General features: G+C 39.9%; 2 protein-coding genes and 1 non-coding gene across 11 annotated transcripts; 2 read left to right on the top strand and 1 right to left on the bottom strand.

Moving 5' to 3' along the window:
* The first annotated feature begins 30205 nt into the window (after nt 1-30205).
* On the top strand, nt 30206-110788 carry KLHL2 (kelch like family member 2). Of its 9 annotated transcripts, none has more exons than XM_036312378.1 (16): nt 30206-30484; nt 42266-42391; nt 46075-46122; nt 51159-51265; nt 62245-62366; nt 76854-77016; nt 83833-83942; nt 86103-86219; nt 87628-87777; nt 92700-92817; nt 100173-100370; nt 101056-101157; nt 102392-102520; nt 104382-104522; nt 108383-108526; nt 109667-110782. In XM_036312378.1, the coding sequence occupies exons 1-16, from the start codon at nt 30459-30461 to the stop codon at nt 109693-109695; spliced, it is 1830 nt and encodes a 609-aa protein (XP_036168271.1). In that variant the 5' UTR covers nt 30206-30458; the 3' UTR covers nt 109696-110782. The 9 variants fall into 9 exon arrangements, with proteins under 9 accessions (XP_036168271.1, XP_036168272.1, XP_036168275.1 ...); XM_036312382.1 differs by lacking the exon at nt 30206-30484 and adding an exon at nt 40526-40550; XM_036312381.1 differs by lacking the exon at nt 30206-30484 and adding an exon at nt 41747-42065.
* Nucleotides 71051-71183, bottom strand: LOC118659454. Its single transcript, XR_004968572.1, has one exon. It is a non-coding gene; the product is annotated as a small nucleolar RNA SNORA16B/SNORA16A family (small nucleolar RNA).
* Nucleotides 110789-112721: 1933 nt separating the features above from the next.
* MSMO1 (methylsterol monooxygenase 1) lies at nt 112722-130082 on the top strand. Its single transcript, XM_036313401.1, has 6 exons — nt 112722-112879; nt 121126-121411; nt 124546-124694; nt 125449-125575; nt 126700-126854; nt 128984-130082. The coding sequence occupies exons 2-6, from the start codon at nt 121157-121159 to the stop codon at nt 129174-129176; spliced, it is 879 nt and encodes a 292-aa protein (XP_036169294.1). The 5' UTR covers nt 112722-112879; nt 121126-121156; the 3' UTR covers nt 129177-130082.
* Nucleotides 130083-144179: the final 14097 nt, after the last annotated feature.

Here is a 144179-nt window from a genome sequence, read left to right as displayed (position 1 = left end):
AGTGTGGTTTTTTTTCATGTAATGATGCCAACAGGCATACACTGAAGAAAATTTTGTCTTAAACAAAATTTTGTCTTAAACACTATCCTATATAATAAAGAGCTAATACGCTAATTAGACCAAACAGCTGAACAACCTTCCGGATAACCTTCCAGGTGACCTTTCACACAAAGCCAGGCTGCGAGGGCCGCTGGGACTTCGAGGACCGAGTTCCTTGCACAAATTTTGTGCATCGGGCCTCTAGTATACTATATTGAGTCAAATTTTATATTCTACTACAACTTGATTGAGAAATTTTAGACCCTGCTATCTTGAATTCTGTTTGCAGTTGCAGCACTGTTACACTGTTTACTTTGGACAAACTTCTTTATTTCTAGAAGATTCGGTTAGTCCATTTGAGAGGGAGAAAGGAAGGAAGAGAGAAAGAGAGAAAGAGAGAAAGAGAGAAAGAGAGAGAGAGAGAGAGAGAGCATTGCCTTACTCCACAGGGGGGCAGTAGGGTCAATGAGATATTAATAAACCATTTTTAAGAAAAAGGGAAATAAATACTATGGAGATGCTTACTACATATCGATAACTAAAAGCAAAAATATAGTTCCACAGATGAAAAGCATGTGTAAACTAGTATTTTCTTTTTAAATAAATTATAGTTTTTATTGGCAAAATGACATACTCCTTTCTAAATTTGGATCAGCTTCCGAAATTTTATCTTTTGGGCTTTCAATAGCGGAAAAATCTGATAGTTCCTTTGACATGAAGTTTTTCATCTGCATCACCTCCTCTGAGATGCAGTCATCTTTTCATGACACAACCACTTTCCTCATTTATAACTATATGTTTGGCTTCACAAAGTTCCTCTGGTTGCATTTCCAGAACTACTTCTTGAATGGAGGTAGTGACAACTTCTCATGATCATCCACATCTTCTCTAACTCCATTTACTCCAAATCCTGCAGTGCTGTTTTTTGTTTGTTGGTTTTTTTGGCACAATAGTAAGCCAGGACTGCCTGTCATTCTTGGAATCTGGGTACAAGTTTTACAGTAGCATCCATACCTGAGCTTGCAGTCTCACCAGATAGTTTAAGGTTAATGAATTCATGCAGACTCTGAAACGATGAAACCAGCCTTTACTGGCAGGAAACTATTCTTTTTGTCTCCTTGTAATTACCATTTCCTTCAATGCAGCACTTCGATACTTTGGCCTGAATGCTAGTGAAACTGAATGGTGTTTGTTAATTACAGTCCGCAACCTAAAGTAGAAGTAAATACTCCATTTCAACCATACGCAGCTTTTTGTAACAAACAAAAGATATTGAAGCCACTTTACCTTATTTTTTATATTTATCAGGCTTTTAAAATATGCTTCGTTCTGTAGCTTCATGGAGGCCTACGTCTCATCTCGCCTTTGCTTTGCTATCACAATTTTCAAATCCAACCACATCCAATTTCACTTCCAGTATTGCCACTTTTTGTTTCTTTATTGCTGTCATCTTTGTTGATCAATTCTGTCTTTTGATTATCCATTTTTATAAAATGTCACATAGATTTATCACATCACATAAAGCTTTGGCTTCTTGATCTGATAAATCAGACAAATGTTTTCTAAGAAAAACACCCTCAGTTTTATTCTACATTTAAGACAGAAAGACTACCTCCCCTGCATATTTCGAGTCCTCTTCCAACACCCGGGAATCTTTTCCCAACATCTCCAAGAATGTAATTCCTGAAGCTGAATCTTTTTGGCTGGAATCTGGACAAAGTAAACAGAAGGGGGAAAAGAAAGCAATCTTGCTTGGAAATGCTGTAATCGTTCTCGTGAGCTTATTTCCTTCTTAATTCCCGTATTGTTTCAAAGGGTCTTGCAAAAAAGTGTTTGTTGAATTAAAAGTCTATGTAGTGCCTTTCACCCTAGAGCTCTCACCCAGAGTCCCATCAATGTTCCCCTGGATTCCCCTCAACGTGGGGCCTGTCTCTCCACTTCGCATTCTCAGCCTTGGCCTCACAAGAAGTGCGATGGCACTGGATTTAACCACCGTGGGTGAAAACGGCAGAAAAAGAAGCCCAGTACAGCAAAATTTCCTAACCACTCTTGAACTGCTAATATTTTCAATGATTCACATTCATAGATGAATTCTACCTCAGTGTCTTGCCAAGAAAAATTTAAAAAAACACACAAAAACCCTTAACTTTAGAAACACCAAAGTTCCCAAGGTCAGGAACATTTGATATCTTGTTCCCTGGCATCTGTCACCAGATTGGCTTAAATAAACATTTATAAAAAATTTTTAAAAAGTTCCCAAGGTCAGAAAAGTGCTAACAGAAGATAAGCTTACCATATAGTTCCAATGTTATCCAACCTTACCCATTCGTCAATCCCTAATTTCTGGACCTATTTTTTTTTTTTTTTTTTTAAGGAACGTGCAGAAGCAAATATAGTATAAAAACTGAAATGCAGGTCCACATATTTTGGAAAGGAATTGAAAACAGAAAACTAGTGAAACAGCTTTCGGAATTCTGTTTAGCACAATTCGAAGTACAAGGATCATTGTGGGCTGCTTGTTTTGATTACTTGCAGAACCTAAAGTGATACTGCAGCATTCTAGTACCAACTGTAGACCCTCATAGGAACCTGGACATTTTCTCCAGGCACCAATAAATTCACGATTTGTAGCCCTAACTCTTAGTGTAATGCAATTTGGAATATTTACAACAATAATGACTTTCTCTTTAGAATTTTTTTTTATTTTAGCAGATTTACTAACAAACTCCAAGGAGCAGTACAGTTGGACCAGTGATTCTCAAAGAGGGCCATGTGGGAGAGTAAAGAATCAACCTGTCTTCATCACCCCTCACTCAGGGATGGATGACAATCTCTAGGTGTATGTGAGTGGAAAAGAATACAGGCCAAGCTGGCATGGCTCAGTGGTTGAGTGTCGACCTATGAACCAGGAAGTCATGGAATGTCAGGGCACATGCCTGGGGTGGGAGCTCGATCCCCAGTGTGGGGCATGCAGGGGTCAGCCAATCAATGGTTCTCTCTCATCATTGATGTTTCTGTCTCTCTCTCCCTCTCCCTTCCTCTCTGAAATCAATAGAAAAATATCCTATATAATAAAGATGTAATAATATGCAAATGGTTGTTATGCCATGAACCGTAACAACCAACCGCATCACGATTGGATCAGCAGGAGGGTGGGGCAGAGAGCTACAGGAGGGGGCAGGGCAGCAAGCTAGCGGAGGGGCGGGGGGAGCTACAAGAGGGCGGGACAGCGGGCGGAGAGCTACAGGAGGGCAGCAGTGAGCTACTGGCGCACTGATTCGTGCGCAGGGCTACTAGTCCTATCTAATAAAAGAGAAACATGGTAATTGGCGTACGACCGCTACCCTTCCCATTGGATAATCAGCGAGATATGCAAATTAACTGCCAGCCAAGATGGCGGCCGGCAGCCAGGCAGCTTGAAACTAACATGAGGCTTGCTTGCTTCAGTGACGGAGGACTGCAACGTTCCCCGCCTGCCTTGCTGGCCTCTGAGCTTGCAGTTTAAGAAACATTGTAACAAATATAGAAGCTAAACAAAATCCCAGAAATCAGCTTTCAGCCGGCTGGGATCTCAGAGCTGGAGTTGATACAGAGTTTCGATTATAGAACCGAAACAAACCAGATACCTACTTTCAGCAGCTGAGGCCTCAGAGCTGGAGCCAAGCCTCAGAGCTAAAGCTGGCCCAGAATAAAAAAAAAGAAAAAAAGAAAAAAAGGAGCAGTTGGGAGCTTCAGTCCCAGCCTGAAAACAGCCCTCAGCCCCTCACCCAGGCTGGCCAGGCACCCCAGTGGGGACCCCCACCCTGAAGGGTGTGCGACCAGCTGCAAACAGCCATCATCCCCTCACCCAGGCTGGCCAGGCACCCCAGTGGGGACTCCCACCCTGATCCAGGACACCCTTTAGGGCAAACCAGCCAGCCCCCACCCATGCACCAGGCCTCTATTCTATATAGTAAAAGGGTAATATGCCTCCCGGCACCGGGATCAGCGTGACAGGGGGCAGCGCCCAAACCCCCTGATCGCCCTGCTCTGTGCCTGATAGGGGGGAGCTCCCCCTGATCTCCCTGCGGCTCTATGCGTGACAGGGTGCGGTGCCCCAACCCCCCCCACCCCATGGGCCCTGCTCTGTGTGTGATGGGGTAGAGCCATAACCTCCCCATCGGCCCTATCCTGAGTGTGACAGTGGCGGCGCCCCAACCCCCTGATCAGCCCTGCTCTGTGAGTGACAGGGGGGAGCTCCCCAACCCCCTGGTCGGCCCTGCTCTGTGCGTGACAGGGGGTGGCGCCGCAACCTCCCCATTGACCCTGCCTTGAGTGTGACAGGGGGCGGTGCCCCAACTTCCCAATTGGCCCTACCCTGAGCGTGACTGAGGGTGGCATCGCAACCTCCCAATCCGCCCTGCTCTGTGCATGACAGAGAGCAGCGCCCCAACTCCCCAATCGGCCCTGCTCTGAGCCCGACCAGGGGCTGCACCTAGGGATTAGGCCTGCCCTCTGCCACCCAGGAGCAGGCCTAAGCCAGCAGGTCGTTATCTCCTGAGCGGTCCCAGACTGCGAGAGGGCACAGGCTGGGCTGAGGGACCACCCCCCCCCAAGTGCACAAATTTTTGTGCACTGGGCCTCTAGTATATATATAAAAGAAAATAATTCAGTATTATGATTTTTATATCTTGGGGAAAATACTTTGATTTTTATAATAAAATCATAGAAGATAAAAAAATTATGTGACTTCTCTAAAAAAGATTGAGAAACACTAATAAATAGTGAAAATTGCTGTAAAGGAAGGAAGTTTTTAAAAAGCTGATCATTTAGCTGGGAGCTTAAGAAAATTTTCTTGGTAAGAGGTGACAGAGGGACAGGGAGGAGCATGCAGTACCCATAGTGTTCCAGTTTCCGCCCCCATCCCATACTTGTCTAGTTCATGAGCAAGCTGTGAATCTGGAAGGCTTAATCTGTGACTTGACTCTTTTGATTAAAGGCCAAGTTAAGTTGAAATATTTGGCATTGTGTTTCAGCACCGAAACAGATAAATATAACTCTTGCCAAGTGGCAATTCCAAAAGTTTAAGGTTTTTGATTGGGTCTAAAGGTGGTTGGGAAAGTAAAGAGGGGAAGATTTGGTAATAAGAAAGAATCCAAACCAAACCAAACCAAACCAATCAAGAGTTTCAGAGCTCTGAAAAAGAAAATTAAGAAAAATTTACTTAATTTTTAAGTTTGTGAGGAAACTCAGAATCACTAATAATAAATCATCATTAAATCGAAGGTATAGAAATAAATAAAAATGCTGTTTACTACAATGCACGAAGATTTGACCTTTTAAGTAACAAGCCTATTGCTGGAAATACAAATAATAATCAAAAACATATATTATTTGGAGGCAGGTAGCATGGCAGGCACAAACGTTTTCATACTCTGACCATTCACAATAATTACATTGAACTGTTAGAGAAATACACTCTCTGAAGAGCAAAAGGGCCCATTCCGCCTATACCCTTGGAGGAAAACATTTCAACATACAAGCAGACCCACTCCTGGAAGGATACAGGATAAAGGCCATATCTCCTCACAACCTTTCTTTTCAGGCATTGTTGTACAATGTGGTGAGGTTTGTCTGGGCTGACTTATCTGGGCTAAATATCATTTGTTATCCCTCCTAAAGCGTTTTGTTTAAAATTGTCAGTAGGTGAGTAAAGGTGCTTAACATTGAAAACTATAGTTATCTGGAAAACTCAAGTGGATTAAAGTCTGATTTATAAAATTCTTTCTCTTTTTTAAATATGTATCTTAATTGTTGAAAGTATTACCAGTGTCCTCCTTTTTTCCCCATTGACCCCCTCCACTCCATACCTGCCCCTCCCAGTCTTAGTTCATTTAGTTCAGGTCTACAAGTTTGTATTTTAAAGATCTCTTGGAATACGGGCTAATTCCCACCAAACTTCCAAGGACAGCTTCTTTTGGATCTGTTTTTAACAAATAAATAAACATTTTAAATTTGTTCATTATCCACATGCAAATAAATGCTGTCACAGAATTTCAAGAGTGCTTGAAAGGACTTCCTGAGAAAGGGTAATAGTTCCCTCTGGATTTTTTTCTTTTTTTTTTTTTAATATATTTTTATTGATTAAGATATTACATATGTGTCCTTGTCCCCACGTTACCCTCTACCCCCCCCCCCCCCCCGCTCATGCCCTCACCCCCCCCCCCCCCCGTTGTCCGTGTCCATTGGTTAGGCCTATATGCCTGCATGTAAGTCCTTTGGTTGATCTTTCCCCCTTACCCCCACCCTCCCCTACCCTCCCTCCAATGCCCGACAGTCCAATCAATGCCTCTCCGTCTCTGGATCAGTCCTTGTTCATCAGTTTATGTTGTTCATTATATTCCACAAATGAGTGAGATCATGTGGTATTTATCCGCTCTCCAGTTCCATCCATGCTGTGGCAAATGGTAAGAGTTCCTTTTTCTTCTTCTTCCTCTTCTTAAAGAATACCTTTCAGCATTTCATATAATGCTGGTTTGGTGGTGATGAACTCCTTTAGCTTTTTCTTATCTGTGAAGCTCTTTCTCTGACCTTCTATTCTGAATGATAGCTTTGCTGGATAAAGTAATCTTCGTTGCAGGTTCATGCTATTCATCACTTTGAATATTTCTTGCCATTCCCTTCTGGCCTGCATGGTTTCTGTTGAGAAATCAGCTGACAGTCGTATGGGTACTCCCTTGTAGGTAACTGACTGTCTTTCTCTTGCTGCTTTTAAGATTCTCTCTTTGTCTTTTGCTCTTGGCATTTTAATTATGATGTGTCTTGGTGTGGTCCTCTTTGGATTCCTTTTGTTTGGGGTTCTCTGCGCTTCCTGGACTTGGAAGTCTATTTCTTTCACCAGGTGGGGGAAGTTTTCTGTCATTATTTCCTCAAATAGGTTTTCAATATCTTGCCCTCTCTCTTCTTCAGGTACCCCTATAATTCTGATGTTGGTACGGTTGAAGTTGTCCCAGAGGCTCCTTACACTATCTTCATATTTTTGGAATCTCTTTTCTTTTTTCTTTTTCAGTTGGGTATTTTTTGTTTCTTTGTATTTCAAATCTTTGACTTGATTTTTGGGATCCTCTTGTCTGCTGTTGGATCTCCGTAGATTATTCTTTATTTCAGTCAGTGTATGCTTAATTTCTAGTTGGTCCTTTTTCATGTCCTCCATGGTCTCACTATACTTATTGAGGGACTCATTAAATTTATCGGCGGTTTCCATAAAATTCTTGAAAAACCTTATAAACGTGGCCTTGAACTCTATATCCAGTCGTTTGCTTTCCTCCATTTCTGCCATTTGTGACCTGTTTCTTTGTCTCCGCATTTTGGCTGCTTCCCTGTGTTGATAGAGTGGCTTTGTGTGCTAGGTGTCCTGTAGGGCCCAGTGGCTCAGCCTCCCCAGTTACCTGAGGTGGACACTCTTGGTGCACCCCCTCGTGGGCTTTGTGCACAGTCTTGTTGTAGCTATGCCTTGGTTGTTGTAGGATCACTGGGAGGAATTGACCTCCAGGGCAATTGGCAGCGAGAATCAGCTGTGTCTGCAGTGGGAGAACTTCTGTGCTGGAGACACCCTTCTGGGGCAAGACTTGCTTCAGTGGGGCTTTGGTGCTCACTGAGACTGCACCCTGAGTGTGTCCCTTATGGATCTGAGGAGTTGTGATCTGGGTGGTTCCCCTCTGACCACTGGGTACAGTGGCTCTTGGATCTAAGGAGGTGCTAATTTAGCCTCTGCCTGAGGTTACACAGCAGGAACTACGAAAAGAACTGCAGATTCCCCTTCCTTTTTTTTGGAGTTTGGAAGTGCCCTGATGATGCTCAGCTGTGTAGCAATGCAAGCCGCTGTGGGGCCTTGGGCCTTCTCTTGGAAGCTCTGGGTCTATCTGGCCCGGCTGCGGTTAGGTAATTACAGGTTGCAAATGGCCGGGGCATTCATATGCAAAAGCCTCTGCCGCAGCCTGGGCGGGGCGGGGTCTCAAGAAATCAAAGGGAGGAGAAAGCAGCTATGGAGGAGCCTCAGCCCCGCCCTAAGGAGTCTCGAGTCCCAGTGTCCCGGCAATGGCTGCAAGCACCTCTGAGGGAAAGCCGCCCTCAAGCTCGCCCGCTTCCAGACAGTCCAGTATCTCCCCGTATGAGTCCTGGGTCCCTAGAGACTTCCCGGAACCGGATTTCAGAGCCGTCGGGAGCTTGTGTCTCCCTCCGGATTCAAAAAGACAGCCGCATCCTCAGGTGCCAGCCCCTTTCCGCGCGCACGAGCCTCCGTACCTCTGCACGCCACCTCCGCAGCTCCTCCCGCTCGCAGTGTGCTTTTCTTTCCTTCTAGTTGTAGAATTTACACTCAGCCAGCCCTCCTGTAGTTCTGGATGGTGTCCACCTTGTGTTTTTTATGCATTTATCGATTGTTGTAGGAAGCAGCAATTTCCCGGTGTTTATCTATGCCGCCATCTTCTGGATTTTTTTCAATAACAATTTATTTAGTAAATACTTTGTTTTTTAAAAATTTTAATTTATTTTTTAACACCAATTTTCCCCTTTTATGCCCTCTTCCAGTAAACACTTTCTTTAGAGAAAGGACAAAGGTCATGATCTTGCCATGCTAGAATTTACCCATCTTCTTAGATATCAGGCTTATGTAGTGAGGTATTACTGGAATTCTCATCATTAACTTTATCACACAAGAATGGTAATTGTGCCATGTGAACCTTGTGGAAGGCAGTCCAGACCACAGTTCCTTATGGTTTGATTTTAGCTATTTCTGAACATTCAATTCAACCAGAAAAAGGGTTCTGGAAATTTTAGTGGGTGTTAGGTTGATTTGGCTAAAAGAGGATATTTACCTTTACCCTTTTCCACATAGGCAAGGTGTTGGGAGATGGCGTAGACCAGTGGTTCACAACCTGTGGGTCGGGACCCCTTTGGGGGTCGAACGACCCTTTCACAAGGGTTGCCTAAGACCATCGGAAAACACATAAATAATTACATATTGTTTTTGTGATTAATCACTATGCTTTAATTATGTTCAATTTGTAGCAATGAAAATACATCTTGCGTATCAGATATTTACATTACGATTCATAACAGTAGCAAAATTACATTTATAAAGTAGCAGCAAAAATAATTTTATGGTTGGGGGTCACCACAACATGAGGAACTGTATTAAAAGGTTGAGAGGAAGGTTGAGGACCACTGGCATAGACAAAGGTAAGGATCCAAAGCATTCTGTGAAAGTGATAATGAGAACAAACTAGAGCTTACTAAGGTTGGAGGGTGAAGTAGAATTGCTTAGCAAAGTCCAAGGTGGGGCAGCTACCCCAGAAACCTGTGAGCCTGAGAATTCATGTCATAAGCCAGTGGGGTGGTTTATTTGCAGCATAATCATGGCAATGGCTGACCAATATACTTAAGTAAGCTGTGATCATTATTAACTCAAAGAGGATGAATGGGAGGAAATGGAGAAACACAAAAAGGGGCATAAAAGAGGTGAGTAGGAAAGATCTTGGTCAAGATCCATGCAAATATTGTATTATGCAAAGTTCAACTGAAATCTGTGTTGTATACCAGTACAAGAGATGAGGTGGGGGGGAACCTTCCAGATCCTCGAACCCTCATTTCATAGAGGAAGATACTGGATCTCAGGGAGATGGAGTTTACAAGCTGACACCAGGGCAGAAGCAGGTTGTTTTCTTTCCCCATCCATCATCTCTGTCATGGAAATTCTACCCATCCTTCCAGGTTCAGTTAAAAAAACCACCTCCCTGGTTACCCCTTCCTTGGTTTTTCTTCCTTGGTCTCTCTCACCTCTGAATTTTTACAGACTCATGAACTCTGTCTGAATTGAGAAGAACAGTTTTGTGTTATTTCATTTCCTTTGTCCTGGCTTTTGTAGGAAAGGAAAACTTTCCCTTCTTCCCTTCTAGGTTCTTTGGCTGAGCTAATAAATAAATTAACATAAGTTAGATTAACAGGAGGAAAACAAATTTAATTTTGAACATACAAGAGCCCATAAAACTATGAGACTTAAAGAAGAGACCAAAGCAGGAAGCTTTTATACTTTTTAGACAAATAAGCAATCAATTTATGAAGACCTGACAAGACAAAGAATTTTGAGCTTGGGATAGTAAATTATTGAGGAGTAATAAGTTTGTTTATACTGCCTTCTCCACCCTAAATTCCCTCTCTCTGGTGATGAGGATGCCGCTACCCTCCTGCTTTCAGAGGGATGAAGAAGGGTCAGAGTGTTCTTCCTGCACTAGCTGTTTCTCAAGTGACTTTAATGAAAATTAATCAATATACCAAAGTGGCATATTTGGGGATGACATATTCTGCTCCCCTTCACTTGCTATCCTTTCCCTGTCCTGGGCTTGAGCTTGAAGAGAGAGAGAGGCTCACCCTGACGTGCGTGCAGGCTGGGAAGAATTTTCTACAATAGAGTTCTCTCACTGGGAAAAAAAGAACAAGAAAAAAATGCAATGTGTCTTGGCGTCATCTCTTCTTCCTTCTTTTCAACAAATGACCTTCATAAATTCTACTTGTTTTATTTCTCCCGGTTCCTATGAATACACAGGCGCTAGATTAGTTAAGGTTCCCATCTCAGAGCATTCTATTAGCTTCACGCTATGATTCAAAAAAAGAAAGAAATTCTGGGGACCTGTGGTAGACCAGAAGCCAGGTGACTTCAGCTTTTCTCTTTCCTCTTTGAGTGACAGTCAAATAGTAACAGATGCAACTGAAACCTGTTAGTGTAATGCTGCTCAGTGTCACAGAGCCAAAGTAGTCAGAAGTAGCTGATAAATTAAAGGCAAGAAAGAGTGGATTTATTCTTTCATTATCTTGAAAGAGAGCTCATTATGAAATTATGTTAAAAAAAAAAGATGGTTTATACCTAAAGGAGGAATTAACAGCTCAGAGAAAGAGATGTTTTCTCCTGTCAGTGAGCTCTTGTGAATTCAGAACCCCTGAGTTGTGAGTCACTGAAAAGACCCCAACAGATAACATTGTTAATCTGTCTTTTCTTCTCCTGGGAAATCAGATGTGGGAGACATGAAGCAAAATATAAAGCCCACCACTCATCCAATATCCAGAGAAACTTGTGGTAGAAACAGCAAGAGACCAAAACAAAATAAAGCAAATAAGTGGACCCAATTGCAAGACATAGGGAGAGTGGGTTTTAGTTGCTACGAAGCCCTGGAAAGCAAGGGCGATGGTCAAGTTATGAACTCCTTGAGGGCAAAAGCTGTGTTTTCTTTACTGAGCACTAGGTGTAGCGCTCAGTAGCACAGAGCAGGTGCTCAGTGTTTGCAGCGTTAAAAACCTGGACACTTACTTGGTCTAGAAAAGGCAAGCATGTGCCTATGTTCTCTCTGCCAATTTTTTTTTTTCCTGTTCTTTGCACTTCACCAAATTGGTGACAGAAAAGCAGGTGCCCTCAGTCTTTTGTACTATCTGTTTTAAGCCTGGTTCTCACCACAATTTCTCCCCATTCTTTCTTTTTTCTTTTTCTTTACTGGTGAGTGAAAAAGTAATGACTTTTCTGGCAACCGATGTATGTCTCCATTGCCTCTAAAGATGACAAATCAAAAGGCCACTTAGGGCCCCTGTTTTTCATGCCAAGAGACTATTACAGGCATACCTCAGAGATACTGTAGGGTCAGTTCCAAATCTGCTGGTGGAGGGTCTTGCAATTTGAAAAACACCCAATGTCTATGATGTGCAATCAAGGTATGCCTGTATGGTTGGAATTTGGTCCTAGAGTTGAACAATTTCACTTCCAAATCTTCAGGGCACAGGGCACTGGGGGAATGCTCCTCTGACTGAAACACCTGGCCCTCTGTTCCCTCTGTAGTCCTTCCTGTGTTTCACAGGAATAGAGCCAGACAGCTCTGTCTAGAGAGCTGGGTTATTTTTTTTTTTTTTTCATTTAAAAGAAAGTTTCCACAATCATAAAAGCAATGTAGTTTATTGTTAAAAATAATGGTAGAGAACTGTATGGAATGAAAAGGAAGAATTCCAACCCTTTGCCATCCTGTTACTGATCCATTCACCTGAGGTCACAACGCATATCTCTTGACTTCGAGAGATTCAGGCAGATTATGTCGGTGCCAGTGTTGGAAAAAAGAAAGCTCTTACATTCAAAACAATTCTGTCTACGAGCCTTCCAATCATTCATGTGACAGCTTTGATAAAGTGTTGGTCAGGTACTATAAAGGATTTTTAAGCTATTATGCCTAGCGTACCCCATGTGTGTGGTACAGACTGCCAAATGTACACCCTGTATTCTCCTTCATACATCCTGGATTCCTGGGGAGAGGGTGTATGACGTGGGCGTGTTTCGTGTGCTTGATATCTATAAATATACTCCAAGGCTGCTCAAAGCTGCTCACTGTTATTTCGGCACATTCACTATTCCCGGTTTTGACACACACCCGCACCCTCACAAAAAAGGAGTAAAACGAAATTTTTCTTCTGCTAAAATGACAATGATTCTAGAGAAATTGCTATAAAACTAGATATCCTTTTTTTAGGTGTACCTCACCTCAACGATGCAAAATTCACTTCTAGTTTGTCCGCAGCAATGTGTGTCACACTCTGTTTTCACTCCATTTTTCTGACCTTCAATGTTGAATTCCAGAGGCTGGCATCTGCCTGTCTAGGCCTGCCCCTGCTTTCTGCAGTTTGGTTCAGGGCTTGTATTCTCCCAGCCTGTGGCTCTGACTCCATTTCTCCTTGTTGTTGTTGTTCCAAGTGTTATTTATAACATCAATTTATTATAATACTAAAAACTGGTTTTTAAAAACATTGTTGGATAAAAATTTTAAAAGATTTCCAAAAAAGGGAAGTTTGATAGCACAAATTTATTTGGTTGCAGTGGTTGGCAAACTGCGGCTCGCGAGCCACATGCGGCTCTTTGGCCCCTTGAGTGTGGCTCTTCCACAAAATACCGACTCCTGCGCATGGGCCACGGAGTTTCAATCGCACCGTACGTGCGCGCCCGCACGTGTTAATTTGTGGAAGAGCCACACTCAAGGGGCCAAAGAGCCGCATGTGGCTCGCGAGCCGCCGTTTGCCGACCACAGGGTTAGAGAATCTTTACAGGGAATCTAGAAGCTTTCTGTTAATAAAATGAATCCAGTATTATCTGTACTTTTTCCTTTGGGATAATGATGAGGGAAATACGACATTTTTTATTTGGGGGGAGGGGGCTAGCAGCCTGACTCTGTACCTAGTTAATCAGAATCCCTAATGCACATTCTTGTTAGCCTATAATCAAGTCACTGCCCCTTCCTTAATTATCTGGTCTTGCAAGACCTATTTACCTAAATACTCACATTTTACAGAGGCCATAAACCATGAAAAATACACTACCCCCGGAGGGGGTTTTCAGCACTGGCGCCAGGCCAGGCCAGGCCTTTAGGTGTGGTCTTACACCCCCCATGCCAACACATCCGCAAAAGGTCTGGCAGTCTAATCCATATTTGGGGACAAAGAAACCAAAGGGTATAAAGAGAAAGCTTCCTCCATATTGGCTCACTCAGGATTTGGAAACAGGCTCCCCTGAGTCATGGTCCTAGGACATCTGGAAATAAATGGGCCTTTCCTGTATCTCCGAGTACTCCTGTGTATTTTTTGGTCGCCTGGTAAATTCTGTAACAATATAAACAAACAAAAAGTGGTAGAAAGGATTCAGTACATAAACTATCAGGTTATCACATTTAATCTATCAATCTCAGTGAGAAGCTCCAAAGATGCTTATGAGTTCAGTGACTTAGAAACACCACAATCCAATATAAGGATTTAGGAAACACATCGAGCTGATGTGACATCCTTGACCACATTTTCCATTGTCACCTGGGGTCAAAGAGGCCACACTGGGCATTAAGCTACTCCCGAAGCTCTCTTTGAAGTCTAGACTCCAGGCAAAGCAGGTTTTGTTCACATTTTCTGACTCCATTTCTTGGTTAAAGCTTTTCTGTCTTCTTTTTCCAGAAATCTGAACCCACAAGTCCTCCATCCATAGCTGCCTGTACCTACTGCTGCAGTTTGTACTAACCTGGAGGACAGGACTTTGACAGCATTCAAGGCCCATCTCTCAGCCCTCTGGTCTCACTCACATGGCTTTTCCTCACGTAGAGCTTAATGGTTAAAAACACAGTCTCTGGAGCCAGGTTGGGTCCAAATCTTGGCCTTGCCTTGTGTAGATACAGATAGATATAGATATAGATATAGATATAGATATAGATATAGATATAGATATAGATATAGATATAGATGATATAGATATAGATAGGTATAGTTATAAGTAGGGATAGAGATAGGGATAGGGATAGGGATAGAGCTAGAGCTAGAGCTAGAGCTAGAGATACAGTCAAACCTCATTTCTGGAACATCACCCCTCTCGAACAGTTCTGTTCTTGATCAAGATGTTCACAGAAAAAAATGTATCCATGGTCGACCAAAACCTCAATTTTCGATCTGACAACCTTGTCATGCTGATACCTCAGCCTGACAAAAAGCGTCTCTCAGGCAACAAACAAAGGGGAGAATGCTTTTGTTGCTGGTGAAATCAATGAGTAGCACAATTTTAAAACATAAAGAGTGCTAATGTTGCTACGGGTGTGAAAAACTCTTGTTGATTGGATAAAGGAAGAGCAGTTAGCCAGTGGTAGCATTTTGGAGCAATGAAAAATTCATTCAAGGCCAGTAGGAGGTGGTTTGATAAATTTAAGAAAAGATGTGTTTATTTATAGATTAAACAGTACATCAGACATGTACTGTATATAAGAAAGGTTAAAACAGGGAATAATTTGGGGGCCTGGAACAGATTAATTCAACTTACATTATTTCTAATGGGAAAAAATGATTTGGTTTTTCAACAACTCGTTTCTTGAACAGCCTCCCGTAATGAATTAAGTTTGAGAACTGAGGTTACCCTGTAGATATATAGACATAGGTATAAGTATAGATATACATATAGCAAGGGACTGTAACCACACAGAAAATTCTTTTCTTTTTTTCTTTCTTTTTTTTTTTAAATACATATTTTATTGATTTTTTCACAGAAAGGAAGGGAGAGGGATAGAGAGTTAGAAACATCGATGAGAGAGAAGCATCCATCAGCCGCCTCCTGCACATCTCCCACTGGGGATGTGCCTGCAACCAAGGTACATGCCCTTGACTGGAATCGAACCTGGGACTCTTCAGTCCCCAGGCCGACGCTCCATCCAGTGAGCCAAACCGGCTAGGGCGAAAATTCTTTTCTTTAATCCGACCTTTTCTCCTTCTTTCCTTTCGATTCAAACTGGCCTTCTCCAGAGTAGGAATATCCTGACTCACCTACTTTCCTCTCCTTTACAGGTCCACTCCCTTAATCATTAAGCCCTCAGCACAATGAGTTTCTGGTCAGCATCAAATAATCTTAGGAACACAGCCTTGGGTCTGCTGACCTAGTCAAACTAGAGATAACATCTAGGCCTCAGTCCTGTTTTGCTCCAGACCCAGAAAAGTTGCACGACTCCACCGACCACACCCTTGTGAAACCAGACCGAGTGTCGCCATGACTGATGTCATGAGCAGATGCAGTGATCACTACTCCCTACCCTTAAAGTAACAGCTCATCTGTGCTTCTGGGTTTGGTGCATTTCCTTAAAAATAAACCTTTACTTTACTGTAAACTATTCGTGTTTGATTGGCCTTGATGCTTGAGGGCAAACAAACCCCTTTATTTTGGTAACAGAACTGGCTTATGCAGCTGTGGGGGCTAGCTAGGCAAGTCCAAATCTACAGAGCAGGCGGGAGAGGCTCGTGCCACTGCAGCTGTGCTCACCAGCCATGAGCCCATAAGCCCGGTGTCTGGCGCCCATCAGTTAGCTGAGCAGCGCTCCCGCTGTGGGAGTGCACTGACCACCAAGGGGCAGCTCCTGCGTTGAGCACCCGCTCCCTGGTGGTCAGTGCATGTTATAGTGACTGGTCAAATGGTTGTTTCATCGGTCGGGTGCTTAGGCTTTTATATATATAGACTAGAGGCCCAGTGCACAAAAATTTGTGCACTGGCAGGGGGGGGGGGGCGTTCCTCAACCCAGCCTGTGCCCTCTCGCAGTCTTGGACCCCTCGGGGGATGACCACTTGCTGGCTTAGGCCTGCTCCCTGGGGGATTGGGCCTAAGATGGCAATCAGACATCCCTCTGGCAGCCCGGCAGCCCTCAGGGGATGTCCACTTGCCAGCGGGGAGCAGATCTAAGTTGCAGTCAGACATCCTTAGCGCTGCTGAGGAGGCAGGAGAGGCTCCCACCACCACCGCTGTATTGGCAGCCTGGCTTGTGGCTGAGCAGAGCTCCCCCATGTGAGAGCTCACTGACCACCAGAGGGCAGCTCCTGCATTGAGCATCTTCCCCCTGGTGGTTAGTGTGTGTCATAGTGACCAGTCATTCCCAGTCTTTCTGCTGTTAGGGTCAGTTTGCATATTACCCTTTTACTATATAGGATAGAGGCCTGGTGCATGGGTGGGGGCCGGCTGGTTTGCCTTGAAGGGTGTCCCGGATCAGGGTGGGGGTCCCGCTTGGGTGCCTGGCCAGCCTGAGTGAGGGGCTGATGGCTGTTTGTAGCTGGCCACACCCCCTTCAGGGTGGGGGTCCCCACTGGGGCGCCTGGCCAGCCTGGGTGAGGGGCTGAGGGCTGTTTTCAGGCTGGCCAGTGACTGAAGCTCCCAGCCTCTCCTTTTTTTCTTTCTTTTTTTCTGGGATTTATTTACCTTCTATAATTGAAACTTTGTTGCCGTCACTGGCACTCCCAGCTCTGAGGCCACGGCTGGCTGAAAGCAGGTATCTGGGGTTTGTTTAGCTTCTATAATTGAAACATTGTTGCTTTTGGGCTCAGAGCTGTGCCGCGGCAGGCGGGAAACCTTGGCTTCCTCCATCACTGGAGCAAGCAAGCCTCATGTTCGCTTCAGCTGCGTGGCTGCCGGACGCCATATTTGTTGGCAGTTAATTTGCATATCGCCCTGATTAGCCAATGGGAAGCGTAGCGGAGGTATGGTCAATTACCCTTTTTGTCTTTTATTAGATAAGATTAGCTTAACTCACACATTGTTGGTCTATGTGGTGTATGGTATTTAGATCAATTATCAACAGTGGAAAATCAGAAGATTTCACACAAAAATCAGAATTTTTGGCTTCCCTTGAAGTATCAGAGAATCTAGCAACATGGCCTGAATTTCTAAATGGCACAAGCAGCTCAGATCTGAGGAGTAGCTGTTCCCTCTTTCTGGTCATAAGCTCTTCCTCTCTGTTCACCATCTTTCCCACCCCAACATTCAGGTCAGATGCCAGTTGCTATTTATCATCTTACAGCTGGCTTGATTAGTCAATTAAGTTACTTTCCTTGCTTCCTGTAGGCATTTGGTTTGGGGGTTCCTGGTCTTGTGGGTTATATTTGATAATACACTAATAAAACTCTTTTTAACTCTGCAAAAATAATTCTGCTTCTATGATATACTTTGATGTTCATAATAAATTAAAGATGCATGTAGGCCAAGTATTATTAGTTCTATTTTTCACATGAGGTACTGAAAAACTGGAATGACTAATTTACTAGTCTGGGTATAGAGGTGGTTCTAGAATTCAAATTTCCTGATGAGCCATCCTAAGTCTAAGGAGTATTGCAGAGGGATCTCACCCCACTCCAACTTTCCCCACTACAAGATTTCAGACTGAAATAGTCAAAGATTAGGGAGGGAAGAAAAATTAACACAAAGTTAAGTTTGAAATTTTACTATTACTTAAGACTGAATTGTGGCTTTTTAGGACTATAACTGGCCGAAGGACTTTCTATTATCTAAGAGTGATGGGCCTGTTCCACACTTCATCTTAGGATAGGAGCAGATAACACCTATGAATACATGTTTATTTAAAAGGACAAAAGTTGCATTATCTAGGCAATAAAATGTGTCATATTTGTTCAACTTAGCAGTTACACATAGACAGATGCACATACACACTTTTTTTCCCTTTTACATGCATAGGATCATACTATACACAGTATTTTGTAACTTCCCTTTTGCTTTCAATAGTGTGTCTCCTTTTTATGACATTAAATAGTCTTATAATGTATCAATTTTAATGTTCCATAATAGTCCATTACATGGTAGTATTATAATAATATTTGGCCAGTCATTTGTTGGTCAACTTAAATTTCCAATTTATTGTTATATAAATATATTGTACTAAATGTTCTGGTAGCTGACCAATTGTGTGCATCTATGAGTATTTCTCTTTTTTTTAATGAGTATTTCTTTAAATTATTTTTTTAAATTGATTTTTAGAGAGAGGAAGGGAGAGAAAGAAACATTGATTAGTTGCCTTCCACCCCAACTGGGGGTAGAACCTGCAACCTGGCTGTGTGCTCTGACCAGGAATAAAACCAACTAACCGAGCCATCAAGCCACCTAACCAGGACTATTTCATAACACTTTTGATGCATATGTAATGTCTCCTTAATCAATGCTCTCCATTCTAACTTCTTCCAACTGTCATCTTGGTCTGTCCACTTCAGTCAGATAAATGTCACCAAAGTAACACTTGCATATTTTATTTCCTTGTTAAAAAGCCTCAGTGTCTTCTAGCTGATTAATTAATATTAAACCAATCTCATCTAGGCACAGGGAATCCCATGGGAAAACATCTTGACTTACCTGTCCAGCCTCACCTACTACTTTTCAACTCCAATTAAGGCAGACCTATAATTTCTGCCAGGCCCAACATTTACTTTTTTCCTTCCTGATACGAGGAACCTTCTCCCTTTTCTTCTCTACTAATCTAAATCTTATATGTCTCCTAAAACCCAGATCAAATTATACCTTTTCCAGAAAGTGTTCCTGGGATAACCCATCCTAAAATGATCTTTTCATGCATGTATCATATTCCCCTATAAATGTAGGAATGCACATGTATCTCATTTCCTCAGGGTAGGCAAGCTGCTCCCAGGCAGGTTCTTTTTTTTAATCTTTCTCCAAAGCCAACACCGTGCCAGGTGCTGAATCTTGAAAAGAACTGTAAAAGTGTGGGATGAGTTACTGGAGAAAGTTCTGAAATATTCCCCGAGTGCCTTTAGAATCAGTTATACTCCCACATGAAATCGAGTGAGTGGACCTGATAAATTTTCAAAGTGGTTTCAGCTACATTTTGCTAATAACATAATTATAACTACTCATTGATGAAACATAAATAATTTTTCTGCTGGTTCTTTGAAAGACATCTCCACTTCCTTGTAAAAATTGTATGGGATGAAATTCAGGATAAAAGAAATATCTCTCAAAGATGATTTAATCACCACAGCTACCAAAGTAGTTAGTGATGGCCACATGGCATGGATTTTGAAAACCACTTTAGTGAGATTCCATTATATGAGGATATTTTTGTTCACAGATTATGTTATAAAATAGAACCAATGAATTTAAAAATTATTCTAGACACTGAACATTAAGAAAACCAACTTTAGTTCATTTAAAAATACATTGTTTTTCTTCCACCCCCCTAAAGTATGGTACTTCACTGATCCAAAAATACTGCACATTCAAATCAACTGTAATTATGAACATCATCTTCCCACAGTTAGAACTTTAAAAATGGATTGTGCTAAATAAAAAGCATGTTGCTGTAATATTTAAATATGCTTTAAAGTAAATAATTATAAGCAGGCATGTAATTACTATGGTTTCAGGAAAGTTTAACCAGGAATTAAAACACAAATAAATAATTTCAGCAGCTTTTGACCTATATACAATGAACAGATATTCACCACAACCCAGCTCTTCAAGATCTCCCTCATCCCCTGAATTCTCAAAGAAAAGCCTTCTTCTTGGACAAGGTAACTGAAATGAAATATGATGGAGAGGAAAAAGTACAGATTGAAACAAAAGATATGAGAAAACAGAGAAAGAGAATTTAGAAATACTAAGGATTTCTGGTCATATAAATCCATTTCTAAAGAACCAGTTTTTACTAGAGAAGTAGTGACTTTGAATCTTGCTCCCTAAGGATGAGAGTAAAAATAAGATTCCCAAAAGTGTGTGTGTAGTTTAGTGAGAGGAGAGAGAAAAATGGTCTGGGGTACTAAGGTGCATAGGAGTATCTACCTTGCAGGGTCATATTTAATGGAATGCAGCAGCCAGACTTCTGGTGTTCAAAACCTTCCCTGAAATTAGTTTCGGTTAGAATCCTGGAAGTATTGGCAACTGGCAGCTGAGCTCTCCCTGCCTGGGTTCCCTGCAGCTACAGCAAATTGGCAGCAAGACTTCCTTAGCAGCTGCTAATGGGCTGATGGTACCATACAGCATGATTTCACTTATGTAAAACAAACGAATACACAGCCATGCATTTCTATATGTACCACACATGCATGTAACTGCATGGACAAATGTTTGAAAAGACACACATAAAACATGTGTTATCTCTCAGGACGGGGTTAGAGGGAGGTCAATGGGTCCTTTCACTTTATGGTTTGACATTTTACTCTAACAATATAATCATGCATTATTGGCCTAATTTTAAAACTTAAAATGAAGAAAGCAACACAGGGATGCCATCCTATGCAGAGAGAAATGTGGAGACCCCACAGGAGCGTTTGTGTCTTGTAACAAAGCAGCTCGCCACGGAAAGCTGCAGCACCAGTTTCTTCAGGGGTCAATGACTTTATGAGTGATTCTGTCTTTGTGCCAAGTGTCCTTGTCCTGGCTTATTTACAACTTTCTGCTGGACATTTTACTCATGTATCTTGCTATTGCTGAAAACTCGGCAGGCCTAAAAACAGACACATCATCATCTATCCCATGTGATTTTCTTCTTTTTGTCAATTCTATCACTATACTTTCAGGTTCAAAACCTTGGGATATATATTTTTTTATATATATTTTTATTGATTTTTTTACAGAGAGGAAGGGAGAGCGATAGAGAGTTAGAAACATCGATGAGAGAGAAATATCGGTCAGCTGCCTCCTGCACACCTCCCACTGGGGATGTGCCCACAACCCAGGTACATGCCCTTGACCGGAATCAAACCTGGGACCCTTCAGTCTGCAGGCCGACGCTCTATCCACTGAGCCAAATCGGTTTCGGCTCTTGGGATATTTGACTACCTCATCTTTCTTGTCCCTACATCCAACTAGTCATCAAGTTGTGCTTATTCTGTCTTCACATTCGGCCTTTCCTTTTTCATTTATAGCACACGATAGCTGGCCCTTAAACAGCAAGGGTTTTAATGGAGCGGGTCCACCTATATGTGGATATTTTTCAATAAATTCATACAATACTGCAAATGTGTTTTTTTTTTTCTGTATGATTTTCTTTTCTTTCTTTTTTTTTAAAGTTTTTTTTAAGAGAGGAGAACCAAGATGGCGGCATAGGTTAACACCGGAGTTTGCTGCTTTGAACAACTACTTCAAAAGTGAAACCAAAAAACGGAAGGGACATCACCCAGAACCACAGGAACGCTGGCTGAGTGGAAGTCCTACAACTAGGAGGAAAGAGAAACGCATACGGACACTCAGAGGAGGCGCAGTGCTGAAGTCAAATTCTGAGGTGCGGAGTGCGAGAGCGGGCTGGCGGCGGAGGGCGCGGTTGGCGTTTTCAATCGGGAGGGAGTCACAGACTCTGAGCTCCAGATCCGGGCGAGTCTTTAGCGACCCAGACTCAAACGGGAGAAGCGGGACTGTCTGGCTTCGGTCAGAGCGAGTGCAGCTTTCTCTCTGAGCTTTGCAGCGGGTGCTGGGACTCAGAGAGGCAGAGCCCCCTGGGGACAGGACTGAGAGCCGCCATAACTGCTCTCTCCGGCCCACCCTGTTGATCCTGTGCGACCCGCCCCGCCCAAGCCCTGCACAGAGGCTTTTGCCGGATAGCCTCAGGCAAAGGCTAGATTAGCACCTCCCTAGAGGACAGAAGTTCTCTCACTGCTGACACAGCTGATTCTCATAGCCACTTGGCCTGGAGGTCAAACCCTCCCTGGAATTAGCTACAACAATCAAGATTTAACTATAAGACTGCGAACAAAGACCACTAGGGGGTGCACCAAGGAAGCATAACAAAATGCGGAGACAAAGAAACAGGACAAAATTGTCAATGGAAGATATAGAGTTCAGAACCACACTTTTAAGATCTCTTAAGAACTGTTTAGAAGCCGCCGATAAACTTAATGAGATCTACAAGAAAACTAATAAGACCCTCGATCTTATATTGGGGAACCAACTAGAAATTAAGCATACACGGACTGAAATAACGAATATTATACAGACTCCCGACAGCAGACCAGAGGAGCGCAAGAATCAAGTCAATGATTTGAAATGCGAGGAAGCAAAAAACACCCAACCAGAAAAGCAAAATGAAAAAAGAATCCAAAAATGCGAGGATAGTGTAAGGAGCCTCTGGGACAGCTTCAAGCGTACCAACATCAGAATTATAGGGGTGCCAGAAGATGAGAGAGAGCAAGATATTGAAAACCTATTTGAAGAAATAATGACAGAAAACTTCCCCCACCTGGTGAAAGAAATGGACTTACAGGTCCAAGAAGCGTGGAGAACCCCAAACAAAAGGAATCCAAAGAGGACCACACCAAGACACATCATCATTAAAATGCCAAGAGCAAAAGATAAAGAGAGAATCTTAAAAACAGCAAGAGAAAGAAACTCAGTTACCTACAAGGGAATACCCATACGACTGTCAGCTGATTTCTCAACAGAAACTTTGCAGGCCAGAAGGGAGTGGCAAGAAATATTCAAAGTGATGAATACCAAGAACCTACAACCAAGATTACTTTATCCAGCAAAGCTATCATTCAGAATTGAAGGTCAGATAAAGAGCTTCACAGATAAGGAAAAGCTAAAGGAGTTCATCACCACCAAACCAGGATTATATGAAATGCTGAAAGGTATCCTTTAAGAAGAGGAAGAGGAAGAAAAAGGTAAAGATACAAATTATGAACAACAAATATGCATCTATCAACAAGTGAATCTAAGAATCAAGTGAATAAATAATCTGATGAACAGAATGAACTGTTGATTATAATAGAATCAGGGACATAGAAAGGGAATGGACTGACTATTCCTGGGGGGGAAAGGGGTGTGGGAGATGCGGGAAGAGACTGGACAAAAATCGTGCACCTATGGATGAGGACAGTGGGTGGGGAATGAGGGCGGAGGGTGGGGCGGGAACTGGGAGGAGGGGAGTTATGGGGGGAAAAAAAAGAGGAACAAATGTAATAATCTGAACAATAAAGATTTAATTAAAAAAATAAATAAAGTTTTTTTTTAAAAATATATTTTATTGATTTTTTACAGAGAGGAAGGGAGAGAGATAGAGAGTTAGAAACACCGATGAGAGAGAAACATCGATCAGCTGCCTCCTGCACATCTCCCACTGGGGATATGCCCGCAACCCAGGTACATGCCCTTGACCGGAATCGAACCTGGGACCTTTCAGTCCGCAGGCGGACACTGTATCCACTGAGCCAAACCGGTTTCAGCATTCTGTATGATTTTCTAAATAACATTACCTTTTCTCTAGCTTACTTTATTGTAAGAATACAGTATATAATAATATGACATACGAAATATGTGTTAATCAACTGTTTATGTTATCAGTGAGGTTAACAATAGGCTACTAGTAAAGTTTTGGAGGAGTCAAAAGTTATATACGGATTTTGACTGCGTTGGAAGTTGGTGTCCTTAACCCATGCATTGTCCAAGGGTCAAGTGTACTCTACTCCAAGTTTTATCATCTCACACATGAACTTTTGTAATAGTTTCCCTACTAATCTTCCTGTTTCTAGTCTCTCCCATCTGTCATTAATTTTGCACATCAATGCTAGATTAAAAATCTTAAGAGCAGAGTTTGTTTATTGCACTACCTGGCCAAATACATGTGTGCACATGGACACACACACACACACACACACACTCCCATACTTGTCTACTTATTTCATATAAAGCCTAAAATCCATTCAAGGATCCCTAGAATCTGACCTTAACATTTACAGATAGGCTTTATTTCTTATTACCCCATTCTTGTAATCATTTATTTAAATCTTCTTTTACTGTCCACTGAACATACCCTCTTTTTCCACTATGAGCCTTTCTCTTTCACAAGTGCTCAAGTATTTGAATTATTTGTGAAGACTTTGTTGACTGGTGTTTTTATTTAATTAATTTGATTTAATTTCTTGGATTTATTTCTTGTGTCTGAAGTTAAAGGCAGAATCTTTGCCTTAAGCTTTTCATTATTTCTACTCCTATGCCACTCCTCATCTATTATAATGTATTCATCAAAGATGTCATTCTTCTAAGTGTAGGCTGATGGACTAAAATCAAAGAAACCTTCTCTGTACCTTCCTTAATTCTGGGGAGCAATGATTTTATGCTTCTAAAAATAAAATAAGAATAAAAATTAATATATAGATGTAATATAGCTGTTAAAATGCATGAATTTGAGTTACAATGTATGCTCCTGGAGATAAATGTTTTGGCTAGTGTATATGAGTTGTGCCAGCTGGTTCATTCAATAGTATTTGTTGCATGCATATTATGTGCCAGTACTTTTCTAAGGCCTGGGGCTATGGCAGTAATCAAACACACTAAAATTGATGCCTTCATGAAGCTTACATTCCAAGGGATAAGATAGACAATAAATAAAATACAGAAGTAAAACATATAGTTTGTCAAACTGTGATAAGTGCTCTGGGAAAAACAAACCAGAAAAGGAATTTAGGGAATGTAGAGGGTGCTAGGGGTCGTTGCAACTTAAAATAGGGTGATTAGTATTTCCCATATCTGGCACAGAAAAAAAGTTGATATAATACCTAAGTACACAATTAAGATTGGTTGAATCAGTTTGCCTCAGAAAATGTGACTAGGGATATTTTCCTCATGATTTAATTTTAGTTGGCTTTTAACAAAGACTTCAAAATGGCAGTTTGGGTTCAATTTTAGTTCAATGAAGAATACTTCTCATACATATGCAGCCTGAATTCAATTCTATTTTTGGGGGTTGGATTATTACCAAGATCTTAACAAGGAAAATGAGGAAATATGGATGCCTGAGGAATTGACTATCTACTTATACCTACTTTAAACATGCTTCTTTGCTTCCAGAAGCTGACTAGTACCAGATTAAGAACCAGAAAGGATTTCTTGGCAAAGGATCCTTACTTGCAAAAATAATTCCAAGACTTGGGCTGAGCTCAAATTTTAGGATTTATGTGGACATTCAAGACTCATCTTTTCATATTGCTGTGGAAACAATTTGAACAAATAATACAAACTCCCAGAGGTTTGGTCTCAAAAGGTCTAGAGTTTAAGAAGAATATTTTTTATCTCCTCTCTCAGCATTGTCCTTTATTATAGTAAATCATTCTTCTTCATTAATAGTACAGTCATACTTCTATTAATGAAAAAGACATTTCAACATCACACTTCATCATCAAAAATGTTGTAATTAAAATAATATACAAAGCATTGGAATACATTCTAGGAGGAGGGATAATAGGGGATAGGGTATAAATAACCCCAAAGGAAGTTACCCCATATATAATAATATGTAAACCACTAATCATTTTGTTAACTGATAGAAGATAATTTCTAAGTTTGATCGAAAAGATGAATGGAGAATACTGAAGACCTGCAGATGGCGAAGGTTAGAGGTGATAGATAAATTGATGCCAAAAAGAAACAAGGGGCGAGATGGGGGAACGTGACAATGCCAAAAAGCAAACATTTCACCATTTTGTTTAGAGCCCATGTTATTAACAGCTGTGATGGACAAACTAAAGCTGTGTGTAAAAGTTTGTGTGTATGTGCATGGCAACAACCTAATAATGCTCCCATTACTTGTCAAGACTTTTTACTTGCTTTTTCTTGCCCCCTCCCCCAGCATTGCTGACTGTGTAGAAAGATGTTTAGTCCTAGATAATTCTGTAATGAAGTATTACATCACCAGACTACATAAATAGATATCCTATAACTATATATAAGTAAAAATAGATTAAGTAAATTTCCTTTCCTTAAAAAAGCACAGAGAAACTGCTTACCTGATATACATTAGTGTGAAGTCTATTTTTGGATGCTTCCTGAACCAATACTTCCAACAGATTTCCAATTAAACTTTGCAGCAAACAACTTGCTTTGATTTCTCCAGGAACCTCCGGTACAGGATAATGGGCAGGTGTGCTGCCCTGGAAGTGAGGAAGGTATCTTAAATATAATAAATACAAGGAAGCAAACATTTAAAAAATAATAGTAAAAGGAAGCAAGAATTTGTAAACTGAATTCATATAAATGCAGGACTCCTTCAATTAAGGATTTTCTATTTATTGAGAGCAAAAGATTCACATCACCCATATAACACCACAAAGCTTGTATTAAATACCTTGGTGTATTGTCAAATCTACTTGCTTAATAGCACAGTCTTGCCCTAACCAGTTTGGCTCAGTGGATAGAGTGGGGTCCCAGGTTTGATTCCGGTCAAGGGCATGTACCTTGGTTGCAGACACATCCCCAGTAGGGGGTTTGCAGGAGGCAGCTGATCTGATATGTTTCTCTCTCATCGATGTTTCTAACTCTCTACCCCTCTCCCTTCCTCTCTGTAAAAAATCAATAAAAATATTTTTTTTTTATAAATAAATAAATAGCACAGTCTCACAAGACTATTTTGAAATACTTCATACTATTTTATGCACACTAAACTGCTTCCAAATAAAAAGAAAGCAAAAACCTCAATTTAAAGTTAGAAAAACAACCCAAGTAATCCATTTCAGATTAACTCTTTAGGATAGAAGACTTTTTGAAGGCCTCTATCTTCTTTTTATGAAAATACATTTTTATTGACTTCAGAGAGGAAGGGAGAGGGAGAGAGAGAGAGAGAGATCAATGATGAGAGAGAATCATTGATCGGCTACCTTCTGCACAACCCACCAGTGGAATCAAGCCTGCAACCTGGGCATGTGCGCTGATCGGGAATCAAACCGTGACTACCTGGTTCATAGGTAGACACGCTCAACCACTGCACCATGCCAGCCAGGCTCCATCTTCTTTAATACCCTATTTTTGAATGAGTGATACTTTTTATTTTTTTATTTATTATTATTATTATTATTTTGAGTGATACTTTTTATACTTGCTATCTTTATACTAGAAGGAATTACAAAAAAAATATGGGATCTTTTATATTCTTTGATGAAATTTAAGTATTTTCTTTACAGAAGCAATTCTCAGTTCCGGGATTCTTGCCATGTGATATGTTCGTGCCTGCCATGTCATATCATGCATTTCTGTTGCAACATCTGATCTCAACTTAATCTAAGTAATTTTTGCCATCAGCTACTGTCATGGACTTGTCCCTCTGTGTGGTTCCATCTTCTTCTTGTTGTTGTTCAATTTATTGGGGTGACTATGGTTAGTAAAATTGTATAGGCTTCAGGCGTACAATTTTATAATACATCATCTGTATATTGAATTGTGTGCTCACCACCCCAAGTCAAGTCTCCTTCCATCACCATTTATTCTCCCATTTTTCACAAGTGATATCCTGGCTACTTACATTAGCTTTAGGTTATGGTTACTAATTTGCTTAAGGAATTATTCTATTTCACTTTATAGAAATAGATGGACTTTTCTAAGATCTCATTCCTCAATGGGGAGGGAAGAGCTCATTTACAGAATAATTAGTAGGTAGGTGGAGTTAATAACCTGAGCAGGGAGAGAGGTCAAACACCTGTACCTGTCCAATCAGTTCTTATGCCAAAGGAAATAAAAGTAAGAAGTTTTTGGTGGCCTTGGGTATCTATTCCTAATCATCTGTGTGCTTTACTTGAGAAAATGGTGAAACACACAAAAGAAGACGTATGAAAAGTCTCTCTCCCCCACCCCCCCAGATGATTTCTGTTCATCCTGACAAGCATTTTTGTTGTGGATGGTGAGACAGGATTAAGTGCTGAGGCTGCATCTGGCCGAGCGCCAGTTTTGTGGACTGACTTGGCCCACACAAAGATGAAAATGGAAACTTTGGCCTCATAAATTGCTAGGAATCTGAGGCAGGCCTGCTTATGTCTCAAAGCCAGAGGTTTCGTCACTGTCTTTTCAGAAAACAACAAAAGCTCAGTGTAGATTAATTAACATTTTCAAATTGCTCAGATGAGATGCCTGATTAAATCTAAGCCTGGGCTACCAAGACACTTCTCCTGATCCTCTGGCTGCTCCTTCTCTGTCTGCTTTGCTGAATCCTCATGTTTCTGTCTTAATGTTGGAGTGCCCTGGGGCTCAGTCCTTGGTTCTCTTCTTTTCTCCAGATACATTATCTGGTTGATCTCAACCAGTCCCCTGACTTTAAATACCGTCTATATGTTGACAACCTACACATTTCAGTCCACCCCAGATACGTATCTGTCTATACCTATCTTCACATGGATGTGTAATAGGCATCTCAAATTTTCCATGTCTAAATCAGTGTACAAATACTCCCTTCCCATCCCCCACCCCCCCAATCTGTTTCTTCTCTGTCTTCCCAATCTCAGTAAATGTCAACTCCACTCTCCCAAGAGCCCAGACCAAACCCTTGGGATCATCTTTGACTCTGCTCTTTCTTTTATACTCATAGCCAATCCATCAGCAATTCTTGTGTGCTTTATCTTTTAAGTAGAATCAGAATCTGACCACTACTCTCCATCACTCTGACTTCCAGGTCATGCTTATTTTTCATCCCACCAAGCTAATCTCCTTGCTTGCTCTTTTGCTTCCCTACATATGTTGCTCATATAGCAAGCAGTCATTTAAAAAATACATAAAACTTATGCACCTTTTGAAACATACACACAAATGATGATCACCTCCACGCACCCATCACTCAGCATCCAAAATAGACATTTTGCCTATCTTCTTTTTTCTATTCCCTCCCTCACTTTTTTTGGAGAATAGTTTAAAACAAATTGCAGCAAAGGCATCCTTTAACTAATCATCAGATCAAGCTGCTCACAGCGTTCTAGTTGCTTCTTTTCTCCGGTGTCCTATAAAGCCTATGCAATCTATCCCTGCTCCTTCCACACCATCTCCGCCCACCTTCTTCGGTCCTCATTGTGCTTCAGTTACTCCAGACTCTCCAACCTTAGCTGCCGTCAGCATCACCTGGAAGGCTGGTTGCAGCACAGACTGCGCCCCCCCGCCCACCGCCCCCCCCCCCCCCGAGTTTCCCATTCAGCAGATCTGAAGCGGGCTTGGGGATCTCGCATTTCTAACAACTTCCCAGATATTACTGCTGTCCAGCGGGCACACGTGAAGAACCACCTGCTACATTGTTCTCCTTTTTTTCTCAACAGGCCAGGCAAGATCTTGCATAGGAGTCTCTCTGCATTGCTCTTCCCTATGCCCCCACTCTCTCTGCATTACTCGATTCATTTTCTGTCATCTCTGTTTAAATGTTATCCTTTGAGAGGCCTCCCCTGAGCACTCCTAAAATAGCACCCCATCTCTTCACATCTCTTCACTCTTCAGCATAGGCATCGTTTTGTCTCTCTTATCGGTCTAGATGGCCAGCTCTCCACACCCGCAGACCTGGCTCTGCTCTCCGTGGTACCCCTGGTACGGAGACCTTGCTGAGCAGGTGCTCACTTCACGCGAGTGGATCACGTACGGAGGAAGGAGGCCCAGCTTCCTTAGGCAAATTCACTTCTTCTTGCCTCAGTGCCACCATCTGCAGAGGGATTTTGGTTGGTTATGCTTAGCCTTCCCACCTCCCTGGGCACAGGCTCACATCAAAAGAGAATAATGTGAACCAGCGTGTGAAGCAGAGCAGTCAGCGGACAGCGAGCGCTTATGCTGTGCTTTCGGGCGCCCTTTTCCTGCACAGACAACACCCCACCTCCAGTTTCCTAGCTTCCCAGCCGGGTGACCCACAGATCCCACCGCAGGCGCCCCGCCCCGCCCCTCCCCGCCCCGCCCCGCCGGCAGCGCCCGCCACGCCCGCGTGGCCCCAGCAGCAGCAGCAGGAGGAGGAGGAGGAAGGGGAGGCGCCGAGGGAGGGGTCCTCGGCCGCCGCGGGAGGCCGCACCGCCGTCCCGTCACGGCGTCGGCGCCGGCGGGGCCGAACCCGGAAGTGGCCGAGCCCGCGCACCCGCCCGCCCGTCCCCCCGTCGCCGCCGCCGCCGCCCCGCACTCGGGCGAGCGCGGGAGCCGCGCAGTCAGACGGAGCGCGCCCGGCCGAGCGGGCCATGGCCGCGGGGGCCGCCGCCGCAGGTGGTGGCGCCCGGTGAGGCGAGCGGCTCCCCCTCCGGGGCGGATGGAACGCGGCTCGGCGGGCGGGCAGTGCCGGCGTCCGCGGCTGGAATGGTGCTGGCGGCGGCGGTCGGTGCCTGCGTTCTGAAGCCCGAGAGGAGCCACAATGGAGACGCCGCCGCTGCCTCCCGCGTGAGTGAGCGGCCGGGCGGGCTGTGCCGCTGCGGATGAGGCGCCGCTGCGGCACGTGTCGCCGATCGCGGGCGCTGCTCGGGGACTGCCGCCCGGTGCTCGCCGGCGTTGGACGCCGGGAGCCGCGGGGGAGCCGACGCCGGGGGCGGCGGGCGGTGGGAGCTGCGGGGCGTGACGAGGCGCGGTGCCCGCAGTCCCCAGGCGGGCGCGGACGGAAACTCAGCCCGGCCCGGCGGTGACTTACCGCGCTGCCCGGGATTTCCTGGGAGGGTCTTCCCGGCCCCCGGCGAAAAGGGGGTTCGGGCTGGGACTGTGCCTGGGGGCGCTGCCCCCCGCGTGTGCCTCCCTGAGATGCACGGGCTGCAGGTGCCCGACCCCTTTCTAGGGGCTGGGGAGGTGATGCTCGGGAGTCCGCCGGCAGAAGGCTGCTGGCAAGTGCCGGCGCCCGGCGTCTCCATGAATGGGTCTCAGGTTGCTGGCTTCTCCGAATTTCTAGTAGAATGAGCCGAGGAGCCTTGGCATCACTGAAGGAGCCGTTCGGCGGCCCGGGGCATGTGACCTCTTTTCCCGGGCGCTGCAGAAGATCGTATCCCGAAATCAGAGCATCTTCTGTTGCCTTGGCGCCCTGGACACATCAGTAGTGGAGCGCCCTGCCGGGCACAGGTGTCTTTTTTTTCTTGGTACCCAGATACATTCAAGATCGCCTACAACAGAATTACTTCTTAGACATGATAACAGCTGAACAGTTATAGGGGAGATGTTACATGATTGAGTACACGATTTTATTTTATTTTATTTTTTAACATTTTGGTAAAAGTGAACTAGAAATCCCGAGTTTTGAAATTTTCAGATTTGATTCGCTTTCCTTCTGTTGAACCTTTATGAAGGAACAAGAGCCCTTTGAATCTGACTTCTCAAAACCGCAGACACACCTCATTCTGAAGAACGGCTTACCTTTTCATGAGAGTTTATTCATGGAGTCTTACGGTTTGTTTTTTTGTTTTTACCTCGATTTGGCCAGCTTCATTCCATGGCAGTTGTGCCTCATCTGCCTCTTGTGATTATTATTTGGTAGCATTCCAGCCAAAATATGGATATGAGGCTTGTGCTGAATAATTTTTTTTTTTTTTTTGATGCTGAATCCTTTTAGGAGAGCTAATAGGATTCTGGAATTACAATTTTTTAAAACTGCCTCATGGCATTGTTAGCTTGAGTGGAACAGGTCATGGGGATCTGAGGCGCAGATGATAAAGCCTCTTGAATCGACCCTCGTGGGCTGGTAGAAATGAGGGCTCAGTTGCTTCATGATCACTGTGGCTTTGAGGGCTCTGTGGTCTGGTTTTGTTCCTTAGCAGGTTCAGGAAAGTTCCTGGCTCCTAGGAAGCATGATGGTGGATTGTGAACAGCAGCAGTGTGAGCACAGCACCAGCACAAGTTATGTCCAGGCTTAGAGGCACATAAGGCAGGAAATGCTACCTGTATGTAGACAACACATGGTATGTGCAATAAACCGTGTAGATGTTTTCTGTGGCAAAGCTGCCCCCTTTACGTCAGTTCTCTACAATCCCTTTTTGCTTTTCAAGCAGAGGGGCCTCAAGAAAGAGAAAGCCCTACCGGTGTGGCTCAGTGGTTGAGTATTGACCCACGAACCAGGTGGTCACGATTTGATTTCGGTATGGGCACATACCCAGTGGGGGGCATGCAGGAGTCAGCCTATGGATGAATCTCATCATTGATGTTTCTCTCCCTCTCTCCCTCTCCCATCCTTAATTTGAAATTAATAAAAATATTTAAAAACTTTTTTCTTTTTTAAGGGGAAGAACAAGACGATTTCAGAATGCAGGTGAAAAGAATGGGTGTGGAAAAGCAGACTCTGGAGGGAGGGAGTAGAGACATAAACAGTGATTTAAATAGAAATAATAAAAAATGACCGGGGGTGAGGGGGATACTTTGTAAAGTGTATGACGGTCTAACCCAGTGGTTCTCAACCTTACTAATGCCGCGACCCTTTAATACAGTTCCTCATGTTGTGGTGACCCCCAATTTCATTGTTACAAATTGAACATAATTAAAGCATAGTGATTAATCACAAAAACAATATGTAATTATATATGTGTTTTCCGATGGTCTTAGGTGACCCCTGTGAAAGGGTCATTCGATCCCCAAAGGGGTCACGACCCACAGGTTGAGAACCGCTGGCCTAACCACTATGCTGTACATTTGTAACTAATACAAAACAATACTAAATGTAAACTGTAATTTAAAAAAAGAGATATTTGCGTGCAAATGTTGATAAATGGAATCTAGGAAGGATCAGCTAGTAATAGTTTTGGTGTCTTGCACAGTTCTTTGGTATTGAGACTCCATTAATAGTGCTGGAACAATGATAGGCTGAGAGGTCATGGAAAACCTGGAATGCCCACAGTGATGAAAGCATTGTTAAAACTTCTTTAAATCACGGGTGGCCAGAGTTGGTGAGACTTTTGCATTGTTTCTGTTCATTTAATAATAAATACAAATAGGTTGTATTTTCACCTGGACTATCGAGGATTAACTCTCATTGCAGAGTCCCTGAGAGTGCTGTTTACCTCTCTGTAAATCAGAAATAGTCTCCCTCCGCCCCCTTGGCCTGTTTGCTTCCACTCCCACTAACTTGTTTTTTCCTTCTACTCTGTACCACGGGTGCTGGGTTTGAGAAATGCAGGCAGTGTCTTCGGGAAGCAGTTTCTTCGGGCCTCACTGGGCTAGAGCTAGACCAGGACAGAGGCCGGTGAACGTTATTGGGAGGGCTCAGCTTCTCATAAGGTTAGATTTGTAGCCTGGGCTTTAAGGCAAAGAAAGATGTTTGACGTGGGCTTAAAGTGCTTTGGATGATGGGAACCAGGGACTCAGATCCTCTCTGTGCGAGTGTTTGTTTGTTATTTCATTCATTCTGCAAATACTAGAATGCCCGTCTCTCTGTCTGGCACTGTGTGTGGCACTTTTGCTCATACTTCTCTCTTAACAGTCAGTTTTACATTGCTTTCAAATCCCACCTTGTTCTCTTTTTGCCTGTTGGCATATTGTCTCGGAGGAGTGGAGGCGACTCTGCCCAGGCTCCCTTGTTCCTTCACTATGGGCTTGTTGAAATTAGGTTTTGATTTCTTCTCCTTTTTCCACTCCTCATCTTTTTCGATTTTCATATTGATTGTTATTGGGCTTTAATATCTCTGCTTATTGTGTTTTTGCATCCTTGAGTACACATAGTATTTAGATGCTGTTGCCTTTTGAATTCTGGGTGGTAGTATGACCATGGGACATGTGCCTCAGAATCGGAAAGGTGTGCAACTAAAAATTAGGTGTAAATTCGTAAAGGAGTTTCAGGCCATAAACTGAGATGTGCAAAAGGAAATGTAAACTGATAAGCCCCGATCTCAGGAATGTTTTCTATATTTTAACTTTCAGAGTTCACAGTTCATCCTTTGACTTCCCCTCACTGAACAGTTTTCTTGGCCTTTGTTTTCCTATTGGCTCTTCTTTCACAAGTTGACTTTCTCTCTACAGACCTGTTTTTTTTTTTTGCTTTTCCTTCTCAAATCTAAGCAAACATGCTTCAGGTGCAACCATATCTTTTTTCAGTCGATTCCGCATCACTGGACACACTTGAACTTTGGAGGTGTTCAAGCATAGGTTGGCAAACATCTTGTTGACTGTGTTCTAAGGGATTTAAGCAGGAGAAGATTGTCAAATTGAAGTCCAACATAGAATTGCTGAGTTTTTTGTTTTTGTTTTGCCAAGTAAAGAAATTATTGATAAACTACTGATCAGCTATCATCTTTTTGTAAAAGAAAGGACACTTTAGTACCCCTTCCCAATTCAAAGATGGATATAATCTCAGAATAAAGGATAGTTCTTAGGTGGAATAAATTTAGTTTTATGAAAACTTACTACATTGGCCTCATTTTGTCATAGACCTGTTGAAAGTTCATAGAAGTCTGACATTTGCAATCCACTGGACCAAATGACCTTTAATGCTGTTTCTAATTCTAAGATTCAATTTCTGTGAATTTGGAACTTCACCATTGGTTATCCCAATATCCATTTGTTTGTCTTGTGTAGCCCTCTGGCTATAAAAGTTTAACTAGTTTTTTTTTTAACTAGTCCTAAGTAAATTGGGCATCTCTCAGATTTTGGTGAACCTCCTCAAAGACAAAAATCTTTAAAATACTTAGGTAATGTTGAAAGAAGACAAATGAATCCTTGCGTATTGAAGGAAGTGTAATATATAAAGAAAATTTCTATCTGCATTTGGGAACTTGAGAAGTGGGTTCTGGAATAGTAGCATTTATGTAGTATTAAAATTTTCTGATGCTGGAAAATCACTGCTACACCTCCCACCAAAAACCCCCAAAAACCTCTTGTTTCTGATTAATATTTTCTAGTGCACTTAGTAGGCATTTAATAAACATTAATAAGTATGCTTTTGTGAAGGTGACTCTAAATTTACTCATCTGTGATTGTCATGGAACTGCACCAGGAGTGTTTATGAAAACAACTCAACTTCTTTCTTAAGATCAGGGTGATATGAAGAATTGAAAATTGCCTTTCAGAATGCTTTTCGATAGAATTCTTCCAAATTCTAAATGTATCTACTGTTCAAAATGAGAGAGTTCAGGTTTTGTTCAGATTTATTGGGTACCTACTATGACCTGGCTTTGGGAATAACTCAGAAAACAAAACAAAGTCCTTTTCCTCGTGGTTGAAACTGATAGGGAACAAATATATAATACAATTACTGTAGGGTGAGTTAATATACTTTGTCTTATGTACTTTTTCATTTCAGACTTTTGGCATTTGCTAATGTATTTTTTGGACCAGTTCTTTTCACTGATTCTACATTGCAAAACAAGCCCTTGCTTTCCATGACATTACCTTTTCTTGGTTTCTCTTCTAGTTTTTAAGTTGCTAAATGTGATTTACTTTATTTTATTACTCTATTTCATTTAATCTTATCAACGACCTACCTTGTAGTGTGGGTCCTATAAATTTTTAAATTGTTCTTCACAAATTTATTTATTTAAAACTAGAGGTCCGGTGCACAAAATTCGTGTACAGGTAGGGTCCCTAGGCCGGGCAGGCGATCAGGGCTGATCTGTGGGGTGACTGGCGGGGCCGTTGGGGGGCCCCGCCACACTGGCACCGGCCTTGGCTGGCCTGTGGGCTGGGGACAGCTCCTGCATTGAGTGTCTGCCCCCTGGTGGTCAGTGCACATAATAGTGACTGGTCGTTCCACCGTTTGTTCTGCTGTTTGGTCAATTTGCATATCAGGCTTTTATTATATAGGATGTACTTTTATTGCTTTTTAGAGAGAGGAAGGAGGATAGAGAGACAGAAACATCGATGAGAGAAAGGAATATATCAATAGGCTGCCATCTGCACACCCCACACTGGGGATCGAGCCTGCAACCCAGGCATGTGACCTGACCAAGAATCGAACTAGTGACCTCTTGGTTCCTGGGTCGATGCTCAACTGCTGAGCCACACCAGCTGGGCAGGTCTCTTTTAATTATCTTTTTTTAAAGGTTAAATTACTTTCCCAAGCTTATCATAGAGGAGAAACTGGGACTCTAATCTCTCTCTGTGGATCACTTTTTTGTCTTCCGTGGCTTCTCTTCTGTTACTGTTCATTGGCAGTAGCTGTTCCTCACAGATGTTGGCCTTGGCCAAGTCTTCTTTTCAATCAACTATTAATTGCTAAGTTGTGGCTCCATCTGTTTCTTAAGACTGGGCTCAAGAGCTGTGCTTCAGACTTGACTCTACTCTTAGCTCATATTTCAGATTTAACATTTCTAAAGCTGAGTTCATAATTTTTGTTCTCAAGCTGATTTCCCTTTATAACATCTCTACTTATTCAGTGGAATAATCAGTCTACCCAGATCCTTGGAATGGTCTTTGATTTCTCTCATCACCCTCCACATCTTATCAGCTTCCAGGAACTGTAGAGCCTTGGTTTCAAGTGTCCATTCTGACTGCTACTATTTTAATGAACAGATTTCGTCACTTGATACCTGATTTTTCTCCTATTGAGCTCTGTCTTCTCTCCTCACCTTTTAGTCCACCTACTATTTGACCCCCCCCCCTCCCCCCCAATATCTTGGAGTGATGTCAAAACCAGCTATCTCAGCCCGGTAGTCACAGCCCTCCATCATTTTGGCCATATCTTATGTGTTCAAAATCTGCCTTATCACAAGCCAGGAGATGCCAGACTTTTTCCTGCCCCCAGTTAAAATAACTGAGTTGGAGCCCCATTTCCTTCACAAAGTCTTTCTTATTTCCTTCAACTCATTCCAGCTCTTTGCATTCCAATGGTATTTATAATTAGTAGCCTGTAATCTTGCACCTGTATACTAACTTGTGCCCTTCCTCTTCAGATGTGCCTCCCCAGTTAGATGGTAACTGGAGAGTGCTGCAGTGTTCAGCCTCCTTTATATCCCTTCCCCTGCTGAGTACAGAGCATGCAGTAGGCATCTAGTCAGGGCTTACCTCCTTGATTCACTAACAGTGGTGGTTATCTGGAGTATTACTAATAATTTTAATTGACTGTTGCAATTAAGGATGAGGAAGACCAATAAAATCCATAAAAACGTATCTCCACATTCTGTTTAGCTCCCCACTTTAACATTTTTCTTCTGAACTCTGTTTACATTCGGTAGTGTTTAGTGCTTGGATAGCTCCCTGAGGCAAGTAGGGGACGTGTTACTACCTTTGACTTTCAGGTTATGGTTTATATTAGACATATTTGTGGAACAACAAAACCTTTTTTTTTTTTTTTTTTATAAACAAACAGTCTGAAGCCCAGAGAGGCTGAGTAATTAATCCAAGGTCAGTTGGTTAGTATTTGGCTCAGGCAGGAGGACAGTCCAGGCCATCCAGCTGATTCTGGGCCCTCTTCTCGTGCCTTTGCACTCAAGTGCTGGAAAATGTAGCCCATTCAACTGAATTGCCAAGTCATGTTGCTGCCCTCGCTTACCAGTCAGGTGATGGCAATACTAGGAAAGGTGGCAAAACAATATCAGAAATATGAGTGATAAAAGACATGACAATGTTTGAAATGACTCATCAACCTCCTTCTCTTGTAGAACCTCATAAATATCCCACTCTGACAGTGCTTTGTTAATTGTGTATAACATATTCTTTAAAATAAGAATGATCTTGCATAAGGTATGTTTTTACCCTGGTCCCTTTCCTGGTAATAGGCACTGTCAGGGACAAAAAGTGCCTGATTGTGCTCTGTTTGTCATGTAGGTGGGAGGGAAAGAAGGAGAGAGAGCGAGTTCAACTGAAGCAGAGCTTTATACAGCTCTATTGTTCTGTCTGAGAGCAATTATGCTCCAGCTTCCATCAACCTCTTCACCTCAGACATCCCAACCACCTCCTCCTGCCAAAGCTTCCCCACAACTTACCAGAAAGCCACACAGCCAAGTCCTGGGGGTCTGAAGAGGGGTGGCATGTACCATCTTCCTCTGTCCACCAAGAGGTTCAGCACTCTGCCTTAAGGGCTATCCATTTTATTTATTTTAAAAAATATTTGTATTCATTTCAGAGAGGAAGGGAGGGGGAGAGAGAGATAGAAACATCAATGATGACAAAAAATCATTGATCGGCTGCCTCCTGCACACCCCCTAATGGGGATCTAGCTCACATCCTGGGCATGTGCCCTTGACCAGAATTGAACCTGGGACCCTTCAGTCTGCAGGCCAATGCTCTATCCATTGAGCCAAACTGCCTAGGCCAAGGGCTAATCCATTTTAGTAACATTGGGCATTTCCAGTTTATCTAGATGTTTCCTTTCCAGCTCTGAGAAGGAAACTTTTAGCGATATATGTATTATACTGAACTCTTCAGTGGCATTATTTTGATGTTGTCTGTAAGGTGTTCTGTGTCTGGATAGGAGGTTTTGCTAATCTCACAAGATGCTTCATATTCAATCCTAAAACTATATACTGAAGGTATAGTTCAAGTTCTTACATGTCTAGGGCAGACATTAACATTTTTAAAACATATATATATATTTCAGAGAGGAAGGGAGAGGGTATGTTTTGTAACAATAGACCATTGGATAATTTTAAGATTGATTATGGAATGTAGAGTTAGGGAAAGACTTAAAAGTGAAAACCTTGGAAAAGTATCTCCTCCAGACATTTTTAAAGAAGACAGTTCTCAGAATGAAGAGCAACGGAAGCAGGGACAAGATGTAATTCTACATTTACAATGGTATAACTTAAAATGTCACCTACCACTTATCTGCTTCCTAGTATGTGCTCATTTCCCACATCTATAGTTTTAGACATGAAGTGTAATTTTCTGTTACTCATTTCTACTTCTGAATGAGAGACCATCTAACACAAAACATAGGAAATGGGAAACTATGGAAAGGGCTTTAGTGTTGCAGAAGTAGACTTGTGCAGCAGGATGCTATCTTTTTAAGTGGCTGTCAGTACAAAGAACACTAAAAAAATTTTAATGTTATTTCTTACTTATTTCTTTAAGCATTTGAATAAAGCCTTTTCTTTGCAGAGCTTCTGGAATACATAAAGAAAGCGGGAGCTGAAAATAGCTTTAAGAAAGCATCAATATAAACATTGGTTGTGTGGTAGCTGCCTTAAAGTTAATTCTCTAATACTACAAGTCTTAATTTCTAATTTCTTAAGTAACTAGAAGCATTCTTGACTCTTAATGATATTCTTTCTAGGGCAGAGTTGCTTTTGCTTCTATTCTGAGCATTTTCTGAAAAACTTTCTATGATAGTTTGCTGATCCTCAATGTTATATTTTCTCTGTGTTGTAAACTCCAAATTATTAAACTAGAAGCCAATGTAAATATTACTAAATTGTTGTATGTCTGGACATTCAGGGTTACATGGTCAGTTTGTATAGGTTACATATATCTACACATTTCTCCTTTTTCCTACTGTTTTCTTTACGAAAGAAAGAAGGGAGGTCGCAGTCTGAGAGTATTTCTTATACCATAAAGTATATCCTCAGCCACCTCACCAGATCTAGATGTTCTGCCATCTTTTGGCTTCTAGACTTTTTCTTAGGCCAGGTGTAACTCATCCCTCTACACACACACACACACACACTCACACACTCACACACTCACACACACGAGAGGCCACAGGGAGTAGAGTGCACTCCAGCTGTGGGTTCATCCACTGGATGCAGTGCCCTGCACAAAGTCATTTGTAAGGCCCCTTTAAAAACTCTCACACGGTGGGGAAGCGGGACTGATGCTCACTTCTAGTAGGTAAGCTCTGGAATAATCAGCTGTCTCAGTGTGGATTCTGGAGGCATGTGGAAATGAGCAAGGATAACATGTAGTTCATGTTGGAGGTTACCTGGATGTTTGAGTGCTTGAGTTTCATGGCTTCCTGTACCGTCTCGGTCAGTGATTTTCAACTGGTGTGCTGTAAGAATTTTGAAAACATGCAATACCTGACTAGGTAGGGGAACTGACCTCTTTTTCTGCTAGATTATCAAATAAAAAAAAATGACAACACCAAACACAACAAAACCATCCCATGTGAATGATCAAAATTATACCTATTTTTTGTTCAGATTGGCAAAAAATATATGTTTTGGTGTGCTACAGAATTTTAGTAATCTATATAAAAGCCTAAGCCACTAGTCAACCAGTTGCTATGATGCACACTCACCACCAGGGGGCAGACACTTAAAACAGGAGCTGCCCCCTGGTGGTCTGTGTGCTCCCACAGCCAACCTCCCGTGGCCCCTCCCCCCATGCTGGCCAGCCTCCCGCAGCCCCTCCCCCTGGCTGGCCTGCCAACATCACATGGCCCCTCCCCCTAGCCGGCTGGGCCCCCTCCCCGCCCCCCATAGGCCTTACCCATGCATGAATTTGTGCACCAGGCCTCTAGTTAGTTTATGTGTGCCATGAGATGAATAAGGTTGAAAATCGCTGATCTAGGCAATCAATGATGTTCACATTGCTGTCTGCAGCTAGATTTTTCTCTCTAATTCTAGGCTCCAGTATCCATCTGAAATCTTTTTGACATCTTCACTTCAAGGTCTGATATCTTATAACCAACATGTTTAAAGCTGAGTTCTTCATCCTCTTACCTGTAAACCGGTTCTCCTTACAGCCTTCCCCATCCAGTAAACAGAAACTCAATCCTTCCAGTTGCTCAGGCCAAAAACCTTGCAGTCATTCTGACTTTATTGACATGCCATATGTGAGCAAATCTTGCATCTTACGAACAAATCTTATTGACACTACCTTTAAAATATGTCAGAACTGAGCCACTTCTCATCACTGCTCCTGTCTCCACAACTACTACCCTGCTCTGAGTGACTTTCATCTCCCACTGCATCACTCTCCTAAATAGCTTCCTCCCCTTTCATCTTCTACCCATATAGACTATTCCCAACCAGCAGCCAAAATGATCCTTTGAAAATATAAGTTGGATCGTGTCACTCTTCTGCAATGCTTCCCCATTTCACTCCAGGGTAAAAGCCAAAGTTCTTACAATGTCCTACGAGGCCCTACATGATCTGCACTCCCCTGTCCCTGCCTGCCCCAGTCCTGGTCTCACTATGTACTCCTGACTCTCTTTACCTTGCCCCTTTTCTTATTTCCCTAGCTCTTATCATTGTCTAACGTGCCTCATGCTTTCATGATTTGTTATGTGTATCTCCCCCCTCTCCCAACCCCATACAGTAGACTCCAAGCTCTGTGAGGACAGGTATCTTCATTTTGTTTACTGATGTATTCCAAGAGCCTAGAACAGTGCTTGGTACCTAGTGGGCCATCAAAAAATATTTGCTGAATGAATTAATGAAAGATAACATTTTAAAAAATGAACCAGCCTTTCAGAAATGTGTCAGGAAAGAGTTATGAAGAGAAATACAACAATAACTAATGATTTTTGCCTGCTGTTCTTATGTGATATATATATATATATATATATATATACACACACACACACACACACACATACATACATACACACACATATACACACGTACACACACAGTATATATATATATATCATATATATAAAGAAAGATTTTGTAAGGCTTAATTTGGTATCCTGATTTTTTTACTTAATGAATTTACTGAGATATTATTTACATGTCATAAAATTCACCCACATAATTGTATATACTTCAGTGATTTTTAGTAAATTTCTAAAGTTGTACAGCCATTTTATCAAAGTTCCCTTGTGTCCATTAGCACTTAATTTCACCTCCTCCCTGGGTACCCTGATTTTATTTGCTATTTTTTGGCTTCCAGGTCTCTGAAGAATAATTTATACGGTAATACCAATATGGCCTTGTGTTCTTAAAAATTATAAATTTAAATAAGAAATTAAATATTCATTGCTAAATGCAGGAGAGGATGTGGAACCTTAATGAAAAGAATGAGCTTGAGAGTCAGACATGCCTCTTACTCTCGGCTCTGTCATTTACCAAGTTATCCAACAGAGGAGATCATTTCTTAGCGTTTTATTTGGAGGTGTCTGCTGAACCACGTTTACTGAATTTTTGGTGCTCATCTTTGACAGAGCTTTGATACCAGGGAGGTAATTACCCACTTTTTTGTTAAATTCATAGTGACCTTCAGGAAGTTCTTAATCCTACACTGGCATATACTATACCGTGAGACTTCTAAAGAAGTGTGGGAGGGGGCATTCACTGTATCTCTTGCAGCCTGATAAGCCTAAACTAAATTATCTTTAATAAGGTCTTTTTCTGTTTTTTTGTTCTTTTCTTTTATGTACAGATGCACAAAGCAGGGTCATCAGAAGCCTGTCGATTCAAAAGATGATAATACTGAAAAACACTGCCCAGTGACAGTGAATCCTTGGCACGTGAAGAAAGCTTTTAAAGTCATGAACGAATTAAGAAGGTATCATTACATTAACATACATGTAAACATGGGTGTCTTCCCTTTAAGTTTCAGCTGTTTATAGTAAATGCACTCCTCTTGCCTCATTGTTGCTTTTTAAAAGCCTTTTCTGCAAGTGTTTTAAAGGAAGAAAGAGAGCAAATAATTGATCAGAAGTGTGAATGGTAGCCATATTGACCTTGTGGCTATTATTAATTGAGATGTTCTGTAAGCAGGAAATACATAATGGATTTCCAAGATTTAGTACAAAAAAAAGAATGGCAAATAATTATTAATAAGTTTTAAAATGTTGATTACATTTTAAAATAATATATTGGATATTTTGGGTTAAATAGAATTTATTGAAATTTGTTTCACTGTTTTGTTTTGTTTTAAATGTAATTACTAGAAAATTGTGATTTGTGTTATATTTTTATTGGACTGCAGTAATCTAGGGTTTCTAACTTGTTATCACAAAGAATATGGAAATAAAAGTTTTAGACAAGAGAAGAATGTAACTCTCTCTTTGGTGGTGGTGGTAGTAATTTTAGGTAGTAATTACACATTGCTTAGGTAATTCTCAAATGTGTTAAGTAATGAAAAGAGTGACTTTAAAAGTGGACTGAAATATGAGTAGCGTTTCTTTTTTTAATTAAAAGACTAATGTATGTACGAACAGTATTGGTTTTGTTTTCTTAGCATTTTGTGAAAGACATTTTGCCCCCATATATTTCTACATATATTTGAAAGTTTAGGCTAAAAAGGGAGTGACTTAAACTTTCCCTTAATGTCTCTGTGCTATGTCTTGTTTGTTTATTTGTTCTTTAATTAAAGAGTTAATAACTGTTTATCTACTGGTGATGGGAATGCAATGGTGAGCCAAAACAGACATGGTTGCTGTCCTCATGGGGCTTATGGTTGACTGTAGGAAGCAGGCATTAATCAGTAAAAGAATCACACAAATAATTCCAGTGGCAGTAAGTGCTATAAGAAGGGCTATGGAGGCAGGTAACAGGGCTATGAAGGAAGGCTTCCCTGAGAAGATGGGAATAATTGTGCTGAGATCTGAAAAGAAATAGAGTTAAGGAAATAAAGTCCAGATGGAGTGAAAGAGATTAGAGAACTGTGTTCTACCTGGGGAATGGCAGTGCTCAAGTCTATGATGGTAGGGAGCTGGCCTCACTGGAGGACCTCAGGAGCAGCTGGGGCACAGATGGCCAGGAGGTCATGGCAAGAGAGGAGGCTGTGTGGGTAGATGAGGGCCAGCGTTCTTAGGACCTTATGCATTTTGTTCTTTATCAGGAGTTCCTGGGAGAAAGCCATTAAAGAATTTTAAGCAGGGATGTGATATGGTCAGATTTGTATTTTGCAAAGAGCACACTGGCTTCTGGGTGGAGAGTGGATTGAAGAGAGAGGGACAAGAGAAAGTTAAACTGAATACTGGATGTTTGATTTGCTTCCTAGTCTTACCTCACAACATTTTCAATAAGTAAGTAGGTTTTCATTTAGTCTTTGGGAAAAAATATAGCTGGGATTACCCAGCAGGTTTGGCCATGCTCTTTCAGTATTTTAATCCCATTGCAACAGTAATGATTAGAATGTAAAATGCAGTGGTTCCTAAGTGGAATTGAAAGAAAAGTAAAAATAATAGATTGTTGTGAGACTGAGATCTTTAATGGCGTTTCTTTTCCTTTGAAAGGTCTAGAAAAACTGACTTTTCAAAAAATATATATTTTTATTAATTTTAGAGAGAGGAAGGGAGAGAGTTAGTGAGATGGATACATCCATAAGAGAGAAACATTGAGAGAGAGACATCGATCGGCTGCCTCCTGCTCAGCCCCTACTGGGGATAGAGCCGGAAACCTGGCATGTGCCTTGACAGGAAATCAAACTGTGACCTCCTGGTTCATAGATTGATGCTTAACCACTGAGCCATGCCAGCCAGGCAAGACTGACTTAATAGTCCTATTCACGTTTCTTCCCTACTTCCTTGGGGTGTGGGAGCCGTGGCCTTCCACTGGTGTTGGGAGTACATCTCTTTGAGCCTTAACTATAAAGTGAGGGGAGTGGACGGGATGCAGTGTACGGTTCACTGAGACTCTGACATTCCCCGGAGCCCATGCTTATCTGCTTACCTGCAGGCCAAGTGTCCTTGCCCGCTGCTGGGATTATTTAACTGTAGCTTTCATTCACCTATTTGTTTCATTTTGGGCGTGAACTATATGGCTGTGAAGTAGTACCTTCATGTTCTTCGTGTTGCACCATTTCAGGAGCTAGTGTGTCACCAGGCGGGTAGTTGATAACTGATTTTCAGAACAAAGAATGACCTTTGAATAGCTGGAGAATGTTGGCTGCCAGGTCTATAGCCAGGATTGTATAAAGAAGTCATTAACTGCTAGTGTTTTAAAAAATGAACTCTCTTTGGGATTCATTAGCCTGTCCCCCCCCCCCCCCCACACACACACACCTTTTTTAAAAAAATTTTTTTAATGCCATTCTCTTCTCTCTTACCCTTATAAGCATTGGAATGAGTCTTAAAAAACAAAAAACAAAAAATCTCTGAAGTGGCCTACTCCTTGTACAGAAGTGTAAGAAAATCACTTCTTATTTCCTGTCCTTGCATCAACTTCCTGCTGCCAGGAAAGGGTGGCCGAGAGCGGTTTCCTGACTTCTGGGAAAGAGCTTCCTTGTTCTCACCACTCTGCTCTTGGGCTGCCCCTCTAGTTGGTAGAATAACAGTTGTCTGCAGAGTCCTGTGAAGTTTTGCCTGATGGAAGTGAAATTTGAGGAGTAAAAGTCACTTTTCTTCCAATTATAGTTGGTGTAAAGTGTGGTTGTGGGAGAACAGGAGTTTTGTAAGTTTTAAGTTAAAGAATTAATATAGACTAGTTTTTGGAGGTTTTGTAGACAGGAGGCCCAGATACAGCTTTCTTTCCCAGCCCCATATGAGCATGAGTAACTTAAAATTATTTGGTTTAGAAATCCTGCAATCACTACTAAACAGTGCATTCAACAAGTATTTGTAAGCCCGGTTCTCCTTCGAAATCAGCTAGCATGCCCAAAAGGCTGCATGGGAGCCACCAACAATATCAGACTTGCCTTTCAGTGTCTAGATTGCTTCAGGAGATGTCAGAGAAAAGGATGAGGTAGTGGATTTCTCCTGGGAGGATGCTTTTCAGCAAAATGAGCTCTTGCATCTTTTTTTTTTAATGTCTTGCCCTCTTTTTTTTGTCCTAACACCTGATGCTGTTCCAAGATGCCCTGGGGCACATTCCTAAGGCTGTGGTCAGTGTTTGCCCAGTGGACTCTGACTAAGAGCTCATTTCACCAGCCTGACACCTCCATTGTTACTTGAATTCCCTGCCCTGTGGCAGGAAGTGCCTCCAGATTTTCTTTGACACCCAAGGAAGCAAGGTGGACAGATGCTATGTCAGCTGCTCACCACCCCCGCTTCCAGTGGAAAGTAAATTCTTGTTTCATGTGACTACTAATTATTTTTGATATCTCAGAGCCTGATGGCACATTTTACTTTAAGAAGATATGTATATATAACAGTGATAAGGTTTTCTAGTCTTAAGAATTCATTCATTTTTATATCAGAAAATCAAAGAATGTCTTGGTACGTTCAGGCATGTTTTATTAATTTTCAAAGCACTTTTTTTCCCCCTGAGAAGGACCCATTCTCATGATGTCATTTCATTTAGGAGATGGAGTGCCTTTTATTTTTCTGTGCCATCTGAGTTTTACATAAGGTTTGTGTTTCTCCTGTTCTTCAGATTTGAGCTTAGAAGCAACTTCTTTCCAAAGCCCCCCATAGAGTTGGCCTCTCTTGTGTGTTCCCAAACACCCCACATTTGCGCCATCTTAGTAGTCATAGGTTTACTGTGTAATTACCTGTTAGCTTGTCTGTTTTCCCTGCTCGACTGTAAATTCCTTGCTGTCATGGACATTATCTTTCTTATTGTGGTAAACTGACATAGTGCTTGGTGCCCAGTTAGCCACACTGGATATTTGCTAAATGAATGGGTAAATGCAAATTATGCTAAATAGCAACTGTATCTCATTATTCTGAAAGTCTTTCCCTTCTACAGTCCATTCACTCATTAGACTTCAAGTAATAGGAACATAAACTCAGAAACTCACCATGTAGACTGGTGTGGGCTGCTGAAACAAGGTTCCCTTATTTTTATTGTCAGACTTTTTGTTTGTAGCCCCTTTCTCCTCACCCCAGCGTCATCCAGCTTGTGAGCATGCACCTTTGGAAAGAGGTAAGGGCCAGACTCAGTAGACACAAACTGGCTGAAAGCTAAGAACAGGGGTTCTCAAACTACGGCCCGCGGGCCACATGCAAATAATACAAATATTGTATTTGTTCCCGTTTTGTTTTTTTTACTTCAAAATAAGATATGTGCAGTGTGCATAGGAATTGGTTCATAGTTTTTTTTTTAAACGATAGTCCGGCCCTCCAACGGTCTGAGGGACAGTGAACTGGCTCCCTGTTTAAAAAGTTTGAGGACCCCTGGCTAAGAAGGTTGGTCAGATCTCTCTCATCTTTGAGTGCTGTTTTAAAATCTAGAGCCAAAACAAAAATTGAACACTGGAACTATGTCTTTGATTTGTAATGTGGCCCTTAGGCTCCATGTGACCTTACCCGGGTGTGGGCTTCACACTACTAGTTTGGGGATGCTTTTACCTTATTAGTTAACATCAATGAATAAGCCAGTAAGACTAAGCTAATTATGTGACACCCAGCAGGTGTTATGCTACAAGGATTGGATCAATGAGTAATTGTAATTGAAGCTGAATGTAATTAATTATGTGATTTTGAGGTGTTCAAATGTAATTCCACTTAAGTTCCATCTGGAAACTAGAGTGCTAAGAGGGATTACTGATGAGGAAAACAGGCATAAAGATGCTCGTGACTGATGTTTGAGTTGTGTCCAGATACTCCCTAGGAAAATGCAGGTGACCCTCTTGAGAGACCTGTGCTGCTCTGCCGACTGCCTGCCGTCCCACCCCCTTCTCTCCTTTGTTCACACCCTCTGCCTCTTCGCACTTCTTGTTCCACACGTCCCCATTGGGCTCCGCTGCTCCAGGTCGCCATGCAACAGAACATTCTGTTCTGTGTGTTCTCTTGCTCCTTCTTCACTAGCTAACATTGACTTGTTTTCAGAACTCAGCTTAAGGTCAATAACTCTAGGAAGCTTTTTCTGCCTCTCAGTCTGATTTAGATGCTCTCCTGTTTCCAAAGCATCTTTACAATGGTGCCTTCCACTCTATTCTATAATTTTGATTGTCAGTCCTTTCTGCTAGTCTCAAGCAGAGATGATCCTGCAAGGTCTTGTTGAATGAGCAAATAAACTTTGATTTTTCTAAATATTCTTGTAGAGGTAGTGCTAAAAACCGCCTAAAATTGGGCTTTTATAAACTATAAATACAACTTTAAAAATAGTTTTTAGTATATATTGTGTCACATAATAAATTGGTGTTATTTATACCATACATTTATAATTCATACTGTCTTTTATGTTAATCCTCACCTGAGGATATCCTTCTATTGATCTTCAAAGAGAGTGGAGGGGGGAGAGAGAGACAAAGAGAGAAACATCAATGTGAGAGAGACACATCAATTGGCTGCCTCCCACATGTGCACCAACCAGGACGGGGAATTGAGCCTGCAACCAAGACACCTGCCCCTGACTGGAATCGAACCCGGGACCCTTCAGTTTTCAGGTTGACACTCTCCACTGAGCCAGACTGGCTAGGGCTATTTTATACTTTCCATTCCCTGTTTTATTCAAACTTTAACACGTCTTACAACCACACAACTTTAGATGGATTTGTGTAGTGGTTAAGAGAACTCTGGAGCTTGTCTCTGTGGATTTGAATCCAGGTATTGTCACTAGAAGGACTTTAGATTGGTTATTCATCATTTTTTTTCAATCCTCACCCGAGGATATTTTTCCATTGATTTTTTAAGAGAGTGTAGAAGAGAGAGGGAAAGACAAAAACATTGATGTGAGAGAAACACATTGATTGGTTGCCTCCTGCACACGCCCTGACCAGGGCCCAGGCTGGGAGGAGCCTGCAACAAAGGTACGTGCCCTTGACTGGAATCGAACCCAGGACCCTTCGGTTCGCAGGCCAATGTTCTAGCCACTGACCCAAACCGGCTAGGGCTGCTTATTCATCTTTAACTTTGGCTTCCCCAGTTGTACATTTGTGGGGTAAAAATCATATCTACCTCATAAGATTGTGAAGGGGTCTGAATGAGATAATATGTGCAGGTAAAGCTCTTGCATGGCTTCCTCCTGAAAACACTGCTGATTTTCTCACCCTGGTTATTTTGAACCCATGCAATTCATAGAATTGCAGAGTGGCTGTATATTCTCAGAGCAGATGGTAGACGTTGTCAGTCCGCCACACTGACGGAGGAATCACAGATGAGTGATGTGGAGGAATGACAGCTTCGTGAGACATTATGCCACCTTTTATGCCTCTAACGTGGGACCTGCCTGATGTCTCATACAGCATCGTGAGCCATTACATCAGCACCACCCATGAGCTATACTTCAATCCAAAGGGCAGAGCAAGCTCATCCCCGGTGAGGCCCAGGACGGCAGTCATCACCGGTGCTAGGGGCCATGATGTTTCTGACAGCTTCTCCTGTACTGGAGGGAAAATAGATGCTAATAAGGTCTCCGAGAGTTTTTTGCATGAACTCCACGGAAACAAGTTTGTAAAGTGTGGAAAAGTGGAAAACTAGCAGGACTTGGTTAAACTCTTGTGAAAATGTTGCTTATAAGCTTCTAGAATCTTACAGAAGTAGGCAGGCCACCCTTGGAGGAAATAGACAGAATAGTTGAGGTGGGGCCACATGTGACTTATGCATGCTATACATATAAATTCAGTGCTCAGATAGTTGAGGTGCCATGAAAGGACTTGGTTTCCCCACACCTGTTTCAGCCATTGGTAACATGACTATGAGTCACTTTTAGAGTTGGTGCCTTCTTGCTTGTTCTGGAATAAGCATCAGCAACCGTTAAGACACTTTTATTTCGCTAGGGAATCTTACCTAGCAGCTTGTATAGCGTGTAAAAAATGCTTACCCCACATACTTGTGAATGAATTAAAATGGATAGTTTAGAATTGGAGGTAGGTTTACTGAATAATGGCTTAAGGTAAAATAATGGTCTAGGACAGGGGTGGGCAACCCCTGGCACGTGTGCCAAACATGGCACGCCAGTAACTTGCTGGCATGCGAAACCCTCTCTTATAATCTTCCATTTACAATTTTTTTCTTGATATCGACTTTTTTATTTTTCAGATAAATTCAGTGTAGGTGCATCTTAGATAAATAAATAATTTTACATAACAAGTTATCTTAAAGACCATAGACATGGATTGATGAGAGAGGGGAAGAGCAATTTCTATGCCTCTGCCTTAACTCTCCCTGCCTTCCTAGATCCGACCAGTGTTTTGGTTTCATCCACATACGCTTGTGAATCTTTGTTCTCAGTGATAAATTTTGTTAAGTCTCGTAATTGGAGTAGCCTGACGGATGAAAGTAGTAGCTCATGCATATCTCTGAAGGTCACGAAATATAAACCTGATGTAAAATCTCTGTCATCAGTGATGCAGCAGCAAAAGTCCCACTGATAATATCAAATGGAGTCATAAAGTTTTCTGTCGGACTATCAGTGTACATGTATACATTAAAAAATAAATGTAGCCCTGACTGGTTTGGCTCAGTGGATAGAGCATCAGCCTGTGGACTGAAGGGTCCCGGGTTCGATTCCAGTCAAGGGCATGTACCTTGGTTGCGGGCACATCCCCAGTAGGGGGTATGCAGGAGGCAGCTGACTGATGTTTCTCTCTCATCGATGTTTCTAACTCTATCCTTCTCCCTTTCTCTCTGTAAAAAATCAATAAAATATATAAATGTTCAAGTCTTACCTTTAAAAAAAAATAATAAGAAAATGTATTTTTCATCGTCATATACTGTGTTTTTGTCACTCGAATGAATTTTATTATTTCTTCAACGTTCTTCACATACGTACACCTTAAAAGATATCAAGTAGGCGTAACATGTTCTCAAAAAATTAGGGTTGGCACGCAGAAGAATTTTGAGTCAGAGATTTTGCTGGTTTTGGCATGCACTCACAAAAAGGTTGCCCACCCCTGGTTTAGGATAACAGAATGCTTTTTAATTTTATATGTGGAAATATTTTCGGGCCTTGAGGCATGAGATATTTTGCATTGATTAAGTTAAGTTTCAAATGTCCAAATGCCTTTAAAGCAGCAGGTGAAATTATATTTAACTTTACCTTTGTTTGATGACCCAGGGTCATTTTGAATATGTGTATTTTTGGTACTTCGACCCAGTTTAGTTTTCTACATGTGTTTTATCTTGTCTTTATCTTAATGTCAGACTGCTGTTTGCCATTCTGCTGATGCTGTTCTTCATTTAAACATTCTCTCTTGGTACAGTCCATTGGTGGTTTGCTGCCAGTAATTTCCTTTAATTTGTGGAATCAGTAATCAAGGTTGGAAATACTTCTTTGTTAAACAAAGGCAAGATTCTGAGTAAGGGCCAAGGCATGTCGGGCCTTTGCCACAAGCGTTTTCTACGTACTTCCTGTTTAGGAATCCTTTTCTAAAGGATGGTAGCGTTTAGTTAGTATCAACTTTAAAAAAATGGGCTTTTCCTGTAACATTTTTGCATAGGATGCTCAGGACATTTGTTATTGGTATCATTAAAATGTTTTTCTCTCTGCTTTGTAAACAGTCAAAATTTGCTGTGTGATGTCACAATTGTGGCTGAAGACATGGAAATCTCTGCTCATAGAGTGGTGCTGGCCGCCTGTAGTCCTTATTTTCACGCCATGTTTACAGGTATGAAATATTTTAGTTATGGGTATTTTTAAAATGTATACAGATCTGGGCTTTTTTTCCTGTATTTTTTAATTAACATTTACTTTTATGAAATGAAGCATTGTAATGCAAGAGAACTCTTGCTTTGTTCTAGATTCCTCATCTTTCATTGTTGTAATCATGCTGTGTGTATGTGTACATTACATACTCATAACACTTTATCCTCTGTTTTCTTCCTGTACATTTATATTTACATATGTCGACTCAGTTTACCTTCTTGCCATTTACAACAGCTTTTTGGCATTTTATTATTTTGGTAAAAAAAGCTTCCACTATTTTACACATTTTCAAATGATTCTCATGTTAGTTTCATCCAAAGAGATGTTTATTTAATGTCCTTTGATTTGGAAAAACTTAGAAAATATGGTGTATACTTAGACATCTGTAAAAATATATAGAATGATTTTAGTTCTTCTGGAAAAAAGTAATTTGTGCCTGCCACACTTAAAGTCTTTAGTCTCATTCTTTGAAAAAGATTTAAACATAAAAAAATTTAAACAAAGAAATGAAGTTCCAACAATGAGCATACAATCTTAGAGTACTGGTAGTTGCAATAAAGTACTTATAAATACAAGTGTAGCAGTACAAAAGAGCACAAATGCAAAGTTATTCATGCTTTAGAAATTGTTATGTAATTCCCGTGGTTAACAATTTTACTGGGTACTCACAAGGATACAGAACGATGTAAGAGTGCTTCCTGCCCCAGTAGCTTATTGTGTCACTGGGGAGATGAGATGTGCACAGTTAAATACGTAATAGTATAAGGAAGGTCTGTGTGCCCAGAGCAGTGATGCAGATGGGGAGGACTGAGATGGGCAACATTGAGAGGGGATCTGACGTTACCTGAAAACTCATGGAAATAAAGGATTTATGCAGATGAAAATGAGTGTAAAAGGCCATGTGTGAGAGTGAGCTTAGAGTTTTGGGAATAGAGAGAAGTCTGGAGGTCACCTCTCTTTTCAGCCTATTGAAGTCTTGCTGTTCCTGAACTGAGTCAAATAATCCAGAATGTAGGAAGGATGGCTGAGGGGCTGTGAGCCAGGCTGGGATAGTGATTTGGAAAGATGTCTTTACTGAGTGATTTGAAAAGGCAATTCTCATAATGTGGGACTAGTCAAATTTTTATGTCCTGGGGGTCCCTTCAGTCTCTTGGTTTACGTCTTGTTTGTTACTCTTAACCACTTCAGTAAACAGAATCTCCAGGCTTGTAAGAGGAGGATCGCTTTGAAACGTGCTGGTGTAATTTAGGAATTCCCTAATAAAGTGCTGTCCTCTGTAAGTGTCCTTCCTTCACATGACACTGCTATTGCCACTTCCTTGTCAGAATTCCCAGACCTTTGGGATCACCAGTCACTTTATCAGTCTGTGCTTGACTCTATCACTTTATCAATCTTTCCATCTGGAGAATTGGGATGATAATTTTACTGACTTCTTAGGGTTTTTGCAAAGATTAAATGAGATCATAGCACTTTGTTTGGCACATAGAAAATGTTGGCAGTAATTATTATGGCTATTATTATTAACTAGAGGCCCGATGCACAAAATTCGTGCAAGGGGCTCGGCCCTTTCAGTCCTGGCTGCCTCAGCCGGCCCTCGCAGCCCCTTGCAGCCCCGGCTGGCTCCCGCAGCCTCGGCCGGCCCTCTCAGCCCACCGCAGCCCCTCACAGCTCCGGCGGTCCCTTGCAGCCCCTCACAGCCTTGGCCAGACCTTGCAGCCCTGGCTTCATCCGGAAGGTCGCCTGGAAGGATGTCCGGAAAGTCGTTCGGCTGTTCGGTCTAATTAGCATATTAGCTCTTCATTATCTAGGATGTTCTAGATAATGGGATGTTCTGTAAGAATTAAAGATTGAGAAAGTCTTAGACAATTTTGATAAATATTGTCATTTCCATAGTTATAGAAATATAGTGATCAAGTTAAAACTACAAGATTAAGATTAGTTTCCTTTCCCCTTAAAAGGCAACACTTTCTCAGCCTTAGATACCCAAAGACATGGATGCTAGAGATGGCATTCTTATGTCTTTATCTTTCTTCTGTTTCCTTTATAATTTAACTATGCTTCAGTTTCCCTTATATAAAATCTTTTTGTCCATGGTTCTCAACTCTTCATGTTTTAGTTGACATGCAATTTATGAATATGGAGCTTTGCCTAATGACAGAACTTGGGGGGCCTGAAGACATTTGAGTCTATTAATTATTCCTAGTGTATCTTAGTTTACTTACAGGTGAGTACTTCTTGCAGTTCAATCTATTTCTGCCTGAGAATACTTGGTCAAATTTTAGATTGCTGTGTGCCAAAGATGGATGCAGAACAGGGATACTATGTTAATTTCTGGCACATATAAAATGTGAACTGAGTACCTCCATTGGATGTGGATTTTTTTTACAACTTTATTGAGGCATAGTTTACAGAAAATTGACCCATTTAAAGTGTGGAGTTCAGTGATTTTTAGTAAATTTACTGAATGGTACTATCATCACCATAAATATATTTTAGAACATATTATTCATGTCATAGTATGTATCATCAGTTTGTTCCTTTTTATTGCTGAATAGGTTCCATGGTATGAATATACCATATTTTGATTGTTCATTCACCAGTTGATGGGCATTTGAGTTGTTTCCAGGTTTTGGCTGTTATGAATAATGCTGCTGTGAACATTCATGTGCAGTTCTTCGTGTGGACAGATATTTTAATTTCTCATAGGGATAGATATCTAGGAGTAGAATTGCTGGGTCGTATGGTAAATTTATATTTTAACTTTTTAAAAAACTGCTATGCTCATTATTTACAATAGCTAAGATCTGGAAACAGCCCAAGTACCCGTCAGTAGGTGAGTGGATAAAAGAAGTGTGGCACTTTTATACCAGCGAATGCTGTGAGGCTGTGAAAAGAAGGATCTCTTACCCTTTGAGACACATGGAGGGACCTGGACACCATTATGCTCAGTGAGATAGGCCAGTCAGAGAAAGACAAATATATGATCTCACTTTTATGAAGAATCTAATGAATATAATAAACTGGTGAACAAAAAAAGATCCAGAGACATTGAAGCATCCAGCAGACTGATATATTTCAAAGGGAAGGAGGCGGGCAGAAAGAGATTAACCAAAGAACTTACATATGCATATGTGCGTAGCACATGCACACAGACAGTAGTGTAGTGAAGGCCTGGGGGTGGGGCAGGGGCTGGATGGAGGGGGTGCAAAAAGGGATACATCTGTAATACTGCCAACAATAAAAAATCTATATTAAAACAAAACTAAAAAGCTGCTGTGCTGTTTTTCATGATGCTGCACCCCTTTATTTTCCCACTAGCAGTACACAAGGGTTCCCATTTCTCCAACTTCCTTGCCAACACTTGTTAACCTCTGTGTGTTTTTTTAAAATTGTAGTCATTATAATGAGTGTGAAATGACATCTATAATTTTAATTTGCACTTTCCTAATAACTAATGATATTGAGCATCTTTTCATGTGCTCAATAGTCTAGACTTTTATGGTTCTTCAGTAATAGATGTTGTTTACCTATCTGGCAATTTTTGTATGTTTTCTTCTGAATCCACTGGATAGTCAACAGTTTGACAGAGATTAGGCAGAGAAGATATGGAGATTTGGTAGTTTAGTGTGCATACTATATTCATTTAAGATTTGCTACAATATGAGTTGTCTTGGTCTGAGCCTTGTTAGAATTTACTATTATAAAACATGTAGTGAAGGCCAGCAAATAGACCTTTGCATATATCTCCTCTGTCATACACCACATATATTTATATTCTCCTGCTCAGGGGATAATCAGAAGTGTTTACAGTGGCACAGGGCGTTACCCTACTCTTGTTTTCCCATAACTCACCTCTTAGAAAATGGGGAATATGCATATGATCTTTCTTGGCCCTTGTTTTTAATGTCCCATAAACTGTAGGTGAGTTTTTCATTCAAATTATATCACCTAAAGAAATAATTGTGTTACTCCTCTTAGTTCTGAGTATTTGGATGGAGAAGGGATTTGAAAAGTAATTCTGTGATTTAGTCACAGGTTTTTACTTTGTGAGGCATGGGCCTATTTACAGCAAGGCCAAGTTAACTGTCACTTGAGAAAGAATGTGTCAAGTTGGGTTCTTGTGTTTTTTAATTATTTGTTTGTTACAAATGTGGAATTTAAAAAACTGTTTCTCCTACAAATTCGAGGCTAAAGTATCTGAAATGCAGTGGGGAAATACTAAATTTTAATTTGTACTCCTTTTGTGTGCTTTTTAAAAAAAAGTTTTATTGATTTTAGAGAGAGAGGGAGGAAGAGGGGGAGATAGGGAAACATCAATGTGAGAGAGAGACATTGATTGATTGCCTCCTGTGTGCACCCTGACCAGGAGTTGCACACGCAACCTGGGTATGTTCCCTGACCGGAAATCAAATCAGTGACCTTTCAGTGCATGAAATGACACTCAGTCAACGGAGCCACAGCAGGCAGGGCTTGATTATTTCTTTTGTCATATTGAACATGGTTCAGTAAGGTAAATTAGAATTGGAAAAGACAGATTATTAAATGATTAGGAAGTGAGGTTCTTTAAATAGTGGTATGTATAGTTATATTTGCCTAGATTCATGTTTTCATTCACCAAAGAATAGTTATTGAGCATCTTCTTGTGCCAGGCATTATCTTAGGCTTCGGGGATCATAGAGATGAACAAGACAGACCAATCTCTGTACTCATGATTCTCATCAGGGAGAGGAGAAAAGGTTAGACTGAGTAAATGTAAAAAGATAACTGAGTGCTGGGAAGGAAATGAAATAGCGTGTTGCACATAAAGAGCATAAGTTAGGCTGTGCTCCATTTAAACCATAAATAGTAAGGAATTGTATTCTCTCATAATTGGAAGGTAGGCTGGGCACCAGGCATGATTGCTTCTGCAGCTTGCGACTCCTATTCTTCAGCAATCAGTTCCTGCACCCTCTGTCCTCAATAGCAATTTTATCCTTAAGTTGCTTCCCCTCCTGAATGCAAGATTCTTACCGGGGTGAACTCCACATCACAAGGAAGGAGGAAGATTGTCATTTTCTCTTTTAGAAGTTAGGAGACCTTTTCCAGAAGTTACTCAGACTAGACCAAAACTAGCAGGGGAGTGCAGTTTCCAAGTTTGCCTTAGATTAGTTGTAGAACTGGGGAGTTATGTACCATGACCACCAGAGAGTGGCTTGCAGGGCATTCGGGTCAGCTTGCCAGAATGAAAATACATGTGTCAGTAGTGTCTTTGTAACCCAAGACTAATAGAGATCAAAAGGTCAGTAATGATTAGCATGGATGACAAGTGGAGCTTGAGGAATAATGGAATAAATTTTATTAAATATAGGTGTAAATTTATCATTCACTTCATAGGGTTTCAGCATACGAGAAGCTTCTGTATTATACTTTTATGTTTTTTTGAAATATTTTTATGTGCTAAACAATAACTGAAGTTAGAATGATAGTTTTTTTTTATTAAAATGATTTTATGTTTTGCCTCTTAAACCTTTTCACTTTTTAGAACTTTAAAATGGGTAAATGAAGTTACCAGTTTGTGCTGGGCTTCAGGAGTCCTGATTAAACTTCTTTAAAATGGAAATGTTCCTATTCATAATCTATGTCCTTAAGTTTTTACAATTTGAAGGTCTTTATTTCTTTTTTATTTTATTTATATATATATTAAATATATCATTATTGATTTCAGAGAGATAGAAACATTAATGATAAGAGAATCATTTTTTTTTTAAATTTTTTAAATCTTTATTGTGTTTTTTTTTAATTAAATCTTTATTGTTCAGATTATTACATTTGTTCCTGTTTTTTCCCCCCATAACTCCCCTCTTCCCAGTTCCCGCCCCACCCTCCGCCCTCACTTCCCACCCACTGTCCTCATCCATAGGTGCACGATTTTTGTCCAGACTCTTCCCGCATCTCCCACACCCCATTCCCCCCCAAGAATAGTCAGTCCATTCCCTTTCTATGTCCCCGATTCTATTATAATCAACAGTTCATTCTGTTCATCAGATTATTTATTCACTTGATTCTTAGATTCACTTGTTGATACATGTGTATTTGTTGTTCATAATTTGTATCTTTACCTTTCTCTTCTTCTTCCTCTTCTTAAAGGATACCTTCCAGCATCTCATATAATACTGGTTTGGTGGTGATGAACTCCTTTAGCTTTTCCTTATCTGTGAAGCTCTTTATCTGACCTTCAGTTCTGAATGATAGGTTTGCTGGATAAAGTAATCTTGGTTGTAGGTTCTTGGCATTCATCACTTTGAATATTTCTTGCCACTCCCTTCTGGCCTGCAAAGTTTCTGTTGAGAAATCAGCTGACAGTCGTATGGGTACTCCCTTGTAGGTAACTGAGTTTCTTTCTCTTGCTGCTTTTAAGATTCTCTCTTTGTCTTTTGCTCTTGGCATTTTAATTATGATGTGTCTTGGTGTGGTCCTCTTTGGATTCCTTTTGTTTGGGGTTCTCTGCGCTTCTTGGACCTGTAAGTCTATTTCTTTCACCAGGTGGGGGAAGTTTTCTGTCATTATTTCTTCAAATAGGTTTTCAATATCTTGCTCTCTCTCATCTTCTGGCACCCCTATAATTCTGATGTTGGTATGCTTGAAGCTGTCCCAGAGGCTCCTTACACTATCTTCGTATTTTCGGATTCTTTTTTCATTTTGCTTTTCCGGTTGGGTGTTTTTTGCTTCTTCGCATTTCAAATCTTTGACTTGATTCTTGCACTCCTCTGGTCTGCTGTCGGGAGTCTGTATAATATTCTTTATTTCAGTCAGTGTATGCTTAATTTCTAGTTGGTCCTTTATCACAACATCGAGGGTCTCATTAGATTTCTTGAGGATCTCACTACATTTATCGGCAGTTTCTAGAAAATTATTGAAAGACCTTAAAAGTGTGGTTTTGAGCTCTATATCTTCCATTTCTGACATTTGCGTCCTGTTTCTTTGTCTCCGCATTTTTTTATATTTTCTTGGTGCACCCCCTAGTGGTCTTTGTGCGCAGTCTTGTTGTAGTTAAGCCTTGATTGTTGTAGTTAATACTAGGGGGGATTTGACCTCCAGGCCAAGTGGCTGTGAGAATCAGCTGTGTCCGAAGTGAGAGAACTTCTGTCCTCTAGGGAGGTGCTAATCTAGCCTTTGCCTGAGGCTATCCGGCAAATGCCTCTTTGCAGGGCTTGGGCGGGGCGGGTCCCAGGGGATCTACAGGGCGGGCTGAGGGAGCAGTTATGGCTGCTCTCAGTCCCGTCCCCAGAGGCTCTGCCTCTCAGAGTCCCAGCAACCGCTGCAAACCTCAGAGAGAAAGCTGCCTTCGAGTTCCGACCGAAGCCAGACAGTCCCGCTTCTCCCGTTTGAGTCTGGGTCCCTAGAGATTCGCCTGGATCTGGAGCTCAGAGTATGAGACTCCCTCCCGATTGAAAACGACAACTACGCCCTCAGCCACCAGCCCGCTCTGCATGCACTCCGCAACTTAGTATTTGACCTCCGCACTGCTCTTTCCTCTTAGTTGTAGAACTTCCACTCAGCCAGCCTTCCTGTGGTTCTGGATGATGTCCGTTCCGTCTTTTAGTTGTATTTTTGAAGTGGTTGTTCGAGGCAGCAAATTCTGGCGCTAACCTATGCCGCCATCTTGGTTTCCGATAAGAGAATCATTGATCGGCTGCCTCCTGCATGCCCCTTACTGGGGATCGAGCCTGCAATCACAGCATGTGCCCTTGGCTGGAATCGAACCTGGGACCCTTCAGTACACAGGCCAACGCTCTATCCACTGAGCCAAACCAGCGAGGGCAAGACTTCATTTCTTTTCTCATAAAAAGTAGAGATGGTTCAGAGTTCACTAGTGAAAGTGCTTATCTCCACCTACAATGTTTGGTGGATGTTCAAGAATACCCTTGTCAAGACTAATTTAAGTGTTATTAATTATATTAAGTAATGATGCCACATCTTAAATTGGCACTTGTTTTACTTTTTTTTTTTTTTAAGGCATGTGAATCTTTTTTAAAAATATATTTTATTGATTTTTTTACAGAGAGGAAGGGAGAGGGATAGAGAGCCAGAAACATTGATGAGAGAGAAACATCAATTCAGCTGCCTCCTGCACACTCCCCACTGGGGATGTGCCCACAACCAAGGCACATGCCCCTGACCGGAATCGAACCTGGGACCCTTGAGTCCTCAGGCGACGCTCTATCCACTGAGCCAAACCAGTCAGGGCTTGTTTTACTTCTTATTCTTCTAGTCATTCATTCATCAAACCAATATTTATTGGGTACTTGCCATATGTCAGGCATTATAAGATGCAGAGATTAGAAAGACATCATCCCTGTTCTCCGGAAGCTCAAGAATTCAGGTGAGGCCCTGTCAGCGTGGCTCAGTTGGTTGAGCATCGCCCCATGCATCAGGAGGTCGCCGGTTCAATTCCTGGTCAGGGCACATGCTTGGGTTTCAGGTTTGAGCCCTAAAAGGGAGTGTGTGCAGGAGGCAGCCAATTGATGTTTCTCTCTCTCCTTCCCTCTGAAATAAATAAAAACATATTAAAAAAAAAAAAAAAGAATCCAGGAGGTGAGAACTAGGTATTATTGCTAGTAGATTTGCAGGAAGTACTCAAGTGTACTCATGGTGAGAGCCTAAGCCAGCCTTAGGTCACCAATAGGTAAGACTACCTGGAGAGATTCCAGGTGAATCTTAAAAGAATGTGTGGGGATTAGCCTGGGGAATGAGGGTTTGGGGAGACAAGGAAGATAAAGCTCATCAGAAGCATCATGGTAGGAAATTGCTTGGTGTGTGGGGAAAAGTACAAAAAGTTCCTTCTTGATATATTTTAAGCCTATAAGTAGGAGAGAGAGAGGAGGTCGGATAGCAAAGCAAGGGTGGACATGGAAGGGGCTTGCATGTCTGCATGGGAGCTGCTGAGGGCTTCTGGGTGCCCCTGTCAGGTCTGTGCAGTCCGTTCTGGAGGCAAGGAAAGAATTAGGAGGTTCCTGCAGAGGGGTTGGCAAGAGGTGACGGGAGCCCCAGTGGCACAGTGGCAGAAGGGATGGGGAGGTAAGGAGATTGATTTGAGATCTGAGTTTAATTCTGCAGGTTTTGGTGAACAATGGGATGGATGGCTGAAGAAGGGAGAGTTAAGAATGACCCTCAGGTCGTCAGTGACTGTGTCTGTGTGGATATCCTAGTTAATAGCTTCAGAGTGCTACATGATCAGAACACAGAAACCAAGTCACTAGTCAGAGGGAGAAACTATGGGACGTTAAAAATGACACAAGATGAACTCTGTACAGTATCATTGGATATCATCATCAGAAATACATCTCACAAAACCGTGCTGATTAAAGATTTCCTCTATGAACACAGCAAAGGGCAGTTACTAAGGTAATATGTTACAACTAGAATTAGATCTAAATAGCTTTTACAACTCTCTTGAGTATGTGTTTTGATTCTTAGTGGTTACTGGAATTTTTTAAACTTGTAATGCAATTTGTGGCAAACTATTTGTAAATTAATGTGAAAAATAAAGATTAAAAGGTTTCTGAGGCTATATATGATTGGCATTGAATTTGATAGTAGGTAGACACATTTTTCTGGGGAGAGATAATTTATATAAAAATCACATAAGGAATATATGAATTAGTAAAGTGTAGTTTAGAGCAGTACTTTAAAAACAGTAATATTAAAAACTGCTTAGCAGAGGACTGTTTTTCAGTTGTATGTATAACTGAAAGTCAGACTTATTTTTGCCTAAGCTAAGTTATGCCTAAGTCCCAGAGGGTGAATTCACTCCTTGAGAACTATGGCTTTATGCTAGTTTGAACCCAGGCCCTGCAGGAGTTTGCACATCACAGGGGCCCTATAGGTCTATTAGACGCGGCGAATTCTAAAAGTTCACGTATAGGTCAATTAGATGTGGCTAATTCTAAAAGTCCACTTGGGAATCACCAAAGCATCTTCACTTTGGGCACAAAAGAGCTTCTAGATTATACAAATCTAGTCTATCCACAAGATCCAGGGAGCGTAGGATAGGGGAGGGTGACTTATATGCAGATAAAGAATTATTTTTCCATGTTCCTCAATCCTCCTTCCCCCGTCCTTTTTCTGTAAGAGGGGCGGGGAAGAGAAGAAACATGCTATAAGAGCAGACACAACCCAGTCCCCTGTCTCCCTGCTATATAGACATATGTACCTTTTTTCCTTAACTATCTCTCCCTTTCCCTGTGATACTGATGTATGTTTCCCCCCTGGGAAGTAGCAGGTAAGTTTTTGAGATATTTTAGCTCTTAGGAGAACAGCTTCTTTCTGAGCTGTTGTCAGAGATAATCCCCAGGAAAGCAGGCAGTTAAATGTATGTCACTATTATTTTTCCTTTCTCCCAGGGTTCGTGTTTGCAAAGGGATTTTGTGTAATTATGGATTTCCCTAGGCTTTTCTTTTTTAAAAAAATTAAATTTATTGGGGTGACATTGGTTAATAAGATCATGTAGGTTTCAAGTGTACATTTCTATGGTGCATGATCTGTTGCATTGTGTGCCCACTGCTCAAAAGTGAAATCATTGTCCATTACCATATATTTGGGCCCCTTTACCCTTTACTTATCCCCAACCCCTTCCCTCTGTAACTACCATACTGTTGTCTGTGTCTGTGAGTTTCAGTTTTATATCCCACATACGAGTGAAATCATATGGTTCTTAGCTTTTCCTGACGGACTTATTTCGCTTAGCATAATAGTCTAAAGGTTCATGCATGTTGTTGCAAATGGCTATATTTCATCTTTTCTTATGACCAAGTAGTATTCCATTGTATATATGTACCACATCTTCTTTATCCTGTCATCTGTTGAAGGATCCTAGCTGAATCCAGGTTTTGGCCACCATGACTTATGCTGCAATGAAGCAGTGTTGTGTGGTAGTGTCACTCTTACTCCTTTGTGTTTTAGGTGAAATGAGTGAGAGCCGAGCAAAGAGAGTCCGAATAAAAGAGGTAGATGGCTGGACCCTGAGGATGCTAATCGATTATGTTTACACTGCAGAAATCCAGGTTACAGAAGAAAATGTACAGGTAAGATAAACACCCCATACCATTTAGTGCTTTAGACATGACAGGTTTTTTTCTTTTTTCTTAAAAATTTTTAATGTTGACACTATTGCAGATGTCCTCCATTTTCCATGCCAGTTTTTCAAATCAAAAGTGCATAACCATCCAGAATACATTTTGTACCAAAGTAATATAATTCATTGTTAAAACTGTATTTCTGAGAGACATTTGGAATAATTATATCTCTTTAATAATGTTTCTGATTTCAGTATTTTTTATATTCTTAAAGTTCTAAGACACAAATCTTTCTGTTCTCTGAATGACACTCATTCTTTTATGAAAACACTGTCATATTCATTTATAACTGCTGATTGATGCTGCCCACATTTGTCTTTATTCCCTTGAAGGTTAAAATCTACAAAGGATGTTCTTGACTACCAACAGCCTTTTTTACTTCTTTTATTAATTTAGCACTAGAGGCTCAGTGCACGAAATTCGTGCACTGGAGTGGGGCGGGGTGGGGGGGCGGCCTCTCAGCCCAGCCTGCGCCTTCTCGCAGTCCAGGAGCCTTCAGGGGATGTCTGACTGCTGCAGAGGTGGGAGAGGCCCCTGCCATTGCCTCTGCGCTCACCAGCCTGTGAGCCCCAGCTTCTGGCTGAGTGGCTCTACCCCTGTGGGAGCACACTGAGTGTTGAGTGTATGCCCCCTTGTGGTCAGTGCACATCATAGTGACCAATCCTTCCGCCGTTCGGTCGATTTACATATTAGCCTTTTATTATATAGGATTCTCTTTAAGTACTTCTAGAGTTTAGCTAAAATTAGACATTGAATGGTTCCTACTTTCTATAAAGAACAAATGTCTTATCTATATAATGTAAATGTTTAAATAATACAGATGTATATGAAGTAGAAAGTGAAAATGCATCTTTAAATTTGCACTTGCTCTGGCCGGTGTGGTTCAGGGGTTAAAGTGTCAGCCTGCGCACTGAAGGGCCAAAGGGTTGCAGGTTCAATTCCTAGTCAAGGTTCGATTCTGCACTCCCACTGGGGCATGTGTGGGAGGCAACTAGTCGATATGTCTCTTTACATTGATGTTTCTCTCTCTCTCTCTCTCTCTCTCTCTCCCTCCCTCTCTCTCCCTCTCTCTCACTCCCTCTCTCTCTCTCTCTTTCCCCCTCTCTCTCGCCCTCTCCCTCCCCTCCCTTCCTCCCTCCCTTTCACTCTCTCTAAAAATCAATGGAAAAAATATCCTTGGGTGAGGATTAACAACAACAACAACAAACATTGCCCTTCCCTTCATACCCATCCCAGCCCACACATGTTGATCTACTGCTCTCTTTACTCAGAGAGTAACCTGTTTACTGTGAATTCTTTCACACATTGTCTATGCAGTTACACACAAACACACACACACACACACACATTTTCTTGACATAAGTATATTTTTACTATACCTGTTGTTGTGCAACTTACTTTTTTCACTGAACACAGTGTGTTGGAATTCTTTCCACATCGATACATATGGGTCCAGCCTTTTCTTTTGTGTGGTACTCCCTATGTTAATCAGCATGTATGATTTCTCACCTTTACAAAATGCTGTAGTGGATCAACGTTTTAAAATTTGCACTCAAAAATTTCATAGGATAGATTCCTCAAAATGTAATTGGTGGGCCAAAAGATACATGTGTATTTTAATTATTGATAGATATGCTAAATTGCTATCTAAAAGTTTTTATTTATTTATACCCTCTCCAATAGGTAAACTGTGTTTTGAGGACCACAAAAAGACTTAGGACCAACTTCTAACTTTTGTTTTTAGTCCTCACTGGAGGATATTTTTTTTCTAATTGATTTTTAGAAAGAGGAAAGGAGAGAGAAACATTGATGTGAGAGAGAAACATTGATTGGTTGCCTCCCTTATGTGGCTCTACCGGGAATTGAACCCACAACCTAAGTATGTGCCCCAACCAAAAATTTGAACCCACAACCTTTTGGTGTATGGGGTGACACTCCAACCAACTGAGCCACCTGGCCAGTCAGGACAGGACTAACTTCTTAAGGAATAATCTCTAAATTCTACTTGCACAGATAGGAAGTTGTGGGTTCAGTCTTTAGTCCTTTGTAATTAGTTGAAATGTGCTGTAGGATATTTGAATGTGGAGACTGAAATCTTTGCACTTTAACTTGTTAAAACCTGCTGTTATTAGATCTGAAATATTGGCAGTGGTGATCTTTCCCAGGTGGCCTCATTAACCTTTGCTTGGAAGTCTTGCTCATGAGGTAAAGCATTAGAAAAACTTTGGTTGATACTGAAGTTATATATAAAATTGTGAATTAGGTGCGAGGTGAACCTTTTTTTTTTAACAGGGAAGAAAGTGTGTGGGACGTGTCATGCGATAACAGCACCGAAATGTCATCTCAGTCTGGTCTTTTCTGTACGGTCATGCTATTTGCTGGGTTCTGTGGCATTATTTTCAATAAAACCTTATTTTGGGGTGTTTTATGTTCCTTCTTTTTAAAAAATTGAGTGTGTGGGCCTCCTTGTGTTCTATATCTGGCCTTTCAACAAATGAATTACTGCTTGGTTTCTTTGATTCACACAGTGTACCACATGGAGGGAAATGGGAATGGATGATGTAGGCCTAAGAGACTATAAACTGTGTGAATTCAGCTCTGAATGCTGTTTGTAGTGGAGGACGTCTCTCATGTTTCTTTTAATAAGTATCATGTTCTAGTCCTGAAATATTAGTCACCACAGCCTTTCAGAAAAATCTCTTGCCATGCTAATTTGCCTTTTGTGTATATTGTGTAGCTCTTACAGAAATATATTCAAAGAGTTGTATTTGATCCACTTATTAAATACTTAACATTCATAGAGTTGCCTTTTTTTTTTTTTTTTTTGTGGGAAGAGGATTGTCTCTTCAACATAGGGTTCACTTGGTATATAAAAACTTATTTTATCTTCCATTGAAAAGTACTTGTTTTGGAAAAGGCAGCTTGGAAATAAGATGGATTAAAATAAGCTGTCTTTTCTATAATAAGAATTTTTCAGTGAAATGTGAATAAGGGTTTATCTATCAATATTTTTGTCTGTCTATACTTTGCTAAGTCTTTCTTGTAAGTGCTGTTCACCTTAAGGAAAGGCATGGCGTAGTGGGAGGTGTCTGGTGTTCTTGCTCGTGTTAAGCTGAAGCATGAAATTGCCCCAACAGAAGACCTGCTCTGAGTATTTCTGCCTTGAGAGTGCCGACAGTGGGGACAGAAGAGTCTGTACTTAAAGGTTTATGACTTTAGGTATATTTTGTCATTAGACCTCCTGTCAGGTGACCTCTCTTTTATACTAGTAAGTTTCTGTTTTAGTAATAAAGTGCAATTTTAGGATAGCAAGTATCTCAGTGTTTCAGGTTGGGATTGCATGTTTTATATAGGATTATAGTACCTAGAATACTGAGGGCCAGCTGCGAGAGTCAGTCAATGACAGAGCAGGACCATAACCCTGGTTGTCTGATTCCTAGTTTAGGGTGCCTTCTGTGATACTTGCAGTCTGCTTACCACAACACATTAAAATACGTGTATGTAATAGCTGTTTGAATAGCTGCCTGACTTTGAGTCAGAATGAGGGAATGAAGTAATTTGAAAAATTAACTCTAAAGAAGGAACAATGATTACTGTATTATACAGGTACTGGGCTTTAATTCTTGGCAATTGAAGGTTTCCCTGTTTGTATGTGTGCTGCTGTTCTTTTGTTTAGCACTTGGGTATTTTATTTATAGCAAGGCTGGGAATAATTTGAGCCAAGTGAGTTTTAGTTTGTTTATTTTTTATAAGAGAAATAAAAGGAGAATATATATCTTACCATGACCATGCTTTTAATTGAACTTTTTGTTGTTGTTGCGTTGAGTAACTTAAATTTAGCTTGTTTCTAGAGTTTTCAGTCAAATTTTGTAAACTTTATGAATTTGGGGACAGAGAAAATAAAGCCAAAGGCAACTATAAAGCAGGCTTTTAGACGTTTTGGGGTCATGGACTCCTTTAGGAATATGAAGAAAAACTGTGGATCCTTTCCTAAGTCAAGTGCATGTAAGCATGTATGCACAAGGTTTGCCCACACTTTGAGAGAATTCATGTACTTTGTGGTTTCTGTGTGTCCCTCACTATTAAGAATACTTGGCTTTATATACATCTGAAGAGTTTTCACATGGGTTTATTTTCAGCTATGTGTTACATATTCACTGCCAAATTAAGTAGGTATTACTCTATTTTGCAAATGAGAAAGCTCTGGAAGGTTAAGTAATTAGTTCAAATCAGACAACAACTATTAAGTTGTAATTAACTAGTGTTGCTTAAAAAGAGAGCTTATAAATTAAAAAATAAATATGTTTTTTATAACTAAAAAGTATTTTTTTATTTTCCAAAAATTATTGAAGATTTACTCTTCTTCATTTGGTCTGCTGATGAACATTTTTGGAAAATTCTAAAGGAGCTTGAATTTTTTTAAAACATTTACTTCGTTGCTAAATTTGTGATTTTGTACCATACGTTTTTCTTCTCAGCTTTTGGGTATTTGTTTTGGCTTGCTAAAAGTAGGTATGAGCTTTTCACTTGATGTCAGTGTGGAAAACAAAGGTCAGGATGTTAATAGACAATGACAAATGTAAGTAAATGCTCTTATGCCCAAGTGTTTTGAGTGTTCAGCCACAGGTTCTATCTACATTAGAACTTTTATCATCTCAGAGGATTTTAATAAGCATCTTGTAATTTTGAATGGATGAGTTTTAAACAGTTCATGAAACTTGTATGTTGCATAAATTGAAATGATTTGAGGTAGGAAATCTCATCCTTTTAGAAAAGGAACAGAATTTAAATGAGAGTTTTCCAAGAGACCTTTAAAAATTAATTTTTGGTAAGGAACACAGTCTCAGTACAGTAGAAAATTCAACATAGTGTGTCCATTTTATTGGTGGTGTAGAACAGGTTGTTTTTTTTTTTGGTTGTAGACAGGAAGTGCCAGTAGTATGTTGGTGTATAGTGTTTTAAACCCGAGTCATTCCTAAAAGCAAGGCACCCTAGGAGGGACTCCCTTGATAGGAGGCCTGTTGATATGGTTGACCACTTAATTAAAAAAGGCTGTAAAGTGGAGAAACCATTTAAAAGATAATACATGTACTGTATACTCTAAATATTTTTATTTTCTTTTTTTAAAATAATACATTTTTACTGATTTCAGATAGGAAGGGAGAGGGAGAGAGAGATAGAAACACCAATGACAAGATAGAATCATTGATCAGTTATCTCCTGCACATCCAGCACTGGGGATGTCCCACACTGGGGAGTGAGCCCACAACCCAGGCACATACCCTGACCAGGAATTGAACTGTGACCTCCTGGTTCATAGGTTGACGCTCAACTACTGAACCACACCGGCCGGGCTAAATACTTTATTTTAACCTAAAACATGTAACTGTACAATTGCATCCCAGTCTTTTGTTGTAAAACTAAGTATGGTCAGCTGCTCATTCTTATACACATACCACATCATAATCATCAATTCTCATTTTCTAGTTGTTTAAGTACAGCAAGGACTGAGACTTAAAAAGAAATCTCAGTGTGAAGTCATCTTCAAATTATACAATTTCTGTTTCCTTATTCTCACGTCTAATTTGATTAAAAAATTTCTTTTTGCATTAACACATTGGTCAAGTGATTATAAAGCAATCAACTTAGTCTTCATAGGAACAACTCTGTTTTTACACTCACATTTTATTGGATTACACATATCTATTTAAGTTATATAATTTCAATAACAAGTGCAAGTGTCAAACAGATTTGTGAGCAAATCCAACACATATGTGTTGATAAAGTGCAACTCAGATGGAGGGGCAGAAATGTGCAAGCATACTAGAGAGTATATTTTGCAGAGGACATGAGGAGAGTTGGTTAATCAGGTGGGTAGGTGAGCAAAGGTTGGTAAAGAGTGCTTTTGCTGCTTATATTTCTGCATTGTTTAAATCTTTAGTTGTTCCTGTCCCCTCTCCTCCCTCTTATAAGTAATGCTGAAATAAAATTTGTGGATTGTAGCCTATTCCAATTTGTGAACTATTTTCTCAGGATAGATTTCCAGAAACATACTCCCAGAGTCAAAGGCTTTCAGCTTTTACTAGAGGCTCAGTGCACGAAATTCATGCATGGATAGGGTCCCTAATGGCTGCTGGCTGCCGGCCGGGGCCTCCCTTCTTGGACTCCCGAGGGGACATTTTGCATTTTAGGCATATATATGTGTGTGTGTGTGTGTGTGTGTGTGTGTGTGTGTGTGTGTGTGTATATATATATATATATATATATATATATATATGTTTTTGGTAGCCCATAATGAAAGTTGCCTGTTTGCTTTCTAAGAGTTGGCTAGTTACAGTGGTAGCAAAAAATGTGCTAGGGGCCAAGGCTTACTATACCTTGACCTGAATGGATGTTGTTAAAAAAAATTGTATCAATAGTGATCAAATGTGCTCTTTCATTATTTTCATTTATATCTATCTGATAATTAGTGAGGTATCAAATATTTTCCCAGGTTTGTATTCTGTGTTTGTTCTTTTCCAAATGGGCCCTGATTATATCTTTGACTTTGGCAATATTTGATCAAAAAAGAAAACAATCTATGTTTATTATGAATGAACCAGCATAGAATATCACCTTGTGAGGGAGAGAGGAAATCCTGGCATTCCATTGTCATAGGGTTGAATGTTTAATTCAATCCAAGAAACAAGTCCTTGAATTAGAACTAATGCACTACTTCTGGTCATGTGCCAGGCACTATAGTGAATGGTTGACCATGTCGTTTAATTTTTCAACATTCTATAAGGTAGGTGCTATTTTCATTATACATTTGAGCCACTGTTGAATAAATTGGAGATTTAGAGAAACATTGGGTTAAAAATAATGGAAAAAACAGCTGTAAAAGGATAATATTGGGGAGGTGGCTTTCAGGCAGTGCCCCTACTTTTTCCTTTGCATTCTCCCCTTCATTTTTATACTATTGAGAATGACATTAATTACAGATGTATTCTGCTTAAGAGTTAGTCTCTCTTAAAACTTTAAATACCTCTGGAAGGGTTTTGTCCTGGAAGGTGATGCGCTGTTAACCATTGATGTGAGTGAATAATAAGATGGCTTTCTTTTAGACCTTGCTGGCAGCAGCTATCCTGAGGGATGGACATTGGGTACAGGTGTGGGGGAGGGAAGGTGAGGTAGGTGTATTTGAAGGATGAAACCCTTGGCAATCAGGAAAGGCAGATCTGGGTAGAGAATCATTGCTGGGTGCACAGAGCAGAGGGCTGGCTCTTGGTGGCCAAGGTTTAGGACTGAGATGTGCAAGTGCGAATGAGGTGGCAGGATGCCAAGGACAGACACTTCCTATTTCAAAACAGTACTCGGCCAGGCCTACATCCCAGAAAGAGGAAGGAAACTTTCTTCTTCCTTCTCCCCTGCACCCCCTGAGGTCACAGCAGTCAGGTGGCAGTGTTATGTTCATTGATATTGCAGTTTACGACTATATTTAATACTGTTTCTATGAGTAAATGTGCAATGAGCATCAAGCAGCCAATTGAGAAAATAAACTTGTGAAACATAACTTATTTTAGAAGATGTATGCTAATGAAAGTTATAGGTTATATTTCACAATGAGACTTTTTTACTTCAGTGACAAATAGGTTCTTTAATGTGTGGGTAATTTCTTCCCTCTGCTCATTCGTGCCCTTTGGACAGCTGTTTCCCTTTTTCTTTTCAGGTCCTTGCTGACATGCAAGGTCCTTCCACTTTAAAGAAACAGGTGCTTCGGATATGAATATAAAATAGCTTGTATATTAATAAAAATCTGCACTTACTGTAAAGTTAACAGTGACTGAGTTGTTAGTTTCACGTTTGCATGTTTTCATAAACATCTGGAAATCTTATATATGGAGCACTCAGACCCATTGGTCATATCTTCTCTAAATATACTGCTAATGGCTCAGGATTTAAAAGACTTACTATATAAACTGTTTCCCCCAATGGAGTAAATAAATACCCAAGCTGAAAATAAACTACAGATTCTAATAGCCAGGCAGAAGGAGTGCACTTGTCTAAGTGAAACATCGTATGTGTAATTTGGCTTGTCAAACAACGTGAAGTAGGATGAAAGCGTCTTACTTTAACACGTGCAGCTGGTGTAAGAGTGTCATCCGGGTGCTAATCATTTGGCTCGGCTACCTTCCCTGCCTAATGTTCAGCTTGTCTTCACTAATCAGCGGTAGCTTTCCCCCTACTTCTTTGTTCATTGTAGAGAACAACTCCATAGAACAAAATTTTCAGGCTTGTATGTATCTCCTTATGTTGGAAATCAACATATCTAGGAGAAAATATTTTTTTCTATTTAACAAAATGATAGCATTTGAAGTTGTTTATTTAATTAGCTGGCCATATTCTTTTACTTCATGTTTCTCTAGCGCTTAAGATATTGCTATTGATATGAACAAGAAGAGTAATGTGTAGAGCTTGTTCATTGTTCTGCTAGAGGCCCAGTGGGGTCCCTTCGAGGCCCGGCGCCACCCCAGGTGCAGCCGGCCGGGGAGGGACCTCGGGAGGTTGGCTTCTGAGTGTGTCCGGCCCCTTCCTTGCCCAGTCCGGCTCCACTAGCCACCTTCTAATTAATTTCCTTTCTTTTTTTCTTTTTTAACTGTCTTTTCCTGAAATGTTGCAGATCGGTTACAGCAAACAGAACGGCGACCTTCAAGGAAAACTGTCACTCTGGGCTCCTTTTTGATTAATTTCCTTTCAGTGTGCATGAATTCATGTACCAGGCCTCTAGTTAGATCATAATGCTCTGTGGCTGGGGTTTGCTGTATCAATATCATTCCACCTCCTATAAAAAGCAGCACTAATTCAACTGTTTCTTTGCTCTACAGAGCTCAGAAAAATTAGTTTTAAAGTCATAAATTATTTCTTCAGACCTCTTTTTTTTTTGTAATTCCTAAGACCTCTTGGTTACAATGCCCAAGATATTTTTGTGACCTAAGTAGAAAATTAAGGAATCACCTCTTGCCCTGACCGGTTTGACTCAGTGGATGGAGTGTCGGCCTGTGGACTGAAGGGTCCCAGGTTCGATTCCGGTCAAGGACATGTACCGTGGTGGCGGGCACATTCCTGGTGGGGAGTGTGCAGGAGGCAGCTGATCGATGTTTCGCTCTCATCGGTGTTTCTAACTCTCTATCCCTCTCCCTTCCTCTCTGTAAAAAATCAATAAAATATATTTTAAAAAAAATAAAAAAAAGAAATCACCTCTTTACATTGCTAGGTGTTTCCCACATTTGTTACTAATAATATAGCTTATAGAAAATAAGCGATGGGATTATGATAGCTCGAGATTAAAGCACATTCTTCCTTTCCAGTGTTATGTAGAAACCTCTGGAATCATAATGATGTCAGATATAAAATATTAGGATACTAAATCTCATTGATTCAAGGGAATCAATTGATTCAGGTTGTTTTCCTGAGCAGGATACAAGGGTAATTTCTTTCCTGGGTCCTTGTCCAGATGTATTTGAAGAATGAAGATAGGGACAAAAGGTGGTAGATGAAAAGGGTGGAAATTTATTGGAAGCAAATACAGACTCCCATGTAGGGAGGGAGTCCCAAGGAGGTGAGTCCTTAAGCTCTCTTTTGCTAAGGTTTATAAAGGCTGTAGTTCTTTGTCACTTCATGCTCTCTTCTAATGGGACCCCTTCCTCACGTTATGATCTTACTAGAGGCCTGGTGTACAGATTCGTGCACTAGTCGGGTCCCTTGGCCTGGCCTGCATTCTCTCCCACTCTGGGACACCTCAGAGGATGTCAGAGGCCTGGTGCATGGTTTTGGCCCAATCCCCACAGGCCGAATATCTGCACCTGGCCTCTAGTGTGCATATAAGATCTCTGGTTAATCTCTTCCCGCCCTCCCCCCTTCCTTCTGAGATTCATCAGTCTGTTCCATGTTTCCATGCCTGTGCGTTGAGCGTCTGCTCCCTGGTGGTCAGTGCACGTCATAGCTACTAGTCGAAAGGTCAGATGCTTAGCATATTTAGCCTTTTATAAATATAGATTAGAGGCCCCATGCAGGAAATTCATGCAAGAGTAGGCCTTTGCAGCTATGGCGGCTGCCTTGATCCCTCCCTCGCAGCCATGGCGGTTGCCTTGATCCCTTCCTTGCAGCAACAGCGGCTGCCTTGATACCTCAGTCGTTCCAGTGTTCGGCCATTCGATCGATTTGCATATTACGCTTTTATTATTATAGCTCCTCTTCTAATTGGTCACTCTCTTTGTAGAATTTCAGCTTCAAAGCCCCAAACCCATGTGGTGCTTCCTTCTTTCGAGCTCTCTTATCTTGTAACATTTCTCTATCTCTTGTTTTCCTCTTTCTGCCATTTGTTGGCATTTCTCTGTCCTCTGTGAAAGTTTGTTTCCTTTTTCCTCCATGCTCTGTGGCTTTTCCTTATCGTCTGTGAATGGGTGTCTTCCTCTCCCCTTATCCTGTGGCACCATTTTTATTCTCTGTGAATGTATGCCTTCTGGCGGCTCTACGCCCTCACCTATGCATTCCTAAAATTCCCTAAACCTGCCAATTTTATCCCCAAAATTCTTTTCATCATCCACCAAATCAGGTCTCTCTAAAGTTCAATAATTTGTGTGCACTTCCATGATTTTGCTGTATTCTATACTACTAATACTATTACATAGTTAATGTTTTTCTATACATTGACTCAATTTTTGCTTTAATCTACTGAAGAAATAATTTATATTATTAAAATAAATAGAAGGTAACTGCAAAAACATATTACTAACTAGTAACATGAAATGTTTATCTGTGTGTCCTCTAAAAGCATTATACCCGCCTTGGTTAATACTGTACTCATAGCAGACTCAGGCCTGTCCTGTGCTAGGTCTGTGGCCTTGGGCAAGTTACCCAACTTCTCCAAGCCTCTGTATTCACTTGTATATAATGGGGATAATGAGATATTGTTATCTGCCAAGTGCTTAGCACAGTACCTAACTCAATTATTACTCAGTAAATGGAAACAGTTGTAAGAATGTGTTGTTGAGGTGTTTATTATCTTTATTGCTCTTGCTGAAAGAACAATAGAATTTCGGTCAGCACTTCTATTCTGCACCTTGAGAGGGGGCTCAAGATAATGGAACAAATAATAGACAGAAGAGTTGGTGAATTTGATTGTAGCCCTAGCTTTCCACTCACCAGCTACATGACTTGGTCAACTCGCTTGCCTCTCTAGTGTTTGGTTTCTTTATCAGACAAAGTAGGAGGTTTGGTTTGATTTGATTCCAGGGCATCAAGCTCATAGGCTGCCAGCTGTTTTGAGTGTTTCTGATTATGGGATATGTGTCATTTCAAATTTGGAGCATTTTAAAAAAATCTTTATTGTTGAAAGTTTTACATATGTTCATCCCCTCACCCCCACCCCCCATGGAGCATTTTTTATTTTGTTTTTCTTTAGCTGGCTATCCAACTAATATGCAAAGTACTTAGAAATTTGGTGTGGCCCTAGCTGCTTTCCTGTTTTCATCATGAGTGACTGATGGTGACCAGGGGTCATGTTAGTAAGCCTGGACCAGTTAGTAATTGTATTTGAGCTGTATGTCATGAATTTCATAATTATGAGCTATTGAAGTTTAGTACTAGTAAAATCACATCATAAAACCGAGGCATTTTTGAAGGGTTTAGTGACAAAGGGAAAAGATGAACAAACTTGTTTTATACCTTTGACTAACACTTCAATTATATTTAATATGTTTGCCAAGCATGGAGGCACTTGACTCATTATTGACATCAATAAAAAAATATTTGTGAATTTCTAGCTGATGGCCTACAGATAAATAACTTCTATATTCCTGGCCTACCTGACTTGTTTTATACTCTTCAGATCTGAGATTCTACAATGTTATAAATATCAGTCTCTTCATAAGGTAGACCTGGGTTTGATAGTGATGTTGAAATTATTCAGAATAAAAAATTTTAAAGCCTGTTGTAGCTGCTTTTTTTTTTTTAGATGGATACATATGTAAATGTGGGTCTATATGTGTATGTTAGTATACTATGAACTGAACACTGATTTTTTTTTCATTTAATATATCTTAGAAATTATCTCATTCATATATACCATTCTTATTATTTTGAATGACTGCAGAGGAGTCCATCGAATAGATTATTATAAGTAACCAGTCTCTTTAAGATGGACATTTAGGCTTTTTTCCTAACTTTTGCTATTACCCACAATAATGCTCTAATGAATATCTTGTACATGTGAGATTTTCTGCATATATTAGTGTACCTGTAAGTTAAGTTGCTGGGTCAGAGGATGTAGGCATTTGTAATTTTAATCGAAATAGACAATTTGCTCTTCATGAGGGCTGAACCAATATAGGGTGGACAAGAGTAGGGTTACAGTTGTTTTTATGGAAAATAATACAATAATTAAGAAATAATAATACAAGAATAAACTGTGTTTCATGTATTCACAACTGTAAACCTATTTCTGCCTACCCCTGTATACATTCCCACCAGCAGTGTATGAGTGAACCTGTTTCTGCTCAGCCACTTTTCCTCCCAAGTATCTCTGTCTTTCCGTATTGCCAAACAATTTGACTATTACTGTACTACACTGTGGTGTTTCTGGAAAAATGCTGATTAGATGGGTGATCATTGCTATTTGTGCAAATTTCACAGAGATTGAATCTTACACTGAAGACCACTTTCTTAACTATTTGTATTTGCTGAATTAAATGGCTGCATTTGTTAAGCATCTTGGAATGCACTTTACATTGCTTCAGAGCACAATTATACCAGTGTAGGAAATCCTCCAATTTGCAAATTATCTCGACTAAAGTCTTCCATGGAGATTCATTCTCATAACATAATGAAACACACTATACACATTACACAAAAGGTTTGGCTGTAAACAGCATTATTTGCACTTTATTTTTCTTAAATTAGAAGGAAAAGGCATTACCTATACATATTGTTTTATGTTTTTAAAAAAATGAATATTAGTTGATGGATTTGGACTGAAACATAAGTTATCCTCTTAGTCCTTAATTCATGACCATTTGATTATGTTCATGTGGGGGCACACACAGTCTATAGATCTGAGAGTTAAAACTTACATGTTTGTTTTTTTTTAAGAAAATAGAGTGGTTTGTGTTACAGAAAGACACGGTGCACTCTCCCACATTTAGGACGACTTACATACATTTAGGAATATTGTAAAAGATATTCAAAATTATTATTTATTTTTCCTCTGTGGCATATCTGAAAGTCAATTACTGTAAGAACTTAGGTCTTGTTTCTTTTTTTTTTTTAATATATTTTTATTAATTTCAGAGAGGAAGCGAGAGAGAGATAGGAACATCAATAATGAGAGAGAATCATTGATTGGCTGCCTCTTTCACACCCCACACTGCAACCTGGGCATGTGCCCTTGACTGGAATCGAACCCAGGACCTTTCAGTCCACAGGCCGACGCTCTATCCACTGAGCCAACCCAGCTAGGGAGGTCTTATTTCTTTTTTATGCTTATGTGATCTTTTCTAAAATTGACCATTGTTCTAAATAGTTGAGGCTGTTTTTTCCTTTTGGCTTTTATAAAAGAGCTGCAGATGTTTGAGAACTTCTTATGAAGTTTTCCTCCTAAATTTGACTTTCAAATATGGTCCTTAACATAGCACTGTACTAATTCACTTACAAGGAAAAATGTTTTCATCATTGACCTATTTGAAAAGCAGTTATAGTGTTGGATATAGTACTTATAGTGAAGATACTAGCTAAATTGTATAGAATAACCTATAATTAAGAAAATTTTTGGAGTTATTCAAATAAAAACTAATTAAAAAGTTACTAGGCATTTATCTTTTATGTTTTCCTTTTTAGCACATGCATTACATTCTAGAGACACTGTCTGCTTATAGCTAGAGACTGTTGAATTTAAAATGGTGCTACCCCCAAGGGAAGCAATTTGTTTTGTTGTTCAGACAGTGGATGAACAAAATGAGGCTTTGTTATGGTACGTACTCCTCTGGGCTCACGCCTGCTCCACAAATCACTGAAGCTCATCCCATGACTGCTCAAACTCAGGGAACAAAATCATTTTCACTGAACCATAGCACCCCCTAGCATCCTAACAACTTATATTTTTAAAATTCAAAAGACTATTTTGTATGCGTATAAAAAGAACCATTAAATCTAATATGATCTAATTGCTCTTATATTCTTATGACTAAGGAAGGACCTTTGAAAGATTCTATAAAAATTATGAGGAATGTGAAGAGGCATCACTCTTTTTTTGCAAATAATCTTTAGATTACTTTTTTGTGTATGGGTCTGGATGCAAATCATAAGCTGTGTGGCTGGACCTCTTGTGCCCTCTGTAGAAGCAACAAATAGTGACAGTGTTTCTCCAGCAGTTGCCTTATCATGCTTACTTGTGTGTTACAGGTGCTTCTTCCAGCTGCTGGTTTGTTACAGTTACAGGATGTGAAGAAGACTTGCTGTGAATTTTTGGAATCTCAGCTTCACCCTGTCAACTGCTTAGGAATCCGGGCTTTTGCGGATATGCATGCATGCACAGACCTCCTGAACAAGGCCAACACCTATGCAGGCAAGTCGCATAGACCTCTGCTGAGTTAGAGACCAGGAGGAATCTGGAAAACTTGAATTTTGAAGTGAATCTATAGTGATTTCTGGAAAATCATGTCCTGTGTCTGGATCTTGGCCTTATAAGAAGACATTTAAAATGTTATAATGGTAGCACAGTATAATTGAATCATGTTCATAAAATTCTGAACTTGAAAAGAAAAACACTATAAATTGGTATTGAGCCTAAGTAATAGAATACCTGATTTTATGCAAGTTTTGAATCCCTATGTATTTGTCTTTCAAATTTTCAAGTTAATAGTCATTGTTTGCATAGGAAATGAAGTCATTTTATCTCTGTGGCTTTTTACACCCTCCTCTTGAATACATGAAGACAGCCTTGTTGCTTAAAAATCTTTAAAGCAATGAAGATCTAGATGCCTTTGGGTGGAGTAGAAAAGTAGATCCAATAAAAACAAAAAACTGGGGAAAAAAGAAACGTAGATCCAGCCCTGGTCCATGTTGCTCAGTGGTTAAGAGTGTCGGCCCGCCTACCAAAGGGTATCGGGTTTGATTCCTGGTTAAGGGCACGTATCTGGGTTGTGAGTTCACTTCCTGCCGCCTGGTTGGGGCACATGAGGAAAGCAACCAGTCATTGTGTCTCTTTCACATTGATGTTTCTCTCTCCCCACCTCTCACCCTTCCCCCCCCCCGCCCTTCTCCTTTCTCTGAAAAGCAATGGAAAAGACTTCCTCAAGTGAGGATTAACAAGAAAAAAAAAAGAAAAGAAAAGTACATCCAACATAGGCAGCCCTCTCCTTAGACAGTGGGTTCTAGGATCTTGTGCTGGCATCCTCTCCCTTGGCAGAGGAAGGGCTTGTTGCTGTTGTTGAGGAAGCCATATAGCATGGTTGCTATGTAGGACCCTCAGATCCCCCTCTCTGGGGAGGAGAGATTCTTGTTATAGCTTTGGATGTAGCTAAAGAACACAAAAGTAACCAATAATGTACTTTGCTTTGAGTTTATAAACATTTAAATATATATACTAAAAGTGATTATTAGGAAGTTTGTTTGTTTTTTTAACCATCTTTCTGGAGGATAAACCTTGTGGAAGTTACAGTCCACCATCAGTCCTCTGTATCTGTGAGACCCAATAGGGACAGTTACTATAGGACCTTCCATAACCATTGCCCCTTAATTAGCTCTGTAACCCCTACTTCTTCCAGCCTTCAAAGGCGAGAGCCCTTCATCTAATCTCTGCTCCATCATGTTTACTTTGAGTAAGGGACATTTTGACATATGGACCTGGGCAAAAGGTATGTGTGTGGGGGAGTCTGGGGGCGTGTGTATGTGTACATGCACATGCACATGCAGAGCATTGGAAAGGAGAATTATTCCCAGAACTCCTTTTGCATTTATCCAAGAAATAATGGTATAAGGTGGTTAGTTGAAAACAAAAAGCCACAGTGCTTCAGTAAAACATAATAGGTCCAATAAATTTGAGCTTTATAGATTTCTGTAGATTGGCCTGACTGCCCTTTAAAAAATTGTTTCAGTAGGAAAATGTGATCTGAGTTCCAGAAAGCTTGTTTACAGGTAAACTTTTAGAACACAACCCTTTTGTAAGTTGGGGAATGCCTGTAATGTGTAATGATATTCATGAAATCTGTGGGATGAGGCATTTTAAGAAAAACCAAAGACAAATTAGAATCCACTGATGTGTTTCCATACAACCAATTCTCTTCTTCAGCTAAATAGAAAATATTTCTTCTAAATCCACAAGACCCATCAACTACTAGACATAATGTGCCTGTTTTCAGTGATTTATATCAGGTAAACCAAGGAAGCATATGTATTTTTTGATAAGTTTTGTGCATAAAGTAATCACTATTTAACATTGTATCTTCCTTGGGCTGCTAGTTGTCTCCAAAGTGCTTGATAAACATTACTGACTCTGAAGAGATGGGTAGGGAAAGAATGAATAAAGCAGGATTGATGCAAAAAATGTCCAGACGTGCTTTACGTGATGTACTTACTAGATCGCATAGGTTTACTCTGTCAGAAGGAACTCATTTACTCGGCTTTCAGGAAACAGATTTTGTTAATTCTTTCTTTTATTTAAAATCTTAACTTTGTTACAGTATGCTATAAAAGATTAACAGTTTTCCATCAATATTAGAACACCTCCATATTTTAGTTTCTAGAGTCCTTCTTTGTAATTATGCCAAGGATTTTTTGTGGAAAAATTATTGTCACTTTCATCTAAATTATAAAGAAAGATTGGATTTTCATTTTGAATGCACTCTTTTAAATCAGAGTCTAGTCTTAAAGGATGTACTCTATTAAACCATACTCCTGAGTCTTTTTTTTTTTTTTTTTTTTTTTTTTGGTGTAAGGAATAATGTATTTAAGTGCCGGCAGCCTGGGAAGATGGGGACTCTTGTCCCAATGACCATGTTAACATCTCAATGCAGGCAGAGGTTTATAAGGAGGGAGAGAGAAAACGGGACAGAGAGATTAAGGGGAGACGGTTGAAAAGTTCTCTGCATGCAGACCAGCACAGTCTGTTCGGATAAGGAAGGACGCAAAACTGGTCAAACAGTGGTCTGGTGTGCATCATGGTTTTACGGTTGAAGGTCAGCAAATCTCCCAGAGCTGGAATGCCTGAAGGTCAGAGTCTGTATCTTTTGAAGTTAGGTCTTAGAATTCAGTTTATTACAAAAGGATTTGACTCGGGAACAGGCCAGGTGGAAGAATGCACAGGGCAAGGGATGGGGAAAGGACACAGAGTTTCTGTGCCCTCTAGGGTGGACCCACATCTCCACGTGTTCACCAGGTAGGAAGCTGCTCCAGAGTCTTAAATTTGCTTAATTTCTTAAGTTTACAAGCAATATTTTATAATATGATTTATTATGAAAAGCTACAACACATAACAAATAGAGTAACGCTCATTATCCAATTTTAAGAGTTGTCAACTCACGGACAATCTTCCCTCTACACCCCTCTTTACGTACTGGGGAGGTGGTTCAAAGGGTATCACCTCCAGACCATTGTTCTGTTACTGTCACCATCCTGAGCTCTGCACTGGCTGGCTGGTTTCCAGTCTGCAGCATTCTCTCTGCAGCCTGTTTTCTCTCTAGGTCTCCAGGCATACTTGCCCTTGACGCTTAGATTGCCTTTGCCCCCTGTACGTGATTTCCCCTGCCCTCAGCACCTTCCACATCTGTACTGTTGGCTCCCTTGCCCCTTTCCGAGTTCCTTGTGACCACCGTCTTTCCTCCAAACATACTTGCCACCTTAGACCACAGTTCCAGGGCACAAAGGGCCTGGTTGGGATTTGGAATTCCAAGGTCTCATCTTCTGTGCTGACCGTATTCCTCCCTTCTCCCGGGCTTGTGTTTCTTCATAAACCTGTGCTCAGCTATCTCTTAGCTGCTCAGCTGAGACCCAATGGTCAGTCATTTCTTAGCTACCCTCTTTATGTACCTGGCATTACCCAAATGGCTGTGGGTGATAACAGGACCAATAAAATTTAACCTCTGCTTACAAGGAGTTTATAGGCCAGTAATAGTCAACTCACGCCTAAATTTAGTATATTCAGATTGTGCCCTATTTTCTGTAAAAGCAGTTCTCATAACATTTTCTTCTGCAATCAATTTACTTCAATCGTGTGCCACCTTTCCATAATTTAGTCTAGGAACCACTGCGTGGGGTAAACACCTGTCAAAACAAGCTCATGCATTTGAAAGCTGCCCTCTATGTTGAAAGAGTGGTTTTAATAACAGCATTACTACTCTTGTTGGTGTGATATGCATACCAAAGAATAGGTACTGATTATTCAAGGGTCTATTGTAACATTAATTGACTGACAACAGAAGATTCTTTGGAGAACTGTGAAAGCATTTGATATATAGCACTTCTAGATTGAATTCGTGTAGACTTGAATGAGACTTCTTAAAAGGATTAATCATTTTTATATTCTCTCATTCATTATGGCCCTCATTTATGCCCTAGCAAACCACAAGTATTCTTTTTTTAAAAAAATATATTTTATTGATTTTTTACAGAGAGGAAGGGAGAAGAAGATGGATAGAGAGTTAGAAACATCGATGTGCTTCGTGCACACTCCCTACTGGGGATGTGCCCGCAACCAAGGTACATGCCCTTGACCGGAATCAAACCTGGGGCCCTTCAGTCTGCAGGCCGACGCTCTATCCACTGAGCCAAACCGGTCAGGGCCACATGCATTCTTTCTGCTCTTCTTTGTTGACAGTTTTTCTAGCTGAGATGAGTGAGCTGTGTTCAGGTTTCATCAAAACTGTCTGTGTTAGTGGAACTGCTGGAGATATAGAAATGCATTTTTTTCCTACAAACTAATAGTATTCAGAATCAAAGAATTATAGTGTTAGCTCTTGTAGGGAACCTTAGCATTTATCTAGTCTAACACTTTCATTTTATTAATTAGGAAAATGAAGACTAGAGATCTCTTTATTTCCCCCCAAACACTTTGTCTTTCAGAGGTGAGCTGTTTGTGGATCTAAAATACTGTTGTTATCCATGCACTTACCTTGCTTCTCAGATGAGAGTCTAGATGGGGTGTAGAGGGATTAAGGAATCCCACGTGGCATTTAATTTTGATAAAAAAGGTGCTTAGAAATCAGAGTATTTGTACCTTATCACTGCATATATACAAAACAGAACAAGCAAAACTTTGGACTTCTGTTGTTGAATTCATTGACTTAATTTGGGATGAGGGACCTGACTTGGTGTGATAAATCCTAGGGATTGTCTTTCATTTCTTTCTTTTTTTTTTTTATCCTCACTAGAGGATATTTTTTCCATTGATCTTTAGAGAGTGGAAGGGAGAGAGAGAGAAAGAGAGAGAAGCATCAACGTGAGAGAGACACATTGACTGGTTGCCTCCCACAAGTGCCCTTGACGGATATCAAACCCGAGATCCTTCCACTGAGCAAAACTGGCCAAGGCTGTCTTTCATTTCTTGATAACTTATCTTATTTTCAGAAGGGACACAAACAGCAACATTCAACAGCTATAGAGAATAAAGAGAAGCCTTCTATTCTATATAAGGCAGAATTCTATATAATAGATGAAAGCCTTCTATTCTATATAAGGAAGAATACACACACATATATATATACTATACTATGTATACTATATATACACACATATATGTATACAGTGTATGCACTACATATATATTTAATGCATTTTGCATATTTATGGCATAGTCTATGCCACTGGGAATTATGTCCTTTTGCAATTGCGGGATTTGTTCAGAGAGATGGAATTGATTGTTGAATGGTAGTATAACTAGGTTGGCTTTACTCAGTGACAGTGGTAAACCATTAAAGGAAAATTACTAGTGTCACTGTGAAAGCTCTGTGCTAGAAACAGAATAATCTGTCAACTTGTGAGTGAAAGGAGTGGAAACAATAGATGAGGCTGGTAACAGAACTAGTGTAATGAAGACAGGAGGTGGCTGAAGCAAGATTGTGGATAGGGAACTAACCCTGGATATAAGTAGAGGAAGAAGCCTAACTGCTGAGATGACTTGCTCTTTAGCATTACATTTTAAGTAAAGGCTTTGTTAGGTACATTTTAGTTTGTGTGTATGTATTGCCAGTATACAATAGCCGCTAATTTTGACTGTACCTTACTGAGGTATGGTAAGCTGAATAAAAACTCATTTAGTAAAAGGAAAAAATTTCTTGTCTTGGCTTTGTGACTTCTATTGGCCAAACCAATCCAAAGACGTTAAGGTTTTAGTTGATAGTGTATTCAACAGAAATCGATAATATAATTGTGTCCTGAAAGGTGTAAAATGTTTGTCACATTTTGTTCTGTCCAAATCAGATCATATCTATGAAATCGAGTTCATTTTCAGGTTACATGTTTTGAGAGCGATGGATGAACTGAATCCCTGGGGAAGCCTCAGAATCTTTAACAGGGCTGTTGAAAGGCATCTCTCTCCTGGAGGCAGTTAGTGATGACTGAAGGATGTGACTACTACTTTAAATGCAAAGACAGCATTGCAAAACTCCAAGGAACAAAAAATGAAGGACCTATAACACCACAAAAGGGTCACTGCAGTCTTCCAGTAACTGAACCCAAAGACATGGAAATCTATGATTTACCCATTAAGAATTCGAAATAGCTATTTACGGAAACTTAAGGAGCTCCAAAAAAACACAGAAAGACAATTCAACAAAATTAGGAAAACAGTATATGACAAAAGGACAAGTTTACCAAACAGAAATTCTGGAGTTGAAGAATTCAGTGAATGAAATAAAAACTACACTAGGGAGCATCAGTGACAGATTGGATCAAGCAGAATCAGCTAGATTGAAGACAGGAACTTTGAAACTCCAGTCAGAAGAGAACAAAGAAAAAACATTGACAATTAGTAAGAAAGCCTTTGATACCTATGGGATACCAAAAGAACCAATTTGTGGATCATTTGAGTTCTAGAAGTAGAAGGCTATTGAAAGAAAGCTTATTGAAAGAAAAATGGTTGACAGCTTCCCAAATCTGGGAAGAGGTTTGGATATTCAAATTCATGGAGCTCATGAGTCACCAATAAAATTTCTCCATTATTTTGCATGTGGATATCGAGTTTTCCCAGCATCATTTGTTGAAGAGACTATTCATTTCCCATTGAGGGGGGGTTGGCACCCAAGTTGAGATCATTTGCCTTGAGGAAGAACAGTTCTTTTTTTCATTATTGGATTAGATTAAGAAAAACCCCTTCTTTTTTAAACAGTTTGAAAGTATGATAATGGAATGTTGGTGTTAATAGATTTTCTTTTTAACCTCCAAACAGAGCAACATTTTGCAGATGTTGTACTTAGTGAAGAATTTCTCAATCTCGGCATTGAACAAGTGTGCAGCTTAATCTCAAGCGACAAACTGACCATATCCTCAGAAGAGAAGGTAAGTATAAATGTTTCCCCCCGTGTATAGTGATGTAGTATTTTTCTTTTCCTTATTTCACTTTGGTAACTGTGTTCCTGTATGTGTAGTGTCGGCCAGTGATCTTTGATTTGAAAGTTAAGAAATTTGTTGATTGTCTGTGTAAATTACTGTTCCTTCGCTCTTAGGAGATGTTGAAAACTGTTAGGCATTAGAGTTTTGTACTTGACCCCTATGGGAAGGACTTGCACACATTAAACTGTCTGAAACAAGTGCCTTTTGGGAACTGGCTTTCTTCCCACAGCTAGAGGCCTATAAGAATTGTGATCTAAAGGCAATATTTCTCAACCCAAAGTAATTGTACCATCATGTACGTTGGAGGAAGTTACCCTGGGTGGCAAAGTTTAGCTGCTTTCAGACTGAACACCCTTGATTGTCCTCTTCACTTAGAGTGGTCCCCTGTCACTTACATCCCAGCCCTACCAGGGCTCCTCCCGTCCAGAGCACTGTGCAGCGCTTCACCTGCTTGTAGACTCTGTCTCTGCACGTTTTGGGTTGTTTTTGTCAGCCACCTGCACCGTTGTTAGGGGTGTTGGGAGCTGCTTCTCCCAGTGGGTTTTTCTCTTTGGGTAGGTTTTGTAGCCCAGGGAATCAGGGCACCAAGTTTGTGAACATACTATGTTTGGAGGAAGCAAAACTGGAACTTTCTCTTCGTGTACTTTGCGTCTAAAGTTGTGTAAACTTTCGTTGTATTCCTCATACCAGAAACTGTCATAGAGTCTTAGGTACAAGAAGATGAACAAAATAGAATTCTTGGCTCATAGATTAGAGGGACAACCAGTGGGGTAAATGAATACAGAATGCAGAACCTCTAAAAAGTTTAAGCGCTAGGAGAATACTTGCATTAGAGAAATGAAGGCTCTTGTGGTTTTCTGTTGCTGTATAACAAGCCACCCTAAAATATAGTGACATAAAACAATAACCCTCTTACTTTGCTTACAGTTCTGTGGGCAGAGTTCATGCAGGGCATATAGGGACAGCTTGTCCCTGCTCTGCAGTGTCAGGGCCTTCAGATGTCTGGCATGGTTCTGCTGGAGCCATAAATCTGGGGCGGTAGCCTTTCTGCACATTGCATCCTGTGTCTGGAATATCCAAGATGCTCCTTCACTCATTTGTCTGGCTTAGTAAATATCAAATGAGAGATACTAACTAAATATATATAAGTACTACTAAAGTACTTATTAAATTAAAAGTAGGCCAACCACTTGATCCAGCAATCCCATTTCTGGTTATATAGCCAAAGAAAATGAAAGCAGGGTCTCAAAGAGGTATTTGCACTCCCATGTTCATTGCAGCATATGCACAATAGCCAAGATAATGGAAACAACTTCGTGTCCATCAACAGATGAATGGATAAAGAAGATACGGTATATATATATAATGAAGTATTGTTTAACCCTGAGAAAAAAGGAACTGCTACCTTTTGTGACAACATGGATGGACCTTGAGAGTGTTATAACACTAAGTGAAATAAGTCACACAGAAAGACAAATACTGTATAATATCACTTGTGCTGTATGTGGAATCTCAATAAGTTGAACTCTGAAACAGTAGAGTGAAGGTTACAAGGGGTTGGGTGGAAGGGTAAATGGGAAGATGTTCATTAAAGTGTACAAACTTCTAGTTATAAAAAGATGAATAAATTCTGGGGATATATACAGCATGGTGATTATAGTTAACTATATTGTATTATATGCTTGAAAGCTGCTAAGAGCAGATCTTAAATGTCCTCACCACAAAAAAGAAATGGTAATTGTGTGATATGATGGAAGTATTAGCAAAAGCTGCGGCAATATATAAATCATTTTGCAATGTATAAATATATTAAGTCAGTACCTTAAGATTGTATACTTTAAACTTACACAATGTTATCTACCAATTATATCTGATTAATTTCAGAAAAAAATAAAGTATTTGCTAAACAACAAATAAAAAAAGGAAAGAATTTGAGTGAATGGCTTTTTAAGTATCACAAGTCAGGATTTTGGGGGAAAATTGAGCCATGGGTTAAACTTGGATTATAAGCAAAACTTGTGTTATGAAATGTAGTCTTATATTTTATTCAGTTGCCTTGGTACATAACTCATTACTTATTTTCCTTTTCCCCATATTTTCCACAAGGTGTTTGAAGCAGTAATAGCTTGGGTAAACCATGACAAGGATGTAAGGCAAGAATTTATGGCTCGGCTGATGGAACATGTACGGTTACCTTTGCTCCCTCGGGAATATTTAGTTCAGGTAAAAGCATTTGCAAAACACATGAATACACGTGCCACCGTGTCACTGGGCTGTCTGCATGTAGATCCCTGTTACAGAATGGTGCAGGTGGGGTGAAGGACAGAGGGCAGTAAAGGCACATGCAGTCCTTGGTCTGCTCTCTCTCAGGCCATCCCCATTCTTGTACATTTGTTTGCCCTCTCTCTAAGGGGGTAAGCAAGTGCTAGAGCTTATCATATGCAAATTTACTTACATATGTAAATAAACACCTATGGCTCTGCCCTGCTGCTCTGCATCTTGTTTGTTTTCCTTCAATAGCTTCTTTTAATTGCTGTGCAGAAATGGAATTTCGACACTCTATACCAGGGGTGGGCAAACTTTTTGACTCGAGGGCCACAATGGGTTCTTAAACTGGACCGGAAGGTCGGAACAAAAGCATGGATGGAGTGTTTGTGTGAACTAATATAAATTCAAAGTAAACATCATTACCTAAAAGGGTACGGTCTTTTTTTTTTTTTTTTTTAGTTTTATTCATTTCAAACGGGCTGGATCCTGCCCGCGGGCCGTAGTTTGCCCACGGCTGCTCTATACCGATACTGTTTAAATTCTATTTTGTAATTTCACAGTGGCATGCCTTTGATTTCTATCTTTATTTGTAAGCTGAGAAAAACCAGGTTATTAGAAATAAATAGGTATAAATGGGTCTTTAGTAGTCTCTAAAAAAAATTTAAGTTTACTTTTTTATTGTTGGCATCCTACCAGGTACATTTCCACGTTTTTATAATTGAACCCATCTAAAGAAGCATTTTTTTTTTTATTAAGAGATGAGATTTGAGCATTTTAGGGTTTCTCAGAGCCTCATTATTTTTTGTGATCTGTGAAATCATTGGTACTCTGCTGTTAAGAAAATGAACAGAAAAAACCTGTTCTGCATTTGAGGCCAGGGATAACAAGGACAAGACTTATTTGTGGTGTAGGCCCATTGTTGTAAAGTATTTTGAATATCTTTTCTGACTATCTGCCGTCTTGAGTTTGAAAAAGGTTGTCTTTAATTTATTAATATTGCCTACCCCTCCTGAAGGACTCATCTAAATTATTTTTTCTTGTTTTTGGTACTCTGTGGCTTGATATTTAAAGATAGGAAATAAGTAGATATAACATTATCTAAAGATTAGTCTCTAGCTGATATTGACATATAATTTTCATTCTAGTTCTTTATTACTTATATATGTTTTTCTCCGCAGACCAGGTACTTGAGCAATTTTTGGCTTCATTTATTTCTCTCAGTGATATTCTAACTGTAACTTTTAGACTGAATTATAGAGGATAGTTACTTCCTTTTTTCCTCTTCTTTACTATTGTTTCTTTGGCAGTTTTATTATGAAATAGCTTTCCCCTCATGGGGTTGTGTGATTTTTTTTTCTCACAGAGGGTGGAGGAGGAAGCACTGGTCAAGAATAGTAGTGCTTGCAAAGATTACCTCATTGAAGCCATGAAGTATCATTTGCTGCCAACAGAGCAGCGTATATTAATGAAGAGTGTCCGGACCCGGCTGAGGACGCCCATGAACCTTCCCAAAGTAGGATCTGTTGTTTACACTTGTTATTATTTCATCTAAAAGGCTTAGTGAGGTGTTAATATTTTTACTCATCTGGATTTCCATGCTTTATTGTTTTAGTTTCCCTGCAACAGACAATGTACCTAGGAATTCATTTCTGTGTATATAATTCAACTTCTCTATTAATTTTGTCTCTGGAGGTTGGGGATTGCGGTTCATTTAATTTTTATAAGCTGCATGATGTCACTCTTCTGGAATAGACCGCAGCTGGGTTTTGTCTCTGTAGAGTTTTATTATCTCTAGTTATAGTAGAAAGGAAAACCAGGCTAGATGGAAATTCTCTGTAAGCTACGAGGGGTGGATAATAACTGAAAACCAAGTGATTTCACAGAATTACATGTTAGAAGTAAAGATGATAAAACAGCTTGCTTAGTTTCATTTCCATCCTATTCTCTGTTGTATACTATTTGATGGTTCATCCACACATCATATATTGCCATTTCAGTGTAGATTTCCCAGATTTCCAGTGTTCATGTTTTCCTATGTGAAAGTTTCATACTCTACTTTCATATTTTAATTGAAGCCATTCGTGTTTTACTGTTTTAAATCTCCTTATGAAATAACCCATCATTTCTGTCTCTCTGGTTGTAATTCCTTCTCCCTTTGCCGCTTTTTGGTACTAGAAGACCAACACTCTAAGCACCATTTTGTGTATGGTCTAATCAGAATGATCCATGATATCATGCTTTTATTTATGTATTTATTTTTAGCTCTTGTGTGTGTTTGGGGCAATGACGAATGAAGAAATAAGAATTAATCTGTTACCCATTGTTTTCTTACCTCATCTTTAGTTATTACTCTATCCTTTCCATTAAAGTATGTCCTTTAAATTATTTCACTTTAATGTTTTTTCAAGTTTTTATTTTTGGAATCTACATTTTAATTGCTTCAAATTTATATCAGTATGGTATTGTTTTTTCTGTTTTCCCAGTGTTAACAACAGTTCTCAATTTAGAAGTAACAGCATATTTTGCCAGTGTGCTATTTACTTTTTCTATATCATTAGTACATATTTTAATTTAGAATGGACCTAACACTCTGCTTGGTGACACCTCATTAGAAATAGCCACTCACTGACATAGTCCATTTATAGAACATTTCAGTCCATATGATTATGTTTATTATCTAAGCCAAAAAGAAGTGATTTGGCATATAATGTCTGATGAGATTCAGGGTGAAATAGATTCTAATTTGCCATGATTTTTTTAAACATCTCTCTGTGTGTTATTCATCATTTTGTTGGAACCTTGAAGTTTGAATGCTTTTCTCAAAATATTCTAAATTTTACTGACAATTATCACTTTAAAGGTATTTACAAGGCATTCACTTCCTACCATTTTGAAAATTGGTATTTGCCTCTTTTAAATTTTCTGATCTCTCCTCAGTTCTCCAAGATTTTTCAAAAATAATTGTAAGTGGCTCAGTAAGTACATTAGCTAGTTCCCTTAACACCTTAGTATGCATGCCATCTGGGTCTGCTGATTTAATAAATGTTTACATTTTCCAAATACCCTTTTACCTGCTTTAATAATTAGCCATCTATATAAGTCTTCATTATTTCATATTTGTCCATATTATTTGTCAGTTTTTGCTCTTAAAAAATAGATTTATAGATTTATAAAAAGTATTCATAGTGTTGGCTCATTTAAATGACCTTTTTTTTAAAATGCTAGCCTTTTCAGCTTCCTTCTAAATCATTTGCTTTATCTTTAATACTTTTTAAACAGTTCATCTTTGTAAAAGTTCTCTTCTTAACTTGTATATTCCCTCTAATGGAATCTTTAGCTTATCTATCATTAGCTGTGCTGCAGAGATTTTGGGGGTGAAAACTAATTCTTTTTTAAATTCTGAAATAAACATGTCACTTTTGAAACCTTCTAAAGTTTTTGGCAAAATCCCATCATGTATTTTATTTTCTCCTTTGTAGAGTGGTGATCATCTGTTAAGTTGACATTGTTTCTGGGCTTCTCTAGTTGTAGCTTTGGAGTGGCCCTTCCAATATTATACCTTTGCATTTCTCAGTTCTTAGCTTTTATTTTGTGGTGGTTATGCTGATCAATGGAGGTTCTCTTTTATTCTGCTTCTCAGGGTGGCTAGGGAGGAGGAGCAGCAGCAGTAGTGGCAGAAAGCAGTGAGCTACACTATTGCTGTGACTTTGTACTTGCATGATCTGTCTCAAAATTTATTTACCTACACATATTTTTGAAAAGGTGCTTGTGTTAGATGCTCTTCCAACAGCACTATTTATCATTATAGAGTGGTTATATCCAAGATGAATTCTAAGTGCGTAGGTAAGAATGAAACAAAGATTGATTTCTTATGCTTACATATTTCATAGTAATGATAAGTCAGATCAGACCAACTGTGGCATTAGTGCCGAGGAAAGTTTGCAACATTTTGATACCTCTGCCACAACAATGACTTAGTACTTTTATATTAGGCTCTGATTCCATGTGCTCATGCTTATTTTCATGGATGATTTTTTTAATATATGAAACATTAGGTTTGCATCCTCAGTAAACAGTATTGGGATTGTACAAGGCACTCTTGGATTTGGGCATTATAATGAAGAACCATATATGTTTTGCTACTGGACTTCATTGTTAGCTTCTTTTTCTCTTTGGAATTTGTATTTTTACAAATGCTATAATATTATTTCTGCATATATTTGTTATGTTTTACTCAATATTTATTGAGATTTGCAATTGGAAAATTATGGAACTTGATTTTTTTTAGGGGACAGGTTTTTAAACTAATATTTGCTAGGTGAAGAAAATAATAGAATAAAGTTCAATTGGCCTACATTCAGGATAGTCACTTGAATATGTTTAACTCCCTACCCCTTGCTTTCCTTAAGTATGTCACATTTAGTTTCTCCATACAAACAGGTCTTCCCAAATCTCTGTTCCTTTAAATTAGCATAAGTAGTTTGGTGTTTTTCAAGTGAGATCAGGTATATTTTGCAAATAACTGGGGTGTCAAAGTCATGAGTACCTATTTTGATGGTAGTAGCACAGTGGTTTTTCGCAGTTTCTTGATTTCATGCAACTCTCCCTGCTGTCTTGTCTTCCCTTTAAACATTCTTCCTTGTCTCTGTTATCTCTGATTCCTGAAGTCCCAAAACCTCACCTCAGTTTTCTTCTCTTGGGTGAGTGAAGGACAGATATTACTACCATTCTCTGTACTCAGTAGCACATTTTCCCTTCCTTCCTCATTTTGATGTTGCAAAAGTGAACTATTACATGGAAATTATGAGCTTCAAAGCTTAAGAATCAAGAAATCGAATCAGTATTGTTTCTCAAGGATTATTTTGAAAAGTATTCCCTTCAGAATTTTTTGTTGTTGTTGTTAATTTTTATCAGAGATGTTTAACCAAGTCTCTGTCAACTATTGTCTAACCTCCAAGCAGAGTTTAGAAGTTTAAACACCGATCTTATATAAATCCCTACATACAGGGTTCATCTTACTGTTGTATTTTACCCCTGATTTTTTCCCTTTGGTGATTGGATAGGAGGGTAAGGCAGATTTTCTTTGTCAATTCTTTTGTCTTCTTTTTAAAACCTTGAAAATTCTTTCTACTCTCCAGTTAATAAATTACTAAATAGGCTTCTTTTTGGAAACGGGATTTACTCTGATTCAGGAATGATGTTTTCTGTGTGTGCATCTTTCTATAGTTCTGAGTTCAGGTAGGTCATGGCTCAGTCAAGGTTGCAGATCTCTCCTTTTTGTATGTGTGACTCATTCCATCTTTTGTTTGTTTGACTTTTTGGTTTCTTTTGAACATCTGTTTTTTCTATCATCACCTCATCTTTCCCCCAAGGTCCTTTGCCATTCTTTATGGTATTTTATACACAACATCCTTAACTATTATGTTCTTCTGATTTGAAGGCTGTGTTTTCAGTGTTGCTGAAGTGCCTGCTTGTACTTCAGTAAAGGACAAACACAGTGACTACTAAATTCCATCTATCTCACAAGGTTCCTCCCAGATGCTTTCACTAAATTATGGCAGTGTTCCATTTTCTGATCGGCAGTAGCAGCTAATGCCTATAGTAATTTTATATCTTTTTGGTCATATATAATTGTATATTGTTCTTGAATTACCTTATGTGTCTTGTCTCCCATAAGCTCTTGGTAGGTAGAGTCCATGTCTTATATTTCTTGTGTATAATACCTAGCACAGTTTGGACAACTACAGATGATAGATACTTAGTAAATAGTTGTTGGACTGAGTTAATTTGAAGAGATGTATAGACCTCATTTATTCTTAGCACTAGATTATTGTGCATTCATTCATTCATTATCTGTCCTATTGGTTTATTTGGGGGGCATCAAGGGAGGTCTCTTGACTTGACACCCCAGGAATCTGTGCTCTCTTGTGAACTCCAATTCAACTTCTCTTTTTCAATAGTTCCCCCTCCCCCTTTTCCATCTTTCTTTTAATACCTGATTGTCTTTGTCACCTCACCTACCCACTAACATACATTTCACTACTGTGTGCTCTCCTAGACTATGGAGGTCTAATCCCTGATTGTGACAAGGCCAGGATCTGGTTTATAGAAAGCCCTATGACATATTGCAGCCTTGCCAGTGCTGACTGCCTGCTGTTTTTTGGCTTAAATACCGCTTTTGCTTGAAGGATCAGAAACTTACTTTAGTTTCTGAAATCCTTATTTTTGACTAAATGTGCTACAGAATAGAATTGTAGTTCTAATGTGTGCCCCTTTGTTGATGTTTATTAAATGTTGATTAGGTGGGTGTTATCCCCCAGCTCACCCTCCCATCTTCATCCTAACACTCTCCACATCAGTGTCTTTATAAGACTTTTTAAATCCCGGAATGTGCAATGGTGGTTTGTTCAAGTGCTTACATTTCTGCCCTTCCAGTTGATGGTGGTGGTTGGGGGCCAGGCACCAAAGGCTATCAGAAGTGTGGAATGCTACGACTTTAAAGAAGAACGGTGGCACCAAGTAGCAGAATTGCCTTCCAGGAGATGCCGGGCAGGTAAGCAGTTTCCTACTGCTCGGTCATTGGGAGCTTCTTCCTCAGGTCTTGTTTTATTAATTAGAAGAATCTTTATTAGAAAAGCTTTGATAAAGTGGCTATATGGTTAAACAGTGATTCAGAAGACTTGTACAGCTCATTGATGTGAATTAGCTGCTCTGCCTGTATCTTTACAGATCTTTCTGATTCTGTAGTATAAAGTGTAGTAGCTAGCAATTTGCTGGGTTTTTTTGTTCGTTTTTTTGAAAATTTACTAGTTTATCCACTTTTTGACGCTTAAGAATTTACAAGTTGTTTGTAATGGTCCTTACTGTTTCAGAATCACATGATCACATATCATCTACTTCAGGTCCTGGAGAAATTTTTAAATGGCTGGGAATTTTCTTAATGACTTTTGTTGACATGTTGAGAAAGAATCTTTAGGTTGGGACCTTTAGTTCTAGGAGATTCCCAACTTAGTTATAAGCCACAGTTGCCTTCTTCCCAGCATCCATTTTATAAACATTTGTTAAAATAGACCTTATTTAACAAAACTGTAATCAGAAAAGGCAGTTGCAAACTCTAAGGAGTCTTCCTGAGGCTCAAATTTCGATCCCTTATTCATAGCTCCCATAGCAAAATGAATTCTAAGTGTAATGGGACATTTCTCTTATGGTAGTACTTTACCAATACGTCTTGGAGGTTGCTACATATCAGCATAGAGTTACCACATTCTTTAAGAACTGTCTAATATTTTTTTGGGGGGGATTTGGATGTAGTACAAATTTTACTGTGTTTTAATTGAACATTAAGATTGTCTTTAATATTATGTTATAAACAATGATAAAATGAGTTTCTTATACATACATCATTGTGTACAAATGCTAATATATTAGAGCAAGATAAAACTCTAGAACTGGAATTAAAAAGTATCCTAAGATGATACACCAATTATTATACTAACAGTAAAATATGAAGATACCAGTCTCCTTACATTCCCAACAACACCTTGTCATGAATATTTTGAGCTTCACCAATCTGGTAGGTGAAAAATGTGACCTCATTTTTCTTTGTACTTCTTTTATTATAAGGAAAGTTAAACATCTTTCTGAATTGTCAGCTCATGATTTTTGTCATTTTTTTATTATATTGTTTTATTGATTTGACAGATATATTTCTATGTTAAGGAACATAGCCTTTTTGTTTATCATATATGCTATGGATGTTTATTTGTATTAACCTTTTTTCTTTTGACTTGTTATTTTTACCACATAAAATTTTTTTATCATTTTATGGAGTCCTGTACATCAGAGTTTTGTCCTAGGATTTAAGAATTTGTTTCTTGTGTAAAAAAGCCTTACTTTAAAGTTATACGTGTATGTGTATTTGTGTGTGTGTTTATACATACATGTTTTTAAAAATACTTTTTGTGTTGAAATAATTTTACACTTACAGAAGAGTTGTAAAGATAGTACAGTGGGATCTGGTATACTCTTTCCCTATCTTATGTAACTGTGAAACAATTACAAAACCAAGAAATCAGTTTTGGTACATTCCTGTTAACTAAACTATAGACTTTATTCATATTTAACAGTTCTTCTATTAATGTTCATATTGTTTCAGGGTTTCACATTGCATGTTGTCATATATTTTTTTTTTAGTCTCTTCTTGTCTGTCACATTTCCTTAGTCTTTCCTTGTTTTTCATTCCCTTGATTCGTTTGAAGGCATTTTGAAGAATGTCTCTTGCATTGAGGGACCTGGAGAGTATTATGCTAAGCAAAATAAGCCAGTCAGAGAAGGAATAGTGATAGGACTTGTGTCTTTTATGTCTTCAGGAGATTTTTAACATTTTCTTCATATGGTTTCTGTTTGTTCCTTGACAGATTTATTCTTATATGTATTTTATCTTTTAAAGTTTTTTTAAAATTGATTTCAGAGAGGAAGGGAAAGAGAGAGATAGAAACATCAATGATGAGAGAGAATCATTGATTGGCTGCCTCCCGCACACCCCCTACTGGGGGGAATCAAGCCCACAACCGGGCATATGCCCTTGGCCGGAATCGAACTTGGGACCCTTTAGTCTGCAGGCCGATGCTCTATCCACTGAGCCAAACCAGCTAGGGCTATGTCTTTTATCTTTATTGTTACTGTTGGATATGGCATCTTCATGATATTTATAATTGGTTTCTTAATTCACATCTTATTCCTGGTTTCAGGAATCAGTTTGTTTTCCATTGCACCATAAGTCATTGAACTGGACCCATTCCAAAGTGTACTGTTCATGAGTAAATTTCACCCTAATTATGTCATCAGGCCCACACCTCCTTCACATTAGAGCTGATGCCCTTTAACTACAATCTTGGCCAGACTACGCCCTGGGAGCTTCAGTTCCCTGTAACTTTGGGGAAACTAGTTCTTCTAGTTCAAACACCTCTCCACCCAGAATGTTTGGGCGGGGGGAGGAGGGGTGGTTAATTTCACATCATAGATTGATTCATTTATTTATTTTTCCTTGTCACTTGCTAAGTATACCATACTGTCACTAAGATATGATAGATTTTTATTTTGTTTTGTTTGTAGAGAAAATAAAATGAATATTTCAGTGGCCCAGATTCACAGTGAGCATTCCCTGGTGTTACTTATGATTTTGGATATAGAACATTTTTGTGCTGAAATATGCTGCTTGCTTTGTCACTGCTGACTAGTCCCCAGGCTCTCTCAGGAGCTCTACCGCATTTCCTGCTATCGGGGGTGCTCAGGAAGTCTAGTGGCTGTCCTTAATCATTTGCTAGTTCTCTGCCTACCCAAATCATGCATTGCCCACAGCTCCCCTCAGACACTCCTGATTTACCTGAAAATGGCCTGAGTATTCATTTCCAGATTGAACCAGGGACTGAAAAGTCATTTCTTTCCCTGACAGGGAGCTGTCAATGCGCAGCTTTATTTGAATTTTGAAGTCTTTCTTTTTTCTTTATTGATTAAGGTATTACATATGTGTCCTTATCCCCACATTGCCCCCCCCCCCTCGTGCCCTCACCCCCTGGTATCTATGTCCATTGATTAGGCCTATATGCATGCATATAAGTCCTTTGGTTGATCTCTCTCCCTTACCCCCACCCTCCCCTGCCTTCCCTCTGAGGTTTGAGGGTCTGATCAATGCTTCTCTGTCTCTGGATCTGTATTTGTTCATCAGTTTATGTTGCTCATTATATTCCACAAATGAGTGAGATCATGTGATATTTATCTTTCAATGACTAGCTTATTTCGCTTAGCATAATGCCCTCTAGTTCCATCCATGCTGTTGCAAATGTTAAGAATTCCTTCTTTTTTACCTCAAGCGTGGTATTCCATTGTGTAGATGTACCACAGTTTTGTTTTGTTTTTGTTTTTTAATATTTTTTATTGTCTAAAGTTTTATATAAGTCTCCTTTTCCCCCAATTGACCCCCCCCCCCCCCTCACCAGCCATTCCCACCTGGGGCAAGCCCCCACTGCTCCAGTGTCTGTGTCCATTGGTTATGCTAATATGCACGCATACAAGTCCTTTGGTTGCTTTCTAACCCCCTCCCTCCCCTGCCATTTGTCTCTGGATCTATTCTTGTTCATCAATTTATGTTGATCATTATATCCCACATATGAGTGAGATCATGTGATATTTATCTTTCTCTGACTAGTTTATTTCCCTTAGCATAATGCTCTCCAGTTCCATCCATGCTGTTGCAAATGGTAAAAGTTCCTTCTTTTTTATAGCGGCGTAGTATTCCATTGTGTAGATGTACCACAGGTTTTTAATCCACTCACCTGCTGATGGGCACTTAGGCTGTTTCCAAATCTTAGCTATGGTAAATTGTGCTGCTATAAACATAGGGGTGCATATATCCTTTCTGATTGGTGTTTCTAATTTCTTGGAATATATTCCTAGAAGTGGGATTACTGGGTCAAATGGGAGTTCCATTTTTAACTTTTTGAGGAAACTCCATACTGTCTTCCACAGTGGCTGCACCAGTCTGCATTCCCACCAGTAATGCAGGAGGGTTCCTTTTTCTCCACACCCTCGCCAGCACTTGTCATTTGTTGATTTGTTGATGATAGCCATTCTGACAGGTGTGAGATGGTATCTCATTGTTGTTTTGATTTGCATCTCTCGGATGATTAGTGACTTAGAGCATGTTTTCATATGTCTCTGGGCCTTCCTTATGACCTCTTTCGAAAAGTATCTATTTAGGTCCATTGCCCATTTTTTTGATTGGGTTGTTAATCTTCCTTTTGTGAAGTTGTATGAGTTCCCTGTAAATGTTGGAGATTAAACCCTTATCGGTGATAACACTGGCAAATATGTTCTCCCATGAAGTGGGCTTTCTTGTTATTTTGTTGATGGTTTCTTTTGCTGTACAGAAGCTTTTTATTTTGATGTAGTCCCATTTGTTTATTTTCTCTTTAGTTTCCATTGTCCTAAGAGCTGTATCGGTGAAGATACTGCTTTGGCATATGTCTGAGATTTTGCTACCTGTGGATTCCTCTAATATTTTTATGGTTTAAGTCCTTTATCCATTTTATTTTTGTGTATGGTGTAAGTTGGTGGTCTAGTTGCATTTTTTTGCATGTATCTGTCCAATATTCCCAGCACCATTTATTGAAGAGACTGTCTTGACTCCGTTGTATGTTTTTGCCTCCTTTGTCAAATATTAATTGAGCATATTATTTTGGGTCGATTTCTGGGTTCTCTATTCTATTCCATTGGTCTATATGTCTGTTCTTGTGCCAGTACCAGGCAGTTTTGAGAACAGTGGCTTTGTAATACAGCTTGATATCTGGTATTAAGATCCCTCCTACTTTGTTGTTCTTTCTCAGGATTGCTGCAGCTATTCAGGGTCTTTCTTTATTCCAGGTGAATTTTTGGAGAGTTCGTTCTAGGTCTGTAAAATATGCCATTGGTATTTTAATGGAGAGTGCATTGAATCTATAGATTGCTTTGGGTAGTATGGACATTTTAATGATGTTAATTCTACCAATCCATGAAGATGGTATGTTCTCCCATTTGTTTATGTCTTCCTCTATCTCTTTTTTCAGTGTCTATAGTTTTCCAAGTACAGGTCTTTTACCTCCTTAGTTAAGTTTATTCCTACGTATCTTAATTTTTTTTTTGGTGCAATGGTAAATGGGATTGTTTTTTCAGTCTCTCTTTCTGTAAGTTCACTTTTGGTATATAGAAATGCCATAGATTTCTTGGTGTTAATTTTGTATCCTGCTACATTGCCAAATTAATTTATTAAGTCTAATAATTTTTTGATGGAGTCTTTAGGGTTTTCTATGTACAGTATCAGGTCATCTGCGAATAATGACAGTTTTACATCTTCTTTTCCAATTTGGATACCTTTTATTTCTTTTTCTTGTCTAATTGCTATGGCTAGCACTTTCAGTACTATGTCGAACAGGAGTGGTGAGAGTGGGCATCCCTGTCTCATTCCTGTTCTTAGGGGAAATGGTTTTAGTTTTTGCCCATTGAGTATGATGTTGGCTGTAGGTTTGTCATATAAGGCTTTTATTATGTTGAGATATGATCCCTCTATTCCCATTTTGCTGAGGGTTTTTATCAAGAAAGGGTGTTGGATTTTGTTAAATGCTTTTTCTGCATCAATTGATTATGACTATGTGATTTTTATCTCTCAATTTGTTTATGTGATGTATCATGTTTATTGATTTGCGGATATTGTACCATCCTTGCATCCCTGAGATAAATCCTACTTGGTCGTGGTGTATAATCTTTCTGATGTAATGTTGGATCTGATTTGCTAGAATTTTGTTGAGGATTTTGGCATCTATGTTCATGAGTCTTGATGGCATAAAGGACTGCACATCCATGTAATTTAGGGGCCTGGGGAGAAAAAGCACCAGATGGTAAGACAGTAGAGAGTAGTGGTGCACACCCTACCTGACCACATCATATGAAACACTGAGCTAGTGAAACACTTAGCGCTGGTGATTCCTGTTTTCTCCGCCGGATTAAGAGAACTGGGAGGCACAGTGCCTGCCCTCAAGCTGGGCCAGCAACATAAACATTACAGAATTTAAGAACAACAAAAATTTGAATAATTTAAAACAATGATATTGCAGGCTGTATAAGATTTATTAAACTTAAAATAGGTGTATTTGCTGTAGGGGTTCAGGAGCTCTAGGTAATCCTTCAGGCACAAGTGGTTGGGTAAGGCCTCATAGAGATTGTGGAACTTTCACTGCGGCTTGAACTTGAAGATCACAAAGTGAGAGGCACTTGTCAGATAAGGACAATAGCAAGGAAAAGCTCAGGAAGTGGAAAGGTGGTTGAAAACTTTAGCGATGTGGTTTCTCTGTCCAGAGATCACCTAACATCTCATTAGCCCCAGGGATCATCAGCACACTTTTTCTTACAGAAATTTTTTATGTGTCATAGAACATTCTTTTTTTTTTTAATTGTTTTTCAACCATTTAAATATGTAAAATCATTCTTAGCTCCTGGGTTCTACTGAAATAGCCTACAGGATGTAACTTACTAACTCCTGATTTAGCCCACTACAGGACAAACTGGGAGCACGTTCTGCAAATTAAGTATAGACATATAGAGTAGAAGATTCAAAATTTGAAAGCGATGGGAGAAGTACACAGGTTAGAGGAGTTGGCTCAATTTTTAAGTCTGTAAATAAGTCTTTGAAAAAGCCTAGAGTCAAAATAGGACCTCAGCTCATGCCACTGCATTTTTTTTAAAAAATATATTTTATTGCTTTTTTACAGAGAGGAAGGGAGAGAGATAGAGAGTTAGAAACATCGATGAGAGAGAAACATCGATCAGCTGCCTCCTGCACATCTCCTACTGGGGATGTGCCCGCAACCCGGGTACATGCCCTTGACCGGAATCGAACCTGGGACCTTTCAGTCCGCAGGCCGACGCTCTATCCACCGAGCCAAACTGGTTTCGGCGCCACTGCATTTTTTAAAAATACATTTTTATTGATTTCAGAGAGGAAGGGAGAGGGAGAGAGAGAAACATCAATGGTGAGAGAGAATCATTGATCAACTGCCTCCTGCACAGCACCTACTGGGGTGATCGAGCCTGCAACCCTGGCGTGTACTGTGACCGGGAGTTGAACCCTGACCACCTAATTCGTAGGTCGACGCTCAACCTGCCAGGCCCATTGCATTTTAATAATCTTAGAAAGGAGGACCGTTTAGTCATTATGTAGTCTTGCTAATGAATAGCATTTCTTAGGACCTATTCAGTCAGGATTCTCTTACAAATAACTTATTCTATTAACAGCTGTAGACATATTGAAAGCCGTCTTTAGGTAGTGGTGGTAGTGTGGTCACACAGTCATCATTAACTGCTGTATTTCTTTTGCAGGCATGGTCTACATGGCTGGGCTGGTTTTTGCTGTCGGTGGCTTTAATGGTTCCTTACGAGTCCGCACTGTGGATTCCTACGACCCCGTGAAAGATCAGTGGACCAGTGTTGCTAATATGCGAGACCGGAGAAGCACTTTGGGGGCTGCTGTATTAAATGGATTGTTATATGCTGTTGGAGGCTTTGATGGGAGTACAGGTGATTTCCTTTTCATTTTTTTCACATTGATGTTAGAATTAATATAGTGATCACATTTACAGAACGAATCATGACACAATTAGGAGATATCTGAGCATTTTAACAGGTATTATAAAGCTAAGTTTAAAAATTCTATCAAGAATTTCTTTAAGTGATATAAGAGTGGTAAGTATGTTATATTTCCTTCTATGCATTAGTATTAGTCATCTCACTAAGTTTAAAAAGCTAATAAATGACTGGTGGGATTTGAGCTGACTCTTTTTCTTTCTCTAGTTTCTACATTTTCTGTGATGCGGTAATATTACATCCTTATGGAAGAAATTATTTTAAAATATGTCAAATCCTATCCCCAATGCATATGGATAGTAGAAAGTGGTTCCGCTGTATTTCTAGAAAACGTCATCATGGTCATCAATAATAAAAGAACCTTAATAAAAAAAAAACAAAAAAAAACAACAACAACAACAAAAAAGCTAATAAATGTTAGTAGCTTGGGTAGGAGCCCTCTGGAAAAGTCATTCCTATTTATCACTTAATCGATATTTTGACATTCCATCATTTTTCTCTTTTAATTTTAACCCAGTTTCACATCCCTGAACTATTGTTCCCTAGCAACATATATATAAAAGAACAATCACTTTACACTTTTCTAGAGGAGGAAATGAAGAGCGCTGTTTCATTGTAGGTTTATCATCTGTGGAAGCATATAACATAAAGTCTAATGAGTGGTTTCACGTGGCTCCCATGAACACGAGGAGGAGCAGTGTTGGCGTCGGCGTTGTCGGAGGTAGGTGCAGACTCTTCCTGCAGGTGAGCATTTTCAGGTACATGTGGCTTCTTGGCTGTTAGGAGCGGTTCTTCCAATAATCTAAACACCAGTCTCTAAATGGGCAAACAAGTGATCATTTAAAAGGGAACGTAGTATTGTAAAATTTTAATTATCCTTTAAAAAAAGTTAGCTTGTCTATATAGTCTATATAGGGCCCTCCCATGCCCACTCTAGCCCCTCTTACGCCCTCACACCCTCTGTCTCTCCCTCTTCTTCTTTCCTCCCTTCTCTGTCTCTTTGCATATGGAACCTATATAAAACTGTTAACTGATATTAATGCAATTGTTTGGGAGAACAAGTCAGATGGCATATATACAAAATTCTATATCTAGAGAAGGGCTATTTAACGTTTAAGGGATGGGTTGTCACAATTATTTATTTCTACTTTGTCCCCCAGTGGAGTTTAAGAAAGGCTGTATTTTTGGTGTGATTTTTCCCCCCCTTGGGTAAATTTGTGGGTTGCCATGCCATCCCCACTATGGAATATAATTCTTTGCACTAACTTTTTTTTCTTTAGCAGCTTATTGAAAGATAAATTACATTATACAATTCATCCATTTAAAGTGTGCAATTCAGCATGTATCCATCTCAATTCATTTTAGAACATTTTTCTTACCCCCAAAAGCATCCCTACTCCCCTTAGCTGTCACATCCATCCTCTCCAGCTGTCAGCAGCCACTACTCTACTTTCTGTCTCTATATAAATTTTCCATTTCCGGACATTTCACAGGATTTGGTCCTGCGTGACTGGCTCCTCTGACTTAGCACGATTTTCAGGCTTCATTTGTGCTATAGCATTCACTGGCACCTCATTTCTTTTTGTTGCCAAATAGTATTTTATTGTACACTGTTACTAACTCTTGGTTTAACTTTTTTAATTTACTAAGATAACTTTGACATTTGATTTTTTTCCAGGGTGTTGTTCACTTACCAAATATTGTTATCCACAGATAAAATGAGTGTACTTTCTGTTCTGTCTGTCAGATTATTTATGAGAATGTTAAATTAATATAATAACATATACTAGTACTCTGCAGATCTTCATAATATGATTTGGTAACTCTACACGTCACCATTAGGCAAATCAGTAACACTTTAAAGGGAAACTGCTACCATGGAGGAAAATATATTCTCTTCTGACTTGAAGAAAAGCTCTGTATGAATCTGGCTTTCTTTGTGATCCCATGTTTAGGTTTGCTGTATGCCGTAGGGGGTTATGATGGAGCTTCGCGCCAGTGTCTCAGCACCGTCGAATGCTATAATGCCGCCACGAACGAGTGGGCCTACATAGCAGAAATGAGTACCAGGCGGAGCGGAGCAGGTGAGCAGGAACCTCGTGGAGCAGCTGAAGTCGAAAATGATGGGAAAGAGTTAAACAAGTGAAATGATTCACTGACATATCTCTATGTTTTCAGAAAATATACACTGATTCTAATAGCATTGTTAAAGTGTCTTTTGAATTACACAGGTAGTGGTAGGTAGCTGCACTTAAATTTCACTTTGTAAAATTTCTTAGTGCCAAATGAAAGGCTTCTTCTCTGTTTCAGTTAATTATTTACATTGTTTGGCATTTCTTTTAGTTTTTTTTTTTTTTTAGTGCTCATTGAGGAACTTGCTTCATAATCAAGGCTCTTCATATCCATTTCTTTTTCTTCTTTTTTTAAAAATATATTTTATTGATTTTTTTTTTTACAGAGAGGAAGGGAGAGGGATAGAGAGTTAGATACATAGATATGAGAGAGAAACATCGATCAGCTGCTTCCTGCACACTCCCTACTGGGTATGTGCCCGCAACCAAGGCACATGCCCTTGACCGGAATCGAACCTGGGACCTTTCAGTCCGCAGGACAACGCTCTATCCACTGAGCCAAACTGGTTAGGGCATCTTCATATCCATTTCTTACAAATTTTGTGCTTTAATACTTATTATGTAAAATTTCCCAGGGTTGAGAGATTAAAGGAAGAGGTTGATAATCCAGCAGTACGCATTTATTAAGGGGGTTACATACAAGGTGTGTCTTGGGCTGCAGCAAGAGGACATGGATACCCTCCCTGCCACATGGCAGGTGCTAAGGGGTTATATAGGACAGGGCAGGATGGATAGGTTACTGGGGCATGACCTACCCCTGATAAGGAGAAAATGCTTTACATGTTTGCCTGGTGTGGGGCACAGACATGTTCCAAGAAGCAGCACATTTGGGGCATAAGGGAGGGGTCAGCAGTCCCTGAAGGAATTTATGAGAAGTAATCTTTTTTTTTTTTTTTTCCATTTTACTAATTTTATTTCATTCACAGTCACCATATCAATTGAAATTTCTCATTAATTTTTACTTTTCCTAAAGTAATTTGTTGGTCAGAGTTTACTGAACATCCCATATTTTTTTTAAGAAGTAATCTTTTGACTAGAGCAGCCGTGGGCAAACTACGGCCCGTGGGCCGGACCCGTGGGCCGGATCCGGCCCGTTAGAAATGAATAAAACTGAAAAAAAAAAAAAGACCATACCCTTTTATGTAATGATGTTTACTTTGAATTTATATTAGTTCTCATAAACATTCCATCCATGCTTTTGTTCTGGCCCTCCGGTCCAGTTTAAGAACCCATTGTGGCCCTCGAGTCAAAAAGTTTGCCCACCCCTGGACTAGAGGGTCCAATATCAGTCACCTCAGGGAACAGTCTCTCCTCAATAGTACTGGTTTGCTTTTATCATGAAAGTTGTTTTCAAAATGATTAATGGTCTCTCTTTTTAGAATGATAGTTCTTATTATGATTCTCATTTGTCCACTTTTATTTATTTCCCTTTTTTTTAGGTTATATACTTTTAATATCCACTTTAAAAGAATATCCACTTACTTTTACTATGAAGAATAATTTCAGAAATTTTAGTTACAAGTCATTTGAATAAACCCTAATATGGCCCTAACCGGTTTGGCTCAGTGGATAGTGTGTCAGCCTGCGGACTGAAGGCTCCCGGGTTCGATTCTGGTCAAGAGCATGTACTTTGGTTGCAGGCACATCCCCATTTGGGGGTGTACAGGAGGTGGCTGATCGATGTTTCTCTCTCATCGATGTTTCTAACTCTCTATCCCTCTCTCTTCCTCTCTAAAAAAATCAATGAAATATATATATTAAAAAAACCTAATATGCTATAAATTTATTGCTCCTTTTATTCTATATTTTATAGGTGTTGGTGTGTTAAACAACTTATTGTATGCTGTAGGGGGTCATGATGGCCCTTTAGTGCGAAAAAGTGTTGAAGTGTATGATCCCACCACCAATACATGGAGACAGGTTGCAGACATGAACATGTGCAGGAGAAATGCAGGTATCTATCTAGTTCACAATTGTAAAACTTATATGAATTGTATTTACAGTTGTATAGTATCCCCATGTGTTTCCATTGTTCTTTTATTGTTCTGGGTTTTCTAATGGACTAGGTCTTTAAAGGCAGAATCTTCTGTAATAATCCTATGTACTGAATGCTTACTATAGGGCCTAGAACGTAGCAGGTTGTTGTGACACGTCAGTTAACTTACTTACTCCTAGTGGCTATTTTTGGTGATGAATGTAGAGACTAAATTAGAAGAAGAGCCCTCTTTATTTGACATTGAAGTCACTCATTCTTACCACAAATATTTTTGAGTGCCTACCATGTATCACGTACTACAAAACCCAGTTCTTAGGAAATTTAGTCTAGTTGAGTAACTATTCATACCAGATTAAAAAGCTAATATTTATCTGAATCTGGAGGGAAGCCCAAAGAAGCTAACCCTAATCTAATACAGTTCAGGATTTCTATGAAGTGGAAAAGCTAAAACAACAACAAAGAATTTAAGAAAACTGAGGTCTTCAAGATTAGGAAACTAACTCCTTGAAAAGAAAATCCATGGACGGGAAATGGAAAACATATTCAGGAAAGCCAGTCTTTTGGGAAATGCCATTATCTTCATGCCATTTCCCATAGTCCAAAATATGTTCCTGATGAATCTCAAACTCGCTGTATACCATTAGATGATGTTGCAAGAGGCAGGCCCAACACCCTCCAAAATGCTCTTCTTACTTACTCCTTAATTTAACTGTGATTACTATGGGGAATTAAATACTTATGACTGCAAGGACTGTCAACAACAGTGAACTTGCACCTCATTCAATCATTAGTATTTGGTAATGTCCTAGAAACCTCTCAGCTATAGATAGTCCGACTCATGGTAAGACCCACAGATCTGGGCCATAGGTAGAATGAGTGCTTGACCTGGTATATATTAAGTTAGAAAAATCAAAGTAATATGTGCACATGCCTTCCCTAGATTAGGACATATATTTGCAATTTGAACTTTCATTATTTTCCTGAAGGTTGGAATATTTTTATTTTTATTTTTTATTTTTTAAAAAATATTTCTTTATTGATTTCAGAGAGGAAGGGAGAGGGAGAGAGAGATAGAAACATCAATGATGAGAGAGGATCATTGATTGGCTGCCTCCTGCACGTCCCCCATGGGGGATCAAGCCCACAACCCAGGCATGTGCCCTTGACCGGAATCGAACCTGGGACCCTTCAGTCCGCAGGCTGACGCTCTCCTCTGAGCCAAACCAGCCAGGGCGGAATAATCTTATTATTTTCCTCTACTCATGTTGTATTTTCAAATCAAAATAAGCTCATTTCTGTTAGCCAGGAGAATAAGGACATACTGTGTAAAGCAATCATTGCCCTGCTCTTGCTTTTCAAATATTTGAACTACTTTAAAATGGTATGAATTTACTTCCGTCAAGAGACTAGAGTAGTAACACAATTTAGTGTTAGTGGGGAAGATTCACTCCATTTGCACAGATTGCTAGTACACTTCTAAATCCTGTATATGGAGTTGGCTCATTGTTTTGTTAATATAAAAATCTGTTAACACCTGTTAATTATACCAGTAAAACTATCTATGGAACTACAAAGACCAGTGTGTGAGCATTTTTCTAGATTTTTTGATGCCCTTTAGTACCAGTTCATAATGGCTCTAAATGTTGTTATGAATTATTAAATACACTTTATAAAAATATGGAAATAAAGGTGTTTATCTTTTAACTTAGCAATTTTTTTGGTAAAAATTGACATTAAGAAAATAGCTGTGGGGGGTAATGTGGTGATAAGGACACATATGTAATAACTTAATTAGTAAAGAAATTAAAAAAATAGTTGCACAAGGATGAAAAAAGTATGCAAGAGAGATCCTTATTCATTGCAACATCATTGATAGCAAAAAAACTAAGAATAACAATATCCATTAGTAAAAAATTATTTTCGATGTTCATCAAAGACAATTAACAAAATTATGGTATTTTCATACATGGAGTACTAAGCAGTCACTTAAAATTATGGAGATCCATATTTATTAACTTGAGTAGATGTCCAAGGTATATTGTTTGGAGGAAATGGGTGAGTAATAAAGTAGCATGTGTATTATGAGCTACTTTGGGATTTAATGCAAGTGTGTATTTATGCATAGAAAACAGTAAGAGATCACAATTTCATGGTCATTATTCTAAGCAGTATAGGATTAGAGGTGATCTTTTTTTCTTTATACTTTTTTAGATGTTTTAAATTCTTGCAAAAAAACCCATGAGTTATCTAATAATAATGAAATAAATAATATTGCTCTCCCTTTTTGAAGGAGATAAAATAGTTAACCAGTGAGTATAGTAATTAAAATTTAGAATCATTTTTATCTTCTACTAAAACATAGGGAACCCCCCAAAAAAATGTATACATACATTGAATGATTATGAAGTCAGTGTTGATTAACATACAGTTCATTTTCAAAATTTGAAAGAATCCACAGAAGTGAATAATATTTTTGTCAACAAACTGATGACCCTTCTGGTCCAGGCACTGCTATAATGCGAAGCAATGTTATAGCAAACATCAAGAATCATTTCGTTGGGTATTTGTATGGTCTCAAATTCATCAACTGTTCTAGTTTTGTACCATAAATTTTATCTTTTAGGTATCCCCATAAAAAAGTCTAGTGGATAAATTTTATTTGTTCAAAGCTTAGTCTGGCTTCTCCCGTTATTTCAAATCAGTTAAACATGAAAAGGAGTGAAAATTGAGTTATCAGCTGTTAAAGTGTGTATACACCCTGTGTCCCCAAAAATTGTCTACACACTTTGTAATTATAAAGGCAGTATTAGTACTTGAACTGCATTTCGTATAGCATTTTAGGATGAATTTCCTTTGTTCAAAGCTTAGTCTAGCTGAAAAGAAAAAAATGTCAATTGAGTCATCAGCTACTAAAGTGTGTATACATGTTTTTTGGGATACCCTTTACAATTTTTCCTTAGGTTTCCCTAACAAGTTGACTTTGAGTTACTAAACTTATTTGACCTTAATTTTTTTCTTTTTAATAATAAAATGTGGATTAACCTAGTTTCTAACCTATAAAGTAAGATTATTGTGAAGATTAAATAAAGTAATGCAAAAATAAGGCAGCTAGCCCTAGCCGGTTTTGCTCAGTGGATAGAGCATCGGCCTGCAGACTGAAGGGTCCCAGGTTTGATCCCCATCAAGGGCTCATGCCTGGGTTGCGGGCTTGATCTCCAGTAGGGGGTGTACAGGAGGCAGCCAATCAGTGATTCTCATCATTGATGTTTCTGTCTCTCCCTCGCCTTCCTATCTGAAATCAATAAAAATTAAAAAACAAACAAACACAAAAACATAAAAAAGAGACAAAAGAAACAACAAATCTGAAATTTAAAAAAATGCCCTGACCGGTTTGGCTCAGTGGATAGAGCATCAGCCTGTGGACTGAAGGGTCCCGGGTTCGATTCCAGTCAAGGGCATGTACCTTGGTTGCGGGCACATCCCCAGTGGGGAGTGTGCAGGAGGCAGCTGATCGATGTTTCTCTCTCATCGATGTTTCTAACTCTCTATCCCTCTCCCTTCCTCTCTGTAAAAAATCAATAAAATATATTTTAAAAAAAAAAAGAAATTTAAAAAAATAAAGCAGCTACTGCATAAATGACACAGTAGGAGCTTAGAAGTGGTATTAGACTCCCATATAAAAATAATTCCTTCTCCACCATCTTCTCTTCTTGCCTCCTTTAAGAAAGTGTCACTGGATCACCTCACCAAATGTGTAGGGATATTCATATTCATCTCAATTTTTTAAATAATTGCTTTTTTCTCTAATTTTTTAAAAGGCGTTTGTGCTGTCAATGGTCTGTTATATGTAGTTGGAGGGGATGATGGCTCCTGTAACTTGGCATCGGTAGAATATTATAACCCAACAACTGATAAATGGACAGTTGTGTCATCTTGTATGAGCACAGGGAGAAGTTATGCAGGTAATAATTGTTTACTTTTCTTACAGTCTTCTATTACAATATAAAAAATTACACCATTATGATTTTTACATTAAGAATGTTATAAGAAGAAAGCCTTTTCTCAAAGTATATTTTATTTCTTGTTCTTAAAACAGTATTGGATGTGTATTTTCTGAAATAAAGCAGTGGTATTCTTTTATCATTCTACAATCGTTTGTATTTGAAATTACAAATCTTTCCATTGCGGGATCATATACTAAAACTTAACATGGCTAATATCTGTGTGCAGTGGAGTGGAATTCACTAGGTAGCAAGGCTTCCATTACTCAGCTACACAAGAAATTTGAGCCCTACAACATCCCCTTGGCAGGGCTTGTGTGATAGGATTCTAGAGAGGCTGTGAAATAACTTTTCTTACTTAGAATAGCACTGGTTAAATTTTAAAATATAATTTTGGTCCATGCTCGTAGTAAGAGAAATGGTAATTCTCTTTATTAAATATATTGAAGAGTCTTCAAAACTGTATGTTACATATTACTCTGATGATAGGAATTTATATCACTATAAATATTAGAATGTTTCTATAACCTTGACATATTGATCCAGTTGTGGTGAAAAAAGTTTATACTAATTTAACCATCACTACTGTTTATATATCATCCAAAACAACATCTAATAGAACTATATACAATAACATGACTGAAAATTAGGAAATTTTGTTAAAGTTTCATTGAGATATAACTGACATAGAATAAATAGCATAGATTTAAGCATACAATTTTATTAGTTTTGACATATGTATATACCCATGAAACCAATACCACAGTCAAAATAATGAAAATAAGTATTAATCACCCCTGAAAGTTTCTTTGTGCCCCTTTGGGTGTGTTTAGGTGGATTTTAGTGTTTTCTGAGTAAAATTATTTTTCCTTAATTGTAACTGCAAAGAGCAAAAGAGTAATCTGGATTAAATAGTCTGACATTTTGGTCTGTAACTAAACAGATCTCACTGCAATTTAAATTAAAATGATAGTACTTTTGATACACTATGATTTGTTCAGACCCTGTTTGCTTGAGTAATAAAATAAAGAATTCAGTATTTTCTCAGATATACAGAATGCTGCCTGTAACTTCCGTTTTGTTCTTCATTTCTTTGCTTAGGGGTCACAGTTATTGATAAACCGTTATGAGCCCGAAGGACATTTTTGGCATATTTATACATGAGAAACAGACTTCAACAAGTATTTCTGAAGTGACATGAGAATCCAGCACTTCTCCACTTGTAGCTGCACTTTAAGTCTCCGCAGAAAATAAGATCGGCTGCCTTTAGAGGCCTCAGATTCTGAAGATTATTTTTGGTAGAAGCACCGTGTAGGCATTTTCTGCAATGAGCAGCAGCTGACTGAATTTTAATAAAAAACCTGGACTGCAGTACTTACTCTTCAGTCTTTAGACAACAGTTGCTTTCATAAAGACTAGTTATCAACCTTGAACGACTGGATTATTTTGTGAAGGAAGACAAAAGAATATGTGTTGTAAAATTAATTTTTTCTTTATTCCTTCTGGAAATCTGTATACACAGGAACTGAAAATCTTTGAACAGGTATTAAGTTCTATGTAAGTATACAAACTAGTTGAGGGATAAAACTGTTTGCTTTTATAAAATATCTTTGATTACATGAGTATAATAAATGGTGTGCATAAAACTGTGTGTGTATATGCTTTCCTTTAAATATGTTTGAAAAGATGTTTGAAACTTGATTATACTATTTATAATTGGCACAGTACTTTGAATTATGCCAGTACTACATTGTAAAACAGAGTTGTATTTTTTGATATTTAACAATGCTTAATACTTTAAAATGCCACTTCTGAGGAATGAACATGGTGTAACACACTTGAATATGTGTGATGCCAAACTTTTTAAAAATAAAATGTAAAGTATGCTTATTTATTATTTCCTTCCTTTGGTTTAATTTTGGTCATGTTTTGGTGTGTATTTTTAATTTTTTTCTTAAAGTAACACTTTGGCATGATCATTACTGCAGGTCTTTGATGAATATAATGAATGTATGGAATTCAACTGAATTTGCATGGTCTTAAGAATTTTTTCCGTGTGTATAAATTTAGCTGCTATTAACAGAAGAGAGAACTTTCTGCGAGTAGCCATGTGTGTTGATCAGATACAATTTTTCTGAGGTCTTCAATTAATCTCACTTTAAAAATGACCAAAACATGTCTTTCTGGAATTACCTTTGAATAAAAGTTTGTATGTTATTTGTTTTACATTGTCCTTGATTTTTATCGATTTAGTTTGATTTTAAGGAAGTTGCCTGCTCAGCTTCTCTGTTCTTTTGTAAAATTTGCGTTTTCTAACTTCACAAATCAATACTTTTTGTTTGTTGCCAAAGTAACCTCTTAGGCAAGTCTCTTAAATCAGTAACTGAAGTCACTGGAAATTGTTCTCCAAGAAAAAGTTACCTCAACTATTCAAGGAGAAGTCTCCCAAGGACTGATGATATTTTAAGTTTTTATGTTCCTCTGTCCCTCAAAGGGCAGGACACAAGATAAAGATAACACAAATAGCATTGGACCAAAAAATCAAAGAAAAAATACCTACTCTAAAGAAACATTTTGATATAAAATAAAAGGAACTAAGGAAATGGGAGTTGGGGAGTGGGGTGGACAGGTGAGGTGCTGGACACAAGAGGGGCAGAGAAGGAAGGGAGAAGGACAGGAGGTGATGGGATATGGTGGCTATTCCTCAGGAGAGGAATTTAAAAGGTTAGCATGAGCTTGTTGCCAGAACAGTCGGGAGGAAAGAATTGTAACTGTGATATGATACCTATTTAATATAGAGTATTCACATTTAAACATAGAACCATATTTATTTTTTTATTCATTTTATATAACAACAAAAATTGTATTTCTCACAATTCTGGAAGCTGAGAATTTCAAGATCGAGGCACCAGCAGATTCAGTGTCTAGTGAGAACCCACTTCCTGGTTCACAGACTGTCTTTTTGCTGTGTCTTCACGTGGCTAAGGGATCTCTCTGGTCAGTTTCATAAGAGCACTAATCCCATTCATAAGGACTCTTAGTCCCTCCTGACCTAACAGCTCCAAAGGCTCCAGTTCCTCATACCATTACTTTGGGGATTATGTCTCCCTCAAATTCTCATGTTGAGTTCGGGGGCAACATAAACATACTGTCCATTGTAGAGATGTTTAGAACATAGTCTGACCCCCAAAGGGATTTAATACAACTGCTTCCAAAGCTCCCCTCATCTTTAACCACATCTAAACAGTCTGATCCAGATCCTGGTACAAAAAATGAGAAAGCAAAAACCCTGCCTTCTGCTAATGACCTGAGACCACAACGAGTAACAACCTGTTGATCAATTGCTGCAGAAAGTATGCCAAGACCCAAATCTTCATTTTTCACATACAAATTTCAGCAGCACTTAGAAAATACTGGCCTGGCCAGTTTGCCAAGTGGTTAGAGTGCTGGCCTGGGGCCCAAAGGGTTGTGATTCGATTCCTGGTTAAGGGCACATACCTTGGTTGTGGGTTCAATCCCCAGCCCTGGTTGGAGTGCTTTGGCAGGCAACCAATCCATGGGTGTGTGTCTCTACCCCACACCCTACCCAACCCCCGCACCAGCCCCCTTCCACTCTATCTGAAAATCAATGGGAAAAATGCCCTGGGGTGAGGATTTAAAAAAAACAAATTCAATAGGTCATTTAATGTAATTATCTGAGAATATATATATTTGCTTTTAAAACAGGTTTATTTTCTCCTTATAAAACTAATAGATAGCATGGAGCACCCAAGTGTTTATCATCTAAATTGATGATCAGTTATGAGGCTTATTTTTTTAGGTAAAAGGATAGCATAATCTTACAGAGTGATATGCTATAAGCCTGCCTCCCCGGGACAGTGCCCGCACCTGCTAAAGTTCTGGAGGAATCCCAAGTTGCCATGGCGACGACTCCTCGGCCGCACGAAGCCGTGTCAGTGCCCGTCCCCTCTTGACGCTCCATCCTCTGCCCCGCCCCCGGGCGCGCTGCGGCGCCAATCACTGGCTGGGCGTGTGGGTCTCACTATCCTCACTCCATCCGGGGAGCCAATGGCTGGGGCCGGCAGTCATTCGTTTGCGCGAGTCGCACGATGCCGGCCACCATACAGACCAGTCACAGCACCGAGAAGGCGGGACGGGCGCCCTCACAAGCCAATAACAACAGAGAGAGCCGCTGCACACTCCCTCATCCGGGAGAGGCGGGTTCCTGCCTGGGCCCCGGCACCAGGTTGAATACGGTGAGCGGCCGTCTCCGGGCGAGCATCCTGGTGAGGGCACCGGAAGAGAAGATCGTAGGTGAGGAAGGGGGAATGTCGGGGATCCGGCCCTGAACTCTGCGGGATTGAGGGGAGCGAGGTCGGGCGTGGATGCGCGCTCAGGGCCGGGTGGGGGCACCCCTTACCCAATGTGAGGGCGGCGAGGAGCCGGAGGGGAAAATGGTGATGCACCCGGGCTGAGGCTTGTTTCTTGCCCTTTAAGAGTTTGCGGTCACTGGAGGCATTAGGCTACCAGTGGTTCTCAACCTTCTGGCCCTTTAAATACAGTTCCTCATGTTGTGACCCAACCATAAAATTATTTTCGTTGCTACTTCATAACTGTAATGTTGCTACTGTGATGAATCGTTAATGTAAATATCTGATATGCAGGCTGGTCTTAGGCGACCCCTGCGAAAGGGTCCTGCGACCCACAGGTTGAGAGCCGCTGCTAGACGATAGTTACAGCACAGGATGAGAGTTTTACAAAACAGAAGCATTGCAGGGGAGACCAGATCTGGTGTGTACGTGCGTTGGGGGGCATGGGGTGCGGAAGGGCGGCTAAGAGGAGGTTATGATGGGTGGGTGGGAGTGGGATAGGAGGCCATCCCGGGTAAAGGGTTGCCGTTTCCGTGGGCAGAGAGAGAGAGAAAGCCACAGGAATGGTGAGAAGTCAGATGTGGTGGTTTGACGTGTAGGTTGGAGAGGAGGAACAATGAAGGGTGGACAGGCTTGGCGGGGCGTTTTTTCTTTTCCATAGCTCAGCGGTTCTCAACCTGTGGGTCGCGACCCCTTTGGGGGTCGAACGACCCTTTCACAGGGGTCGCCTAAGACCATCGGAAAACACATATATAATTACATATGGTCTTTGTGATTAATCACTGTGCTTTAATGATGTTCAATTTGTAACAATGAAATTGGGGGTCACCACAACATGAGGAACCGTATTGAAAGGGTCGCGGCATTAGGAAGGTTGAGAACCACTGCCATTGCTGAAGGCCTTGGTCTCATATTCCTAGGGGAAGCACTTTTCTTAAACTTTACGTGTTGTGAAAGGGGTGGACGCTCCTGTTTTGATAGATCCTGGCATGAGCCTCAGAAGTCGGGTTTAAAAGGGCAAGCCGGAGGCATGGCAAGGCCAGGTGAGGGCCCTGGAGCAATCCGGGTTTACCTAGGAAGGTACAGGGTACGGCATTAGCTGGCGGTAGTCAGGGACAGCCAAACGTCAAGGCTTCCCAAAGGATCCGCGAGGAACTACATTTCTTTTTTTTCTGAGGACCTAGTCAGGCTGCTCAGAGCAGGTTTCCAGTCCATCCGGTTGTCCAAAGAGGAGAAAAAGCAGAAGAAAGTTCACGGTTTCCCTTCCCCTCTCCCCTTTATTTCCTTTCTGTATTTTGCTTTTGTTCAGTTGACAGCAACTGGCCCCATTTTCCTCGCTTGTGTATGGAGAGTCAACTCCCAAATGTGAGTTAAACCAGGTGTGTCTATACTGGGTGAGTGTTTGAGGACCTTACCTAGTTAGCAGCGATAGGGGAGACTCAGAACATTGTCAGAGATGACTGAACAGGTGAAGGTGCAAGTCACAAAATTAGGTGTTCATGGAGGTGGATCGGGAGTATTTGGGCAGGGTTCCGAGGCCAGCTGCTGAACTTTTGGATCTGTTGAGTTTTATGCGCCTCTGCGCTGTCTAATTGGAGCTGGCCTGGGTAGTTAGAACCTGGGGTTTAGGGGAAAAGGCTGGAAATAGAGATTTTGGATATTAGGAGATTTTTACAACAGGAAATAGTTAAGAACACCAGGAAAGGGAGTAAGGAAAGCATCCTTGGAAACTTTCCAGCCTCAGTGGTCCAGTCTTCCTTCCTCAAAAGCTGTCCCACAAACTAACTAAATCAGAAAGGGCTGTACTCTTTCTCTCGTCCTGGTTTAGTCTTTGGGTGGGAAGTTCCCTCCCAAGGGTTCTCAACCTTCCTAACGCCGCGACCCTTTAATACAGCTCCTCGTGTTGTGGTGACCCCCAACCATAAAATTATTTTCGTTGCTACTTCATAACTGTAATTTTGCTACTGTTATGTAATGTAAATATCTGATATGCAGGACGTATTTTCAGGGATCGCCACCCACAGGTTGAGAACCACTGCAACATCCTCTTATTCCCCCCACCTCACCCAGCATGACTCTCTTTGTATCTGGTCTCCTCCCATCGTGCTCCAGGTCCAGTTTAGAAAGTATCGTTCTCTAGGAACCCTTGCTGGTCCTCCGTGTTCTCCTAGCACTCAGTGTTTCCAGCCCTTTATTGCTCTTATCACATGCTTTTATGGCAGGCTGGTGAATTCTCTGATTTCCTCACTAGATTTTATGTTTGTGAAGTCAGAGGTGAGAGCAGACGCTAGCACAGTGGCTGCAGCTGGTAGCACAAATTCAGTGGGCGTGAATACATGGGGATTCCAAGAACCAAGAAAGGAACGTATTTCAGGGAGAGAGATCTCAAACCTTCCAGACTGGTTGAATAAAATAAGCTCGAAGGGATGTTTGTTGGATGTGGCAGCTAGAAGATCCTTAGTGATTTTAGTAAGAGTAGATTGAGTGTAGCGATGAGACTAGAAAGCTGACTGTAGTTGCTGGAGAGTACATGGGAATGGGAAAAGGAAGATAGCCCGTGTAGAATACTCTTTCAGGAGACTTGGGTAAACTGTAGGAATTATTCTCCTCTTACTGTAATATTTGTCTGGTGCGTTACTATGTCTGGTTAAAGTATAGCTTACTGGATGTGCTGGGGTCCAACCCCAGCAGGTCCAGGGGTCCCCAAAGGTGTGGACGGAGTCAGCGAAGAAGGAAGGACATGGAGACAGCATTCAGTTGATCAGCAGCCCAGTCAGTTTCTCTAGCCAGGATCTGGTCTGGATCTCCAGAGAGGTTCTGCTTAGGATCTCCAGCCAGGTTCTGTGTCCATGTTCTCTTGCTAGGTTCTCCAGCCAGGTTCTGCCCAGGTTCTCCAGCCAGGTTCAGTCACCAGGTTCTAGTCAGGTTCTCTTGCCAATTTCTGTAGTCAGGTTCAGCCCAGGATCTTTTGCCATGTTCTCTCCAGCGAAGTTCTTCTGTCTCTAGGCTCTGTGTAGGTTCTGTCTTCTAAGTTCTGTCTTCCAAGTTCTGTGTTCTAAGTTCTGTCTTCTCTTGGTTCTGTCTTCTAAGTTCTGACTCGTTACATCTGTATTTATACCAGTTGATTCAATCCTATCAATCTCTATTACAAAGGTTAGGGCGTTTCTTATCTCCATTCCAGGGAGTAAAGATTATGTAGCTTAAGCACGATTGTTCGTAGTTAAAGTGATTGATTACCCGCCTGGCACTTAGTTAAGAGGTTTTATTCCCTCCCTAACTTCAGGGGAAAATCCCTACCTGGGGAAACAACCTTTCTCAGAGACCTTGGTTAAAACACATAGTGCCAAGAAGGTGAGCAAACATATTATTAAGAACAGTATGCCATATATGCCAGGTCCCTTGAAACAGCAAGCATGGACTGGCTCCCGGCATGGGTGAAAGCATAAGCTTCTCCACTTAGCGTTTTTGTAACTTGGGGAAGTTGCATGATCTTTCTCAACCTGGAGTTTATCATTTAGAAGATGGAAATAATAAAAGTACCTAGTTCATGAAAGCGTGGTAAGGATTAAAGTCTTGGATATATAGAGGACATGTATCGCACTGAGAGTGCAGTTCCCGGCACATAGAAAATGCCCGATAACTGGTAGCTTCTTAGCATCACTGTGTGTCAGGTCCTGTGCTAAGTGCTTCACATGCATTCTTCCTTGAACCATTGGAAGAACTGTTGTTATTCTTTTCCCCTTTTTCAGCTTTCTTGAGGTGTAACTGACAGATAAAATGATAAGATATTTTAAGTGTACATTGTGGTGATTTGACATTGGGAAAAGATTCCCTCTATCTAGGTCCTATTGTTGTCTATATTTTGCAGATGATAAAACAGGCTCAGAGAAATTACATGACCTCATGAAAACCGAGGGTTGGAATTTTATTTTGCAATATAGAAGATCTTTGAAGATAATCTTGATATGAATTGGGAGCTAGATTGCAAGTAGTTGAGCAAGTTGTGTGGGTGAGAGTTAAGCAGTCAGAGGCTTATGAATTCTTCTTTAAGAAAGAAGTTGAGCCCTTGCCGGTTTGGCTCTATCGCTCAGTGGATGGAGTGTCGGCCTGAGGACTGAAAGGTCCCAGGTTCGATTCCGGTCAAGGGCATGTACCTTGGTTGCGGGCACATCCCCAGTAGGAGGTGTGCAGAAGGCAGCTGATCGATGTTTCTCTCTCATCGATGTTTCTAACTCTCTATCCTTCTCCCTTCCTCTTTGTAAAAAATCAATAAAATATATTAAAAAAAGAAAAAGAAGTTGATTGGTTGGTTCCAAGAAAGAGAAATGGGACATTGGCTTGGGGGAAAGGAGGTAGAGGTTAGAAAAGTTTTCCTCAAGAAAGGAAGACTTGAATATGTTTTTAAACTTGAAGGCGGATAGACTCCGTGAAGAGGGAAAGACAAAAGATGAGAAAGGTAAAGTGAGTGCTGGGCAAGTTCTTGATGAGGTCAGTTAACACAAGCCTTGTCATTCTTAGAGGAGAGGGTGAGTGAACCAAGAGAAATTTTGAGCTTGGCATGGCACAGGGTGTAACAAGATAGTCTCCATGGTATAAGTCATTTGAGAATTAGTCAGACAAAAGAATAAGGATGCAAAGTGAAGTCAGACCTGAGGAAGTTGGCTAAGCTTCCCAGTATCCTCTATGAGGAGTAGGGTAAGAGGTAAATTGGGGTAGGGGAGCATTGTAAAAAATAATAAGAGTGCTTCTGAGGTTTCAGATATTTATTGGTCCATCCATCATTATTCATAAATCAGGAATAGCAGTGAGCATTTTTAAAAGAGTGATACTCTTCATAAGTTTCCCTATTTTTTTATTTGGTAACCTATTAAGCTTATTTATTTTATAAGTAAACATGCTCCTGGAAAAAATTGTAAGAAGGTATAAAATAAGTAAAATTTCCTTCTTCTCCATAACAACCTCTCATTGTGTGTGCATAATAGGGGTGCACACACACACCCCTAATACCTCTTTTTTTTTTAAATTAAATCTTTATTGTTTAGATTATTACAGTTGTTCCTCTTCCCCCACTCCCATAGCTCCCCTCCAACCAGAACCCACCCCACCCTCTGCCTTTACCCCCCTCCCCCACTGTCCTCATCCATAGGTGTACGATTTTTGTCCAGTCTCTTCCCGCACCCCCCCACCCCCCTCCCCCACAGAATAGTCCATTCCCTTTCTATGCCCCTGATTCTATTACATTCACCAGTTTATTCTGTTCATCAGATTATTTATTCACTTGATTTATAGATTCACTTGTTGATAGGTGTGTATTTGTTGTTCATAATTTATATCTTTACCTTTTTCTACTTCTTCCTCTTCTTAAAGGATACCTTTCAGCATTTCATATAATACTGGTTTGGTAGTGATGAACTCCTTTAGCTTTTTCTTATCTGTGAAGCTCTTTATCTGACCTTCAATTCTGAATGATAGAATTGATTACTGGGTAAATGATAGAAATGATTACTGGGTAAAGTAATCTTGGTTGTAGGTTCTTGCTATTCATCACTTTGAATATTTCTTGCCACTCCCTTCTGGCCTGCATAGTTTGTGCACCCCTTTGTGAGCTTTGTGCACAGTCTTGTTGTAGTTAAGCCTTGATTGTTGTAGGTATAACTGGGAGGAATTGACCTCCAGGCCTATTGGCTGTGAGAATCAGCTGTGTCTACAGTGGGAGAACTTCTGTGCTGGAGACACCCTTATGGGGCAAGACTTGCTTCAGTGGGGCTTTGGTGCTCACTGAGTGTGTCTCTTATGGATCTGAGGAGTTGTAGTCTGGATGGTCCCACTCTGACCACTGGGTACACTGGCTCTTGGATCTCTAAGGAGGTGCTAATTTAGCCTCTGCTTGAGGCTACCCAGCAGGAGCTATGGAGAGATCTGCAGATTCCTCTTCTTTGTTTGGGGTTTGGAGGTGCCCAGATGAGGCCCAGCTGTGAAGCAATGCAAGCTGCTGTGGGGCCTTGGGCCTTGTTTTGGATGTTCTGGGTCTATCTGACCCAGCTGCAGTTTGTTAGGTAATTTTAGATTGCAAAGGGCCAGGCCTTTCATATGCAAAAGCCACTGGGCACAGCTTGGGTGGGGTGGGGTCTCGGAATCAACAGGGTGGAGCAAACAGCTATGGCTGCTCCTCAGTCCTACCCTAAGAGGCCCCGTGTCTCAGTGTCCCAGTAATCGCTGCAAGCACCTCTGAGAGAAAGCCACCCTCGAGTTCCGACCGATGCCAGACAGTCCAGTTTCTCCCCGTATGAGTCTGGGTCCCCAGAGACTTGCCCGGAACTGGATTTCGGAGCAGCTTAAGACTCCCTCCCGATTGAAAAAGACAATCGTGCCCTCAGTTGCCAGCCCTTTCCAAGTGCACCTCCTCTGAGTCTCAGTGTGCTTTTCTCTTTCCTTCTAGTTGTAGAATTTCCACTCAGCCAGCCTTCCTGTGGTTCTGGATGATGTCCATTTTGTCTTTTAGTTGTATTTTTGAAGTGGTTGTGCAAGACAGCAATTCCCGGTGTTTACCTATGCTGCCATCTTGGTTTCTCTCGGAAAGAGTAGCTCCCCTAATACCTCTTGATCCCCTTTCCTAAAGATCTCTACTCTGAATTGTTCCCTGTGTATCCTTCCATTCATTTTCTATATTTGTGTGTGTGTGTGTGTGTGTGTCTTTGTATGTACATATATATGCATGGAAGTACATAGATAAAATGCATATATTTTTTACAAAAACATAAGTGGGGCTCTTGTCATACATATTGTGCAACTTGCTATTTCACTTAATACTTAATCTTTTTAAAAAAATAGTTTTTATTGATTTTAGGGAGAGAGAGAAACATCGACTGGCTGCCTCCCACATATACACCCATACCAGGGATGGAGCCCGCAACTTGGGCATGTGCCCTGACTGGGAATCGAACCAGTGGTCTTTTGGTGCATGGGATGATGCCCAACCAACTGAGCCACTTGGCCAAGGCTTAACAGTGACTCTTAGATATCTTTCTAGGTAGAACATATAGATCTTTCTTTTAAGTGGCTATTTTGTTACTTTTCTCTTTGTTTTTGCTATTATAATCAGCACTTCCTTCAGCCTTTGTGTATCAGTCTTTGTACACTTGAGTGAGAAACTTGCTGGGTCAAAGGGTGTACTTATTTTGAATTGTGTTAGATACTGTGATTCCCCCCCCCCCCCCCCAAAGATGTACTTAATTCTGCTCCTCCTCCCCCCTTCCCACTTCATCACCAATGTGTAATGGTGCCTGTTTCTTCAAATTATTGTCCTTAACAATACTGGGTACTGAGCCCTATGTAATGTAAAGATTTTTGTTTTAGGGTATATTTCCTTATTTGAGTCCAATTGAACTGCTTGTTTGTTTAGTGAGCATTTGCATTTACTCTTCTGTGAACCCAGTGTTAATGGCCTTTGACTTTTTCTTACAGCCCTTTGTCATAAGTGGTAGAGATATTTTTCGAATTTGTCATTTGATCTTTGACTTTATAACTAGACGCCCAATGCACGAAATTTGTGCAAGAGTAGCAAGAGTAGGCCTTCCTTCCCCCGACTGCCAGCACGGGCTTCCCTCTGGCACCTGGGACCCAGGCTTCCCTCGCAGCCCTAGCTTCATCTCTGACTTCATCCGGAAGGTCATCCGGTCTGATTAGCATATTATACTTTTGTTACTTTAGATTATCTCTTTCTTCCCCAATTAGAAGTATATAATTTTTGTGTAGTCATATTTGGCAGGCTTTTTCTTTATAGGTTCTTTTTGGTTTTTTTTTTGTTTTTTTTAAATATACATTTTTTTATTGATTTTTTTACAGAGAGGAAGGGAGAGGGATAGAGAGTTAGACACATCGATGAGAGAGAAACATCGGTCAGCTGCCTCTTGCACACCCCCCATTGGGGATGTTGCCTGCAACCAAGGTACATGCCCCTGACTGGAATCGAACCTGGGACCTTTCAGTTCGCAGGCTGACGCTCCATCCACTGAGCCAAACCAGTCAGGGCGGTTCTTTTGTTTTAACTACATGTTTAGGACCTGAGAAATTGGTGCTAGTAGTGGTTATTTTAAAAATTATTTGAAGATGCATTTTTAAAACTACTTTCTTAGAATTGTTTGACTTGCATTCTTGCTTATTTATTTATGTACTTATTTATATTTACAGAATTAAAAGGCTGTGTGCAGAGATTTGAAAAATGGCAACAAATGAAAGTGTCAGCATCTTTAGTTCAGCATCCTTGGCTGTGGAGTATGTAGATTCACTTTTACCCGAGAATCCTCTGCAAGAACCATTTAAGAATGCTTGGAACTATATGTTGGACAATTACACAAAGTTCCAGATAGCAACATGGGGATCCCTGATAGTTCACGAGACCCTTTATTTCTTGTTCTGTTTACCTGGGTTTTTGTTTCAATTTATACCTTACATGAAAAAGTACAAAATTCAGAAGGTGAGTATGATGGACTTGCAATGGAATATTATCATTAGTGTTGAATATTTTTAAAGTAATTATAACTTTGTTTTGAGAAACTCTAGATCAGGCCTGTCAATAGAAATATAATTAAGCCCCATAAGAAATTTAAATTTTTCTGTTATAATACATGAAAAGGTAAAAAGATATAGGAAAATTAATTTTAAGATATATTTTACTTAACACAGTAAATCTAAACTTTTATTATTTCAACAAGTAATCAGAATTAAAAAGTACTTAATGAGTTGATAGCTCCCAGGAAAGAATCTGGACCAGCTTATTAGAGAGAGGATTTATCAGTACTTGGTGAACCCATGATAGTTTCTAATGCTTACTGTTTACTTTTCTAAAAAGTCATGCCAGGCTCTGGCCAGTTAGTTCAGTTGGGTTAGAGCATCGTCACGATACTCCAAGGGGGTTTGATCTCAGGTCAGAGCACATACAGGAAGCAACATGAGTGCATAAATAAGGGGAACAACCAGTCAATGTTTCTCTCAAAAGAGAAAAAAATCATGCCACACTATTCTTAAGGGCACACATAGCCTTGGTAGAAAGTAGATATGTTGAGAGTGTTTGTTTATCTGTGGAGACTAGTTTGCACTCACTGAGTCTATGTGGGTTGGCGTTACTGCACACATTCTCTCACACTCTCAGTTTCATTGCCTTTCCCAGGGAGTCTCACTTTAAGCCAGCGCTGGTATTGATCTTCTTTGGGGATAAGTACAAGGAGTCAGGTGCCCATGGACTCCAAGCCAAAGGAGAGAACAAAAGTAAAAAGGGGAGGGAATAAAAAGGAATGTGGCCCACGGGAGAGTATCCTGTTTCCCTCAATTGAGGACACAGAAGTTCCAAAATGCTTGTTATAAAATGTCCTGCCTTGAAAGGGAGGATTCAGTTTGAATGTCTTAAGTTCATTCTTCTGGGTGTTAGGGGTGACTCAGGCTGCCCTGTATCACCCATTGCTTTGTTCATACGGCTGATTCATTATATCCCTGTATAGTTGAGTCATTGGTCAGAGGTGTAAACCTTCTCAAAGAGAGGAAAACCTTTTCCAGTCATTGTTTTATGATTGGTTTGATGGCCAAAGAAAGGACAAGCAATCATCTACAGTAGTTGGTTACTGGTATTTATGAACAGAGATTAAAAGGCTGGGTAGTGTGGCCTCAAGTCTGTCCTCAGTATTTCTTCCTTTAACTTTTACAACCAAAAAGCTTTGAGCTTTTTTGATACTAAAATAAATTGAGATGGTAAATTAGTATAGGTTCTCACAATATGCCAGGATTTAAAAACAAGTTAAAAAAAAAAATCACTGCAAGTTACTTACAGGTTTATGAATTTTGAAGGCAGATACCCTGAAACATTGAGGGTACAGGAAGAAGTTGCTATTGGTGATGAGACAGCATTAAAGACTTTCTGCTTTCAAAGAGAATAGACGGTGTGACAGTTAATGCACATGTGTGCTAATGAGGGGGAAATTTTATAGGAATAAACAAGCAATAAAGTAAACCTTGTAGGATCTATTTCTTTTTACAAAGTCACACATTTTAATAATTCTCTAGGAATTTTCCTCACGGATATATATAAAACATTCTTTCTGAAGTCCATGGCCTAATAATGATATTTTTCACATGAGAGTGCAGTTATATATAAAGTACTATATGGTAAACTCTGATATTCCCCTAGGTGTGAGTTTTTGATTATCTTTTAAAGAAATTTGTGTGTACTTTAAACAGTATAATGAATGATTTTATTAGTTATAGTTGATTAATTTTTGTGTTAATTTCTGTACTACATAGGTATCAGATTCTAGTTAGGATATTAAGTCTGTTAAACATAGTTTCTATGGGAAATAGTGCCATTGCAGGCCCAAGTCGGAATTTCCCATTTATTTTGTCCCCAATCACAGACTGAAAGTTTGAAGGTGTAGGGTGATAATGTTCAGAATAGAAATAGAAAGACAATTATAAATGATCTTATCTAATTTCCTCATTTTATTGTTGATAAAACTGACTTATAACTTGTTAGTGGTGGCCCTGAGATTAGAGACCACCCAGCTCTCTGGATTTCTCGATTGCGTCTCAGTTTCATGCTTTTCCTTTTTTTTTTTTTTCTTCTTTTTTGGTCAAGGAAGGTAACTCTTAAAGAGTTTCAAAAACAGAACTGGAGGCCTAGATTTTAGTTAGTCCCAGTTCCTATATCATTCTGGGCAAGGTAGTGGACCTCTTTGGGCTTCTGCTGAACAATATTTCCCATACTTGAGATGTTGTGGTTCAGTTGAAAAAAATTTCATCAGCAGCTTTCTGAATTTTTAAGTAAGGACATTTAAAACAAAGTAATAACTATTAGCATAATCTTTATAAAACCCCAAACAATTTTCCTTTGTAAGTGTAGCCCATTGAATTGAATCAATTTAGTTTTTTAAAATATTGCTTGTTAGGTGAGTAGGTGTCCTGATGAGATTTAAATGAACATTTTAGTACATTGATCTCACTCATTTTGACTTTAATCTTGGAACTTCTGTGGGCAGTTGCTCTCCATTCTTTGGAAACGACTGGACACATCTCTGAAGTTCTTCCAGCTCAGAGAGTTTATAATTCTGTTATTGTATATAAACAAAAATGCACTAATTTCTGGGAATGAATACTGCCAAATGTCTGGAAGCATTGATTTACCTGTGTAATAATGGCTTTCAATGCTGCTGATACAATTGCTTCAATACTTGGAAGACCCAACTGTAATCTTTGCATAACACATTTCTTCTCTGTCATTTCTGATACAAGAAGTGAATGATCTGTGGGCAGGAAAGACTGGAGAGTTATTCATTCTATAGTGCTTCTTCTTAGGTTTGAGATCTTATGTTCGTTATTCATGAGTTTGTTTATTCACAATTTCTTCACCTAAATTGGTGATGGTAGTTGCCAAGAATTTAGAGGGGAGGATGTTGTGATTCCTGGGCTTTAGTTACTGTAACATAGTAACTGTAATATAGAATTCACAAAACAGAATTAAGGTCTCATTAACCAGTAGAGATAAAAATAGGAATTTACTTCTGGATACCAGGCTAACCTGCTGATAACAGACTAACACTCAATATTTGTGCCTTTTCTCTGTAGGATAAACCAGAAACATGGGAAAACCAATGGAAATGCTTTAAAGTACTTCTCTTTAATCACTTTTGTATCCAGCTCCCTTTGATTTGTGGAACTTACTATTTTACAGAGTATTTCAACATTCCTTATGGGTGGGAAAGAATGCCAAGATGGTATGTAGATACAAACAATACTTTAATATATGTAAAGATTTGATTTGTTTGCTCAGTCACAGTTTGCTGTCCAATTAAAATATCCTTAACGTTTATCTTTTTTCTTTATTTGTTTAATGTTTGTTTGTTCTAAACTTTGGAAGTAAATAAAATGGAGAAAAGTAAATCATAGTAGAAACTTAGAATGTTACCATTTTTAGGTCTTTCTCTACTAGTATTTTAGTGCAATACTTTATTTGAAGGTGCTTGTACTAAGAAAAAAAATTACATTTTAAGTCTAAAGGGAATGAAAACGTTGAGAATAGTTTGAGAGGTTTATAAAAAAAAAATGTGTCGCCCGGCCGGTGTGGCTCAGTGGTTGAGCATCGACCCATGAACCAGGAGGTCACGGTTCAATTCTCGGTCAGGGCACATGCCCAGGTTGTGGGCTTGATCCCCAGTGCAGGAGGCAGCTGATTTTGATTCTCTGGGTATGAATTTTGTTTCTTAATTGATTTTATACCTGTGATTTTTTTTTTTTTTTTTTGAATGAGTTAGAATTGATATAGTGGCCAGTCTGTTCTGTTCAGCTCTTCTTCTGGGTGGTGTAATATAGCTACCTTGTGTCTAAACACTTTTGAGAATTTATTGATTAATATGTCCAATTGGGTCAAACTGTAAAGTGGGTATTTGGTTTTATGTATAGCTCAGGCAGTGATCCCCAGTAAAGGTCTAGATTGCACTTCATATTCATGATAGTATTTTCATCTTATAGGTATATGCTTTTGGCAAGATGCTTTGGTTGTGCGGTGATTGAGGATACCTGGCACTATTTCCTACATAGGCTCTTACATCACAAGAAAATATATAAATATATTCATAAAGTTCATCATGAGTTTCAGGTATGTTAGAATTATATTTAATACTTTTTTCTATTAGAGGCAAAATGTTATGGTGTGCGCATGGGGTTAGAAAATCATATACTTGACGAAGTGTTCCCTTGATATTTCTAGTACCTTTCTGGCACCATACATAATTATTATAATATTATTAACTGTATTTCCTAGGCTGTACATATATCCATGACTATTTTGTAACTACCAATCTGTATCCTCAATCTCTTCACCTTTTTCACCCAGTTCCCCAACCTCCAATCCCCTCTGGCAACAGCAGTCTCTGTTTTTATGAGTCTTAAAAATAGTGACTTTTTTTCCTTTTTTTATCAAAACTGCTTTGATTTGTCAAACTGGTTCTATTATGTTCTACATTGGTATGCTAAATCAAATATTCCTTTCTTTTTTTTTTTTTTTTATTATTAATCCTCACCTGGGGATATTTTTCCATTGATTTTTAGAGAGAGTGGAAGAGAGAGGGAGAGACAGAAAGAAACATCGGTGTGAGAGAAACACACTGATTGGTTGCCATCAAAAACATTAAGATATTTTTAAGGACATCCCTACTAGACCTTTTGATGTTTGGTAGGAATTAAATTGTTTTTAATTTGAGAATTGTTGTTATTGTTTACATATGTATGGCTAGATATACTATTTTATATATAGAAACAATATATTTATAAAACAATATTCGTAAATAAATTAGAATATATGTATACAGATTCTCCAGAGAAAAAGAAAAAACAGGAGATACACATACACACTCAGATTGTGGGGGCTGGCAAGTCTGAAATATACAGGGAGACCGCAGGCTGGAAATTGAGGTAGAGTTGATGTTACAGTCTTGTGTCTGAATTCCCCAGGGTAGCAGGCTGGGAACTCAAGCAGGGTTTCTGTATTGCAGTCTTGAGAACTCCTTCCTCTGAAACCTTAAGTCTTTGTTTCTAAGGCCTTCAACTGGTTAGATGAAGGGTAATCTTTACTCAAAGTCTACTGATTTAAATGTTAGCCACATCTATAAAATACCTTCACAGCAACATCCAGATGGATTGCCCAAGCAACGGGGCACTGTAGCCTAGCTGGTGTATAAAATTAACCATCACAAAATATTAAGGAATTGTTCTCTGTTTTAGGCTCCATTTGGAATGGAAGCTGAATATGCACATCCCCTGGAAACCCTAATTCTTGGAACTGGGTTTTTCATTGGAATCATGCTTTTCTGTGATCATGTAATTCTTCTTTGGGCATGGGTGACCGTTCGTTTGCTAGAAACCATTGATGTCCACAGGTGAGCTCTCGTTTCTGTTCTCCCATGAGGTATCATAAAATGTCTTTATTTTCATGGTCATAAGATTATATTTAAGTAGGCTAATAGAAGTTAATCTTGTTAATATTGCTATTTTTTAAGAAAACAAGAGACATAATCATTGGTTAGATTTTTTTATATCCCTGTCTATGGCTGTTGTCATTTTTATAGGGAGAATAAGTTCTTTTGGTTAAACGAAATGAAATTTTGACGTGCACTTCAGAGCTGCCCTTTAAAAGGGTCCCTGTTTACATTCTCAGTGGAAATATGTAAGAGTGCTTTTCCTCCCTCAACACCCTTCCAAGCCTGGGCAGTACAGTCTTTTTCATGTTTGTCAATAAGAGGGCAAAGAGCTTTCAGTGCTGTGTTGGTGTGCATTTCTGCAGGGACACATGAGGCTGTGCATCTGTTTGTGTGCTTATTGACCAACAGTATTTTTTCTTCTTTGAGTTACCTTTTTATGTCCTTTTCCTATTTTTCTATTATATGTCTTAAAAACTACTGGTTTGTGTAAGCTTTGTTAGCTATATATGTTCTAAATAGTTCTTTGCATCTGTCATTTGAATTTTAACTTCTGATGGTTCTTTTCTAGTTTTTAATTTTCCTGTAGTAAAATGAGTCATTTTTATGACTCTTGAGTTTCACACCTTGCTTAGGTCTTCCTGAAACACTGTTCAACTGAAACTATTTGTGTGTTTTTTTTTAAAGATTTGGTTAAATACAATTCAGGATTAGCAATTCCTTTATCCTTCTGTAATGAATCTAAGACTAACTCTTATTTGAAAAAAAACACATTGAATCATTTAGCCTTCACTAAATAAGAATATTTCTAGTCTCACTGCCTAACTCTGATGAAATCACTACTTTTAATATTTACTTATTTCACTTTTTTTCTATCGATTGGAAGATATTTTGTGGTAAGTTATTTATATTTAATGCCTTTTAAAATGCCTAATCTCCTAATTTTTTATTATTTTAAAATTATATATTCATTGCATTTTGACCTGGGACTTATTACCATACCCATGAAAGCAGAACATTAAATTCTAAGAATTATTTTTAAAGCACTACTAGGCAGAGAATATTCTTCTGTAGATAAATTGTGAGTGATGTCTCTTACATTCTTTCTTTCCTTTCATTGTTCTTTTCTCTCTTCTTCCCTCTCAGTCTTCTAAAGAGAGAGAGAGAAAGATTGGGGTGATTTGGACTGGTATAATTCTGTCTGTCAGATTTCAGATATATATTGGGGAAAAAAGAGGATACTCTAAATGATATTCTTTTAAAATCACATGTGTCCCTCCACCTACAGAAAGCACACTCATATTTTCATTAATCCTGGTACATTTAATTCCAACTTGTCATTGACTAGAGTAAAAGAAGTTGTAATAGTGATTCACAGGTCTATCAAGCATTATAGATTTGATACTCGTTTCATATAATTTTCCCCCCCAAAGGCTATGGTAAGAAAGCTCCTCCTCTAAAACAGGAAAGAAAAAGAATTTATGAAAAATCTATTCATTATTATAATGCCTCTCTTTCATCTCCTGATAGTCCTATCTATTAAAGACAGAATATGCAAACTGACTGTCACATCATCACAAAAAGATGGCGGCGCGCCCAGTTCTTTCAGCCCAGTTGGGGGGTAGGCGCACGGTGCAGCCAGACCCACCCTCAGTCCCCCAGCCACCCAGGGCTGCCCGAGGCTCAGGTAACTAGGGCCGGCCGAGGCTTGCGCTGCCGGTAGTGGCAGCAGCAGAGGTGTGATGGGGGCGTTGCCTTCCCCTGATCACTGGGTCGCCTCCCGCCCCTGAGGACTCCCAGACTGTGAGCGGCCGGGCTGAGGACCTCCCCCCTCCACCAAGTGCATGAATTTTCATGCACTGGGCTGTTAGTATAATATATAATTTCCATTGATTTTTTTTTACATTTTAAAAAATTTCTTAGTGTTTTCTGGAATTTGCACTATTTTCTCTTGTTTGTGTCTTTTGTAAACATGTCAGAAATAAAGTGACCTAGGTAAAGTGGAATGTTGTTTGAATTAGTTAACAAACATATGACTATCAATGAAAGTGCCAATTATTGCTTCATAATCTTTATTACTTTTATTGCAGTGGTTATGATATTCCTCTCAACCCTTTAAACCTCATCCCTTTCTATGCTGGCTCTCGGCATCATGACTTTCACCACATGAACTTCATTGGAAACTATGCTTCAACATTCACTTGGTGGGACAGAATTTTTGGAACAGACACTCAATTTGTTGCCTACACTGAAAAGATGAAGAGTGGGAAAAAGACTGAGTAAATATTTATGTAAATCTTCCTAAAGATATAGATTTTCCTGAATTAAAACTAGTAGCTAACTCTGCTTCCGGGGAGCAGAAATAAACGTGTGTCTTGGCCGCTGAGTGATTTTAAAAATGAACAACTTTTATCTTCCTAGTGGGAACTTTTTCTACTTTCCATTCCAGTTCTGTATGTGTAGGAATAAGTAAGGACGTTTTAAAGGCCATGTTGTTAACCTTACAAAAAGGTTTTAAGTATTAGAAGAAGTATTAATCTATGTCTTTTCCCCAGTAACACCATAGGCCTGAAGTGGAAATAGCTCTTTAAATCTTTTAAATATATAATGAGCACTTCAAAAACTACTAATAGTGGATGTTGGCCTTATATTGAACTTGTGACATTTTTTTAGAGTTTGCCTAAAGATCAAAATATCATAGGTTGAATGACATCAATTGATACATTTGAATGAGGCTGCAAAATTAGGACTAGCCAGCACCAGAATTTCCAGTCTTCTCTGGAGCTGACCAGTTTGAGGTGATTTTCTTTCTTTTAGAAGGCCTTTTGGATTCCAGTGTACTACTGGCCTCTGTAAATTAGGGTATTTCTGAATTGATGTATATGGAATATTTTCGTCTAAAGGTTTTCATGCTTCTTGAATTTTTAAAAAAAAAAAAATGAAGCTTTATTCCTGCTCTTTACCCTTTAATTTTTGTAAATCAGGTTTTTATTACACTTAAAGCTATATCTTGAAACTTTGTGAACTGACTTGTATTTGCACTTTGAGCTATTAAAATAAATGTCTGGTTTTTTTGTCTGATTACCTGGTTTCCAGTTTTGAACATCAGTTGTCACTTCTTATATTATTCTTATAAGGAAAAGCACAGAGATGTTAAATTATTGTTTTGCAATAAAAGGAATGATTTTATTTTTTGTAAGTGCTTTATTTGCTAAACTTTTCTTGACAGTTTCAATATGTATTTATCAGGCTGTCCATTGTGGGAAATATCATTTACCTGTTTCAGTAGAGGGTATTGAAGCAGTTTTTTTCTGTACTTAGAAAATGTATGGAAGAATAGAGCTAAAACTTTTTAGGGCTGACTTAATCTCACTTATCTAGATTCTAACTCAAATCGAGAGCTGATTATTCTAACTTACTGAATTGTTATTTTAAAATTTAGTTATTTTTCTGATAAGTTCCTTTCCCTGAAGACTTTGTACACAGTTTTGAGTGAGATTGCAGTGCTGGTTTTCAGTATTTTGCAATACTGTGTCAGACATTTTTAATTGTGTGTTTTACAAACAGAAAGGCACACACAGATGGATGATCACAACCATGTAATTACTACCTGGATTCGGAACATGGGTACCTCCTTTATCAGTTTTGACTAGGAATATAGTTTCCCACTTTTGACCAAGAATAAAGTTAAATTTTTAGCTGGTTTAACAACTGAATCCAGATTATCCTGACTAATTTCTCATGTAGTGACATGAAGCTTTGCCTGTGACGATGCCACTGAAGGCAAGCTTATTAGTCAAATTTATGATTAAGGCAAAGGGAAAGAAGATTTCTTCTACATGACAATTCAACAAATGTTTTGTCTTCACTTAAAGTTCAGCTGCCCAAATAGAGAATGATAGTTACAGGCCTGAATTAATAGCAAAATATGTCTGAAAAACTGAAGAATTTTAGTAGACCAATATCCAAAAGTTTAGACAATCTTAGGCTGAATTATTGGCAAGAGTAAATTGCAGAGATGTTTGTTTTTTTAAAAAATATATTTTATTGATTTCTTACACAGAGGAAGGGAGAGGGATAGAGAATTAGAAACATTGATGAGAGAGAAACATCAATCAGCTGCCTCCTGCACACCCCCTACTGGGGATGTGCCCGCAACCAAGGTACGTGCCCTTGACGAGAATCAAACCTGGGACCTTTCAGTCCGCAGGCCTACGCTCTATCCACTGAGCCAAACCGGTCAGGGCTGCAGAGATGTTAATGGTCTCATTTTACTCTGCTTTGGATGACTGCACCTGGAAAAGCATATTATGTTTTCTATGTCATATTTTGACTAATATTTAAAATAGTAACCAGGAATGGTTTAAAATCTAGCAATGATACAAAAAATAGTTTAAATATAGAGGTCTAGTGGAGAGCAGCTCTATTAAATATAGCTGGGTACTTGTAGGACTTGACTATCTTTGGGGGAAACACATTTCAACCCTTAAGAAGCATTATTAACATATTTTTTAAAAAGTATAATAGACCAGGATGCTAGAATCTTGGTTCTTTATTACAAAACTCACCACAACCCTAGCTGGTTTTGCTCAGTGGATAGAGCGTTGGCCGAGGACCAAAGGGCCCCAGGTTCAATTTTGGTCCAAGGCAATGTACCTTGGTTGCAGGCTCCTCCCTAACTCGATGTTTCTGTCTTTCCCTCTCCCACTCTCCCTAAAAATCAACGGGAAAATATCCTTGGGTGAGAATTAACCAAAAAAACAACATACACACACACACACACACACACACACACACACACAAAAACCTCACCACATTCTCTCAAGACTGCCCGGCCGCCCTGCATGGCTCAGTAATTGAGCGGCGACCTATGAACCAGGAGGTCACCATTCGATTCCAGGAACCCTGTCAGGGCACATGCCCAGGTTGCAAGCTCCAGTGTGGGGTGTGCAGGAGGCAGCCAATCAATGATTCTCATCATTAATGTTTCTATCTCTTTCCCTCTCCCTTCCTCTCTGAAATCAATAAAAGTATATTTTTAAGAAAGACTAATACAGAGAGAGAATATTTTTCACCTGCTGTTAGCTTGAACACTTACCTGGAAGAAGTGGATATTTTCCAGAGTTGTTGAAATTTCAGAATGTTTCTGTGTCCTTCAAGATAGCCTTAAAGGCCATTTAATTTAGTCATCTACCCAGACGTGAATCTCCTTTTTATAATAGACATGAAAAGGGACTTCGAGCTGAGCCCTAGAAAGCAAAGTCACCACGCAGTTGTAGTTAATTGTCAACTTGTGACATTTGTTTTGCTTGAAGCTGTGCGGCCTAAAGAAACAGCATAGGAACTACATAGACTTCATTTGGAGCCAGACTGCTGTTTTCTGTGTGGCCTGCCTGTGTGGCCTTGGACAGGTTGCTTAATTGAGTCTCTGTTTCCTTGTCTGTAAAATGGGAATATTAATGCTTACCTTGTAAGGTTTCAAGGATTAAAAACAGCTATTAAAAACAACAACAACAAAAAAAACAAGCCAATTGCCTAACACATAATAGAAACAGCAGCAACAAAAAGCTGCAAATTAAAGAAGGCAACCAACGTTTTATTTTTCTGAATTAATTCACCAATATTTTATTAAGTGGACTGTCAAAGAAATGGAAAATTTGGAGCCATATTTATCCATTTCTTTAAAAACGTATTTTTCCATGTGCATACCAGTGATAAATACAGCTTTTACAAATATTTTTTTTCTGTAAGATTTGTGTAAAGATAATAAAATAAATTGATTAAGCACCAAATGCACATTTAAACTTAAAATAACTTAGTTCATAGTAACATAACTTAGCAGATTTATTAAGAACAAAGACTTTAAATTTTTTTCAACTTGATTGGAAATTTTACATTGAAATGGTGTTTATCAGCCATTTTATCAGGGGTTTTTGTTTGTTTGCTTTTTAGTTTAGTCCAAATGAAACATTTTATTTTACTGCATCTTCTAACATCTGTTAAATTGATTTTCCTGCTCTGAGAAGTACTCTGCTGGACTGAAAGCATAAAATAACCCGGGTCCAGGTGGCTATTCCTCCAGATAATTTAGTTTACCAAAGTGAATGGTCTTCATAAATTATGTTCATTCTATTCCAGTTTATTTTTACCACTTAGTCCAAGGGTAATCTCTAGCCATCGCTTAGTTTACTGCACTAAGCTTACACATTAAAATTTCTTACACAAGACTGTGAGGATCGACTAATAATTGTTTTGAAAGCATTACTTCAGTGTAGTGAGGGCAAGAAACAGGATGGCAACAGCATTTTGAGACTTCATTGTTAGGAAATATTCCCTTTTGCCCTAGCCAGTTTGTCTCAGTGTATAGAGCGTTAGCCTGCAAACTGCAGGGTTCAATTCCTGGTCAAGGGCACATATATCTGTTGCAGGCTTAATTCTGGCCCTGGTGGGGGAGTGTGCAGGAGGCAACCAATATATGTCTCTCACATGGATGTTTCTCTCTGTCTCTCCCCCTCCCTTCCACTCTCTCAAAAAAAAAAAGGAAAAATATCCTCTGGTGAGGATTAACAAAAAAAGGAAAGGAAAGGAGGAAGGGAGGGAGGGAGGAATCTTCCCTTTTAATATGGCAGCCTTTGAGCTCTATAGCTTTGCTTATAGCCTGAACAGTCCAGACAGACAACTTGGCGACGATTAACATTTAATTCTGGCCACGGGATGATTGAGGAAAGTGGTTCTTTTACAAAACAAAAAGCAAGATAAAAATAAGTCACAACAAGCCCTGGCCGGGTGACTCAGTTAGTTGGAGCATTGGTTCATATATCAAATGGTTGCAGATTTGATTCCTGGTCAGGGCACACATCTAGGTTATGGGTTTGATCCCCTGTCCTGGAGTGTATGGGAGGCAACTGATTGATGTTTCTTTCTCACATCAATGTCTCTCTCTCTCTCTCATAAACATATCCTCAGGTGAGAATTTTAAAAGTCACAAAAATATCTTGACCTTTACTTATATAATGAATATTATTTAAAAGCACAACTCTAGTCTAAGAAGCATATTAAGAAGTCTAAAAGCCTGGGAAAAGATATTTTTCTTATAGATTGAATATGTGCTGGTGAAATAATGTATCTTTACAGTGTTTCTTGCCTTTATAGATATCCTGTTTGAGATTTTACTTGTTCTTGTCTTTTAGATCTCAATTTTTAGGTATAATCTATCATAATACCCCATTTTCTTATCTTCAGTGATTAGCCTGAGAATAGGCACCTGTCCCAAGTCAGCCAGGTTGATCCCAAAATCTTTCTTTGGGATTAAAAAAAATGTTATTGATATTTTAGAGAGAGGAAGAGGAAGAGAGAGAGAGAGACATTGATAGGTTGTCTCCCACAGGCACCTTGGCCAGGGATCGAACCTGAGACCTGGTATGTGCCCTGACCAGGAATCGAACCACCACCTTTCAGTGTACAGGATAACACTCCAACCAACTGAGACACACTGGCCAGGGCTCTTTGGGATTTTATGTATGAACATTGAGAGAGTGCTGAAAGTGTCTACAGAATACCCTGTGAACGTTCCTCTCACTGAATAGGTTGAAGCTAACACAGAGGTTGAGGCAAGAAAGTAACCTAGGTGGATGGCTAGACAGGTGGAGACTCCTACTGCTGGCGGAGTCCTGGGAAGAAATGGGAAAGAGGCCAGCTCTCTTTATGTAAATTAACAAGTCTCCTTCCTCTCTCCCTTTTCTTCCTTCTTATTATACCATTTTGAATTTATTTTAGTTGCAATAAAGCAAGTCTTGACCGGTTCCCTTGCTCAGGCCCTGAAAGTCAGTAGAGCTATATTCCAGGTTTCCTTTGGTTACAATGTGTGTTTCCAGGTGAACCGACAGAAGTAGACAGTGGTGATGGGTTCTTCCTCAAGCTCAAAAGAGTTCGGCTGAATGAATGTTGATTTTGAGCCAGTTGTTTTGAGTTGTGGAGGCTCGATCTAAATGGTGGAGGCTCGACCTAAATGGTGGAGTATCAGGTGTTTATTGAGGAGCATAACTTGATTTCTCTAAGAATTTATGCATTCAGCAAAGAAATATTTGCTTCGTTTCAATGTCTGAACTCTGCTAAGCACTAGGGTACACTAGGGGGCGTGAGAGACATGATTACTGCCCTCAAATTTTCTAGTATATGGGAGACTATGGTTGATTAGGTAATTATTAAAAATCTCTGAGAAGGGACAGAGGCACAAGAGAGTTTGGGATCACATAGCAGCAGGATCGTTCTTGCTTGATGGAGGCTGTTAGGGAAAATGCTTGTAGGAAGTTATGTTTAATCTGAGACCTTGACAGCAGAAGTTACTCAGAAATGGAGGGAGGAGAGCAGAAAGGGAAGAGTAATTCAAGTAGAGGGAACAGCTTGTGCTAAGAACTGGTGGTAAGAGAGTATGGAGTACCGTACATACTGCATGAATGGGAGCCATGGGGACGATGGTGAGAGAAGCTGGAGAAATAAAGCTGGCTCCTGATGCTTGTTGCTGAAGCATTTTAGACGAGGGAGCTTCCCTGCTGTGAGGCATGAACAAGAGGCAAGCCCAGGTGGAAGAATGGAGGACCATGGGGATTTGTGGCTTATTTTCCATCAGAGCACCTGTGATTGATTCTCACTTGCTCTCTATTTCCTCTTCTAGGTAATGCCATCACTTCAAGGAACCATTTGAGCCTCTTTTCCAGGTGGTGCTGTTGCCCTGGCCTCTGTTGGCTATCCAGCCAAGCAAAATAGATTAGTCATAGACATCCAGGGGTGGAATAATTCAATGGCTAATGAATACCAGAGGGGTTGGGAAGCAGCTTGAACAAGATAAGGAGATAAGAAACTAGTTTCTAGAAAGAGGTCAAACTAGAGTAAAGGAGGGACAGTAGTTGGGCTATTAGAGTTTCTGAAAGTGTTATATTAACTATAAGCCAAGTCAATGAGTCAAACTATTTGTTGATGCAAGGAAACAGACAGAACCGGTAAAATGTTGAAACCTGGAGGAATCCTTCATGAGAAGTAGGCAGTGTGGCATTCTGAGCAGTGTGGCAGCCTAACCTAAATTCTTTACATAACCAGGAAGATGTAATGACTCAGTGTGTTTGGTAACACTTCCCGCCAAAAGTGGGTTTCCAAGCAGCTGGGGTGTGGTGTGTCCTGAATCTGTGAATTGATTATTTAACCAATCTAGTTCTAGGACATTTATTGTATATATTTTATTCAAAGTTTTTAAAATACTCACCAAATCACTTTTAACAGCATGTGTTTTTTCCAGACTTCATTTCTGCTAAATCCCAATTGAAATAAGTTTTCCTATGCATGGCGATGGGTTCTACCGAGGGAACATGCTTGCCATTGGACAAGGCAGTCTTGAGTCTTTACATTGGAGACTGAGCTCTGAGCTCCTCGTTGGCAGGACCTATATGCTAATCCATTTTATATTCCTCACCGACCACATCCCACCAAGTAACTACCAAATACCTGACATACAGTAGGTTCTAACTAAAACTTTGTTGAATGACTAAGAATGATTAGAAGCCCTGCAATATACCATGGAAATAATGCTGTGTGTCTCCACTGTTCTGACTTTATCACTTCTTATTTATATACTAGAGGCCCGCAGGATCGGGCCAAAACCGGCTCTCTGACATCCCCCGTGGGGTCCTGGGTTGGGAGAGGTCGAAGGCCAGGCCGAGGGATCCCACCAGTGCACAACTGGGGCCGGGGAGGGATGCAGGAGGTTGGCCAGTGGGGAAGGGACTACGGGAGGGCTCCAGCATGTCCAGCCCATCTCATTCAGTCCCTATCGACCAGACCCCAGCAGCAAGTTAACCTATCCGTCAGAGTGTCTGCCCGCTGGTGATCAGTGCACATCATAGCGAGCAGTTGAACAGCCTTAGCATATCATTAGCATATTATACTTCGGTTGAACAGATGGCCGGACGACTGGACATTTACCATATTAGGCTTTTATTATATAGGACAGTGTACACATTATTTAACCTCTAAATTTTAGTGTTCTTATTCGTAAAATGTGTTCAGAAGGTGGAAGATTAAAGCCAATAGTTAGTACAGTACCTAGTTCAAAGATTTTAGATATTAAGGTTATTAGGAATGATGTTCTTTTAGAGATATATTGGTTATTTTCTTAAAATCTTTAAATTTTAAAAGGCATACAATTCTTATAGTCTCGAATTAAAATGTTAGGACATATGTCTCAATATTTTTTTAAATATATTTTATTGATTTTTTTTTTTTACAGAGAGGAAGGGAGAGGGATAGAGAGTTAGAAACATCCATGAGAGAGAAACATCAATCAGCTGCCTCCTGCACACCCCCTACTGGGGATGTGCCCGCAACCCAGGTACATGCCCTTAACCAGAATCGAAACTGGGACTCTTCAGTCTGCAGGCCGAGGCTCTATCCACTGAGCCAAACCGGTTAGGGCTGTCTCAATATTTTTAACAAGTAATTATTGACTCTCTTTTATGGGTCACTCTCAAGGTGCTCATCTTCTAGAAGGAAAAGAAAGAAACATAAGTGAAGAAATATTTTGTTATGAGTGTGATGATGTAAATGAATAGGAAGATATGATAGGTAGTACTTGGGACTGCACATCAGAGTCTGATAGAGTGGTACTTGAGGAGATGGGAGAGGGAGGCAGGAGACAGATTTTATAAGACTGAAAACCATGATAAGAGGTTGGGATTTTGTTCCAAGAACACTGGAAAGCTGCTGGAAAGTTTTAAGCAGAGGAGTGATATAATCTGATTTGCATTTTGAAAATGGGCTGCTGTGTAAATAATATATTGTAGGAGGCAGGGAGATGAGTTAGGAGGTGATTGCAATGGTCCAAGTGAGAAAAGGATGGCGGCTTAGATTCCAGTAGTGGCAGTGGCCTTGGCAAGAAGGGGTGGAATCTACACTAATAAAAGAGAAACATGGTAATTGGCGTACGACCGCTACCCTTTTCATTGGCTAATCAGCGAGATATGCAAATGAACTGTCAGCCAAAATGGCGGCTGGCAGCCAGGCAGCTTGAAACTAACATGAGGCTTGGTTGCCTCAGTGACGGAGGACTCCAACGTTCCCCGCCTGCGGCTGCAGGCCTCTGAGCTGGCAGTTTAAGAAACACTGTAAAAAATACCTCCAGACTTCACCCAGCAGATTCGCAACATTGTAAGCAAAGGCCAGAAACCTACTTTCAGCTGAGGCCTAAGAGCTGGACCCAAGCCTCAAGCTAAAGCTGGCCCAGAATAAAAAAGAAAAAAAGGAGCAGTTGGGAGCTTCAGTCACCCCCAGCCTGAAAACAGCCCTCAGCCCCTCACCCAGGCTGGCCAGGCACCCCAGTGGGGACCCCCACCCTGATCCAGGACACCCTTCAGGGCAAACCAGCCGGCACCCAACCATGCACCAGGCCTCTATCCTATATGGTAAAAGGGTAATATGCCTCCCAGCAACGGGATCAGCGGAGCCATGAGGCCTCCCGGCACCGGGATAAGCGTGACAGGGGGCAGCGCCCAAAACTCCTGATCGCCCTGCGGCTCTGTGTGTGACAGGGGGCGGGGCCACAACCTCCCTATCCGCCCTGCTCTGTTCGTGACAGGGGTAGATGCCCCAACCCCCTGATCAGCCCTGCTCTGTGCCTGATAGGGGGGAGCTCCCCAACCCCCCCACCCCCCACGGGCCCTGCTCTGTGTGTGACGGGGTAGAGCCATAACCTCCCCATCGGCCCTGCCCTGAGTGTGAGAGTGGCGGTGCCCCAACCCCCTGATGGGCCCTGCTCTGTGTGTGACGGGGGCAGCACCCCAACCCCCTGATTGGCCCTGCTCTGTGCGTGACAGGGTACAGAGCCCCAACCCCCCTGATGGGCCCTGCTCTGTGAGTGACAGGGGGCAGTGCCCCAACCCCCTGAGTGGCTCTGCTCTGTGCGTGACTGAGGGTGGCGCCGCAACCTCCCCATCGACCCTGCCTTGAGTGTGACAGGGGACGGTGCCCCAACCCCCCAATCGGCCCTACCCTGATCGTGACTGAGAGTGGCATCACAACCTCCCAATCTCCCTGCTCTGTGCATGACAGGGGGCGGCGCCCCAACTCCCCAATCAGCCCTGCTCTGAGCCCGACCAGGGGCTGCACCTAGGGATTGGGCCTGCCCTCTGCCACCCGGGAGCAGGCCTAAGCCAGCAGGTCGTTATCTCCCGAGGGGTCCCAGACTGCGAGAGGGCACAGGCCGGGCTGAGGGACCCCCACTCCCCCCCGAGTGCACAAATTTTTGTGCACCGGGCCTCTAGTCTACTTTTATAAAATCCCTGGGTGGTGTTCATCATGACCAGAACCGCCGATGATATAAAAACAACAGCGATGCAAACAATGACTGATAAAGTGATTCAACTTATTCTAATTATCTCCCTGTACACCACATTTTAAGAGTGAAAACACTTTCAGAGAGCTTGACTAATTTCCCTTGTGATGAAGTATTTTGAACTTTAACTGTAACATCATATGCTCTTCAAACTCGAGAGAAAGCAACATATAACTGACCATGTGCGAGAGCGGGTTCAGGTAGGAATATTCCTACTCTGTCTAGAGTTTGTCCTTGTGGTTTATTAATAATCATCGCAAATGCTGGCATCACAGGAAACTGTCGTTGAATTAATTTAAATGGGAGGCCAGTGTCACACAGGAGACAAGTCAATTCTTGGAGTCAGAACAGCCACTCCCTCTGCAGATGCTGCTAATACTTCAGCCTCGATAATGTTAGGTCGTAATCTTTTGATAATAAATCTGGTACCATTACAAAGACCCCACTTACTATTAAGATTTCTCAATAGCATGATGATTGCACCACTTTCTTCTTTGTGTTTTTTTTTTTGATTGCACCACTTTCAATTTTAATTTATGACACAGCATTCCTGAAGGAGTAATACTATTAAGAAATTTGATGGCAAAATTTTCCTTTTCAGCATCATCTGTTGAATCAATGGAATAATCACTCAAATATGTGTGAAAATCTCCATTGAGTATACCCAAAATGTCTTCATTTAATTTTTGAACGTGCTCATTTTTTTGAACAAAGAACTGCATGTTTAGGTATATTTTTAATATTATCTATAGATATGCTATTTCCAAAGGTAGCTTCAATAATAGATCCATTACAAATCATTTCACAGGGGATTTCAATAACATCTATTCCTAAATGAAAACTGCTATCAAGTTTGCCATCTCCAAGTTTTACTAACTATTCACTATAATCAGTCCTCTGATCTCATACTTGTTTTAAGAGACAACTTTCTGAAACATTCCCAAACATTACAGTACTTTAAACTCGTTTGTACTATGGCTGATCCCATAGCATGCGGCACAACACTGAGACATTGTCGAAAATCCCCTCCAAGAAGAACTTTCCCACCAAATACAACATTCAAATTCATAATTTCTCTTAGTAATCTATGGCGTTTATAGCATGACTGGATGTCATGATGCATTCATCAATAATGAGAAGTTGGGCCTTTATAATAGTTTTAGCAACTTGACTGTTTATATCGAGTCTAGAAATTGAAGTTTCATTTAATGGAATTGGTCATTTATATTGGGAATGAAAGTTTCTTCCATCGAGAAGTAAATTTGCAGCAATTCCTGTAGACACTGTGGGTAAAACAGTACGACCACAACCTCTAATATAATGTATTAAAACTTTATTGTGGGGAGCCGCTACAGTGTTTTGGACAGTTTCAAGCCTTGGACTGATAAGAGGGCACAGTCCTCTCATTGCCATGTGCAAGTCCCAGCTTGGAGGACAGGGCCCTCCCAGCACAATTATAGCCAACAGCTATCACTATAAGTTTGAACTTATGGTCCAAACACATGGCCCCACGTGCCTGAGTGATGTGGGCTTGATAGAATTCAGGTAGTTGAGAAGGATTGAAACCCAGGAGAATGTTGTAAACATCTTGGTCACGCCCTTACTTTGCCTCGTGGCATGTGCTATAAAATAAAGACATGGCTGTGGGTGTGGTGGCTGTTTCTCAGAGAAGCAGCATCCCACCGAGACCTGGCTTTCATTCTCTTGTCTGTCTTTTCTAAGCCTTTCAGCCGCCCCCACTCAGGTTCACCCTTGGCCGTGCTCCCTGGGCGGGTTTCTGCCTCAAACCTTGCCCTTACCTAAACAGCTAGGGGCAGGGTACAACCATTTCCAAGACAACCCCTGCAGGACTGACTTCCTTCCGGTTGGTCTCGCCTCGGGTTGTGATGTTACACCCAAGGTTTTTATATAAGTAAATTATTTTTTTTGGTGGTGGTGGTGGGGGGGGGTTAGGAGTGGGCATGAGCAGTGATCCAGCCTTCACCAGAGTATTAAAGATCCAAGTAGAGATGATTATTGGTTATAATGAAAGATTAGTTTACTACTGTGCACATGTGTGTAATATTTAGAGTTGTCACTGTAGATTTCTGTGCAACTTAACTCACACTATAAATAAAGGTCTTATTTATTTACAAGTTTTTTAAGTTTATAAGTTGACCAGCATCTCATAGCTAAAGAGAAAACCAATCATTCTTTGTGACATTTGATGAGAGTATGGCATTTGGTTTTCATTGGGTAACTTTATTCCCAAACATGGGTATATCAATTAGTGGAAAAATTAAGCCCTATAAAGTAATACATTCCCCTAGCTAGTAGGGCCTAGCACAGCATTTTATAAATTATTATACTATCCTTTTTATCCCATTTTTGGAATCTTGTTTTCAAATAGCAGAATATGTAATTTTAAGTTAAATCTGATGAACACCACCACCACATTTTATAGTTGTTTAGAGACATTACATTTTATAGTTGGTAAAGGTACAGGACTAATAATTTCTTCACAGGTGGGAAGAGGATATAGAAATTCAATTCACTGTTGGCTCCTAGTAACATAGTAAGATGTTCAATTTATAGTATGTTTTCCTAAAATAGAATTAGCTCAGATCCAAAAAACTAGATGGAGTAAATTCTAAAACATATCTTTGAGTTAATCATATTTCTCTTTGACCCCATGTATCCTTGCTTTGGAATTTAACCTCTGTGAATTCTCTGTAAAATGTGCAAATAAAATGGAGTCATTGCAAGAATGAAGTTAGAAACAGCAAGTGAAACAGTCTGTAAACACCGAAATACTTTATAAATGTTATGTTTTATTTTATTTTTTGTTATGCTATTTTGTGTATTGAATAAGATATAGAGATTCCTCAGTTTGATTTAGGACTACTCATCTATAAGGAAGGAAAATTTCCCAGACTTACCACACCAAAGTAGATGAAGTTTATAAAGTTCCTAAGGCTCTTGAATAGAGATAGTACTGATTTTCAAATGCCTTTCTTCTCTTCTTCCTCTTATTTTTTCCTCCTCCTTTCTTAGCCCCCCACCCCACCCCCACCCCCAGGCCCATCTTCTTCTCTTACACAAATCCCATCCTGAAAGAGAATCCATTAAATCACTCATGAGAAGACAAAAGTAGTCCCCTAAGCTGAGGCTAACCCACTAATACCCTACAGCTACCACTCCATACTGCCTGGTGGGGGAGCACGGGACTTGGTTGGAATGTCTGTAAGGAGGAATCTCTGAAAGGTCGGGGGCCTCTGGGGGACCTTGCCGAAGGCGGCAGAATCTACCTTGACTTTTCCAAACAAGTCTGAGCCCTTGGGTGTTTTACTAGAATCTTTATGTTTAGACTTTAAAACATCCTTGTTGGAAAGACACTGCAGAGGCAGGTGTTTTCTCAAGGATGCAGGTGTTTTCTCAAGGATGCTTATCCTGCTGATTGTATCTAGAGGTCGATTTTAGTTCAAGCTGTTGTTACAATAAAAGCCTAAGGAGGCAGGCGAACAGGGCTGCTGAATTCCTATAGTGAAGTAGTCCCTTAGCCTCTCTTTCACAGAAATGTGTGTCAGGGTAATCATTCAACCATCGTTCAGGGTCTATTGGTCAGTCCCGGCACCTCCCGGCCCCTCATTGACTGAGTAGTATATTGGATTCTGCCCTCTCTCAAGTTACATATCTCTGGATGCAGGACCCTGGAGAAAATCAAGCAACCAAATGTGGAGCAAACCAAGCCATCTTTGTACATCTACATAATACTTAATATTCCTGCACACCATAAATTGTTAGCATTTTACATCATAAAGTTGTTATGCATTGTTTGTGTTGGTCAGCTTCCAGCAGCTGACGAGAAAACCAATCCTTCTCTGAGGTGTTTATTTAATGGAAATTGGCAATTTGATTTTCATTTCAGTAATTTAATTTCTAAAGGTAAGAGCATAATAGAAAATCCAGTTTTCTCTTCTGAATATTGTATCTGTGGTGTGGTAGATATAAAATTATAGTACGGACAAAAAGAATGTAGACAGAAATAGGAAGTACATTGAATAATTACTCAGATAAAATAAGAAACTTGGCAAGTGACTTATGTGACATGCAGAGCAGCTTGGCAAATGTGGTCGATGAGTGAAGAGGAAACTGGTTGTCGCGTTACGTCAGGAAAGGGATCCTGCAGGAGACTGTGGGAGCAGAGTTGCTTGTTAAATAAGCAGAGTATTAACAACATTGGGAAATTCTGAGTGCCGTGGTTAGAAGGAAGCTGGAAGCAGATTTTGCTAGTTCATTCATCTGTAGACACAATGAGTACCCATGACTGTGCCTAGGCCGTGGAGGCAAACACACAAATCAGGCTGGTCTGTCTCTAAGTGGGATGGGATGGATATAAGATTCTGAATCTTGGGAGCTCTGAACATGGAGCAGAGAGGTAACAATTGAAACCATGAGTCACAATATGAAGATGGAGGAGAGCAAAAGGCCAAGTGTGGGCCCCGAGGAAGCCCCATAGAAAGTTATTTCTTGCCCGAGTGTTAAGTCTTATTAGATGACTAGAACTTATAGAGCAGTGGTTCTCAACCTTCCTAATGCCTCGACCCTTTAATACAGTTCCTCATGTTGTGGTGACCACCAACCATAAAATTATTTTCGTTGCTACTTCGTAACTGTAATTTTGCTACTGTTATGAATCATAATGTAAAGATCTGATATGCAGGATGTATTTTCATTGTTACAAATTGAACATGATTAAAGCATAGTGATTAATCACAAAAACAATATGTAATTATATATGTGTTTTTTGATGGTCTTAGGCGACCCCTGTGAAAGGGTCGTTCGACCCCCAAAGGGGTTGCGGCCCACAGGTTGAGAACCGCTGTTATAGAGTAAAAGTTGAGTCAAAGAATGAATGAGAGGTGAGA

Source organism: Myotis myotis, unplaced genomic scaffold (genome assembly GCF_014108235.1).
Source record: "Myotis myotis isolate mMyoMyo1 unplaced genomic scaffold, mMyoMyo1.p scaffold_m19_p_6, whole genome shotgun sequence".
NCBI lineage: Eukaryota > Metazoa > Chordata > Mammalia > Chiroptera > Vespertilionidae > Myotis > Myotis myotis.
The sequence above is the reverse complement of the archived record's forward strand: the minus strand, read 5'-3'. Positions and strand labels throughout refer to the sequence as shown.

Excerpts from the sequence above, each read along its gene's own strand:
- KLHL2 (XM_036312378.1), top strand. The coding sequence starts at position 30,459 with ATGGAGACGCCGCCGCTGCCTCCCGC. Across the intron at positions 87,778-92,699 it reads CGCCCATGAACCTTCCCAAA|TTGATGGTGGTGGTTGGGGG; the intron begins GTAGGATCTGTT and ends CTGCCCTTCCAG. Across the intron at positions 92,818-100,172 it reads TTCCAGGAGATGCCGGGCAG|GCATGGTCTACATGGCTGGG; the intron begins GTAAGCAGTTTC and ends TTTCTTTTGCAG.
- MSMO1 (XM_036313401.1), top strand. The coding sequence starts at position 121,157 with ATGGCAACAAATGAAAGTGTCAGCATCTTTAGTTCAGCATCCTTGGCT. Across the intron at positions 124,695-125,448 it reads TGGGAAAGAATGCCAAGATG|GTATATGCTTTTGGCAAGAT; the intron begins GTATGTAGATAC and ends TTCATCTTATAG. Across the intron at positions 126,855-128,983 it reads GAAACCATTGATGTCCACAG|TGGTTATGATATTCCTCTCA; the intron begins GTGAGCTCTCGT and ends CTTTTATTGCAG.